This window comes from Acipenser ruthenus, chromosome 1, assembly GCF_902713425.1.
Source record: "Acipenser ruthenus chromosome 1, fAciRut3.2 maternal haplotype, whole genome shotgun sequence".
NCBI lineage: Eukaryota > Metazoa > Chordata > Actinopteri > Acipenseriformes > Acipenseridae > Acipenser > Acipenser ruthenus.
In genome coordinates this window covers 47791011-47923090 of record NC_081189.1, presented here as the reverse complement: position 1 = coordinate 47923090, position 132080 = coordinate 47791011, and the positions used below count along the sequence as shown (strand labels likewise).

General features: G+C 40.5%; 6 protein-coding genes across 8 annotated transcripts in view; 5 read left to right on the top strand and 1 right to left on the bottom strand.

The window, feature by feature from the left end:
- LOC117421315 (tripartite motif-containing protein 14-like) overlaps positions 1–18172 on the top strand; it is a 19753-nt gene extending 1581 nt beyond the window's left edge. The window contains exons 2-7 of the mRNA XM_059025858.1: positions 2989–3578; positions 10023–10118; positions 12297–12530; positions 12766–12928; positions 13492–13578; positions 17391–18172. Of these exons, the coding sequence (XP_058881841.1) occupies positions 3048–3578; positions 10023–10118; positions 12297–12530; positions 12766–12928; positions 13492–13578; positions 17391–17926 (1647 nt within the window). The 5' untranslated portion in view covers positions 2989–3047 and the 3' untranslated portion in view covers positions 17927–18172. The remainder of the gene's footprint in view (positions 1–2988; positions 3579–10022; positions 10119–12296; positions 12531–12765; positions 12929–13491; positions 13579–17390) is intronic.
- Positions 18173–20963: 2791 nt separating this feature from the next.
- On the top strand, positions 20964–22866 carry LOC117420499 (tripartite motif-containing protein 14-like). The gene is made up of 2 exons (XM_034033948.2): positions 20964–20996; positions 21338–22866. Exons 1-2 carry the CDS (start codon positions 20964–20966, stop codon positions 22034–22036), a joined length of 732 nt encoding a protein of 243 aa, XP_033889839.1. The 3' UTR covers positions 22037–22866.
- Positions 22867–29325: 6459 nt separating this feature from the next.
- On the top strand, positions 29326–32311 carry LOC131737351 (tripartite motif-containing protein 14-like). The gene is made up of 2 exons (XM_059025853.1): positions 29326–30330; positions 31530–32311. Exons 1-2 carry the CDS (start codon positions 30117–30119, stop codon positions 32063–32065), a joined length of 750 nt encoding a protein of 249 aa, XP_058881836.1. The 5' UTR covers positions 29326–30116; the 3' UTR covers positions 32066–32311.
- Positions 32312–53494: 21183 nt separating this feature from the next.
- Positions 53495–80696, bottom strand: nansa (N-acetylneuraminic acid synthase a). Its single transcript, XM_034034502.2, has 6 exons — positions 80355–80696; positions 78838–79053; positions 67214–67313; positions 66844–66998; positions 55185–55451; positions 53495–54817 (listed from the first exon to the last, which is right to left on the bottom strand). The coding sequence occupies exons 1-6, from the start codon at positions 80484–80486 to the stop codon at positions 54608–54610; spliced, it is 1080 nt and encodes a 359-aa protein (XP_033890393.1). The 5' UTR covers positions 80487–80696; the 3' UTR covers positions 53495–54607.
- A 1721-nt stretch (positions 80697–82417) lies between these two features.
- Positions 82418–87050, top strand: LOC117420501 (calicin-like). The gene is made up of 2 exons (XM_034033951.2): positions 82418–83594; positions 86995–87050. The coding sequence occupies exons 1-2, from the start codon at positions 82418–82420 to the stop codon at positions 87048–87050; spliced, it is 1233 nt and encodes a 410-aa protein (XP_033889842.2).
- Positions 87051–87522: 472 nt separating this feature from the next.
- Positions 87523–118276, top strand: LOC117421525 (clathrin light chain A-like). 3 transcript variants are annotated; one of them, XM_034036034.3, is made up of 7 exons: positions 87523–87932; positions 107400–107437; positions 112729–112846; positions 113219–113330; positions 114226–114279; positions 116325–116360; positions 117743–118276. In XM_034036034.3, exons 1-7 carry the CDS (start codon positions 87722–87724, stop codon positions 117912–117914), a joined length of 741 nt encoding a protein of 246 aa, XP_033891925.1. In that variant the 5' UTR covers positions 87523–87721; the 3' UTR covers positions 117915–118276. The 3 variants fall into 3 exon arrangements, with proteins under 3 accessions (XP_033891925.1, XP_033891926.1, XP_033891927.1); XM_034036035.3 differs by lacking the exon at positions 116325–116360; XM_034036036.3 differs by lacking the exons at positions 114226–114279; positions 116325–116360 and having other exon boundaries at positions 87527–87932.
- Positions 118277–132080: the final 13804 nt, after the last annotated feature.

The following is a 132080-nucleotide window of genomic DNA, read 5'->3' as shown; positions in this document are numbered from 1 at the left end:
TTCTTCTAAACTGAGTGCACTGTAATAATAATAATAATAATAATAATAATAATAATAATAATAATAATAATAATCAATTAAATTAAATCATTAAAAATAAATGTATGTTTTGGCACTTTTCTTTCTTTTTTTTAACTCACTGTGTCATGCTCTATTTATTGATGTTGTTGATGTGGTTTAACCTGGTGGATTCGTAATGCTTGCAACCGCTCACTGCTCTGGGCTAAATTCCGCCATAATCATGTTCGAGTTATTTCCATGTGAATAGGCCATAATGATAATGTAGTTTTCAAACTTTTTTTTTTTTTTTTTCTCCTTTGGACAGTGTTTTTTTTTTGTTTCTTTTTCTTAATTTACTGTAATGTTTACACTGGAAATTTGTCAGATTTTACACAAAACAAGGCAAAGGCTAGTGACAGCAGGAATATGAAAATTGGAGACTGCTATATTTAAATGCCAGTGTATTTATGAAACATGTCTTAAAACATCGGGATTTGTTTGAATGCGTTTTTTTTTTATATACCATGCTCTGTAAAAAGAGGACTTATTGTTCCTTTAAACTGTTACTGAGAGGGAAGTGTTTTTTTTTAAGCATTTTATTTGCAGGATAATCGATGTCAACGTCAGGGTTCGATTTACAATAAGAGGGCCACTGCAATTTTGCCTACAGCAGGGGAAACAAGGCAGTCGATTTTTGACGATGAGCGTACTGCCTCTCCCATATCCCCCCAGTTCACCCGGATTTTCTTTTTGAATTCCAGGCTGTAGGTAGAAACCTGGCTGCGCTGGTAGCTGCACGTAGGCAGCTTTGGCTTTCCCAGGGTCAAAGCACCGCTGTTGGATGTTCCGATCACTCCAGAGCATACGTTTGGTCCCATGGTGGATGAGATGCTTTTTAACATGTTTCACTAGTTAAACAGGAGAAGTACACAAGGTAGTGATAATCTATTATAAAAAGAAAACAGATAGATAAATTAATGCACCTCAAGATTGTATTTTATCTATCATTCGTACTGATAAAACAAGGAAGCCGTTACTTGGATCATGGTAACGTTATGGCTAGCTATTTTATTTTCCACAGTCAGAATTTTGATAAAGTAAAAATTATCTATGTGTTCATTTTTAGCGTGGGTGAAACCAGGGTTAACATTATAACAAAACCGGAGCAGCCATTCTCCATGACAGATTAAATTAGCATTTTATAGACAGTGAATAATCTTATATATGCTGTTAGGTCATTGCCTGTTGTCTTATAAAATCGTAATGTTTTTAACAGTTATTTAATTTTACTATTGGTCTATAAAATAAACTTCATACCTTGACGCTGCATCCACGTTGATCTGGTACTAGGTATTTGTACTCCACTGTCCATCAATTTGCATTGCGGGCCTCACGCGTATCAATATGGGGCGGTACAAACCTCAATGATCTACAAATTGGGAAGCACTATTAGTAATGGTGTCCCGCTTTATGAAAGATACTAACAATGTACATGTTTAAAAAAAATAATACCGGTAATTGTGTACGTGTTCACTCAGGGTCGGTCATATAAACAGCATACAAAATGCTACCAAACATATGTTAACTTCGAGCCTTGATAGAGGTTTACTCTATATCATGGTTCACTTCTCGTCTTAGGTAACCCTAATAAGCATTAGCTTTATTTAGTAAGTGAAGTTTTCATTGTATAGTTAACATCTTCTTAGATAAAGCAGTAAGGACTTCTTAAGGTAGCAAGTCTGGGTTACCCCAAAGAACAATTTGAAGAACATGGTACAGCACTAATAGCTTGGAAGCCATTTTTGAGGACAAGGTTCAGTGGTACAAATAAATAACTTGGCAGTCATTATGAATAACATGGTTATTGAGAAAACTCTTGTTTTATGGGATTTTGGAACAAAGGCACTAGAGAGAGTCTGATTGGCGGGTCACATGACAGCTGACACTTCCTTTGAAGTGAAGGTGTTAAGCACTGTCTCTTCTGTGTCTATGAATGTCAGAATTATTATCTTAAAATTAGTGCTTGTAACTTTTTAAGGTAATAAAACTTGCCACATCACTCCTAGTTTATATTAGGTCTTATTTATATGTTCCTATAAAATGTGCCTTTCTTTTGGCATTTAATGCAGGTAGATCAGAGTGTTACTTAATGTTATCTTATTTATTACTGATTTGATTTGGATATCTTTATTTAGTCTATTAATTCCAATGAATTTATGTATTATTTATTTAGTTTGAAATCTTTTAATTTCCTAAATATATTTTCAATTTACATAGTTACATCAGCCATTCTAGGACCTTTGAGAGTCCAGGAAATCTGGGTTGTTACCTAATTTGCTAAAATGTTTTCATTTGAGGTGTTAAGGTTTACCGCTTACCCCATGTTGTTTAGATTCTTAGGAAAACCAGTCAGTGTTTCCGAATTCGCAGTCTTAAAGTAGCTAGACCTAAAGTTGGTCAGAAATATTTTGAGATAAAGATACAGTAATTGTAATGATTCACTTTTTAAAATATTGGCTTCAGTTTTTAAAATGAGCCAAGCAGGAAATTGCAGGGTAATGGACTAATGTTAAAGTATGAGGGGAAAGCTTAGTGTCAGCTGAAATCCAGTCTTTGAGAATCTAATGATTAAAGGTGCATGTACAGAAATGTTTTTTCTGTGATGTGGACAATCAGGTTTTTCAGGCTGTTTGGCAAGTAATAATGTTATCAAGAGCTATAGAGGAGGGTGGTGGGTGTGTGGTTAAGCACAGAGAAATTATGGTAGGCAATTTAGCTCTGTGTTATTTTATTTTACTGGAACCTTATCAATCATTTTCCTTTCCCTTTAATCTCTCTCCATGTGTCATGTGTTACCAGGAGACGAAACCACTATCTGAACAGTACTTTGGACTTGACAGTAGATAGCAATAGTAACTGCTGGTGCATATTTTGTAAAATTCTAGGGCGGGACCTATTACTGATATTGACTGTATCCCACATTTCCAGATCTAGAGGGCCAGGGAGCCACCAGGAAATCGGAAGGCACGCTTTACGTAAGTGCAACGATGGCAGAAGGTTTTTCTGCCCCTTGCTCTGAGCCAATATGCGGTGTCTGCCAGAGAGTAAGTGTGGTGCCAGTCATGCTCTCCTGCTGGCACCCTTTCTGCTTGCGCTGCATTGAGGGCTTTTGGACCCGGAACCCAGGTGTTGATCACGGCTGCCCCATATGTCTGAAAGGGCCCTCCCCAGGTGGTCTTACACACCGGACATGCCCAAGGAAATCAGAAGACACCTGTAGTGTTTCATGTGACTTCTGCCTGGGAGAGAAGCTGCCGGCTGAGAAGACTTGCCTGACCTGCATGGCCTCTTTCTGTGGGCTCCACGTGCAGCCACACCTGACTGGGGACACCTTCCGCAGTCACAGGCTGACGGACCCCAGTGATGACCTGAGCAGGAGCTGCTGTCTGGATCACAGCAAGCCACTGGAGATGTTCTGCAGGGACTGCAAGCTGTGCATCTGCAATGTGTGCCCTATCCTGGGCAAGCACCAAGGCCACCGCATCAATACCATCGACCAGGCGGCAGAGGAGAGAAGGGTACTGGGTCTCTAATATATTTATTGTTTTCTGGTACTTTTAGGGTAATTTAGGATTTCATAAATAAGTATGACAAATAACTTCATCACTCTACATTAAGATTTCAGTTAGCTAGTAGTGTGTAATAACCAAATGTTTTTAAGTACAAGTTTTTATCACCTATTAATAATTTTCAAATGTGCTTAGTTCTGGAAACTACTATTAGCATATTAAATGTCAAACAGAGTTATAGGAATGACTCCAGCCAGGAATAAAAGTAAACTAATACAGTATGCTGGCTGGTAAAGTTTCACTGCTAATGCCTGCTGGTTATGTAATAAACAACTTTTACTACAGAACAAAGCTATAGGAAATAAAGGGTATTGCCACTACTATTTTAAATATTCTAATTGTTTCTGTATGCATCTAGGTAGTCAAATACTGCCTGCAAATCATTTTAATATTTCTGATACTGAAATCAAAAAGTGGAACAATGGTAAATGAAGGATTTTATTTAAGGAATACTTGGGAATAAATAAGACACAATTGGAAATATTTGTCCCATTGTTTTGAATGACTGAAAAACTGCTCACAGTCCAAAACAGTTAAATCAATACACTCCTATTAAATCATTTCTTATTTATTTCAAACTATTTAACCGCACTTCTTATAGACTTCGTGGGGTTAAAATGTTTTTGCATTGCATTTTAAAGTTTTTTTCATTCTTATCTCTGCCATATTAAAAAGGTGTATGTTGATAAAACCTGTATTAAACTAAAACATTTTTTGTACATTTCTGGTTGTGTTGTGCAGTCATCAGCCTTCACATCAAAATGTAAATGTCGAATATAATGCAATATTGGCTTAACACGAGACAATTATTTAAAGAATGATTGAGCTCAATCAAATGAGGAAGTGGAGTTACGGTGTAACTTCAGAAAAATATGAGTAAATGGTTTACTGCTCTTGGTTAAAAGATGCATGTATTTGCAGATCGTACAAAATGGGCTGTCCTTCACATGGCTGTTAGGCTGTTACATCCCTGTAATATCTGCATCTTGTAAGTCCGTTTTAGTAACAATGGACAAGATCAGACAGACCTTGACTGAAGGCTGTTAGTGGCCGATGCAATGTATCCAAGACTACTATATGATTTAGACATTATTTTTTTGTCAGGGACAACATACAATTATAATATTGATGCCATGTCATAAATTGCATTGTATACTCAGTAAAGCCAAATGGCTAATTTCCCTTTCAAGTCGAAGACGACCACCAACATTAAGTATGGGATATTCCCTGCCCTAGAGGTAGGTAATATTGAGCTGTATATCAGAGCTGCCGAAGGCCCCTTCCTGTGATGACGCACTCGGTCCCGCCTACCGAGGGTACAAAACCGTCACCTCACCGGAAGATCTCACTCTTTTTCCTTCTCAAGACGGTAAGGTAAGACCTCTGTGTCTAGAACTGAGCGTGTTGATAGGAAGAGCCCTCGAGTCGATTTGGGTAGGTTGTAGTTCCTAGCATTCGTGCTGAAAGCTGGCTTGCCGCTTTCCTGGAATCAACGACTCTTGAAAAAGACCGAGTCTTTCATCTTCCTGTCTTTCAACGGCCCCCCTTGGTGGGCCGCTCTCTTTTACTGTCTGTCGTATGTGAGCGGCTGTCTGTGCAGCCACCCGCGAGTGAGTTGTCTTTTCCTAAAGAGAGTTACACAAGTATCCTCCTCGGGGCCAGGCCTGGCCGTATCCACGCTGTCGAGTGACCCAGCCGCGCTCCCTTCCTCAGGGCTAGGTACTGCCGTATCCCCGTCCGAGCGGAGCCGGCGGCCGAACCTGACCGCTGTCGGTTCATGTGCGTTCGGTATACTCTCTCTCTCTCTTTCTTTCCTTCTTATAAACTGTAATTTTTGCTTGACAAAAACTTCACCCACCGCGGCTTCGGCCTCTGTCCCCCCCGGTACACGCTTTGCGCTGACCAGGTGTGTGTGTTGACCACGTGGTCTGGGTACGCACTTTGCGTAGTGTCCTCTCCGGCGCTGCGGTACCGCGGCGCACGCATAGCCTGATTTCTCTTGACACAGGCTGCGTATTATCCGATGCCAGCGTAGGAGCATAACGCAACACGGTACTTGGTTGCCAGTACGCAGTGTACGCAGAACGATATTCACAGCGCACATAACGCGCAGGTGCTTTACTGCCTTGCAGTTTAGAAAAATAAATAAATAAATAAATAAATAAATAAATAAATAAAATGTAGTATGATATCAAACGGCAGCGCTGCTGCGCCCCGCTGTTGAGTTACATACGCAGGCTTGCTTCAGCCTGCATACTCGGTGGGCTTGAAAAACAAAACAAAATCAGTTAACCACGTTGCCGTGGTGACTGATATTTTTACCCACACAGCTTCTCTGGTGTGTGTGTGCGCATTTGTTTCTTACTGCCCGACAGTTAGAAATAAATAATAAGCTGATTCTTCCACGGGAACCCAGCTCTGCTGTGTCCCGCTGTTGAGTTGAATCCGCCAGTTTGTTTCAGCCCGCCTACTTGGCACGCTTGGTCACCCACCTGGCATGGTGAATGTGTTTCTCCCATAGCCGAATGGCTGGGTATAAGCCTGTATGTTCCTGTTACTGCCTTTGCAGTTAAAAAGAAATAACAGGTTGCAGCTCCTTGAGCCTGTGCTCCACCCTGGCATACCCTATGCGCTGCCACGTTATTATTATTATCCACGATGTGTGACTGCACGCGGTCCAGAACCAGGTTATCGGCGCTCTGCACCATGGTGCAGCACCATGCGCTCCCCTGTACTGCTCTCCTGGTTGCCTACCGCAGCCACTCGAGTCTGGGTATCCACCCTGGTGTATGCTGGGTATCCACCCTGGGTATCCACCCTGGTGTATGGGGCAGCAGTGTGGAGTAGTGGTTAGGGCTCTGGACTCTTGACTGGAGGGTTGTGGGTTCAATCCCAGGTGGGGACACTGCTGCTGTACCCTTGAGCAAGGAACTTTACCTAAAATTGCTCCAGTAAAAACCCAACTGTATCAATGGGTAATTGTATGTAAAAATAATGTTATATCTTGTAATAATTGTAAGTCGCCCTGGATAAGGGCGTCTGCTAAGAAATAAATAATAATAATAATAATAATAATGCTATGCGCTACCCCAGGTTGTGTTGACTTCACGCAGTTAAGGCTGGGCGCCCCCAGTCGGCGCCCTCGGTGTTTAGATGCTCCATGCCTCAGTGCTTAGCACCACAGCATGTGAATAACACCTGCACTTGGTGCCCCGATGCTTCGGTGCACCAGTACTGTATTCTGCCTCACTCAGTGTCCTCGTTGCTTCTGCACCCTTAGTGCCTGAGTGCCTCAGTACACGGCTGAGCTGTACGTGGCGCTGTACCTGGCCAGGCAGCAGGCTCAAGCCCTTGCTGTGGCCCTAGCTCAGCCAATAACGCCAGCCCCGGAGCTGACCCCGCCTGCACCGGTGGTTGCCCCGGATGTTACGTGCTGGCATCTGCCGTACTCGCCAGGCTGTCCGGCCGGGCGAATGGTTTATCACCCACCCAACTAGAGTTACTCCACAAGCGCCCGATCCAAGTGTGGCTCAGTGCCTTAGGCTGCACCCCAAGCGCGACAGACACCGTCAGCTGACAGTGTCTCGCCTAGGATGGGAAGCCCTACGCTGGTGGAAGCAAGCCTCTCTTCTGAGCGAAGGCGCAAGCATAAGAGTGATACACAACTGTCAATTGGTTATGACAGACGCACCCAACTCTGGTTGGGGTGCTGGTCTGGGCAGGTGGAGGAGTTCGCGGACCCTGGTCAGATTGCTGGACATAATGCGTGGGAACTGAGAGCAGCCCACGAGTGGTCCAAAGCGTTTTTTGTACGCTTTCCCTCCTATACCGCTGCTCCCAGCTTTTCTAGGAAAAGTCGGGTTAGAGAAAGCGTCAGTTCTCCAGGTGGCCAGGAGAATGTGGTTTTCGACCCTGTGCCAGCTGTTGCATAGCCAGTCCTGGGAGATTCCACTTCGTTGGATCTCCTCAGTCAGGCGGAAGGCTCTCTTTGTCACCCGGAGCCACGCAGGTTCCAGCTATGGGTCTGGCCCCTGTAAGGGACTGCTGGCTAACCCTAGGGCTATCGGACGCAGTTGTGGGTACCATGCAGAGCGCTAGGGCTGACTCCACTAGGTTTTTTGTATACCTATAAGTGGAAGTATTTTCAAGCTTGGTATCTGTCTAGAAACCATGACCCCATCACTTGCCCTAGGCCAGTCATATTGCAGTTCCTGCTGGAACTGCTTGGTGCTGGAAGGTCACCTTCCACCTTGCAGGTGTATTCAGTGGCTATCTCTGCTTGCCATGCCCCCGTAGATTCTATGTCTCCGGGTGCGCATTTTTGGCTACCCATTTCCTTAAAGGCGCACCGTGATTACGCCCTCCTAGGAGGACTGTTCACCCCGAATGGAGCCTTAATATTGTACTAGAGGCTCTCATGAAGGCCTGTTTGAGCCCTTAAACTCCATTGAGCTGAAGTATCTGTCTATGAAGACAGCCTTCCTCTTAGTTATCACCTCCGTAAAGCGGATCAGTGAGCTGCAGGTGCTGTCTGTGCACAGCTCCTGCATGCGAGTGTGGGAGGATGGAAGCGGAGTGTCGCTGCGCACCGACCCCGCTTTCCTCTCCAAGGTGATTACAGCTTTCCACATTAACCAGTCTGTGGAACTGGAGTCTTTTCATCCACCTCCGTTGCTTCAACGGAGGATGAGAGATTTAATTTTCTCTGCCCAGTGCGGGCATTGAGATGTTACGTGCTTAGGACAAGAGCGCTGCGTCAATCTGACCAGCTCTTTGTCTGTCACGGAACACAGACCCTAGGACAGCCCCTCTAAGCAGCGTCTGTCACACTGGATTGTGGACACAGTCTCGACTGTGTGTAATGGTGCTGGGTTACCCCCACCTGGTAGAGTAGCTGCGCATTCGACTAGAGGGTTTGCTACATCTTGGGCCCTTTTTAAGGGCGCTTCGATGTCTGACATTTGTACTGCGGCCAGCTGGGCTACGCCACATACTTTCACCAGATTCTACTGCGTTAATGTGGTAGATCCTGCTGTGCCGTCTGTGGGCACAAGGGTCCTTGAGGGTGTAAGTTCACACCGCTAACCTCTGGGTTAGACAGCGCTTGTGCATCCCTCATATGCTGTCGTTCCTTCTCCCTCATGACGGCTCTGGTATACATTATCCCATACTTAATGTTGGTGGTCGTCTTCGACTTGAAAGGGAACGTTAGGTTACTTACCGTAACCCTGGTTCCCTGAAAGAGAAGACGACCACCAACCATGAGGTCGCTTCGGTCACCCTCACGGGTTCGGCGGAAAAAGAGGGAGATCTTCCGGTGAGTGACGGTTTTATACCCTCGGTAGACGGGACCGAGTGCGTCATCACAGGAAGGGGCCTTCGGCATCTCTGGTATAGAGAGCTCAGTATTACCTACCTCTAGGACAGGGAATATCCCATACTTAATGTTGGTGGTCGTCTTCTCTTTCAGGGAACCAGGGTTACGGTAAGTAACCTAACGTTCTGTCGACAGTCCCCAGGCAGGCATGGACGGTAAATAAATAAAGTAAAAAAAAAAAAAAAAAAAAAAATGTCTAGCTTCAACATAACCATATTACATACTGATTTATTTTTTACCAGAATAAATACTAAAGATACGAACTCTACTACTAAAAAAACAATCATAAAATGACCATACTGTATCTGAAGTGATACAATACCATGCTCCCTCGCTATAACGCGGGTCTTAGGGGACACACAATATGAGCGTTATAAACAGGGGAGGGGGTGCCGCGGGACACATAACAACACACATTTGACTAAAATACAAAATAAAATAACACCCTCTCTATTATGCATATATAGTGAAACAAAAATGTTACACTCTGTGAATTAACCATGCATAAAGCACCATGTAATCAACACTATATTTTTTAAAGAAAAAAAGGTAATATTCTCACTCATAGATCATTTTAATTAGCAGTTTTTAAAGTATAAATAGCCTAGCTAAACGGCGGTCGGGAGTTCAGTTCGTGCAAGGGGAGGAGGTAACGGGCTTGACCCAGGGTCAGATACTGTATGTAAAGGGAGAGACAGAAACGGAAGTTAGACTGAGAAGTTGTTTACAGTCTGAACAAAACTGGTACTGTATTTACTGTCGAAATATTGCATGAAATCACTACTATAGGGAATTGGGGGACCTGCTGTAGGAGCGTTATATTCTAAAAACTATTTATGTGCTTGCTACTTACTTATAATTTATTACATGTCTTAATCCTATTTTGTGCAAAACTAAATAATTTGTATCTCCTTTTATCGCAAATATTGTTCATATATTTCTAATAAAGATTACACTTTTGTTTCTGATTGAAATATATATATATATATTTTTATTTCTTTCCTTGTTCCCTGCAGAATCTGCTTAAAGCTTGCCTGAACAGACTTAACTGTAAAAACAAGCAAGAAGCTGCCAATGTCAACCAGATACAGAAGGCTGTGGATGACCTAAAGGTAGAATACAGAATACACTGTGCCCTTACTCTGTTGCTACACACTGTCAGCAGTAGCAGTGTTGGGGTTAATTTTAGATGAACTTTTAAGTTTCGTTTTCTTGAAAGTGAAACTTACGAAAATAGATTCCGAGTGTGGTTTTAGCTCATCACCATTTAAGGTTGTCAGTAGGCAGTATGATGGTATTTGTGAAATCCCCATTTGTACAAAGCTATATTCATGGCCATTATAATATAATAATAGTCTTTAATAATAATTTTATAAAGTGACTTTCATATACAAACATCACAAAGCAATGTACAGTTAATAAAAAAAGACATAGCAGACATTAACATTTAGAGATGTAAACATTAGGAAATGCTAGTGTAAAAAATGATGTTTTAAGACATGATTTAAAAATACCCAAAGTATCAGAGCCCTTGATCACCCCAGGAAGAGCACTCCACAGTCTTGGTGCATCACTTCAGAATGCTGTGTCACCCACTGAATGTAACCTTGTTTTTGGAGTAATTAAAAGATCAGAGACCTTTGACTGCAAATTTGTGAAGGAATATAGTTGTTTACTAAATCTTTTATGTAGCATGGTGCCAATCCGCTTAGGGCTTTATAGGTCATCAACAGAATTTTTAAATCAATCCCAGACTTGACAGGCAGCCAATACAAGGATGCCAAACAGGAGTTATATTTTCGCAGGTATTAGATTTTGTTAAAACCTGTGCAGCTGAATTCTGAACATACTGCAAAGGCACGTACTAACTTATCAGCATCAGACAAAGACTGAATAGGACGTAATTGGGAAATACTACTAAAATGACACCCTGGTGACATTCTGCACATGGGACTCAAAGGCTAGACAAGGGTAAAAAATAATACCAAAAAAAAAAGAATTCTCATTTCAGCTGGACCTAATCTCAAGCCCATCAATAACCATACTAAATTTGTCAAGTACACAATTGATGCTGAGAGCCAAGTATCATTACCTTAGTCTTATCACCATTCAACTGCAAAAAGTTCTGTTGCATCCATAGTTTAATTTCCGTCAAGCAATTTGTAAGTACAGAGACAATGAAATCAGTGTCAGGTTTAGTCTGCAGGTATATCTGAGTATCGTCAGCATAAGAATGAAAAGTGACATCATGATGAGGAATTATCTGGCCAAGTGGTAGCATATAAATGCTAAATAAAAGAGGCCCCAATATAGAGCCCTGAGGGACACCAGAGGAAACCAAAAAAGTGTTGGACTCGAAACCTCCCATTGTCACAGATTGCTTCCTATCAGACAGATAGGATCTGTACCAACTAAGTGCAGAGCCAGAAATACCAACAACACTCTCAAACCATTCATACAGTACCAATGAGTGTCCATATAGTCTTTACTTCTCATCGGCCCATTGTCCACCATCTGTCTGTCATCTGTTACTACTGATGATGTTACTGCATAACTGGAGTATTTTTATAAAAAGGCCTGAAACTTAAATAGAAAGTCAGATGCAACAAAGGTCCAAAACCTTTAAGCAGGTTCATTGCAAGTTTTCATTTTTGTACGCTACCTTTTTTAATTTAGATGTTGTGTGGGCAGCTCTATCAGACATGAGCATCTTTCCCAGGTGAGGCCCTACGCATGAGATTGAGTGTGTTTGTGTATTTTATTTCTTTGCACTGTATTATTTGCTTTCTTTCATTTGGTTTTTGTAAATGGAAAGCAAGCCAGACGTGCTGTGAGACTTGCTTATTGGCTGTGTGTGTTGACCAACCAGGGATTGGATGGCTACGACCCTTGACCAGCCAGTGGGCAGGTCTCAGCAGAGGGTCTCGAAATAAGAGGTACGTGCTGACACACTCCCGTGCTGAGAGTCAAAACAAGCTTGTTCATGCTGTGGAGCATAACAAAGACCTTCACCGCTACGTAAGTAGAAAGGAATAAACAGAAACCTAACATCTGACCACAGAGTGTGGAACTGGGGTCAGTGTTTAATAATTCTCCTGTACAGGACAGGGACTAGTTTGGGGATTTCTAAATCCCATAAGTATAGGAGTGTGTCAGCAGGATCTCTCTAGTGTATCAAGAGCAGCACCAGTCATATTCACGTCAGTCCCTCTGTCTTTCTCACTCACTCACAGTGGATTCCCTCACCCCTATTACACAAGGTTATAACACACTGTTCTGTTCTGTATCAGGCCGTTTCTACTGAGAGTAAGTCCTTTCTAGCGGGGCTCTTCGCAGAGCTCCGGCTGATGTTGGACGAAGAGGAGAAAACAGCCAAGAGCTTTGTCGAACAGCAAATGCAATCCGCCCTCCAAACCTATGAAGAGCAAACCAGAGTCTGCCAAGACAGAATCAACATCACTGACAGTTTCACACAGACCGCCAAGCAGATTTACAAGTGTGATGATGCTGTACAGCTTTTGAAGGTACTGTCATAAACTGATTCCTGAATGTAAATCATTTTTCCCTATACATTATTATGCAAACTAAATGGGTTCAAGGGGTGTTTGTTGTAAGATCGACTTGTTCAGATAATCAAATTATTGCTATGAAATGTGACATTCCCAGTCCAGAACCTACCCCCCCCCTCGTACCTTTTAAATATTGAATGCACTGTATCTTTATTTTACATTACCTATATGTTGGGTTTGTTCTCCACAGGACTTCACTGCAACAGAAAAAGACATGCAGCAGCATCAGCAGCCGGCAGATCAAATCCACCCTGTTCCTGTGACCTTCAAGGGGGTTCAGGATTATTTCACCAATTTCAAAAAGGGTCTGCAAGCCATTCTGAAGACGCCTTTAAAGAACAGACTCAAGAAGGGCATGTATTTGTTGGGTTGTTTCTTTATGTGTTGTTTTTTTTAATGTATATTTATTAGCACTGAATTTAACCTGAAGTGTCCCAAAAACATTTAATTTTACCATAAAACAAAATTCAGTACAGTTTTCTATAGTTTAACCATACTCTATCGTTTAACCGTAATCTTGGGATCCAAAAATGCATGCTCCTACAACTAATTGCATTAGTTGTTTTAAAACAATACACCCCACCTAAAATATATTTTCAATAGAAGCTGAAATACTTTTCTCAAATTGTTTTAACATGGACATACTTGCATAGGACCTGATTTTCAAAGCTTGGTAATGGGATTTTGAGGAATAAATCTGCATTGCTTTTGTATTTCAACTGAAATGTAATGCTCTGTTTTGCTCAGTGAAGCTATGTTGTTTATGTAAATAGCTTTGTTTAGTTCCAGAGCTTTATAATTGGAAATTTACTCAACAAAACTTACACAGTGTTGACAATCGGGCTCAGTGTATATAAAGTAAGCAGTGTATTGGAGAAAGTTATCATTATTGTTTTTTCATTTTAATTCATTCTAGGTGTAATGAATGGACCCGACACAAAACAAGTGGTGGGGTTAATGCACATGACTAAAAGTTCAGGGGACAAGTCAACCTTCCTTAAATGTAAGTACCATATTACAGCAAAGAGGTTTTCCTCACATCCCAGTGAAGTATGGCCTGAAACTGTTACTGTGTGGTCAGAGCGAAATCCTCATCCTGGGTTTACACCACATCTGCAGCTCGATTATTGTGAAGCACTTCACCGTCAAACATGACCCCAGGTGCGTACACACTTAAGATAATTTGTTTTACATGTTTGGTTCGGGTTTTTATCAACTCTTTCAGCTGTTTTTGATGTCAAATAGTTTTTTGGTAAAACCTAAAAACCGAACTGCATTACTGTGACAAATAAGTTCAATACAATATTATACAATTTGACACAATGTAGAAAGAATAAAACTAATTTCAATACATACACAGTAAATTAAGCTACCTTAGTAAAAGATAAACTGACAAAAGAATTTAATTTAAAGCAGTTTCCAGATATTTGTCCGCAGCAGCATCCCTTTCGTTTTGCAGCTTCGCCCGGTTCACTGTTTTATTCCAGTTTCACAATTGTTCAGAACCTCAACATTTTTTTTTCTTTCAATACTTTTGCATTTGGCTGTTTTTCTCAGTTTAGCATCATTATTACATTTTTCTAGTCAACAGAGAGTAATTCAACAGATGCTCAAGACTTCCAGCTGCTGTAGGCTAAAATATAGCAAAATAGCTTTAGAACATTATCTTGATGTAAAGTAATCTGTTGTAGTTGAATCATATTATTATTATTATTATTATTATTATTATTATTATTATTATTATTATTATTATTATTATTATTATTATGTTATGGTGTACAGCTATAGCCTAATATTTGGCACCCTCTGTCTTTCAAGGGTTAACATTAAATGAGACACAAATTAAATGAGAAAGTACTTCAACTTATTTTGTATTTGGTGGTTTTAGGGTTAATTTGTTGTGTCAATGTAATTACTTTTTGGGAAACTCCAACTTCTTCTATTTTGGTATCAAATTGCTATAATACTTTGTGTACCCTAGCTTGCAAAATATAAAGGTTTATAACTCCTACATACAAACTCACAAAAGAATGGTGTTGCACCCCATGAAAGTCTTGATGCTTAGGAGTAAATTCAGCAATGTCTAAATTATTTGCGAGTTATTCATATTAATATGTAGGCATTATGAACCATTATATGAGGTAGCGTGTTGTACAATGTAAAGGGAAGATTTTGCATGTTCATAACTAGAGATTACTAACAGGTAGTGTGTTTTAACATTTTACCCCTACCATGCTAGGTAGGAGATACCAACTATTATCAGATGTTATGTAGTTTCTCCCAGATGTAACCAGTTGTGAGACCCCAACGATGATTCAGTTGGAACAGCACGTTCCCCCAACCCTGTTAGCAGACAATAGTTAATATTGGTTTCCAATTTTGCATTTGTCAATTAGCAAGCTAGGATACACAAAGTATTACAGCAATTTGATACCAAAGTAGTAGTAGTTGGGGTTCCCCCAAAAAGTAATTACATTGACACAACAAATTAACCCTAAAACCTCCAAATACAAAATAAGCTGAATTAGTGTCTCATTTAACGTTAACCCTTAAAAGAAGGGATGCCAAATATTATAGCCCTCAGAAAAAAAGAACGAGGAAGCCTAAGAAAGGGTAAAACAGCACAGCAGACACCCTGAAGAATGCATTGCCCCAAAGTAATTTCACATTTTATAGTGTGCGGACATATATCTTAGAAAAAATAAAGACTGTTTTGAGGCAATGCATTTTACACACCCCTTTATCCAATAATAAAATCAAGCCAGCCGCAGCCCTATATAATAGTACTCCATTAAGGCTGGCTTTTCTATATAAAAACGCCTTGCCCCGGGATAATGCCAAGTGTATCATATTGTATGGACTTATGTATAAAGAAAAACACAAAAGCTTCGGTTTTGTCATTTCAGGTTTGCAGTTAACGTTCTCTCGTGTTTAATATTTTAGAATTAGAGGCAGCAAAATAGGCTATGGGAATTACATGGTCATTTTAATTAATGTGTCAACATAAGTTTTAAACGCTTACAAAACTCAGAAATGTTGCTGAATTTGTCATTCAAGGTTGTTTTTAAAAAATCTATTTTTCTGTTTGTTACTTTTTTTGCGGTCAGCACTTTTAAAGATTGTTTCAATAGCAATTCGAGTTTCAATGTTCCAATGTACTGTAGCGTTTCACAAGAGGCAGAAAACAGGAGAGACACGCTTGTTCCTTTTCAAATCCTTTCTCTTTATTTATTTCTACTGCGGGACACTCTCTCGAGCACCCAGACCCAGACAGAGTCCACAGCTCTGTCAGCTTCACAGGATTCACACACAGATACACAGCAAACGTGGCTACCAGAACAACAACAACAGCTGTGTCGCAGCGACTTCTTATAGATTACCTCACCCCCACCCCATATGTTGATGAGAGGAGAGCGATACACATATCCCATTAGTCCACACACTTCGGGCTAATGGGAACACACGGAACATGTGCACACACAGTGTCTCACAGACAGAGGACCAATCACAGGGGAGACACAGACCATGCACTACAAGACTGATACAGACAAACAGGACCAGGGAAGACACAGAACATGCCCACACTCAGACCAGGATCACACAAACAGAGGTAACAAAACACGCGGCGGGAAATACAAAGTGGGAAGGGAACACTATTACAGTACAGGAATTACAATACAACACAAATGCACAGATCCTTACAGTACAAGAGTTGTAGCTAGGGTCATGTTAAAATGTTTCAGCCTTGGTTTTTGACTGATGTTCTTGATGAACTATCAATGATAACACATTTTAGGCAACTTACGTCAGTAGAATACAATGTAAATAGAAAATATCTTTTCTGGTGATTTTTAATTTTTTTTTTATATATATATATATATATATATAAAATGGCAGTTTCGTGACACTCCATAACATTTTTTTAATTTTTTTTTTTATTGTCATTTGTAAATTTCTTTAAAAAAATACCATGAATTTCCCAGGCCCCTAGTCGTAAGGTCAGGGGAGTCCAGGTTCATGTCCTGTGAAGTTGCGAGTCTTCGCTAGGGATTTCAGAGGCAGTGTTGCATTGGCTCTGGGGCTCCCACAGGTTAGGGAGGCATAACTGGCAAGGACTGTTTCGCCTCATCGAGCTACAGCAGAATCTACTGGCTAGGTGACTGGCAAGCTGAAGCAGACAACTGCAGGCCTTTGTTCTCCTGAGGCCTGTAGCTCGCAGACATCCGCTTTTGAGTTCCTGGTGTAGAAGAGGAAGCTGGCTCAGTCATGAGATCGGAGGATGTCCACTGAACCTTCAGTTCTCCTGAGCTGTGTTGGGAATAGCAGTGGTTAGGGAACATAACTGGGCATTCTAAATTGGGGTGAAAATTGAGGGTAAAATAATTTAGCCCTCTAAAATTTTATTAAAAAAAAAAACATTAACAACATTTGACCATCAGTAAAATATACTGCTTATTTACTCTGTATTATTAGTACTTGGCCGATGGATTTGTGTTTGTTACTTATATTTCACATTTGAGATCAATTTTGTGGCTGCACTCTATACTGTACTATAGCTGGCCAATATACATTAATAGAAGGGAGCAGTAAAGGGAATCAGAATGCAAACCAAGACCATAGCAACAGTGATGAATTGGACTGAATGAGAGTAGCATAGCTGCAATCTTTACAAACAAGATTTATTAAAAGAGGGGCTGCTAGAGGCCTACTTGGGGTTTACTGGAGGTCAGCTAAGACTGCTCAAAATCAGGCTAATAGCCACATGCACTGTTTTATTAAGTCATTCTATACAATCCTGTTACTGCCACCCTCTAGATGCCAGATCTCCAACTCTGGAGCCTGACACTCTGCACCCTCGACTGAGGCTGTCGGAGAGCCGGGAGACGGTGAGCTGCGGTTGGTTGCGGAAGTCCTATCCTGACGGGCCCCTGAGATTTGACAAGCTCTGGCAGGTGCTGAGCCGGGACTCATTCTTTGCAGGTCGCCATTACTGGGAGGTGGACCTGCACCGTGCCTGTAAGGGCTGGTGGATTGGGGCAGCCTACCGCTCTATGAGCCGCAAAGGGGACACAGAGGCTTCCCGTCTGGGTTGGAACAGGGGCTCCTGGTGCATGAAGCGCTTTGACTTGGAGTATTGGGCCTTCCACAACGGTACCAGGACTCCTGTGCTGCTGGAAGAAGATCCAGACCGTATTGGTGTCTTTCTGGATTACGAGGCAGGCACCCTCAGCTTTTTCGACGCCATGTGCGGCATGAGGCACCTTTACACCTTTAAGGCCAACTTTACAGAGCCAGTGTATCCAGCTTTGAGGCTCTGGGAGGGGGCTATTACTTTCTGTAAACTCACCTGACACCAATGCTCAAATTCTTTATGTTGTGCTTGATAACGAAGCTGTATTTGATTTACAATGACCTGTAACTGATTACTACCACAACATTAATGGCTGCACAGCAAATACAATACTACAAAGTGTAATGAAAAAAACAAGAAGCAATACTTTAATACTCTAATTAGACAGTGAACACACATTTTGTACCTGTCTGTATTTTGCAGATCTTTCCAATTTTATCGTGTTACTAATAAAAACAAAATATAAGTCTGGTTCAAATTTTTGTTTCATAACATTTCTACCTTCTAAATTAATTAAAAGCATTACTGGAACTCAGGCTTACACAAACTCACTCGTTTTTCTTAGAAAAGCATTGTACAGTCAAATATTCAGTGAGCCATACTCTATGTGGCCTGAGGAAGATCACTGGTTGAGCACTGATGCTTTCTATCAGTGTGCTAGTTTCATGTGCTGCATGCCATAACCCATCAGAAACAAACCTAATTTATGACATTAGCCATGATGAGTTTCTACCATATTTTATTCTGAATATTTGTACGGTTGACACCACCTTCCTAAACAAACAAACAAAAAGACATCATACTGGTCAAATACCTCAGTCACTAACTAATTCCCTTCAAAACATTATCAAACTTAAATATGGCCAAATCATCTGGTAAACTAAATGTAGTTTTTTTTCTAATTAGAAACACTTGTTTTTGGATCTTATTAACAGTAGGCAGTGTCAAATAAGTGTTACAACAGAAAACTGAGTACTTGTATGCATAAAATCAGATTGGAGGATTGTCACGGAGAGGCTTGTGGGTGATGTCTGACCAGGAAATACACAGACAACAATACAACTGCTAAATTGTTAAGTTTGCAGATTACACCAAACTATGTTGAGTAAGAACATAAGAAAGTTTACAAACGAGAGGAGGCCATTCAGGTCATCTTGCTCGTTTGGTTGTTAGTAGCTTATTGATCCCAGAATCTCATCAAGCAGCTTCTTGAAGGATCCCAGGGTGTCAGGGAGTTGGTTCCAGACCCTCACAATTCTCTGCGTAAAAAAGTGCCTCCTATTTTCTGTTCTGAATGCCCCTTTATCTAATCTCCATTTGTGACCCCTGGTCCTTGTTTCTTTTTTCAGGTCAAAAAAGTCCCCTGGGTCGACATTGTCTATACCTTTTAGGATTTTGAATGTTTGAATCAGATCGCAGCGTAGTCTTCTTTGTTCAAGACTGAATAGATTCAATTCTTTTAGCCTGTCTGCATATGACATGCCTTTTTAAACCCGGGATAATTCTGGTTGCTCTTCTTTGCACTCTTTTTAGAGCAGCAATATCCGTTTTGTAACGAGGTGACCAGAACTGAACACAATATTCTAGGTGAGGTCTTACTAATGCATTGTAAAGTTTTAACATTACTTCCCTTGATTTAAATTCAACACTTCTCACAATATATCCGAGCATCTTGTTGGCCTTTTTTATAGCTTCCCCACATTGTCTAGATGAAGACATTTCTGAGTCAACATAAACTCCTAGGTCTTTTTCATAGTTCCCTTCTTCAATTTCAGTATCTCCCATATGATATTTATAAAAACGCCTTGCCCCGGGATAATGCCAAGTGTATCATATTGTATGGACTTATGTATAAAGAAAAACACAAAAGCTTCGGTTTTGTCATTTCAGGTTTGCAGTTAACGTTCTCTCGTGTTTAATATTTTAGAATTAGAGGCAGCAAAATAGGCTATGGGAATTACATGGTCATTTTAATTAATGTGTCAACATAAGTTTTAAACGCTTACAAAACTCAGAAATGTTGCTGAATTTGTCATTCAAGGTTGTTTTTAAAAAATCTATTTTTCTGTTTGTTACTTTTTTTGCGGTCAGCACTTTTAAAGATTGTTTCAATAGCAATTCGAGTTTCAATGTTCCAATGTACTGTAGCGTTTCACAAGAGGCAGAAAACAGGAGAGACACGCTTGTTCCTTTTCAAATCCTTTCTCTTTATTTATTTCTACTGCGGGACACTCTCTCGAGCACCCAGACCCAGACAGAGTCCACAGCTCTGTCAGCTTCACAGGATTCACACACAGGTACACAGCAAACGTGGCTACCAGAACAACAACAACAGCTGTGTCGCAGCGACTTCTTATAGATTACCTCACCCCCACCCCATATGTTGATGAGAGGAGAGCGATACACATATCCCATTAGTCCACACACTTCGGGCCAATGGGAACACACAGAACATGTGCACACACAGTGTCTCACAGACAGAGGACCAATCACAGGGGAGACACAGACCATGCACTACAAGACTGATACAGACAAACAGGACCAGGGAAGACACAGAACATGCCCACACTCAGACCAGGATCACACAAACAGAGGTAACAAAACACGCGGCGGGAAATACAAAGTGGGAAGGGAACACTATTACAGTACAGGAATTACAATACAACACAAATGCACAGATCCTTACAGTACAAGAGTTGTAGCTAGGGTCATGTTAAAATGTTTCAGCCTTGGTTTTTGACTGATGTTCTTGATGAACTATCAATGATAACACATTTTAGGCAACTTACATCAGTAGAATACAATGTAAATAGAAAAGATCTTTTCTGGTGATTTTTAATTTTTTTTTTTATATATATATAAATTGGCAGTTTCGTGACACTCCATAACATTTTTTTAATTTTTTTTTTTTTTTATTGTCATTTGTAAAGTTCTTAAAAAAAAATACCATGAATTTCCCAGGCCCCTAGTCGTAAGGTCAGGGGAGTCCAGGTTCATGTCCTGTGAAGTTGCGAGTCTTCGCTGGGGATTCCAGAGGCAGTGTTGCATTGGCTCTGGCGCTCCCACAGGTTAGGGAGACATAACTGGCAAGGACTGTTTCGCCTCATCGCGCTACAGCAGAACCTACTGGCTAGGTGACTGGCAAGCTGAAGCAGACACCTGCAGGCCTTTGTTCTCCTGAGGCCTGTAGCTCGCTGACATCCGCTTTTGAGTTCCTGGTGTAGAAGAGGAAGCTGGCTCAGTCATGAGATCGGAGGATGTCCACTGAACCTTCAGTTCTCCTGAGCTGTGTTGGGAATAGCAGTAGTTAGGGAACATAACTGGGCATTCTAAATTGGGGTGAAAATTGAGGGTAAAATAATTTAGCCCTCTAAAATTTTATTAAAAAAAAAAAACATTAACAACATTTGACCATCAGTAAAATATACTGCTTATTTACTCTGTATTATTAGTACTTGGCCGATGGATTTGTGTTTGTTACTTATATTTCACATTTGAGATCAATTTTGTGGCTGCACTCTATACTGTACTATAGCTGGCCAATATACATTAATAGAAGGGAGCAGTAAAGGGAATCAGAATGCAAACCAAGACCATAGCAACAGTGATGAATTGGACTGAATGAGAGTAGCATAGCTGCAATCTTTACAAACAAGATTTATTAAAAGAGGGGCTGCTAGAGGCCTACTTGGGGTTTACTGGAGGTCAGCTAAGACTGCTCAAAATCAGGCTAATAGCCACATGCACTGTTTTATTAAGTCATTCTATACAATCCTGTTACTGCCACCCTCTAGATGCCAGATCTCCAACTCTGGAGCCTGACACTCTGCACCCTCGACTGAGGCTGTCGGAGAGCCGGGAGACGGTGAGCTGCGGTTGGTTGTGGAAGTCCTATCCTGACGGGCCCCTGAGATTTGACAAGCTCTGGCAGGTGCTGAGCCGGGACTCATTCTTTGCAGGTCGCCATTACTGGGAGGTGGACCTGCACCGTGCCTGTAAGGGCTGGTGGATTGGGGCAGCCTACCGCTCTATGAGCCGCAAAGGGGACACAGAGGCTTCCCGTCTGGGTTGGAACAGGGGCTCCTGGTGCATGAAGCGCTTTGACTTGGAGTATTGGGCCTTCCACAACGGTACCAGGACTCTTGTGCTGCTGGAAGAAGATACAGACCGTATTGGTGTCTTTCTGGATTACGAGGCAGGCACCCTCAGCTTTTTCGACGCCATGTGCGGCATGAGGCACCTTTACACCTTTAAGGCCAACTTTACAGAGCCAGTGTATCCAGCTTTGAGGCTCTGGGAGGGGGCTATTACTTTCTGTAAACTCACCTGACACCAATGCTCAAATTCTTTATGTTGTTGTAACAGGGGAGAGATCTGTGCTGACTCTGCTGGCGTGTTCACAGTGCTGCAGGAGGGGGGCGGCAGTCGTCCAACAACCGCCTGTCAGTCATAGCCGTGACACGGGGAGGTGGGAGAGTGGGTGTGGACTCTCCCTCTCTCTCTGAATGGCTGCAAGGCGGGTCTTGGGGAGATTGTTGGCCCTATAAGATAATGCTCTGCTGTTTCCTCAGGTCTGCCGTTTTAGACGCGCTGGAGGTGCGGAAAGTGCTGACCGGGAGCGAGGATCAGCGGAGAGAAAGGAGCCTCCGGATAGACAGAATTAGTGAGAGCGGGGTACCTTTGGGCAGAACCCCAGTAGTGAAAAGGCAAGCATAGCGAGCTGGTAGAGTAGGACGGAGATCCGGGTCGTGCGGGTAGCGGCGACCGGGATATTGTTGCCAAGGGCAGCACCTTTTCCTTTGAAGGTTTATTACTGTGTTTTATTTTCTCTTTTTCTTTGGTCTTTTGTTTTCAGTGTTTTGTTTGAGGCACCTGCGAGTGCTACTGTCCGATCCCTGGTTTACCAGACTCCTGGTATTCTCCGTGGCTCTGTTTACCATCGGTGGTACGCAGACCACGGACCCACAGCGCCATCTGCGGGCTAAAGAGATCAACTCCCTGCTCCAAACAAAAATAAAACTGGGCACCTGTGTGGTGACGCCAAATACACCTGTCTGTCTCTGCGTCAGTGAATTACCCACCACCCTTCCACACGTGGTGTCAGAAGTGGGATTCACTGGCATTGCCCCAAGCAGTGCACCTACCCAGAGATAAAAAAAAAAAAAAAAACCCCACAAAACATAATGGATGCCACGCAGTTTGCTGCCCTGATGGAGCTCCTGCGCCAGACTCTCACCGCTGCGGTGCAGGGGGCGGCTAGATCAACAGCCCCAGACCCCCGGTTGCAAAGACCTACTAAAATGACGGCCGAGGATCGACCAGAAGCCTACTTGGAGGTGTTTGAGGCCATGGCGACCTCGGCCGGGTGGGCTCCAGAGCAGTGGGCTAGCTGCCTACTGCCTCAGCTCACGGGTGAGGCGCAAGCAGCGGCGAGGACACTGTCCCCGGAGGCTATGATGGATTACCCAACTCTGAAGGCGGTCATCCTTAATCGCGTGGGGGCCACGCCCGAGGGGTATCGTAAAAAATTCCGGGGGGAACAGTTTGCGGCAGAGAAGCACCCCCGAACCATTGCCCACCGCCTGAAAGATTATGCCCTAGGTTGGCTGAACCCGGACGTAAACACCAAAGCCAGGTTGGTGGAGATGGTGGTGGTGGAGCGCTTCCTGGAGTGTCTGGCCCCGGGTCCTCGGCTGTGGGTCCAGCGACAGGCACCGGATACTCTGGACCGGGCGGTCGAATTGGCGGAGCAGTACCAGGCAGCGGAGCCAACGCCCACGAGACTGCCTGGGAAGAGTGGGGCTACCGGATCATCCCCTCAACTGGCCCCGGAGAGGGCGAAGGGACTGGGGGGAAGGGGTTATCAAGGATTTGGTCGGGGGGTGTCGGCGGGAGCTCCCGGCCCGGGAACTGGGGCAGGGTGGGGCTACCCACGGGCTGCTGCGGTGTCGGACCGGGGTCTCGCGCGGACACCTTATCGGCGAGCCCCTGTTCTGGCTCCGGTATTTCCACCTGTTGCCGAAGCTTCAGGGAGAGAAACCAGCCCACTGAGGTGTTGGACGTGCAGGGAGGTGGGCCACCTCGCCCGGGACTGTCCCGCGATGGAGTGTGACCTCGGCCGACCAGGTAAGCGCGTTCAATTACCTCAGTCACTTCAGCACACGGGTTTTGTTATTCCTGTGACAGTGGATGGTACAAAAACCCAGGCCTTCCTGGATTCAGGGTGTGGTCAGTCTCTAGTACAGGAGAGCCTAATCTCACCGGGGCTCAGACTTATATTGGGACGGGTGCATATTAAATGTATTCATGGGGATGTACGCTCCTATCCTAAAATTAAGGTGAATATGACTATTGGCCAGCAGGTGACGCAGGTGCAGGTTGGATTATGTCCTCGATTGCCGGTACCGGTAGTTCTGGGACGGGACTGTGAGCAGTTTAAAGACTGGTTGACTGCCCTGACAGCCCCGTCCTCCTTATTGGCTAAGAAAGAGGAAGTAATTGGAGAGATCTTCCCCTTTCGTGATCCGGAATGGTTTTGTCATAAATTTAAACCCCGTAAAACTAAACGGGAGCGCCGGATCGCTAAGAATGAAGGCTGGCAATGGAGGGGGTCAGAGAAGTTTCAGGTGGGGGTGGTTGGTGAAGAATCTGGGGGGGAGGCTGCGGAACCAGCGCAGGGGTCTGGCTCGGCTGCCTCTGCTCAGGATCGACCTGACCCCGAGTTGGAAGCCATGGGAGCTGATTTTTTAGCTCGCTCCCGTGACTTCCGACTCGAGCAAGGGCGTGACGACGTGCTGGGCAGGCTCTTTGACCAGGCAGCAGTGGTTAATGGTCGGGTGGTCGAGCCCAGACGCGCCGCCATGTACCCTCACTTTGAAATTAATCGAGACCTTCTGTACCGTGTTGATAAATTACCTCAGACCGGGGAAGTGCGTCATCAGTTGCTCATTCCTCAGCCCTTTAAGGAAGATCTGTTGCAGCTTGCTCACGCTATTCCCCTGTCTGGTCATTTGGGAAGGGACAAAACTAAAGCTAGGCTCGTGACACGGTTCTATTGGCTGGGGTTGGATGGCGATGTGAAGCGGTTTTGTGAACGGTGTGGAGAATGTCAGAAAGCTAGCCCTAGAGCCGTCCCACGCGCCCCACTGGTGCCATTGCCCCTAGTGGAAGCTCCGTTTGAGCGTATTGGAGTAGATATAGTGGGACCATTGGAAAGGAGTGCGGCAGGATACACACACCTATTGGTTATTCTGGATTACGCTACGCGTTACCCAGAGGCCATTCCCCTCCGATCTATGTCCACTAAATCTGTTGCCAACGAGCTTGTGAAGGTTTTCTCCCGGGTGGGGATCCCCAAAGAAATACTAACCGACCAAGGCACCAACTTTATGTCTCGGCTAATCCGCGGAACATGTAAGCTTTTGGGGATTAAGACCATTAGGACCTCGGTGTTTCATCCTCAGACCGATGGTCTTGTGGAGCGCTTTAATAAGACCCTTAAGAGCATGTTGCGCAGATTTATTAGCAGTGATGTGCGTTACTGGGACCAGCTGATTCCTCCCCTTCTCTTTGCGATCAGAGAGGTACCCCAGGCTTCCACCGGCTTTTCGCCATTCGAGCTGTTGTATGGGCGGAGACCCCGGGGTGTGCTCGATCTAGTCAGAGAGATGTGGGAAGAACAGCAGGATAATTTGACCAATACAGTCCGGTATGTGTTGGACCTGCGCAAACGTCTTGAGTCTGTGGGAAAATGGGCGCATGACAATTTGCAGCAGGCTCAGCACAGGCAGGAGACACAGTACAACAGAGGAGCCCGATTGCGCACATTTCAGCCGGGGGATAAAGTACTTCTACTATTACCCAGTTCTGAGTCGAAACTTCTGGCTAAGTGGCAAGGACCCTTTGAGGTTACACGCCGGGTTGGGAAGGTGGACTATGAGATCTGCCAGCCGGAGCGACGGAGAGAGAAACATATTTATCATATAAACCTCCTGAAGCCCTGGCTGCAACCGGAGGCGTTGCTAGTGGCGCACACAGATGACGTCACCGATCTTGGACCTGATCTTTCTGTGTTGGCAAGAAAAGGGTCGGTACAGATTGCGGAGAATCTGACGCCAGCACAGAGGTGTCAGGCTCAGGGTCTGGTGGCGGAGTTTCCTGACGTGTTCTCTTCTGTCCCGGGGCAGACTCGAGTAGCCCATCATCACATTAATATTGAGCCGGGGGCGTTAGTTCGCCAGAGGCCGTACCGTATACCTGAACGCAAAAGACAGGTAATAAAGGCGGAAATTGAGGAAATGCTAAGACTGGGGGTAATAGAAGAGTCCCAAAGTGACTGGAACAGTCCGGTAGTGTTAGTCGATAAGCCAGACGGGTCAACTCGATTTTGCATTGACTTCAGACGAATCAATGAGAAATCGAAGTTTGACGCTTATCCGATGCCCCGGGTAGATGAGTTGCTGGAGCGTCTAGGCACCGCTCATTTTATGACGACACTGGATTTAACGAAGGGGTACTGGCAGATACCCCTGACCCCGGAATCTAAAGAGAGGACGGCGTTTTCGACTCCCTTCGGGTTGTACCAATTTAGGACCATGCCCTTTGGGTTGCACGGAGCCCCTGCCACTTTCCAGCGGATGATGGATCGCATTTTACAGCCCCATCAGCAGTACGCCGCTGCTTACATAGATGACGTGGTTATCCACAGTGAGGACTGGCCGAGTCATCTGTGTAAGGTAGCGGCGGTGCTGCAATCCTTGCGGGAGGCGGGGCTCACTGCTAACCCAAAGAAATGTGCCATTGGGAAGAGTGAGTCGGAGCATTTGGGGTATCGAGTAGGGGGTGGCCAGATCAGACCGCTGATTGCTAAGGTGAAAGCCTTGGCTGACTGGCCGGTCCCTACGACCAAAACCCAGGTGCGCTCTTTCTTGGGACTAGCGGGCTATTATAGAAAGTTCATTCCGAGCTTCGCTACGCTCGCTGCTCCCTTGACAGACCTCACCCGGAAGGCTGCCCCAAATACGGTTCAGTGGACTGAGTTGTGCCAGAGGGCCTTTCTCGCCTTGAAGCGGAGGTTGTGTAGCAAGCCAGTGCTATGCAGCCCGGATTTCGGTAAGAGGTTTACCCTGCAGACGGATGCGTCAGAGACAGGTCTCGGGGCAGTGTTGTCTCAGGAGGTTCGGGGAAGCGAGCACCCGGTCCTGTACATCAGCAGGAAGCTCCTTCCCCGCGAGAAAAACTACAGTACCATCGAGAAGGAGTGTCTCGCAGTAAAATGGGCAGTCGAGTCACTCCGGTACTACCTCCTGGGGCGACACTTCACCCTTGTTACAGATCATGCCCCCTTAGCATGGCTTCACCGAATGAAAGATAGCAACGCCAGAATCACGCGGTGGTACTTGGCCTTGCAGCCCTATGCCTTCAGGGTAGTCCACCGAGCGGGGAAACTGCATCAAAACGCAGATTTTTTTTCTCGGGAAGGCATGGGGTTGTAGGATTTTCGAATGGACCGGTGGTGCCATTCTAAGGGGGAGGATATGTAACAGGGGAGAGATCTGTGCTGACTCTGCTGGCGTGTTCACAGTGCTGCAGGAGGGGGGCGGCAGTCGTCCAACAACCGCCTGTCAGTCATAGCCGTGACACGGGGAGGTGGGAGAGTGGGTGTGGACTCTCCCTCTCTCTCTGAATGGCTGCGAGGCGGGTCTTGGGGAGATTGTTGGCCCTATAAGATAATGCTCTGCTGTTTCCTCAGGTCTGCCGTTTTAGACGCGCTGGAGGTGCGGAAAGTGCTGACCGGGAGCGAGGATCAGCGGAGAGAAAGGAGCCTCCGGATAGACAGAATTAGTGAGAGCGGGGTACCTTTGGGCAGAACCCCAGTAGTGAAAAGGCAAGCATAGCGAGCCGGTAGAGTAGGACGGAGATCCGGGTCGTGCGGGTAGCGGCGACCGGGATATTGTTGCCAAGGGCAGCACCTTTTCCTTTGAAGGTTTATTACTGTGTTTTATTTTCTCTTTTTCTTTGGTCTTTTGTTTTCAGTGTTTTGTTTGAGGCACCTGCGAGTGCTACTGTCCGATCCCTGGTTTACCAGACTCCTGGTATTCTCCGTGGCTCTGTTTACCATCGGTGGTACGCAGACCACGGACCCACAGCGCCATCTGCGGGCTAAAGAGATCAACTCCCTGCTCCAAACAAAAATAAAACTGGGCACCTGTGTGGTGACGCCAAATACACCTGTCTGTCTCTGCGTCAGTGAATTACCCACCACCCTTCCACAGTTGTGCTTGATAACGAAGCTGTATTTGATTTACAATGACCTGTAACTGATTACTACCACAACATTAATGGCTGCACAGCAAATACAATACTACAAAGTGTAATGAAAAAAACAAGAAGCAATACTTTAATACTCTAATTAGACAGTGAACACACATTTTGTACCTGTCTGTATTTTGCAGATCTTTCCAATTTTATCGTGTTACTAATAAAAACAAAATATAAGTCTGGTTCAAATTTTTGTTTCATAACATTTCTACCTTCTAAATTAATTAAAAGCATTACTGGAACTCAGGCTTACACAAACTCACTCGTTTTTCTTAGAAAAGCATTGTACAGTCAAATATTCAGTGAGCCATACTCTATGTAGCCTGAGGAAGATCACTGGTTGAGCACTGATGCTTTCTATCAGTGTGCTAGTTTCATGTGCTGCATGCCATAACCCATCAGAAACAAACCTAATTTATGACATTAGCCATGATGAGTTTCTACCATATTTTATTCTGAATATTTGTACGGTTGACACCACCTTCCTAAACAAACAAACAAAAAGACAACATACTGGTCAAATACCTCAGTCACTAACTAATTCCCTTCAAAACATTATCAAACTTAAATATGGCCAAATCATCTGGTAAACTAAATGTAGTTTTTTTCTAATTAGAAACACTTGTTTTTGGATCTTATTAACAGTAGGCAGTGTCAAATAAGTGTTACAACAGAAAACTGAGTACTTGTATGCATAAAATCAGATTGGAGGATTGTCACGGAGAGGCTTGTGGGTGATGTCTGACCAGGAAATACACAGACAACAATACAACTGCTAAATTGTTAAGTTTGCAGATTACACCAAACTATGTTGAGTAAGAACATAAGAAAGTTTACAAATGAGAGGAGGCCATTCAGGTCATCTTGCTCGTTTGGTTGTTAGTAGCTTATTGATCCCAGAATCTCATCAAGCAGCTTCTTGAAGGATCCCAGGGTGTCAGGGAGTTGGTTCCAGACCCTCACAATTCTCTGCGTAAAAAAGTGCCTCCTATTTTCTGTTCTGAATGCCCCTTTATCTAATCTCCATTTGTGACCCCTGGTCCTTGTTTCTTTTTTCAGGTCAAAAAAGTCCCCTGGGTCGACATTGTCTATACCTTTTAGGATTTTGAATGTTTGAATCAGATCGCAGCGTAGTCTTCTTTGTTCAAGACTGAATAGATTCAATTCTTTTAGCCTGTCTGCATATGACATGCCTTTTTAAACCCGGGATAATTCTGGTTGCTCTTCTTTGCACTCTTTTTAGAGCAGCAATATCCGTTTTGTAACGAGGTGACCAGAACTGAACACAATATTCTAGGTGAGGTCTTACTAATGCATTGTAAAGTTTTAACATTACTTCCCTTGATTTAAATTCAACACTTCTCACAATATATCCGAGCATCTTGTTGGCCTTTTTTATAGCTTCCCCACATTGTCTAGATGAAGACATTTCTAAGTCAACATAAACTCCTAGGTCTTTTTCATAGTTCCCTTCTTCAATTTCAGTATCTCCCATATGATATTTATAAAAACGCCTTGCCCCGGGATAATGCCAAGTGTATCATATTGTATGGACTTATGTATAAAGAAAAACACAAAAGCTTCGGTTTTGTCATTTCAGGTTTGCAGTTAACGTTCTCTCGTGTTTAATATTTTAGAATTAGAGGCAGCAAAATAGGCTATGGGAATTACATGGTCATTTTAATTAATGTGTCAACATAAGATTTAAACGCTTACAAAACTCAGAAATGTTGCTGAATTTGTCATTCAGGGTTGTTTTTAAAAAATCTATTTTTCTGTTTGTTACTTTTTTTGCGGTCAGCACTTTTAAAGATTGTTTCAATAGCAATTCGAGTTTCAATGTTCCAATGTACTGTAGCGTTTCACAAGAGGCAGAAAACAGGAGAGACACGCTTGTTCCTTTTCAAATCCTTTCTCTTTATTTATTTCTACTGCGGGACACTCTCTCGAGCACCCAGACCCAGACAGAGTCCACAGCTCTGTCAGCTTCACAGGATTCACACACAGGTACACAGCAAACGTGGCTACCAGAACAACAACAACAGCTGTGTCGCAGCGACTTCTTATAGATTACCTCACCCCCACCCCATATGTTGATGAGAGGAGAGCAATACACACATCCCATTAGTCCACACACTTCGGGCCAATGGGAACACACGGAACATGAGCACACACAGTGTCTCACAGACAGAGGACCAATCACAGGGGAGACACAGACCATGCACTACAAGACTGATACAGACAAACAGGACCAGGGAAGACACAGAACATGCCCACACTCAGACCAGGATCACACAAACAGAGGTAACAAAACACGCGGCGGGAAATACAAAGTGGGAAGGGAACACTATTACAGTACAGGAATTACAATACAACACAAATGCACAGATCCTTACAGTACAAGAGTTGTAGCTAGGGTCATGTTAAAATGTTTCAGCCTTGGTTTTTGACTGATGTTCTTGATGAACTATCAATGATAACACATTTTAGGCAACTTACATCAGTAGAATACAATGTAAATAGAAAAGATCTTTTCTGGTGATTTTTAATTTTTTTTTTTTTTATATATATAAAATGGCAGTTTCGTGACACTCAATAACATTTTTTGAATTTTTTTTTTTTTTTAATGTCATTTGTAAAGTTCTTTAAAAAAATACCATGAATTTCCCAGGCCCCTAGTTGTAAGGTCAGGGGAGTCCAGGTTCATGTCCTGTGAAGTTGCGAGTCTTCGCTGGGGATTCCAGAGGCAGTGTTGCATTGGCTCTGGCGCTACCACAGGTTAGGGAGACATAACTGGCAAGGACTGTTTCGCCTCATCGCGCTACAGCAGAACCTACTGGCTAGGTGACTGGCAAGCTGAAGCAGACACCTGCAGGCCTTTGTTCTCTTGAGGGCTGTAGCTCGCTGACATCCGCTTTTGAGTTCCTGGTGTAGAAGAGGAAGCTGGCTCAGTCATGAGATCGGAGGATGTCCACTGAACCTTCAGTTCTCCTGAGCTGTGTTGGGAATAGCAGTGGTTAGGGAACATAACTGGGCATTCTAAATTGGGGTGAAAATTGAGGGTAAAATAATTTAGCCCTCTAAAATTTTATTAAAAAAAAAAACATTAACAACATTTGACCATCAGTAAAATATACTGCTTATTTACTCTGTATTATTAGTACTTGGCCGATGGATTTGTGTTTGTTACTTTTATTTCACATTTGAGATCAATTTTGTGGCTGCACTCTATACTGTACTATAGCTGGCCAATATACATTAATAGAAGGGAGCAGTAAAGGGAATCAGAATGCAAACCAAGACCATAGCAACAGTGATGAATTGGACTGAATGAGAGTAGCATAGTTGCAATCTTTACAAACAAGATTTATTAAAAGAGGGGCTGCTAGAAGCCTACTTGGGGTTTACTGGAGGTCAGCTAAGACTGCTCAAAATCAGGCTAATAGCCACATGCACTGTTTTATTAAGTCATTCTATACAATCCTGTTACTGCCACCCTCTAGATGCCAGATCTCCAACTCTGGAGCCTGACATTCTGCACCCTCGATTGAGGCTGTCGGAGAGCCGGGAGACGGTGAGCTGCGGTTGGTTGCGGAAGTCCTATCCTGACGGGCCCCTGAGATTTGACAAGCTCTGGCAGGTGCTGAGCCGGGACTCATTCTTTGCAGGTCGCCATTACTGGGAGGTGGACCTGCACCGTGCCTGTAAGGGCTGGTGGATTGGGGCAGCCTACCGCTCTATGAGCCGCAAAGGGGACACAGAGGCTTCCCGTCTGGGTTGGAACAGGGGCTCCTGGTGCATGAAGCGCTTTGACTTGGAGTATTGGGCCTTCCACAACGGTACCAGGACTCTTGTGCTGCTGGAAGAAGATACAGACCGTATTGGTGTCTTTCTGGATTACGAGGCAGGCACCCTCAGCTTTTTCGACACCATGTACGGCATGAGGCACCTTTACACCTTTAAGGCCAACTTTACAGAGCCAGTGTATCCAGCTTTGAGGCTCTGGGAGGGGGCTATTACTTTCTGTAAACTCACCTGACACCAATGCTCAAATTCTTTATGTTGTGCTTGATAACGAAGCTGTATTTGATTTACAATGACCTGTAACTGATTACTACCACAACATTAATGGCTGCACAGCAAATACAATACTACAAAGTGTAATGAAAAAAACAAGAAGCAATACTTTAATACTCTAATTAGACAGTGAACACACATTTTGTACCTGTCTGTATTTTGCAGATCTTTCCAATTTTATCGTGTTACTAATAAAAACAAAATATAAGTCTGGTTCAAATTTTTGTTTCATAACATTTCTACCTTCTAAATTAATTAAAAGCATTACTGGAACTCAGGCTTACACAAACTCACTCGTTTTTCTTAGAAAAGCATTGTACAGTCAAATATTCAGTGAGCCATGCTCTATGTGGCCTGAGGAAGATCACTGGTTGAGCACTGATGCTTTCTATCAGTGTGCTAGTTTCATGTGCTGCATGCCATAACCCATCAGAAACAAACCTAATTTATGACATTAGCCATAATGAGTTTCTACCATATTTTATTCTGAATATTTGTACGGTTGACACCACCTTCCTAAACAAACAAACAAAAAGACAACATACTGGTCAAATACCTCAGTCACTAACTAATTCCCTTCAAAACATTATCAAACTTAAATATGGCCAAATCATCTGGTAAACTAAATGTAGTTTTTTTCTAATTAGAAACACTTGTTTTTGGATCTTATTAACAGTAGAGCAGTGTCAAATAAGTGTTACAACAGAAAACTGAGTACTTGTATGCATAAAATCAGATTGGAGGATTGTCACGGAGAGGCTTGTGGGTGATGTCTGACCAGGAAATACACAGACAACAATACAATACCACTATAAAAACTGCTAAATTGTTAAGTTTGCAGATTACACCAAAATGTGTTGAGTAAGAACATAAGAAAGTTTACAAACGAGAGGAGGCCATTCAGCTCATCTTGCTCATTTGGTTGTTAGTAGCTTATTGATCCCAGAATCTCATCAAGCAGCTTCTTGAAGGATCCCAGGGTGTCAGGGAGTTGGTTACAGACCCTCACAATTCTCTGCGTAAAAAAGTGCCTCCTATTTTCTGTTCTGAATGCCCCTTTATCTAATCTCCATTTGTGACCCCTGGTCCTTGTTTCTTTTTTCAGGTCAAAAAAGTCCCCTGGGTTGACATTGTCTATACCTTTTAGGATTTTGAATGTTTGAATCAGATCGCCACGTAGTCTTCTTTGTTCAAGACTGAATAGATTCAATTCTTTTAGCCTGTCTGCATATGACATGCCTTTTAAACCCGGGATAATTCTGGTTGCTCTTCTTTGCACTCTTTTTAGAGCAGCAATATCCTTTTTGTAACGAGGTGACCAGAACTGAACACAATATTCTAGGTGAGGTCTTACTAATGCATTGTAAAGTTTTAACATTACTTCCCTTGATTTAAATTCAACACTTCTCACAATATATCCGAGCATCTTGTTGGCCTTTTTTATAGCTTCCCCACATTGTCTAGATGAAGACATTTCTGAGTCAACATAAACTCCTAGGTCTTTTTCATAGTTCCCTTCTTCAATTTCAGTATCTCCCATATGATATTTATAATGCACATTTTTATTGCCTGCATGCAATACTTTACACTTTTCTCTATTAAATGTCATTTACCAGTAGTGGAGAGAGGAGTTGAAAGTATTGCATATTACCATAGAAACTAAAATATAAGCACAAAATGAATGGAATGGCAATAGGGGCCAAAGACTTTAAAAAATGTTATAGTGGACTCCTCTTTAAAAGTATCTTGCCAATGTTGTGAAGGCAAATAGAACGTTAGGTTACATTGCCAAAGTGTGGGATACAATTCTAGGGAAGTGAAGGTGATGTTCCTGAATTCTTGTTTCAAAACGTTTCCTATATTCTTATAAGACGATGATTGTCTGTGTGTAGACATTGTACTACTACTTATTATTATTATTATTTATTTCTTAGCAGACGCCCTTATCTAGGGCGACTTACAGTTGTAAACAAAAATACATTTCAAGAATCACAGTACAAGTATTAATACAATTAAGAGCAAGATAAAATACAATGACTTCGGTTCTAGCAAGTACATGTATATGACAAAATACGATTCAATAACGGAGCAGATAACAGTGTCTGTGATAGTTACATCAGGATATAATTAAATACAAAATACTACAGATTAAATAACACTTGACAGATTACAGTACTCTAAAGTACAGGATTAAATGCAGTAAAATAGGGAGCAGATAAGAGCAAGTAAAGCACATTAAGGAAGAGTGATAAAGTGTCCAGAGGGAAAAGAGGAGTTCTACAGGTGCTGTCTGAAGAGGTGAGTCTTGAGGAGGCGTCGAAGGTGGTCAGGGACTGGACAGTCCTGACATCTGTAGGAAGGTCATTCCACCACTGCGGGGTGAGGGTGGAGAAGGAGCGGGCTCTGGAGGCAGGGGAGCGTAGAGGAGGTACAGCCAGTCTCCTAGTGCAGGAGGAGCAGAGAGGTCGAGTGGGGGTGTAGGGAGAGATGAGGGTCTGGAGGTAGCTGGGTGCAGTCTGGTCAAGGCATCTGTAGGCGAATACAAGAGACTTGAACTGGAAGCGAACGGTGATCGGGAGCCAATGGAGTGAGTGGAGCAGTGGAGTTGCGTGGGAGAAGCGAGGCAGAGAGAACACCAGGTAAGCAGCAGAGTTCTGGATGAGCTGGAGCGGACGGGTGGCGGACGCAGGGAGGCAGTAGTCTAGGCGAGTACCAGGGCCTGGACCAGGGGCTGAGTGGCATAGTTGGTGAGGAAGGGTCGGATTCTTCGTATGTTGCTCAGGAAGAATCGTCAAATGCGTGCAAGAGTGGAGATGTGCTGGGAATAAGAGAGGCAGGGGTCCTCTCTTATTCCCAGAGAAGAAAGAGGCAAAGTCATCAGAGGAGATAGAGGAGGGAGGAGGAGGGGAGAGTTTAGGAGGGAGGAGAAGGTAGAGAATAGTTTATGTGGGTTGTTAGTGGAGGCATGGATTATAGATTGGAAATAAGAACATTTAGCAGAGGAGAGAGTAGAGGAGAAGGAGGAGAGGAGAGTGCGGTAGAGGTCTAGGGCAGCAGGGTCTAGGGCAGCAAACTTAAACAGTTTCCCCAGGTACTTGTGACAGTATACCCTCATGCAAAGAAGTTTGCATTCCTATAACCCTCCAACAAGGAGTGCTTTGCTAAACATTTCACAGTTATAGCTATTAACTGGACGGCTAAGCCATTTACCAGTAACATAAAATACATATACTTATCAAGGATATCACAATACCTTTGCCAGGTCTGGCCCACCCAGGCTTCCTCCACTCAGGCCTTGGCCTTAACACAGACCTCTCACAAGCTGTTCTGCTTTGCTATATATACAGACACTTGCCTGTTTAATCAAATAATGAATTCAACAATTACATGTATGTCTGTGTAAAAACAGCCACAAACACACATTTATCAGTGTACCCTGTCACACAGCCGTTCCACTGCTGCCTCCACTACTTTTCTGAAATCATCTCTAGACAATCATAGAAATTAAAACCAAATAAATAGTTCACAACTACCCTATAAAGCATAACACACAAAAATGACTCTGACTCCCGTGAAATGTTATAGAAAATGTTTTGCTTAGGATTACACAACACACCCATACTTGTTGCCAACAGTTAGAAATATTTTTTTCTATCATATACAAATATTTAATTTAGATAATAACAATAATTATAATAAATAATAATAATAAATACTGTACTGTGGCAAAGTGGTTGCTGATTATGAACAGGTGCAGAGGTGATGCAGTGCAGGAATAAACAGACAGATTTGTAATCCGGTTTGGAAAGATTTATTTTCGTTTTATAATCCGGGTCTGGTGACCAAATAATAAGCTCCGGTAATACACAGCAATATGTAAAACCCAGAGTACAGAAAACAGGGATTGCAGCCCTAAATAATAAAGACACGTTATCTGCCCCACAATAATACTTGCCACGATCACCCATCCTGGTGCGTGCAGTAGTGCTCGTGGTAGGTGATAACAATTTATTATAGTTTGTGACAGTTTTAGTGCAATGCTGATCGGGTTTTGTGCTGGCCCAAGGCAACAGCTCTGGATTCGTGTTAGCCGTCTGGTGGTTCAAAAACACAGACAGATTCAACTGACATTCTTCAATTTCAACTCTAACCCTCCCCCCTTCCGTGGACCTGGTCATGAAGCCACGCACTTATCGGCTTTCTGAGATACTCAGAACCTACCGTCACATTAACTTCCAGCTTCCATGCATCTGGCTTCCATTCCAGTGACCTCTTCCTGTTCCCGGATTCGTGCTTCCTCATCTGGCTCAGCTCTTCCAAACCGACCAACTTCATCAAGGCACTTTATTCAACTTTCAAAGTTATCATCTCATCAACATGAGCCGCCAGTCAGATACAGAAACCATGTCCTACGACTATCAACATTTCAGTCAAAGTGTCCTCCTACCCTGCAATAGACAATACACTCATAGACTGCTCCCGACTAAATCAATAGGTTTTGCAGCAGCCTCAGAGCAATGCATTCTTCATCCTCTCAGGTTCTACAGCGGCCTCAGATCTATGCATTCTTCATCTCTGCCCCATCTCCGGCTTCATCTAAACCACCCTAACACTCAAAGACCAATATCCACCGCATTCAGCAGATCTCTGCTCTCTGCAGCAGACTACCACACTCTACCAATGGCAGTCCACCATTCACTATTACAGATCACTGCTTCAGCAGATCTCTGCTCTCTGCAGCAGACCACCACACTCTACCGATGGCAGTCCACCATTCACTATTACAGATCACTGCTTCAGCAGGCCACTGCTCACCATTGACAGCACTCCATTGTTTACTTCCTCAGATCTCTGCACTGTTCAGCAGATCCCATCCTCTACTGTTAATTGCTCCTCACTATAGCAGATCTCTGCTCCCTCTTCAGATCTCTCACAGCATGCAAAAGTTGCTTTAGTTTACAGTTTAAATCTGTAACTGCACTTCTCCAGAGCTTCCAACGCTCCCGCTTTCCTCCAATACGCAGATCGTGGCAGCATTCCGCAATCAAGGCTAACACTAATCCCCATCTAATCAAAAATACGAGGTGCTTGACTTTCTCAGTAATCTATTCATATGTCCACACATCCTCTCAAATATTACAGCATTAATACATGGTGAGAGAAGTGGCATGAGACTTGAAATCTGTCTTGATTATGAGTTAAGGAGTTCCACTACTAGGAGAATGACTGGAGTTGTGAAACCCAAATCTCTGAATGTGAGTTCACCTTTTCCATTACAAGCAGACATGATAGTACGAAACCGCTGATCGATCCCGTATTAACTGACACATTGGATGGTCAACATCTCATCTCTGCCCTCCATTCCAGAAAATGGAGCGCAAAGGGTGCTGAGCTTCCCAGCAGTCGATTACATATGTTCGTTCAGTTCCAGCTGCTACCTCAACCCACAGTTCCAGCTCCCCTTCTGCCTCTACTTTCAGTATCCAAGTTCCGTCAGTTGGTCCCGTCTGCTTCCCCAACCCCCCTCCAGACTCCCCAGCTTCATCAGCTGCTATTTGACTGAATCCTCAAACAATTTTACTCGCAGCGCAGCAGTTACACAGGAAATGCTTGCTGACTTCTTTCAGTCTCCTCAGGGGCTTGTCAGTTGGCAAGAAAAATATGTGTTGCGAGGTCAGTTATAACTATGATAAGTATGTGTCTATCCATACAAAAAAAATAAATATTATAAATTGTATATATAGTATGTAAATGTATGTGACAAAAGTACCACAATTACTGGATGGGTGGCAGAGACTGGAGGAGTTGAGTCCTGGACTGTTAGACTGTGTGACTCTGACTTAATGTAAATAATTCAGAATTGTGTGTTGCTCTCAAAAGGGTTATATTTGTTTTGTGTATGGGAATGCCCTGAATATGTACATAAGTTATGTTTTTATATGGTCTTTGAATTGTTAACTTAGTTTTTTCATAGTTAATTTGTTTCTTTAGACAATTAAAATGAAAACATTTTTAAAACAAATCTGTATATTGAAATACTTTGCTTCATTACCAAACAGACACACAAGGGATACATACTAACACTGAGGGGAAAATGTTTAAACTGGAAAAATTGTAACAGTCTATACCTTATTTTTGATTTGTAATATATGAAGACAAAGTTTTTTTACAAGGGAAATTAGAAATGATTTATTTTAAAATTGAAACAAAATTATTAATGTCATAAACAAAACAAACAAGGAACAGAAGCAAATTAGGAGCAATCACTGTCAAAGTCATTGTCCAAATTCAGCTTCAAATAACCAGCTTATTTGGATCTTTAAAAGAGCTTTTTTTCACGGCTCGAACCTAATTCTGGGCTCTGTACCCTATACCTGGTCTTCCAATGTACAGAATTGCTTCAGTGATTCTGCTCAGAAAAAGTCTTCATTCTTTTACTTGCTAATTCTTTATTCATTTTACTTTCTATGTTTCTCTCATTTTTAGAAGCCAGATATCCAGCAACAGCTCTTGAATGGCAACCTGAAATCTCATGCTTTTCTATTTTCACATAAACACTCTTCACTGAAACAGTGACTCCGCCTTGTACAAACGACGAATCCTCATTATCAGAGAATGCCATGCAAACATTGCAGAAAAGTTTGTTGCCATTCTGGGAGTAAAATATCTACTTTCTTTGAATTTCTGGGGAACTCTCTTATACTTCCCTATAAGAACATAAGAGCATAAGAAAGTTTACAAATGAGAGGAGGCCATTCAGCCCATCTTGCTTGTTTGGTTGTTAGTAGCTTATTGAGCTCAGAATCTCATCAAGCAGCTTCTTGAAGGATCCCAGGGTGTCAGCTTCAACAACATTACATGGGTGTTGGTTCCAGACCCTCACAATTCTCTGTGTAAAAAAGTGCCTCCTATTTTCTGTTCTGAATGCCCCTTTATCTAATCTCCATTTGTGACCCCTGGTCCTTGTTTCTTTTTTCAGGTCAAAAAAGTCCCCTGGGTCGACATTGTCTATACCTTTTAGGATTTTGAATGTTTGAATCAGATCGCCGCGTAGTCTTCTTTGTTCAAGACTGAATAGATTCAATTCTTTTAGCCTGCCTGCATATGACATGCCTTTTAAACCTGGGATAATTCTGGTTACTCTTCTTTGTGCTCTTTCTAGAGCAGCAATATCCTTTTTGTAATGAGGTGACCAGAACTGAACACAATATTCTAGGTGAGGTCTTACTAATGCATTGTAAAGTTTTAAGATTACTTCCCTTGATTTAAATTCAACACTTCTCACAATATATAGTATGTCTTCACTGGGTCAAAAGGGAAGATTTTTACAATTTGGCTGAATAGGATGTTCAGATAAAAACTTCAATTTTCCCACAACTGAAGCATAGAAAATAACTACTTTCTGCTTCACTGACCATGTCAGTTTCAGTATCGCTCTCAATTGCAACATCTGACTGAGCTTTCTCTTCCCTTTCGAATTGTACATCACAAGCGTCAGCAGCAGACTGAACAGCTTGATAGATAGATAGATAGATAGATAGATAGATAGATAGATAGATAGATAGTGAACGATTTGTTCTGTATTTAATGTTAATTTGAGATCAGGGGGAAGATATCAGAATCTCCACGTTTCTGATACCTTGCTTGTGTGCTCATCACTGACGGTCTGTTACAATATATATATATATATATATATATATATATATATATATATATATATATATATATATATATATATATATATATATATGTATATATATATATATATATATATATATATATATATATATATATATATATATATATATTGTATATCACTGATTCTTGAAAGTAGGGACAAAACGATGTTTACACTTACATAGTTTCAATAATCTACACTTTCTAGATTGTACCCAATAAATTAAATGAATGAAGAGAGGGGGAAAAAAAGATACATTTGTTATCTTAAATCATTTTTAAATTTTACTCAAAAAGGTGCATGATTAGAGGTAATTTTTAATACATTGCAAACAAATATTTTGCAAAACTGAAGACATACCAATGAATGAGTGTTGTTTTACTTATAAATATACATGTCTAACTTTTTTAAAAGTAATAAACATTTTTAACACTCTGAAGTTTTTATTTTTTGCTCCATACAAAGGGTTTTCTAGTACAAGTTAAAATTTAAAAAAGAAAAAAATATATCTTAGTTTTTTTTCATTACTATGCTTAGCACACTTACATGTATAATTAAAACACAATTTTCAGTAAAAAGAATGATGTTTATAAGAATAATTGATACTTAAAGTTGCCAGAGCTGCTTTGTCCCAATTCTCAAAAATCAGTGATAAATAAAATAATAAATAACAATTCCAGTACAGCCTTCAATAAATTCTAAATGATTTCATGATGTTTATAATTAAGCCTTACAACCATTTTCATAATGAAAAACATTGATAAGCCTATACTATATATATTAAAAAACCATTGTCTTGAAGTTTGCAATGATAAAAAAAAAAAAAACTACAAAAAAAAACACCTGTGCAGTTTCATCCTTATTCGACTTAAAGCAGGCCTATGAAACAAATAATAATAATAATAATAATAATAATAATAATAATAATAATAATAATTCCAGTACGACCTTCAATATATTCTCAATTATTTAATGTTTGTAATTAAACCTTAGAATTACTACCACAAAGTATATAACGCCAGGGACTTTGAAATAAAGCTTTTGCTCCATTATATAAACAAAATGTGCACACATAATGCAGTTTTCAGTTTCACGACAGCAATACAGAAGATTTTAAACTGGCTATTAAACCTTACAATATAATTGTGATGACTGACAACATGAATTGTTAGTGTAAGAATGCACTTTACTTACAGTTAGCAACGGCACTGGTGTTCCCCCACTTTGCTTCTCAGTAAACTGGTGCCGCCATTTTTCTCTAACTAAACCTCGCACCTAAGGCACACAGTCAAGCTGCGTTAGGAGTGTGCATATTTCCCTTTCAATTCGAAGACGACCACCAAGACATTACGTATGGGATATGCCTGCCCATTGGGTAGGTATTGCTGAGCTCTCTATACCAGAGCTGCTGATAGGCCCCTTCCTATCGATCATCTTTTTCCTTCTCAAGATGGTACGGTAAGACCTCTGTGTTGAGCTGAGTGTGTTGAGAGAAAAGAGCTTCTCGAGTCGAGTCGATTGTATTTCCCTTGCATTCATGCTGAAAGCTGGCTCGCTGCTTTCCCGGAATCAATGACTTTGAAAACGACAGAGCCTTTTGCCTTTCTGTCTTTCAGCGGCCTCCTCGGTTGCGTGGTAGGCCGCTCTTTGTATCTGTCTGTCGTGTGTGAGCGACTGCCTGTGCAGTCATCTGCGAGTGGTGGTCTATTCTTCCTTAGAGTACACAGTTCCTCTATGGGGCTAGGCCTTGCCGCATCCCCACTGTTGAGTAGACCCTGCCGGCTGCGTAATCCTGCCGACCTCTTTAAGTCGGGCCTTGTAAACAAACAATGTGTTCTCTCCTTTGCTTTCTTTCTACTGTGTTTTTGCTGTCTGCTTCAACTCACCCACCGCAGCTTCAGCTTTGTATCTGTGAGGCTTTCCAGCCCCGGGTGAAAGAAGCTTGTTTGGAGAGGGCCACGAGGGTGAGCTCCGCGTCCTCTATGGCCGGACCTTCAGTGGCTCTTGGAGTCCCAGAGCCCCTCCTCCATGACCTGTCCCAGGACCTCCTGCTAGGCATCCCCGATGCGCAGGCCGTCCGCAGTTGCTCCCCATCTTCGCAAGCGAGAAGGGTGAAGCGTTCCAAGCAGGCAAGGGACATTATGGACCTCAAGGCCCAGATGGCCCAGGTCCTAGAGCTCTTGGCTAAACAGGCTCCGGCAGCCCAGGGCCCTGTCCAGGCCCCGCTGCAGCCCTAATTGCCATACCCCCCCTCCCAGGGGAGTTCAGGGTGGATGGGAAGAGGCGTCTCAGCTGGCGCAAGAGGACACGCTCTCCATAGTGGCCTCTGGGGAAGGGGCCTCCTTCTCCTCTGACATGCAGGTGGGCGAGACCCCTGCTGAGGAAGAACCTGGCTTTGAGGTGGCCTCGGAAGCCAGTGCCCCCCTGTTGTCCAGCTCGGTTTCGGCACTTATGGGATGCGCTGCAGCTTTCCTGCAGGGCCCCTGGACGCCAGCGGCAGAACTACGCCGGTCCATTTTCCAGACGCAGGTGATGGCTCCTCGCGCTCAGAAGTTCCCGGCCTTCCCAGACTTCATGGAGGAGGTATGCTCCTCCTGGGATCATCCGGCCTCGGGTCCTAGTGTGCTAAAACAGGCCGCACCGCTTGCCTCCTTAGGAGGCGCCTAGCGGGGTTCCCCCCGGTAGACTCCACCATCGCGGCCCTAGTTAAGACCCCGCAGGTGGGTGGGTTGCCTAGAGACCCGGCTTACTGCTTACATGGACGTGTACTGCGCGAGGCCCCGCTCCCTGAGTCGGTGGCCACGGAGTTGTGTCTCCTGTCCAGCACACTGCTGCAGATCTCCGATCTCCAAGGGCAAGCTCTTAGCCGGAGCCTGGCTAGCTTGATCATAGCTCTTAGACAGCTGTGGCTGTCACAAGCCAGAGTTCCTGATGTGAATAAGGCCGCGCTGCTTGAAGCGCCTATATCCCCAGGACATACCTTTGGGCCAGCCATGGAGGAGATCTTACAGAGAGGCGTCCCGGCAGGTGGTGCGTTGCTCCCTCCCCGCACCTCCGTGTGGGGCAGGTTGAGCTGCTGGCGAGCTCCTCAGACGCGGACTGTCACTAGAACATTTCCAGTCCCAATGGCTCTGCTGGGTGACCTAAGGCATCACCTACAACCAGCAGGCAGAGGGAACGCAAGACGTGGCCAGTCCACACACCAGCATCACAGGAGGCGTTTTCAGGGCCAGCACCCTAAACTGCCACCCCAAACTGCCCTGCCTCAGCCTCAGCAGCCCAAACAGGGCCCCTGAAGGCTGACGGCCTCAGACCCCCTTTTCGGCACAACAGCTGCAATACTGGCGCGCTTGCATCTCACACTCCTGGGTGCTCGCCACCATGCAAAACAGATACGAGCTTCAGTTCTGCTTGGGACCGCCTTTTCAAGGAAACGTTTACGAGTTTGCTGTGCTGCCATTCGGCCTCTCCCTAGCTCCTCGTACGTTTTCAATGTGCGTTGACGCTATCCTGACTCCCCTGCGGCTGCAGGGGATCAGAGTAATAAACTATCTTGATGACTGGTTGATCTGTTCCCAGTTACGAGAGGGAGCAGTGACCCACACGGCGGTCATGACAGAGCATCTGGCGAGTCTGGGCCTCACCATCAACGATGCAAAGAGTCGGCTTAAACCGGTGCAGTGCACAGTGTACTTGGGGCTACAGCTGGACTCCATTACGATGCATGCATACCTGTTGGATGACAGAGCTGCAGCTATCCAGGGTTGCCTCTCTCTGTTTCAACAGGGATCACAGGTCACCCTCCTATTGTGCCAGAAACTATTTGGTCTGATGGCTGCAGCCATATCGGCCATTCAGCTGGGTCTGCTTCGCATGCGCCCGCTACAAGCGTGGCTCAATGCATTCCACCTCAATGCCAAACGCGACAGACACCGTCGGCTGACTATGTCTCATGCACGCTCGGCAGCCGCGAAGGTGTGTGAATAGGAGTAGTGTTGAACCACCAGGTGGTGATGACAGACACCTCCAACTTGGATTAGGGAGCGGTCTGGGAAGGCAGAGGAGTACGCGGATCCTGGCCGGACCGCTGGACATCCCTGCACATAAACATGCTGGAGCTGCAAGCGGTATCCCTTGCTCAACCACCACTTTCTCCAAGTGCTGAGTGGTACGCATGTGTTGATCCGGACGGACAACACGACAGTGGTGGCATATGTCAACCACCAGGGTGGCCTACTGTCCCTGGGTTTGCATCGCATGACCTTCAGGCTATTGACATGGGCTCAGAGGAACTTGCTGTCCCTACGGGTGATGCACATTCCCGGAGCAGTGAACTGGGCAGTGGACCTCCTCTCCAGGAGCGGTCCGCATCCGTCAGCGTGGCGACTCCACCCTCAGATAGTGGAGCACATTTGGGAATGGTTCGGGAAGGCGCAGGTCGATCTCTTCACCTCGGCAGAGATGACGCATTGCCCCTATGGTACTCTCTCCACCGCTTAGGCTGTCCACTTGGCGTAGACGCCCTAGTGCACGAATGGCCCAAAGCGTTTTGGTACACTTTCCCGCCTATACCGCTGCTCCCAGCCTTTCTTGAAAAAGTCAGAGAAAGCATCAGTTCTCCTAGTGGCTCCCAAATGGCCCAGGAGAGTTGCACGGCCAGCCCTGGGAGATTCCACTTCGCATGGATCTCCTCAGTCAGGCGAAAGGCTTTCTTTGGCACCCGGAACTGAGCAGGTTTCGGCTATGGGTCTGGCCCCTGAAAGGGACTGCTGGTTAGCCCTAGATGCGGTTGTGGGTACATTGCAGAGCGCTAGGGCAGACTCCTCTAGGTCCTTGTACACCTATAAGTGGAGGTATTTCCAGGCTTGATGTCTGGCTAGAAGCCATGACCCCATATCTTGCCCTCTGCCAGTCATCTTACAGTTTCTGCAAGAACTGCTTGATGCTGGTAGGTCACCTTCCACCTTGAAGGTGTATTTAGTGGCTTTCTCTGCTTGCCATGCCCCCGTAGATTCAATATCTCTGGGCGCGCATTTTTTGGCTACCCGTTTTATTAAAGGACTGTTCTCCCCAAATGGAGCCTTAATATTGTACTGGAGGCTCTCATGAAGGCCCCGTTTGAGCCTATACACCCCATAGAGCTGAAGTACCTATCTATGAAGACAGCCTTCCTCTTGGCTATCACCTCCGCTAAGCGGGTCAGTGAGTTGCAGGCGCTGTCTGTGCACAGCTCCTGCATGCGTATTTGGGAGGATGGCAGCAGGGTGTCTCTGCGCACCAACCCTGCTTTCCTCCCCAAGGTGATCACAGCCTTCCACGTTAATCAGTCTGTGGAACTGGAGTCCTTCCATCTATCTACCACCATTTGCTTCAACGGAGGATGAGAGATTGAATTTCCTCTGCCCAGTGCGGGTATTGAGGTGCTACGTGCAATCTGACCAGCTCTTCGTCTGTCACGGGACACGGAACCTAGGACAGCCCCTCTCTAAGCAGCATTTGTCACATTGGATTGTGGATACAGTCTCGACTGCGTATAATGGTGCTGGCTTGCCCCACCTGGTAGGGTAGCCGCACACTCCACCAGAGGGTTGGCTACATCTTTGGCCCTCTTCAGAGGTGCCTCGATGTCTGATATTTGTACTACGGCTAGCTGGACTACGCTGCATACTTTCTCCAGGTTCTACAGTGTTAATGTGGTAGACCCTGCCTTGCCTTCTGTAGATGCAAGGGTCCTTGAAGGTGTAAGTTCGTAATGTCTTTGGTGGTCATCTTCTCTTTCAGGGAACCAGGGTTACGGTAAGTAACCTAACGTTTCGACACGTCTATTATGGGAGTGTTCATCATAGTTATGGATACGATTTTGTCATAGTGATTTTTAGTACATTTCACGGGCGAGTTGCGGAAAAAAGCCAAGAGGTCATGGAAAGGCCACCAAATAATGTAGGTTTAGCTACATCAACATACACTTTTAAATATTACACCAAAACCAGCAATATAAAGACTATTGCTTTTGACTGCTGGCAAGTTTAAATGTTACTTTAGAGTACAAAACTTCGTTAAAGGTCCTTTCACACCAATGCAACTTTTTTTTTATTTTTATAGAATACTGTACAATGCAGGCTTTCACACCACCCGCGTAGTGAAACAGGCTGAAATAAACTGTGTTCCTATTTCTCTGTGCGTGTCCAGTATAAATGTACATATATATATACAAAATCAGTATATATATTCTTCAATAATAAGAACAAAACGTTTAAATTGGTTGTTTCTGAGTAGCCTACAGAGCACTTCCCCTTTAAAAATAAAAACAAACAAAAAAAAGTTGAAAAGTCAAAACACACAGGCAGGCACCGTGTCCAAGAAGTGGGGCATCACAAAGATCAGAAAAAAAGACTACAAAACAGATACACAACCAAACAATTTACACAGATACTCGCATATTTGTATTTCCACTGCATGACATACTGCATTTTTAAAGGAAATAAAGGCAGAGCCTAACCAAATGTGTTTTTACATCCATTTCCAAGATTTCACAGACTTTTGCTAAAATTCACAATTTCCGTGACCTCCCTGACCTCTGTGACAAAATCGTATCTTTGATCATAATTGAGATGGCGATGACAGTTAGTATAGGTTCATTTTCTTGACTTCACACACTTAACACCTCCTTTCTTTTGAAGTTAGGCGCAGGCCATTTTATCATGGGCCAGTACACACACACACACACACACAAAAAAAAAAAATGTGCGGGCCAGCACAGACAGGCCAGGATGCTAATAGCATCCTAAGCATCCCGGGCCAGTCCGCCCCTGGCCCCAGTGGGTGTGCAGTGACGTCAGGTTTGCCAGGCAAATGGAATGTGCCTGGTGGTGCAGCGACCTGGGAGGTAGGTCCAGTAATCAGAGGTCCAAATACAAAGGTCTGGTGTCTGGGAGCACGGGCCAAGGGACCTGACCTACCGCTGCTGGATCAGTGGACAGGGGTGGTGGTCGGGGCTGAGGTGGAGGTTGTCTGTTCACCTCCTCTCTCTTCTCTGTAGCTGGTGTCTCCGTTTTTTCAGGCTCTAGAGACGGCAGCACTTCTCCCTCGGGGTGTGGAGACAGCGGGGCTTCTCCTTCTGGTTCTGGAGACAGCGACTCTCGTTGTAGCAGCAGCAACTCTGGCAGCAGCAGCAACTGGCCTCTGGCTGTCGACAGTTGGCCTCCTGTTACGCCACAGTGGCCTGTATCAAGGCCGTTAAAGTCTATTCCATATTTTTCTTTTACACACAGACCATAAAAAAGGGTTGGATAAAATATTATTCAACTGTTGCACTAAAATCATATTAAAAATGGAACAACTGTATGTAAAGTAGTAATAATCTGTCTGTACAGCAAGATACTGTCTAGATCAGGGGTCTCCAACCCTGGTCTTGGATAGCCCCTATCCAGCAGGTTTTATAGGTGCTTTTTCATCATCAGTGGCTAAAGGTCTGGAAACCTGTTAATCTTGACTAATTAGGCCAATAATTGGTTCAATTAAGTAACTGAGAGATTGGTTGAAATGAAAAACAGCAGCCACAGTAGCTCTCCAGGACCAGGGTTGGAGACTTTATTAGCCAAGTCTGTGCCAAAACCTGAAACCAGAGCTTTTATCAGTGCCTGAATAAATGGTTATTTACTGTATATCTAAGCAGCATCTGTCACGTTGGATTGTGGATACAGTCTTGACTGCGTATAATGGTGCTGGCTTGCCCCACCTGGTAGGGTAGCCGCACACTCCATTAGAGGGTTGGCTACATATTTTTACACTTTCTATGCTGTGCATAATAACTATTCCAGCAAAAAATGGCTTCTGGAAAAACTCCTGCAGGCTGATTGTGGGGAAGTGAGTTGGGGAAGTATAAGAGGAAAATATAGGTGATATAAAGTACCAATATCAATTGGTGAATGTCAACTAAACTGCTGATCAGGTCCCCCAAAAACGACTAGTATAAATTGCAAAAATTCTAACATTTTACATTGATTTTGTCTTTGCAGTTTATTGCAACAAATACAGCAGCAGTGTGGTTAGGGGCTCTGGACTCTGGATCGGACGATCGTGGATTCAATCCTAGGTGGGGGACACTGCTGCTGTACCCTTGAGCAAGGTACTTTACCTAGATTGCTCCAGTAAAAACCCAACTGTATAAATGGGTAATTGTATGTAAAAATAATTTGATATCTTGTAACAATTGTAAGTTGCCCTGGATAAGGGCATCTGCTAAGAAATAAATAATAATACAGTGCCTATAGAAAGTCTACACCCCCTTTCAAAATGTTCACCTTTTGTTGCCTTATAGCCTGGAATTAAAATGCATTAAAAAATGTTTTTTTCATTTAGCTACACATCCTACCCCACAACTTCCAAGTGAAAAAAATATTCTAGACATTTGTAGAAAATTAATTAAAAATAAAAACTGAAATAGCTTGGTTGGATAAGTGTCCACCCCCCTTGTAATAGCAATCCTAAATTAGCTCAGGTGTAACCAATCGCCTTCAAAATCACACACCAAGTTAAGTGGCCTCCACCGGTGTTAAATTGTAGTGATTCACATGATTGCAGGATAAATTCAGCAGTTCCTGTAGGTTCCCTCTGCTGGGTAGTTCATTTCAAAGCAAAGACTAAACCATGAGCACCAAGGCGCTTTCAAAAGAACTCCGGGACAAAGTTGTTGAAAGGCACAGATCAGGGGATGGGTATAAAAAAAATATCAAAGGCCTTGAATATCCCTTGGAGCACGGTCAAGACGATTATTAAGAAGTGGAAGGTGTATGGCACCACCAAGACCCTGCCTAGATCAGGCCGTCCTTCCAAACTGGATGACCGAGCAAGAAGGAGACTGATCAGAGAGGCTACCAAGAGGCCAATGGCAACTTTGCAAGAGCTACTTTTTGGCCTAAATGCAAAGTGTTATGTTTGGCGCAAACCCAACACAGTGTATCACCCAAAGAACACCATCCCTACTGTGGAGAATGGTGGTGGTAGCATCATGTTATGGGGATGTTTCTCATCGGCAGGGACTGGGGCACTTGTCAGGATAGAAGGGAAAATGAATGGAGTAAAGAAAAGTCCTTGAGGAAAACCTGCTGCCCTCTGCAAGAAAGCTGAAACTGGGACGGAAGTTCACCTTTCAGCATGACAACGACTCAAAGCACACAGCCAAAGCTACACTGGAGTGGCTAAGAAACAAAAAGGTAAATGTCCTTGAGTGGCCCAGTCAGAGCCCCGACCTAAATCCAATCGAAAATTTGTGGCATGACACGAAGATTGCTGTCCATCAATGCTCCCCAAGGAACTTGACAGAGCTTGAACAGTTTTGTAAAGAAGAATGGTCAAATATTGCCAAATCTAGGTGTGCAAAGTTGGTAGAGACCTATCCCAACAGACTCACAGCTGTAATTGCTGCCAAAGGTGCATCCACCAAGTATTAACTCAGGGGGGTGGAGACTTGTCCAATTATGATCTTTCAGTTTTGTATTTTTATTATATAACTTTTTTCCCCTTAACAGTGTGGAGTATGGTGTGTAGATAAGTGGAAACTAATCCTCATTTAAATGCATGAAACTCTGAGGCACTGAAACAACGAAATGTGAAAAAAGTTCAAGGTGGTGTAGACTTTCTATAGGCACTATATACTTTAGTCTATCAGCAGTACTGTGGCACTTACTAAAATTGCATTAAAATCATGACATTAAGTTGTGCATTTTACTCATTTACTATGGGAACATTGTGTTTCCTCCTTGAAGTAGCCCTATTTATTAGCTTGGTGAACAAAGTTCCTACCTGAATTAACGTTCCTCAGTGACTTCTATCACTTGTATGAAAATTTTAATTTCACACTGTGGCAGGGCCGAGGAACTGAACCTGTAAATAAATAATGTGTTTTGTTTGATTATAAATAAAATTTGTTTAATTTTACAAATACAGTTTGTGTTAGATGTGGCAGGGCTGGGAGGTCAGAATTCCCTCCTTGCCTAATTGAAATCCATGTGCAGAAAGTGTTCATTGACTAATTGATTATCAATTAACCCTGGCCACATGCCTTTAAAAAAGAACTGAAAAGCCAGTCAAGTCCTTTGTTTTGTGCGGTCCAGCTGGAAGCTGTATGACTGTGTAGATCCATGGGGAGTGAACCAAATACATGACCACAGTGTGTTTAACCCGGGTCGTGAGCACAGCCAAGGACCACCGTGTTTAACCGGGACCCTTGGTGTTCAGCAAAGAGATTTAATTTAAGGGATTTTAATCTCACAAAACTTCACTGAAATGTCTGTCGGAGAGAAGGTTCATGGAGCGAGACTCTCCTTTTAGCAGATAGTGTTCGGCTGCCTGTAGGCCAACTTTTATTTTATTTAGTTGTGTTTTGCTTTGCATTTCTGTACATGTCCTCCCGCACTAGGAATACCATTGTTGGTACCCTAGTGGCTGCCACTTACCACTGTAATCCGCAATAAAATCTGGATGCCTGAGCAGCATTTCAAATACCACCTCTGTATGTCTCCCTATAAGAAGATACCCACACTCGTAACAGAACACCCGTTACACATGCCTATATTGGTTAACTCAATAGTGTTATAAGATGTAATGAAAGTAAGATCAGGGTCATGGCTATGGGATGGAAATATAAAATATATTGTTAATAGTAAATCTCATGTATAAGAATACAAATAAGTGCATTTACCTGATACACACTGTGAAGATGTACTGTCAGGAGACTATGTACTTTAAGTAACTACATGGAAGGTATCGCCTTACAACAATGGGTTTCTAGCATGTTTTTTTTTAATTGAGCACTTACACTAACTCTAGTTTTCTTGGAATATGATTTTACCCAGTCTGACAATGGGGTCTATTGAATTGATCTAAATAATGGTAGAAATACTGTCACTGTTTAGAATATTAAAACAGGGCTGTTTGTAGTCACAGGTTAAGCATCTAACAGTCTGCTTATCCTCCTTATTTTTCTTAAGAGCCGATAGGCAAAGTTCTGGGAGAATGTGAGTCTCCAGTGTCAGCGCCATCACATCTATAAACCAGACAATAGAAATTATGTATGAGAAATCAGCCAATCACCATTAAGGATTTGTCCAAATTGCATATAGAACAGAGACAATTCCATATAGCTTTAATAGTAGTTTCTCATTACAATCTTTGTTTTTGTAATTTTAATTAGGGATGCACCGAATCCAAGTTTTTGGGATTCGGCCAAATACCGAATCCATTTCAAAAGATTTGGCCGAATACCGAATCTACAAGAACTGTCAAGAAAAACTGAAGGAAACTGTTGAATGAAAAACAGACTGGCAGCTACTAACAAGGGACACGCACAATCTAGTTTTGAGCTTTTTAGTTAATAGTATTTTTTATTACTGAATGGAAATATATCACTGAATAAGATTTTTGTTTGAAACTTACACAATTTACCACTAGCCTCCTCCCCCCACAACAGAAATGTCAAAATACAGAACCACTCCCTAATCCATGTGCATGCATTTCCTTGGATCTCTACTGCGTTCAGTTTGAGAATTAATCTTCTATGCAGGACTTTGTCAAAAGCTTTCTGGAAATCTAAATAAACCATGTCGTATGCTTTGCAATTATCCATTGTCGATGTTGTATCCTCAAAAAAATCAAGCAGGTTAGTTAGACATGATCTCCCTTTCCTAAAACCATGCTGACTGTCTCCCAGGATATTGTTACCATAGAGAACATTTGACATTTTGGATCTTATTATATAGTTTCCATAAGTTAACATATAATAGAATTCAGGCATATTGGTCTGTAGTTACCTGGTTCGGTTTTGTCTCCCTTTTTGTGAATCGGTATCACGTTTGCAATTTTCTAGTCTGTCGGTACAACCCGTGTCAAGAGACTGTTGCATGATCTTGGTTATTGGTTTGTAAATAACTTCTTTCATTTCTTTGAGTACTATTGGGTGGATCTCATCCGGCCCAGGGGATTTGTTTATTTTAAGAGCTCCTAGTCCCTTTAACACTTCTGCCTCTGTTATGCTAAAGTTATTTAAAACTGGATAGAAAGAGGTTGACATGTGGGGCATGTTGTCCGTGTCCTCCTTTGTAAAAACCTGTGAAAAGTAATCATTTAATATATTTGCTATTTTTGTTTTCTTCGTGTATGATTTTGTCTTAGACATTTAACCTCCTCTTTGAATGTTCTCTTGCTGTTATATTGGAAAAACATTTTGGAATTGGTTTTAGCCCCCTTAGCAATATTGATTTATATCTCTCTCTTGGCCTTTCTAACTTCCTTTTTGACTTGTGTTTGCAGTTCCAAGTACTCTTTCTGTGTACTTTGTTTTTGGTCCCTTTTAAATGCTCTGTAAAGTGCCTTTTTTCACTGAATATATATTTTTTAATTGATCTATTAAACCATTTTGGCCATTTTGTTTTAGATTTAGATTTGTCTACCTTTGGGATGTAATTGTTTTGCACCTCTAGTACTACATTTTTGAAAAACAGCCATTTTCTGTGGATGTTTTCTCTATTTTTCTCCAATCTACTTCTGTGAGTGTTTCATACCTTCATAGTTTTCTTTTCTAAAATTGTAAACCTTAGCTTTAGTCATTACTTTTGGGGTTTTAAAAAACACTTCAAATGAGACCATGTTGTGGTCGGAGTTTGCCAATGGCTCTCTGACCTCTGTTTTAGTTATTCTGTCTTTGTTATTTGAAAAGACTAAATCAAGGCATGCCTCCCCTCTAGTCGGTGCCTTGACAAAGTGCGTTAAGAAGCAGTCATTTGTCATTTCCACCATTTCAATTTCGTCTGTCGTGCTCCCTGCCGGGTTTTTCCATTTTATATGGGGGAAGTTGAAATCCCCTATTACTATGGCTTCTCCTTTTCTAATGTCATTGTATAACAGATTATTTTGCTCGACGTCTGAATTTTGTGGTCTATAGCATGCTCCTATTATCATGCCCTTTGAATTTTTGTCCATTATTCTGACCCATATTGATTCAGCGTTGTTTTCTTTGTCCAGATTTAACACCTGGGCTTCAAGACTATTTCTTTCTTATGTATAGCGCTACCCCTCCGCCTCTTCTGTCATGCCTGTCTTTCCTATACAGTGTGTACCCACTAATATTGTATTTGTCTCCATCACTCTGAGACAACCAAGTTTCTGTAACACCTATCACATCGTAGTTACTTGTTAGTGCAGTAGCTTCAAGTTCTAACATTTTGTTTCTGAGACTTCTAGCATGAAGATAAATGCATTTAACAGTTGTCTTACCTGAGTTGTTGCCCTTGTTTTGATGTGGTCTCCCTTCTGTTTTTTTTTATTTTCTCACCCCTTCCTTTCTAGTTTAAATGCTTTTGGACCTCCTCAAGGATCCTTTCTCCAAGTAGTTTGGTTCCCTTTTTTGTTTAAAGAAGAACTGCACACATTGGAGGCATGTATTAAAATGGATGTTCGTCTGGGTGGATTCGATGCATCCCTATTTTAATAAATGTTGCGTGAAAGGTGTCTTAGCAGCCAGAGCCCAAACCGCAGAGGACAGATCATGAGTGATAATAAGTTGGAAGTAGGTTTATGAAAAGAGACACTCCACACAAAACAACTTCCCTTAAAGTAAAGGATCTTATTGGGTACTGAATTTAAATAAAATAGGAAAATGATTAACAGCTGACAGATGGGGGGCTGGGGGAGGAAGAGCGGAAAAAAAAATTCATACAATGTTTCCCCCGTTTTTATTAGTTCATCTAAACCATAATTCAGCTGTAAATTGGAACTGTTTCATAAGGCTTCCAGTACAGTTGCTCATGATTTTTTAATTCATTTTTTTAACACAAAGAAATGTTTCAATTTATGGCACATACTGTAGTATGCAAGTGCTACTTCAGACTTGACATAAGCAACAACACTCATTCTTCGTCAATTCTGAACACTATACAATGCACAGTGGCACAAAAAGTGATTTAGACAATTACAGTAAGTCAATATGCAGAGTTCAATACCTTTGACTAATTCTTAAGATAAAGAATTAAAATCAATTCACACAAGGCTTACAATCCAAATATTACACATGTACATAAACAAATGTTAAAGGACACATTGCAGATAATATATTTTAGTGTCAATTGAGGCAGGTTTTAGCTTGTGTATTATTAAATGGCCAAACTTTAATATACCTTGTTGTATACAGGTATAGAATATTAAAACTTTGGGTTACTGTTTGCCAATGAAGGTAACAAAAAACATGGATGTGCCTCTGTAGTTAAAACTACTGTACTGTAAACTACTGGGGGGTGTAAACAATGCGTTCATTTATTTATTTCTAAATCCAAGGTAACTAATCTTAAACTGCATTCTGTTTTTAAATACAAAATTACAAAATGTACTGTTTTAAACAATAGTTCCATTAATTCAATTTTAAGTTGCAGTAGCTACACTTTTGGCAGGTTCCTCAGACCCCGATTAGCACTAGTCTTGGACTACCTTACCTAAGGTAACATTAGGTAGTCCAAGATTCGGATTAATCAGGGCAAATAAAAATAAACCTGTATGCACGTACATACTGTAGGTATAGCCACTGTAGTTCTATGGAAATCTTTGGTGGATGACTAAAATTTGCCAGTACTTATTTGATCAATTCTAGCAGGCTAATCACAGACACTTTGTTATTATAAAAGTGTATATACTTTTATGTACTATAGCATTTGTATACGTAGTTATAACTATGTCTTTACATAGTACCTAATATGTACTAACTGACACTTAAAATGAAGTGCCAAACTGTACATTGTGATGCCAGTCAATACACATTCAGAGCTCTACGAGATTTGGTTAGCATTTTGCCTTCTTTCCATAACTCTCTACTGCTTCTTCAACAACTGTCTCATCCTCCACGATGTCCCTGCTCACTTTCTTTCCCACCAGGTCGAAGATATTCTGGGGGGGAACACCCTTGGGTTCTCCGACCTTGACTGTCAGCATGTCAATAGTCAGCACAGTGCCTTTGGGAATGGCTGTTTTTGCCACCACAGATTTACCCAGCTGTAAAATACAGAAAAGACTGATAAATGGACAATTTACGCATAACTATTCTTTACAGAGACCGCCCGATCAACCATATGCTTAATGGTTTGTGTTTAAAACTAACTTGGGCACTCAAAAGTCTCCTGCCCTCTGCATGTTTACATGAGTATGTTTAAGATTTACTGATGAAGACACAGGAAAACTTCGTCTACTTGACTTTATTTCTAATAGTTTTAGAGATTATTATTGGATCATTTAAAATTAGAGATAATAATGGAACTAAAGCTATACTAATAGGATGTGTATACATGGATTTCATTAGGATAGCAAATATATTTTTATGTTTAGAAAGAGAAATCATATTTGGCCCAATGTTTAGATTTACCTTGTTGTGACAAGCCATCTCACAGGGCAGAATCTGTTTAATGGGGGAGCCCAAAGATCTCTCCACAGTCCGGATGGCCTGCACCAGTTCAGTCAGCTCCTGGGGTTCCAGGGAGGCCTGGTGGTCACTTCCCTTCCAGGTCTTGTCCAGTGTCACATGACGCTCAACAACTTTGGCTCCCAATGCAACTGCAGCGATTGTGATAGCAATTCCAGTCTCATGGCCAGAGTACCCAATTGGAATATCAGGAAACTCCTTTTGGTATTCCTTAAAATAAACACATATTTACATATTAACCCATTCTCTGCTGAGGCCCTTGTGACACTCTGTGCTACAGGAATTATGTGAGTCTGCTGTTTTAAATCAGAATTAGCATGTTAACCTTTCAGATACCGCAAGAAAATTATATATTGTTTTTTTTGTCAGACTCAAGTTTTCATTGGTACCAAGTTTTTTGTCATGTGACCACAAAATACAGTTATTATTGTAAACAAAATGCTACTTTTTCATAAAATTAATTACACCTATATCACATTTAGTCCCTAAAATCCTAATGTTTGATGCAAAATTGTATAAACTTTTAGGCTACTGGATGTGCCTATGCCTATGTGTAAATCTTTTCATTGGTTTTAGGGGTTTTACATGCTCTATACTGACACCAGGCCACTTTGACTTTACCACTTAAATATGCAGCCCATGGTGTATATCACCCAGCCCAAATTCATGTGCCCAGTACACCACCAAAGAATGAGATACCCAGGCAAAAGCATATATTTTCTGAATCTGCACAAAATAAGGATTTTAGAAATGGGTAACAAAACATTGCCCTTCAATGGTTTGTTATCCATATAATCCTTCTGCAATCTGAGGTAATGTCACTGTATGTAGTCAAAGTCACTTGTTTTTCACAATATTTGGACTTGTGAATCTCACAGCTTTAATTTCACAGTTAAAAAGTTCTAAATTGCTCAGAGTGTCCAGAAATACCAAATATGTGCACCTTTATAGCTTTTCAGGCCCTTGACTAACAACAGGCCACTTTGACCTCCACTTCATATAATGCAGGCCATGGTCTATAGCAGTGGGTTTTCACCCTGTGGTACGTGTACCAGTACTGGTACGTGACAGGCATGCAACTGGTACGCACCAGTCGTTGTTCTTTATAACAATATGATTCCTCAACCACAAAACTCCCTCAATCACACCATCGTAATGTATAAATCTGTTTGTACCACTGAAATCGCAGAGAAATGAGAAATTCTGATGCAGGGCTCCAGACTGTGACTAAAACGGTTGCAAATGCAACAACAAAAAAGTTTTGACAACAGTTTTTTTGGGGTTAGGCACAAAAATGCTACCTCTCCCTTTAAATGCATGTGTCAATAGTTTCACATGTTTTAATAAACTGAAGTGCGAGAAGGATGATAACAAATAGATCGAATACAAATGCTTGTAAGTGCAGAGAGGTATATTAACACCAGCAGAATACAGGAACTAGGGTTGTCACGATACCAGAATTCTGAACTTCGATACGATACCCGTTCAGTTTCACGATACTCGATACCTCTTCAATACCACGGCAAAAAAAAAAAAAAAATCTTAACACGCAAAATAAGAGAACAATCTTAACTCTAGGTCAAACGGTGCAGGTGCAGTAAACGTAATTTGCATATTATCACTTAAGAATTTTTTTTGTGTAGGACTATGATTGACTGGCCCTTTAATAGTTCTGCTTGTTTTTGGTAGTGAAATAAAGAGTATGAAGTAAAACTACAAAGTGGATGAATTTGAGATTTTTATTAAGTGATTCAGGTGAGTGCTCTGTACATTATTGACGGAGAAAAGTTCTCAAAAAAGTTTTTACTATTATTATATTTGTGCTTATAACTGTGACTACAGGGGTTTCAGGTAAGTACCATATGTGGAATAAATCAGCACAAACTGGGGGTTCAGAAAATAAAAAATCCACTGTTTGATTTGATACCCACTAAATTTAGTAAAGAAATAGGGCAGCAGTGTGGAGTAGTGGTTAGGGCTCTGGACTCTTGACTGGAGGGTCGTGGGTTCAATCCCAAATGGGGGACACTGCTGCTGTACCCTTGAGCAAGGTACTTTACCTACATTGATCCAGTAAAAACCCAACTGTATAAAACGGGTAATTGTAATACCTCCTAAACCCTCCCCCCCTCCTCCATCTCCCCTGACGACTTTGCCTCCTTCTTCTCTTCTAAAATCTCAGATATCCGCAAACTCTTTAACACCTCTCCCTCCCCCGCACCCCCCCCTGCTCCAACCCCTACACCCACTACATCCCCTACTAACTCGCCCTCCTTCTCCACCTTCTTGCCCCTCTCAGACTCTGACCTCTCCTCCCTGCTCCAGGGTCACAAACCCACCATGTGTGCCTTGGACCCCCTCCCCACTCACCTCTTTCAAGCTGCTGCTCCTGCTCTACTCCCCTTCATCTCCTCACTCCTCTCTACTTTCTGGCATCTTTCCCTCTGCCTTCAAAAAAGCCTCTATCACTCCCCTCCTCAAAAAACCTACCCTCGACCCCACCTCCCTCCAGAGCTACCGTCCTGTCTCCCTCCTACCCTTCCTCTCCAAAACCCTCGAGCGGACTGTACACCGCCAGCTCTCTGCTTTCCTGTCCAACCACTCTCTGCTTGACCCTCTCCAATCTGGCTTCCGCTCTGCTCACTCCACTGAAACCGCCCTCCTGTCTGTTACCAACTCACTTAAGTGTGCCCGAGCTGCCTCTCTCTCCTCTGTCCTAATTCTCCTCGACCTCTCTGCTGCCTTTGACACTGCTGATCACTCTATTCTACTATCATCTCTTGCTGACCTGGGGATCTCTGGCACTGCTCTGGCCTGGTTCTCCTCCTACCTCTCCAACCACACTTACCAGGTAACCTGGCGTGGAGCAACCTATACCCTCACCCACTCTTAACTGGAGTCCCCCAAGGGTCAGTCTTGGGTCCTCTCCTGTTCTCTCTCTACACCTGCTCCCTGGGCCCCCTCATCGCATCCTATGGTTTCTCATACCATTTCTATGCTGATGATGCTCAGATTTTCCTCTCCTTCCCCACCTCTGACTCCACCATCTCCTCCCGTATCTCTACCTGTCTGTCAGCTATTTCCTCCTGGATGCACTCGCATCACCTCAAACTCAACCTCTCTAAATCTGACCTCCTTTTCTTTCCCTCCTCCTCCCCCTCCTCTGATCTCTCTATCTCTGTTCCTCTGGAATCTACCACACTCTCTCCCTCTTCCTCCGCTAAGAACCTTGGAGTCACCCTGGACCCCTGCCTCTCTTATTCCCAGCACATCTCCACTCTGGCACGCACTTGCCGATTCTTTCTGAGCAACATCCGAAGAATCCGACCCTTCCTCACCAACTATGCTACCCAGCTCCTGGTCCAGGCCCTGGTACTCTCCCGCCTAGACTACTGCAACTCCCTCCTGGCTGGCCTCACTGCGTCCGCCACCCGTCCGCTCCAGCTCATCCAGAACTCTGCTGCCCGCCTGGTGTTCTCTCTGCCTCGCTTCGCCCACGCTACTCCACTACTCCGCTCACTCCACTGGCTCCCGATCACCGCTCGCATCCAGTTCAAGACTCTTGTACTAGCCTACAGATGCCTTGACCAGACTGCACCCAGCTACCTCCAGACCCTCATCTCTCCCTACACCCCCACTCGACCTCTCCGCTCCGTCTGCACTAGAAGACTGGCTCTACCTCCGCTACGCACCCCTGCCTCCCGAGCCCGCTCCTTCTCCACCCTTGCTCCGCAGTGGTGGAACGACCTTCCTACAGATGTCAGGACTGCCCAGTCCCTGACCACATTCCGGCGCCTCCTTAAGACTCACCTCTTCAAACAGCACCTGTAGAACTCCTCTGTTGTATCCTGGGACACTATCACCCTTCATTTAAATGTGCTTTATTTTGCTCTTATCTGCCCCCTATTTTACTGCATTTAATCCTGTACTTCAGAATATTGTAATCTGCCAAGTGTTTAACCTGTAGTATTTTGTACTTAATCATATCCTGATGTAACTATCACTATTTAATCATATCCTGATGTAACTATCACTATTATTTGCTGTATTATTGAATTGTGGTTTGTCACACTTGAACAAAAATTATTGTATTTCTTGCTCTTATTGTATTACTTGTATTGTAACACTTGAATGTATTTGCTTGCGATTGTAAGTCGCCCTGGAAAAATACGCCAAAAAGCAGGCATGGTAATTTAAGACGTTACCACAATGTTGTGTATGTTGTGTAGCGTGAGTTTTGTACTAAAGGAGGGATATCTGTTGCTGACCGTTTTAAGAAATGGTAACTTTTCAAAACACTTCTCCAAACAGAGGCCTGGCTGAGAGGGACAGGGTGGACAGTAGTAGTTTGTGGCTTGGCTTTTGTCCCAGACTGTGGCCGTGTTCAAATAAAATTATGTTCACGAAGCCTTGCCACTATTTGCAATCTTTCAGTCTCTGATATTTCTTGTGTATCAAACACAACACTTGGGATCACAGAGGTCTGAAAGTCAAAAAATGTGAGACGATTCTCTGGTGTCGTACTTAGGTACACTACATAGGCGTTGTATAAAGACATCTGGACCATGTACATGCCAAGCTTCTCGTACCATGCCATGGTTGTCCTTGCAGCATTGTACAGCTTCAGCATCTGGTCTGCCCTATCCACGCCTCCCATGTATTTATTGTACTCCAGGACACACTTGGGCTTGTTTGTGTGTGTGTCCTGACCTTGCACAGGAACTGCTACAGTAGCCTCATCGTGGATGGTGGTGAGGAGTAACACATCTTTTTTGTCAGTGTATTTAACTGCCAGCAGTTCCTCACAGCACATAGTGCTGGTTTAACCATGCCTGTTTGTTGGCTACCAATTGACGTGGAAATCCCTTCCTGTTGGGTCTTATTGTACCACAAGCCATTGATTGTGATGTGTACAAGGCTCTAAACAGAGGAATCCCTGTGTAGAAGTTATCTACATACAAATGGTAGACAAGATTTAGAAAGGGAAAAACAAGATCCCACACAATTGTCAGTGGTCTGGTGGCTCAATCTGAGAGTCCTTCCCTGTGTACACTGAACCGATGAGATCAGTAGTTTGTACAGTTTAATCCCATAATGGGCACGCTTCATGGGAATGTACTGTTTCAAAGAGAAACCTCCCCTTGAACAGCAGGAGGGACTTATCCACAGATATATTTTGGCCAGATGTAATATGTCAAATTGAGGATGGTCCCTCGGAAGAGCCCTAGAATTGTTGTTGTAATGTAAAAAACTAAGATTAACTGTAATCTGTCCCAGCTCATTGTGGAGGGGAAAATTGAGGCAGCATGGACTGGGTTGGTATTCCAAAATGAATCCATTCTAGGTTTATCCCCTAGTCCCATTAGAAGCGATAAGCCCCAGAACTTTTTCATTTCGAAAACATTTGTGGGGACCCACTTGAACACCCTAGAATGTGACCCCAGGTTGTTCCCATGCTGTGCCAGATATTGTTGGGCATACAAATTGGTTTTTACAAAAAAAGGGGGTATTTGAGGCTGGATGATGTAAGAGGGGGTATTGAGTGGTAGAATGGCTGAAATCTACCACCCCTTGGTCCAGGCCCACCTACTGTACTGGGACAGGCAGGGGCTCAGGCTCAGTTTCCATTGGCTCCTCTTCCTGACCACTTTTGATCTCCACACTGGAGGAAGTGCCACTTGGTTCATATTCACTGCCAGAGTCATCTGGGGCCAGACTCTGTTAGGAGGTTAGCAACAACATCTACACTGAGCGGTCTTGCCATTTTCTCCCCAAAATAACCTCCACTGCCCAGTACAAATAAAATTATAAATAAAAAAAATGCAATCAAATGAGATGTATACAATTACAACATGTAGTGTGAGGGGAAGCAGAGCTGCCAATGGCTACGATTTGGTCGTAGCAGCTACTATTTTGGAGGTATGATGAAGGGGTATAATACTACGATTTTTATTAAATAAATAAATGATGGATACTCACTTAACGTTTATGAAATATTATTTCAACATCATGTGTGAGTTTCTAATTTTATGAATTAATTGTTCTTAATACTGTATTTCACTGACAGTTAATTGTGGCATCTTAACTGACATACTAAAAGCTCTGAGCCGGGTTGCTTAGTAATTGGTTTAGGGGTCCTTCAGAAACTGCCACACAAATGTCGCTTATCAAATATCATTATCAAATCACACGTTTACTTGGTTGCTTATCAGTTATTAAAATAGTAATCACAAAATGAACTGAATATGTCAGACTCTCCTCCATCTAAAAGATCGAGGTTGGCTTGTCAGAAATAGAGGAATATACCACAGAATGGTCATTAATTTAAAGAAGGTCAAGTGTCTGAATCTCACATCTGCTGTGAATACTGCCAGACAGACTTCTCTGTGAAACATGGTGGGCATCATGACTGTATCACTCATGTGGGTACGAAGAAACACCAGCAATACGCAAAATCTATTGGTAATTCAAAGTCAACACGTGAATTTATTGTGTTTAAATGGTGCAGATTGATAAAGGCAGAGACCATTTGCAAAGCTGCATTTGCTGACTCAAACGTCGCCAGCAAACGGGTCAGGCCGCATAAAAACCACTGCAATAAAATCGAAACCCTGTCGAATGACACAGAATTGTTGTTGGGTTATCTTTCACTGAGCACAGGTGACAGCAGCGACACAACAGCCAGTCAAGAGAGAAAACTCATTTTAAAATAGTTATCACTGTCCAACGTAGTTTAGTAACAAGAGTGTTGTCCATAGCTTATATTTTAATTGTGTTAAGGAACGTGATCGTGTCCACATTTTGTTTTAATTTAAGTAATGACTGGCACTTGCTTACAATCTACCCAGCATTACTGAATACCTGCTCACTAGGGACTGACGTTGCCGGGATGCTTAATACTTCTGACCAAAGATACAACTTTTGGAACGATCTTGGTTGTTTTTCTTCATTTTTACTCCGGGGTAGTTCAGATGAATAAATGCAGATTTCGTTTGAAGTTTTGTAGGGTGCCATCTCATTAAATGGTCACGCAAATTAGTTGTGTTCCTGGAGTATCCCAAACATTGCTTTCTTTACTTTACTTTCTTGCCGTCTTACTTTAGAAAATAATTGTCAAACATCAAAAGGCATTGTAGCTCGGTCGATACAGTATTTGTAATTCTAGCACACCACTCTTAACTTGCTCTGTTACTTTGGAGACTCCTGTACAGATGCAATCCCATCAGTAAACACTCACAGGGGGCGGGGCAGGGGGGGAGAAGGTGAGCTCAATCGCATGCAGATTCAGTGAGTCAGACCTGATGGGAGCAGAGAAGCTCTGCGCTTGATGCAAAAAATAGCTGCCGATTCCAAATGTAACAAAAAATAAGCGCTTTCCTTTGCTTAAACCCTTTACACAAAAACGATGCAAGGGCTTGACTATCGATAGTTGTCAAACGATACATCGATAAAATCGATGCAATGCTTCAGCCTTATACCCGTTTATTAATTATTAATCAGAATCAATCATTCTTAATACTATGTATGTAGCAATTAGTTTTTTAATTACCATTTACATCATTGATGATTCAATAATAATGCAACATTGATGTTTGGAAGTTGAGCAAATATTTAAGATTGATCATCAGTGTTCCGTTTTCTGGTATTTTTTTACATAACCAAAAAGTGCATTTCTTGATCTATTTCAAATTAATTTATTTGCTACATGACAGAGTGGCAGAGTGGTTGCAGTGACGTCACAAACCAGGAAGAAGCAACAACACAAAAACAAAGAAGGGCTGGGCAACACTGAAGCGCAACCGGCGCTCAGCGCGTGTATTAAATAAAACAAAAGATTTAAACAAAACAAAAGGGCACGTTGGCCAAACAAACAAACCTTAACCCTTTGTGGTCCTATGTCCGACATCGCAATTTTCCCTTTCCGGTCCAATGTCGGACCCTGTCCGACATCGTCAAAAAGACGAAAAAAACAGGTCTCTAGTCGTTTTTTCTCCGGAAAAAGCCGAGAAAACCATTCAATGGCCGAGTGAGACTGATAGGAGCCGAGAGAAGCCAAAAAAAAAGAGGGGGGGGGGGGGGGGGGGGGGGGGGGGGGGGGGGGGGGGGGGGGGGCGTATCTCATGAACACTGATAGACCCGACACCACATAGATAACATGGACATACACAAACAAGATAGCTGCTTCCGCATCCAGCACTCAGAGAATATCACAGACATTTGCAGAGCTTTTTGAGATGTTATAGTAATAAAATAACGACTTGGATTGCATTATTGAGGAGTTTGGTGATAAAACGAGTGATCAAGAGATGATTTATCGGTATGTACTATTACGAGTTATTTGAAAAATATAGCGAATGAGGGGTGGGGCGGTGCTGGAGATGCAATACTGAGTGTCCTGTTGATATGCAGTGCCTTTTAAACCTGTTTTACTGTGAAAAAAATACTTAAAACAGTGCGTCTAAAATAAACTGCGCGTGTGAAAATAAATCACGCCTGACACGCGCTGAATAAATGGACCACAAAGGGTTAACCCTAACAAATATCGCACTGGTTAACAAACAAGCACGTCTAGCAATTGTTAATTCGGATTCCTAAATTGAAAGACTCACGTCTTGCCTCAGACACTCTCTTCTCGACTCTCTCCTCTGAGCGCAGAATGCTGCTGGTTCTTATACAGGTGACCATCTCCCGATTAGCAACAATTAATCAATGTATTAACTCGGGAGATGGTCACCGTCTGCACAAGGTTTTTAAATAAATAAACAAAACAAATGCACAGCTTTTCGCCGTCATCTCAAATAAGCTTTGTCCAAGCGTCGTTATGTGTGTGTGTGTGTGTGTGTGTGTGTGTGTGTGTGTGTGTGTGTGTGTGTGTGTGTGTGTGTGTGTGTGTGTGTGTGTATGCACGTGCACTGTGGGCAGTAAGTCTACCTTAGCGATAATGTACTATATTTCAGAGATAAAACTCGTCACGGAGCCGCGGATGAATGGGGTGCGGATAAATGAAGTTCTGTATAAATATATAAAGTCTTATTTTGCGTTTTTGTTTTGTTTTGTTTTTTAACTAAATATAGAACAGGAAAATAAAACGGGTCAAATAATTACACTTTTTTTTTTTTTTAAACTGAATTAAATTAAAACCAAAAACTACAGTCAAATCATAGGGAGAAATAAAAGGCTTCAAGTACAGTAACTGTAATAAAAATGTTCCTAATGTTTATTTTAGCCTCTGAACGTTGAGCTTACACCACTAGACAAAAAAAAAAAAAAATGAAACCACAAGGTTTCAACTTCCTCCCCTCACACATGATAAGTTACAATGGTGTCGATATGATAGCCTCAGAAGTAGGAAGTATCTTCCTGTACAATCACATCAACAAAGCAACATGGAGAAAATAATCAGATGTGTTACTTCAAAGCTAATTTCATGAGACACAGCTAATCAAAAGATCATTTTTAATATCGATCTTCATTGAACAGAAACAAAAGCTACACGCAGATTGTTTTAAACTTACTCTGGATGTATCACAGTGTGATGAATCTGTTGACTCGAGTGACACTGCTCAGCTGGCTGCATTTGTTCGAACGGTGTTTGAGGACTTTAGCGTGAATGAATAGTTTTTGACATTATTGCAATTAAAAGCTAAAACCAGAGGGGTAGATCTCTATAATGAGGTTTAACATTATTTTAATAGAAAGAACATACTGCTTTAAAAGCTTGTGTCAGTAACAATGGATGGAACCCCTGCAATGACTGGATATCATGTGAGCTTCATAGCATGTTGCAAGACAGACCCCAATTTCTCCCATTTCCCTCAACTACCACTGTATTTTACATCAACAGGCACCTTGCGGAAAAATAATGGGATCTGACCACGTTATAAAGTAATGTTGTAAAAATAGTTAACTCAATTCGAGCTAGAGCCCTATAACACTGTCAGTTTAAAAAACTACTCTATGACGTTTCCACGAGTATGGCGATCTTTTGCTTCACTCTGAAATAAGTCGGCTTAGCAGAGGGAGAGTACTGCGCCGATTTCTTTCTCGTGTCAAAAATTACAACTTTCTTGGAGTCAAGAAATGAAAGTTGTACACAGTTGACTGACAGTGTGTGGCTGTTTGACTTGGCATTTTTAACTGATGTCACAGAAACAGCCTCAACTGTGAATTGCAAAGAAAACAAAAAACAATTGCAGACATGATGATTAGTGATGTGAAGGCTTTCAAATGAAAGTTGGATTATAGGGTACAACAGCTGCAGAAGAAAGAAATCGAGCATTTTCCTGTTGTGCAAGAAACGTTGGAGGGAAATGAAGCCGTGCAGAACTTCTGGACCCCAGTGAATACTGCAATCTCTGGACCAGCCCCAGTAAATACTGCAATCTCTGGACCAGCCCCAGTAAATACTGCAATCTCTGGACCAGACCCAGTAAATACTGCAATCTCTGGACCAGCCCCAGTAAATACTGCAATCTCTGGACCAGCCCCAGTAAATACTGCAATCTCTGGACCAGACCCAGTAAACACTGCAATCTCTTGACCAGACCCAGTAAACACTGCAATCTCTTGACCAGATCCAGTAAACACTGCAATCTCTGGACCAGCCCCAGTAAATACTGCAATCTCTGGACCAGCCCCAGTAAATACTGCAATCTCTGGACCAGCCCCAGTAAATACTGCAATCTCGGGACCAGACCCAGCAAATACTGCAATCTCTGGACCAGATCCAGTAAATACTGCAATCTCTTGACCAGATCCAGTAAATACTGCGATCTCTGTACCAGACCCAGTAAATGCTGCAATCTCTTGACCAGACTTAGGCAAGAATTTAATGACAGAGTTCATGATTTTCCGCAGCTGGAACCTTGTGTAATGTTTACTTCAAATCCCTTTATGCATGTGGATGTGAGTGACATTTCTGAACAAGTAGGGTCATTGTTTATTCTGGATAGGGTTGAACTGGAAACGGAGATTCTTAATCTTCAAAACGATATTCAGTTGAAAGCAAGATACTCTGCGTCTGACTTCTGGACTTTAGCGGACAAGAACAAGTACAGAAATCTTTGCACAGCAGCAATGAAAGTGGCATGCTTATTTGGTTCCACTTATCTATGTGAATTTGTCTTTTCAGACATGAACTTTATCGAGCATCCATTAGGGTAGCGCTTTCTAATTACAAGCCAGATTTTGCTGGGCTGGTAGACAGCATGCAGTGTCAAGTCTCACACTGAAATCTTGGGAAGAATAACATTTTTCTTTATTTTCAGCTTGGAGTTCTTTGAGGAGTGGCTCACAAATCAGAAGTAGCTCTTCACAGTAAAAAGGCTAGAGACCCCTGCTATACAGGGACTGAAATCTTGTATACAAGAGAGCCCTGGTAATGTTGCAGTATTTTTATTATTTGATACCAAGTTCAGAGTTCAGATTACTAAATCTTACTATTATTTTCATGCATTCTAGGTCAGCCCTTGAGGGAACAATCACACTGCACTGATTTTCCCAATGTTTTTTTTTTTTTAAGGATTTGAACAATCATGTGGTATCTTCAAAAAATAAATAAATAAATAAATAAAAAGCCTGCAGCATGTGTGACTGTTCTTACCATGATCACCCGCAAATTGACGTTCTCTGGTTCCAGCGGATATGCGCTGGTGCACTGCAGGATACAGAAGTTGGGGTTGTTTGCTTTCACCGTTTGGTAAACACGGCGCATAGTCTCCATGGACTGCATTCCACTGGAAACCACCATTGGACGGCCTGGCAAAGAACACAAACAAGATTACAATGCAAATATTTTTTAGTGTTATCTCATTATCTCATCTGCAACCCTATTAACTCTTATTTCACTTTAACTGTCAACAAAGTCTCCTTTCTACAAGAAGAGTGCACAGCAGTAACCAGTTGTGAATACATTAGCACACAGCGGTCTCTGATTGAACCACAAAGACTTTGGTCACCTACATACTGCTTACCTTTCTTTGCACATTTTTCCAAATATGGAAAATTGTTGGTGTCTCCAGATCCCACTTTGAAAAAAGGCACATTAAGTTCATGAAGAAACTCAACTGCCATCTGCCAAAAAACAAAACAAAGTTAACAGGTGAGAATGTATCAGTGTTAAAACAATCTTCTTATCAGGGAGGAATCAATGTGACATCCAAAACAATGATTGTTCACAGTTCTTGACATCAATAACTCATCATTCACCCAAGGCCTTATTCAAAAATAAAAATACACAGTAGTTTCCGTGTATAGGAACCTCCTAAGAGAACACTTCGCCCAGGGCAAGGGTGCCCAAAGTGCAGCCCGACAACCCCTTTAACACGGCCCACAGCGTCTCTCCAACTGAACCTTATATGTGGCCAGCAAAGAACAGAGCAGCTGCCAAGCACTTGATTTACAGCAGCCTTTACAGCAGAGGTGCCCAAAGCAGCTTGTTGATATTATGCAGCATGCAGGCAGGCAAGGGAGCAGGATTATGTAGGAACTCACGAATACAGAAATATATTTTTTCACACACTACGCATGAACAATAATGACTGATGCAATGGTTTCTATTTGCATGCCAGTTTGTGAGATAGTGAACTCTGATACACAAGCAATGGCAGCAGCGCGAAAAAATTTAAAAACGTCTCAAACATTTCAAGACCAAATGGACAGAAAAATATTTTTGTAATTGAGAAAGAGGGCAAACCTCTCTGTCTTCTGTGCAAACAGTCCACTGGAGTCATGAAAGACTATAGTGTTAAATGCTAATACGAAACACAACACGCAGCATATGATCAATACGTGGGTGAGCAGAGGAAAAGGTGGGCTGAGTCTTTGCAAGGAATTAACGCAGCAATATTTTTTTTTCTAAAATAATGACAATTTACTCTCCTTTAAATTTTTAAGATATAATTGATTATTGTTGAGGCAGTGGGTATAGCATTGTTTATTTCAGACCTGTCAACTCACGTATTCACCGGGAGTCTGCTGTATTTTGCACCCTTCTCCCGGACATCGCCCGGTACAGATTTTCTCCCGTATTTTGCTAAAAACGCTACTGTTAAACCCCCTTATGTCAGCAAACCTTTAATGTCTGCAAAAGTTATGGCCGGTGTGTGGTTACTGCAATCCCTGTCTGTACCTGGCAGGGTTTAGGACCCAGGGGAGCCCTGTGCAGGCATGCCCGAGGCAAGTCCACCCCACATACCGTGCGTGCAGATGGTGATGATATTCTTCACAATTTATTGAATAGCTTGTTATAGTCACTGACAACATGAGTACATGCTAATGATTTCATTTTACAATGTATTGAATTGGCTGTTCCTGTCATTGGCATTGTTAATAAATGCCAAGATTATTAGATATTTATTTTTTGTGATTTTATGTACTATGACTTATCAACAGTAGTAATATAGTAAATGATTTGATACTTTTCATTTATTGAATTGAGTGTTATTGTCACTGGCAACAGGAGTACATGCTAATGCCATGGGTTTGTGTTTTTACACGTTATTGACAGAGGAAGTAAATACTAAGAAATATGGATACATTTTAGGGATGGGGATTTTGAATAGTTTCCTATTTGAATAGACCAACATTTTTTGTATTCAAATACCTGAAATAAAGAATAAAATACAAATACGAATGTGTACTACAGCAGACAACATAAAAAGTATAAGCCGCTAAAGTTTAAGTTCACTCTTCGGAGGCGCCGGCCGGGTTCACGAAGTGTACAAACAATGTCCAAGACAAGACTTCTTTGTTCAAGTTACTTGGTTTATTCAATATCCTATAAATAATTCAAAACAAAGAACACACCTGGTTGTACTTTTAATGGTTGGTGCAAATGTTGATGTTATTCCATACATTCACAGAAAGTCAACAGTAGATGTTTTACATTGTAATGCAGTCCACAGTGTTTTAAAAAAAAAAAAAACTACTTCCAAGCTGTTCTCTGTCATTGTGGTGTTCTGCTTAGCATTTAGTATGTCTTTATATTCAACATAAAGCTAAATTAGGGTTCTAATTTCAATGTTACTAAAGTTAGGCTTCCTTTTCAGCACTTGCTATATCCATTTGTTTACAAATTTAAAGTTAGCTGGTGCCATGGTCCCGGAAGCTGTTTCACGACTGCCTAGCAACAGTGGCTGTGTGCAGTCATTACAGGGGAACTCAAGCGGGGGATCTGTTAACATTAGCTGAAAACAAGGCTACAAAACTGTCAACAATTACAAACAGAATATGTTTACTGTAGAGTTTTTCTGTTACAAGCATTGCATGATTAATTAGGGTCCTTACGTCAATTATGACAATCTCATTCACATGAACGTGCAGGGTTTAACACTGACTTTGAACACTTGTCAAGCAGCAGCATTTAAAAAAAGACATTTTTGCTTCTACTGGTAGCTAACAGAAGTCTTTTTGGTGTACTTGAATATGTAATAGGATATTCGAATAGTGTTTTTATTTTCGTGCAATCGTGTATTCGACTACACTGACCCATCCCTAATCCATTTATTCATTTTGTAATTCATTAAGCTGAAATATTGAAATGGCTTTCAATACAAATGCAGACCTGTCAACTCTCCCTTATTTGCCAAGACTCTCCCGTTTTTTGGAAACTTCTCCCTGGTCAGATTTTCTCCTGTATTTTGCACAAAACTCTACTGTTAAACCCCTTTATGTAAGCAAACCTTTAATTTCTGCAAAAGTTGTGTACAGTCTGTGGTTACTGCAATCCCCATCAAAATATTGATGCACATTTCAAGCTTCTTGGACAACAACATATTCTCACTTAATCTTAAGGAACGCTGGAAAAAGGCATACTCTCTGTAAACTATGCAGGACTGATTTTAACGGTGTTGTGACTAATTCAGCAAATCTGTAGTAGACATGATCCCAGACTCACAAAAAACTCACAAAAGTCTAAAAGTCACTCAAATAGTGAAAGGTGTTTCTATTACAATTGCTTTTAGAAATTCAGATCGATTGGTAACATGTGTTTATATACAGTAATAGTGTGCATTTAAAATTAAAGATAGTTGACAATGAAATGTTATTGACAATGGTATTGATCCGCCACATATGTGTAGTCACTGTAATGAATAACTAGTCCCCTGTGAAGTGCGGCAGATTTTTCCCAATTCTGCAGCAAGGGTCCATGATTTCTGAAACAGAAATTCTTGAATTCTGCGGTAGACTTTTAAGAGTTAAAACCAACACGGTTCTTTGTTAATTTCTTTTATATATATATATATATATATATATATATATATATATATATATATATATAGGGCTGTTTTCAAAGTTTATTACAGTACATGCTAAAACAAATAGCAGAATGAATACACAAAAACATTCATTGAAACTAAATTGCAAGGCCACTGTCAGCAGGTAGAAAAGTAAAATAAATTCTAAAATAAATACTAGTGTTCTGCAGTTTTAAACCTTTACTGCTAGGAGGAAAAAATACTTTGAAAGTGAGCAGCTGCAACTAGAAACAATACTGAAAGTATTTTGCTCAACTCCTCCAAATAGTGTTGATTCTGAATAAAACTGACTGAAAAAAAATGTTCTCCATTTTCTCAGGACTGTGTGTCAGGTGTTTAAAGTTCTGCTTTCCCATTGAAGTAGAGGAAAAAGTGCTCTGATAGTTTCTTCAGAAACGACATGCATAGTCTGCAAAACAGTTTATCCCCGTTCTCATACAAGTGTCTCGGGTATTCCCGAGCACGACCAGCTGCTGTTTTATTTCCTAAGTGGCTTTTGCCTCCAGACACACATTTGCTCTTAACAAATGTATCCATTTTAGCTGAGGATTTTAATAGCCACAGCACGTCAGTGTCTAAAACGAGTGGTTTGCTTTTCCTAAGAGCGGGTTGAGCAAGATAAACATAAATGTCACTGCGCCACCTTGTGGAATGTTTAAAAATAACTTGAATTTGTTCTTATGAATACTAGTCAGGCGTGTTGCCATGGAAAATCAATAATTCTGCAACCCAGGGTTTATTCCAGAAATCGCACCGTGACCCACAATCGTGTTTTTCACGGGGAACTAAATAACGTTGCAATACCACATCACGTTGTTGTGTATTTTGGCTTTTTTAAAAAAAATGTTTATTTATTTATTTATAATAGACATTGAATTTATTGAGTTTTTTTTTCTTGTTATAAAATACGTGCCATCGCTCATCTAAGTATTAGGTTTGTTGTGTGATCTGAAAGTAACAACGCCAAGTGACTATGCTTTGCTGTCGTGCAAAATCAACTACAGTGGACTCGTTTACAAAGTATTGGCTGCTACCAAATCAGCCACCTCCAACTACAGTACAATAAGAACCACAAGGGCCAAGAGAGAATCTGATTGTGAAGCATGTCATGGTTTTTTTTCTGTTGTTGTATTTTTCCTTTTTAAAAGCAATTAGAAGGAGCACTGTATCACAGTGTATCATTCTACCAAATAATAAAGTGGAATAGTTGTATGCCTTTGTGTTATGTAGGTATTCAATTTAATAGGGCTGCAACGAAGGGTACATTTTGACCTTCGAAGGTTCAGAACACATTACCGAAGGAAGGTTCGATGGTACTAATTTGCATAACGTACTGGCGACGTCACCATAGCTACTAGTTTATATTTGACTGAAAATCCTATTATTCTACAGTTAAGCCATATAAATGGAATAAAACATTCATATGTAGTTTAAAAATACATTATATACAACAGTAATCATGTTTTTACAATTTTTTAAAAAAATACATGTTGTTTATTTACATTAAATTGATGCTGCTTGCGAGTAAGCTTGCATTGCAGCAGCACTAACTGCAGCGGACTTAGGCAAAACAAACTTAATTTAACAGTCACCGTTCCAAGCAGGATTTAAGAGTCAGTCACATTTTACTACTACTACTACTAATAACAACAATAATAATAATATGAACTTGCGATTGTAAAGTGACCCCAGAGATTGGTTGTGCCTCCATGATACATCAACAAATGCTTGCACAGTTTGCATTCAACTTTTTTTTTGGTTGTCTCGGCATTTAACAAAAATCCCAAACAGCAGACGGGTTTCCAGACATTTCTTTCAATACAGCTTACGCTATACAGCACTTTGCTGTCGAGATAGTGAATGAAGAAATTTGCCTCTGGTTAATACAAGCTGGAGGGGGACGGTGCTCAGTTTTTTCTAAATTAAAATTATTGGTGTTAGCGTATATTTTGTATGTTTCAAACATATTCTACCATAGCACTTCTCTTACACTGTCTTGTACACTAGGTATTCAGTACACATTTTACTGAAGCAATACAACTGCTATATGTACCGCCCCAGTGCTTTGGGCTTTCAGTTTACAAAAGCTCCCTTATTTAAAAAAACTCAGTGATGACAGGTATGCAAGTAAATGCACTTGAAATTTACAATCCATGCAATTTGGTCCCGCTAGCTAACTCCATCTTGGGGAACACTTAAGAACACAGTGCTTGCTTCCCCAAGGGGTGTTCTCTTAGCTGGTGTATTTCATTTTATATTTATTTAAAAGACATACAATCAACTGAGAGAATCAGAAAAAAATACAGAAGCAAAGCATATTTATGCAAATTATGTGCAGGGGTGTGCAATTAAAAAAAAAGAAAATTTTGTCGAAGGGACAAAATGCTAGAAAAAAAATCTCCTTGCCCCCTCAACGTCCCACAAAACACACACACACAAAATATAGAATATAACTTTTAGGATTTAGCTTTTATTAAACCAGAAAACGTAAATTCAGTCTTGCCAAAACTGAGCCCATCTAATTTTTGTGCATGACACATGGCAAAACAAACATAATTAGAATAACGATTCAAATTCCGTCAGACGTCACACACCTTGTATTAGTGGTGCAGCATCAGTATCATAGGTGTCGGTATATACCATGACTTTAAAGTGCAGCGTTTTTTGTTTGTTTTTTTACAGAAGATGTTGAGGAGTTGAGAGATCTATCTGATGGCAAACTTCTTCACATTAAGCACCCGTCAAACAACTAGGTGTAAAATAGGCACAGTATTTATAAAATTCTTGAGAGTTGTGGCTACCACTGATACTTTAACAGTTTTTAGGTAGGAGATCATTAAATTACACTTATGAAGACATTTCTGAAGAAACATGAATTTGAGTAAACTTATTTTTTTTACATTCAAACTAGGTAATCGTAGGGTATATTTCATCAGCATGAAAGCGTTATTCTCTTAATCTTCAGATTCTCAGCTGTTTAGAAAGGTATATGGTATACTTTCAGTGGATATTTGTCCTGATACTAGGGGTGTCATGATATGAAAATTCTCATACGATTATTGTGTGTGTCATCACGATAATTGCAATAAACATGATAATTTACAAAGAACTACAAAAAAAAAAGGTTTACTATTTATTAAGCTATAATAGGTATGAAATCAGTATAACTCTATGCACATCTTCTATAGCAGTGCTATTTGGACCATCTGACTCAGAAAAATGTTTTTTGAATCTGAGGTCTACATGACTGGTTAGGTTAAGCAATCTGTAAGTTGATGCTGTAGAATATCTTGATTTTAGATCAGCATAAATTATTTGCTTCATTTGTTTAGTGAGAACTCTGTCCCCATCCTGTTCAGTCAGCAGGTCACTGTGGAGGTGATGTAGAACTGGTTGCAAGGCAGATATGGTAACATGGGATTCTGCAGCTAGTGCATCTGTAAATATGTGCAATGGGCTCAGGACTTGACAGACATTTTCAAGAACCTGGGTGTTACTATCTGTTGGCATGAAATACCATGAACTGCTTGTTGTTGCTCAATGAACCTGGAAACCATCAAGTACGTTGACCCCCATCTTGTGACCACGTCAAGGAGCAGTGAGTGCCGAGGAACATCTAGTTCAACTTGCTTTTTAGTCAACTATCTCTTTTTTTCCCGCTGTGATTGAACCCTTTAACAAGACTCCTGTAGGACCTCAAAGCTGTTTCAACAAGTCAATTTCAGGGCTTTACTGATAGCTAGATTGAGATTATGACCAAAGCAACGTAGCCATGGCACATTAAAGGCCATTGTCTGTTGTTACAGCTGCCACATTTTTTGCATCCAGCCACCATTTTTCCAGTATGTAATTGAAAGCTTCCACAATGTTTTCTACAGTGTGGTCCTCTGGCAAGAACAATGCCTCCAGACAATGTGCATGCAACTTCCAATCAGTTACTGAGATATAAGGCTCTCCAGAGCCACCATGGCTTGTCCACATAGCTGCTGTTGCTGCAACCCACTGTGCATCAGCCATAAGGACTTCAATTTCTTCTTGTTTTTTACTGTACATCTTTGGGATCTCTTTGGATGAAAAATACCCTCTTTTTGGCATCTCATATTGGGGGTTTAGTTAGCAATAAGTTGTTTGAATGCTTCCTTGTCGACTAATTGAAAAGGCATCATTTCCCTGGCTAAAAAAGTTAGCTACAGCTTCATTTAGCTCTTGGGCCTCTTTGGAACTGGCTTCATACTTCTTCCCTCTCTCAAAGGCTGCCCTAAGTGACATCTGAGTGCTTTCTGTTGCTAAGTCTTTATTTCCTGCACTGACCCCTGGCCCTGACTTCTGCAAATGAAAGAAATCCTAAATTCAGCCCATCTAAATATTTTCTAATTTCTTTTGTTTTTAACTCAATAGTTTGGGTGTTTTCATATTTGTCTGATTACATCTGATTCATAAATAAAGCAGCTACTTGTTAATTAATGTATGTATGTATGTATTATTATTATACAACCAGCATAGCTCTCAACAAATGTGTTGCATCACATTTTCTCTAAATTTCAATTTTCAAATATATTTTTGTTTTTACTTTTAAATTTGAAATGTAAATTAAAAATAAAACTTTCAAAAATTGATGTTTTAAAATTATGAATGGTCCTCAACTCCCTTCGCTATGTAAAAACTACTTAACTACTTGTATAATATACACCTTGTATAATAATACACCAATATTAATTATAACCAGCAAATACTTTCCAGGCTTGTCAGTTGACTGTCATTTTAAAAGTACTATGCAGAGCAGCTAAACACAACCTGGTAGCAAAACAGCATCAGTTTTTGCATTATTTATTTATTTTTAAACAGGGAGTCCAAAATGCAAACTGTTAATGACATTACTAATTTGTGACTGTACATGATCAAATCCATGTTAAACTAAGGTGTTTGAAAACACTAATATTTAGTTGAAAAAAAAAAAACTGATTCAAGGATATACAGCGAGTAACATATTCATTTAAATATACAGTAGTCAAAGTTGTGTTCAAGTACAGTGCACAGAAAGATCACTTTGAAAGAATTACAGCAGCTAAAACATAAATTAAACACATTTCAACTGTTAATAATTCCTTTAACTTTAAACTGTTCATACTTTGTTCCTTACCGATGTTGCTTCTTTATAAAGCGCTCGGTGGTGACCTCTTAAATGCGTGAACATATTTGTTGTGTTGCTGCTCTTGCAGAGAATACTAACTCTGCATACTTTACAAATTGGACCCCCCTATTCAACAAATCTGACCGTCATTTTTTTAAAAAAACCCAAATACTCCCATATTACTGATTTAATTCGTTTTTTTGTTTTGGGGGGGGGGGGGGGGGGGGGGCGCTACAGTTGGTTTCTCTCTTCACTGTCTGTCATCTTGTAGTGCAGTGCGCGCCACAAACTTACACGTGATTCAAACATAATTGATCTTACACAGTGGGCCATGTAACACGACCAATCACAGCATTAGAAAAGTAGATCAAAGTTTCTACACCAGAAAAGAGTATGCAGGACAAAGTATACATATACAGTATGGTACTGGCAGATCACTTTAAAAATTCCATCACTGCAATTTGAACTTATTGGTATTAATAATTTAGCGTTACAAATTATGACTTGAGGTTGACAAATCATAAACATAAATAAATAATGAATTACTGCGATATTGAAAAATATTGATGATACAATAATCTTTTTAGCGTCATTTCGCAATCGTGATACACAAGCCTAAAGTAATGTAATGTCAGTCAGACCTCAAACAGGTAGACTGTTCACCAGAGCGGAAGGGTTAAAGGATTGGTGTCTAAACTACAGACGTGCTCAAATTTGTTGGTACCCTTACAGCTCATTGAAATAATGCTTCATTCCTCCTGAAAAGTGATGAAATTAAAAGCTATTTTATCATGTATACTTGCATGCTTTTGGTATGTCATAGAATAAAGCAAAGAAGCTGTGAAAAGAGATGAATTATTGCTTATTCTACAAAGATATTCTAAAATGGCCTGGACACATTTGTTGGTACCCCTTAGAAAAGATAATAAATAATTGGATTATAGTGATATTTCAAACTAATTAGTTTCTTTAATTAGTATCACACATGTCTCCAATCTTGTAATCAGTCATTCAGCCTATTTAAATGGAGAAAAGTAGTCACTGTGCTGTTTGGTATCATTGTGTGGACCACACTGAACATGGACCAGAGAAAGCAAAGGAGAGAGTTGTCTGAGGAGATCAGAAAGAAAATAATAGACAAGCATGGTAAAGGTAAAGGCTACAAGACCATCTCCAAGCAGCTTGATGTTCCTGTGACAACAGTTGCAAATATTATTAAGAAGTTTAAGGTCCATGGAACTGTAGCCAACCTCCCTGGGCGCGGCCGCAAGACGAAAATCGACCCCAGAGTGAACAGAAGGATAGTGCGAATGGTAGAAAAAGAACCAAGGATAACTGCCGAAGAGATACAAGCTGAGCTCCAAGGTGAAGGTACGTCAGTTTCTGATCGCACCATCCGTTGCTTTTTGAGCGAAAGTGGGCTCCATGGAAGAAGACCCAGGAGGACTCCACTTTTGAAAGAAAAACATAAAAAAAGCCAGACTGGAATTTGCTAAAATGCATATTGACAAGCCACAATCCTTCTGGGAGAATGTCCTTTGGACAGATGAGTCAAAACTGGAGCTGTTTGGCAAGTCACATCAGCTCTATGTTCACAGACGAAAAAATGAAGCTTTCAAAGAAAAGAACACCATACCTACAGTGAAACACGGAGGAGGCTCGGTTATGTTTTGGGGCTGCTTTGCTGCGCCTGGCACAGGGTGCCTTGAATCTGTGCAGGGCACAATGAAATCTCATGACTATCAAGGCATTCTGGAGCGAAACGTACTGCCCAGTGTCAGAAAGCTCTGTCTCAGTCACAGGTCATGGGTCCTCCAACAGGATAATGACCCAGAACACACAGCTAAAAGCACCCAAGAATGGATAAGAACAAAACATTGGACTATTCTGGTGGCCTTCTATGAGTCCTGATCTGAATCCTATCGAACATCTATGGAAAGAGCTGAATCTTGCAGTCTGGAGAAGGCACCCATCAAACCTGAGACAGCTGGAGCAGTTTGCTCAGGAAGAGTGGGCCAAACTACCTGTTAACAGCTGCAGAAGTCTCATTGAGAGCTACAGAAAACGTTTGACTGCAGCGATTGCCTCTAAAGGTTGTGCAACAAAATATTAGGTTAGCGGTCCCATCATTTTTGTCCATGCCATTTTCATTTGTTTTCTTATTTACAATATTATGTTGAATAAAAAATCAAAAGCAAAGTCTGATTTCTATTAAATATGGAATAAACAATGGTGGATGCCAATTACTTTTGTCAGTTTCAAGTTATTTCAGAGAAAATTGTGCATTCTTCGTTTTTTGTAGAGGGGTACCAACACATTTGAGCACGTCTGTACATTACCCAGAAGAACGACAATGACGCTTGTTTAATAAATTTGGTTTACTATATGGCCACTGGATAGAGAGAAATCATTTTGTTTTGTCTGCGTTTCCGTGGGTCTCACAGCGCAAAGTTGTATTAAAAATAATTAAGTAAATCTATAGCTTTACAAACCTACTGCCAACCACCCGATTAAGTAGCTTTAAAAAAAAATACTAACAATTGCTAAACCGTTACATATAAAATAGTTTAAAGGTTTTTGTAATTTTTATAATGTTAAATATTCTTCCTAGAGCTGGCAGTCAAACTTTACTGGGCTCCTATTGTAGACAAAGGCAATGTAATAGTATTGTCGCATTTAAATAGCTTTTCTACTGTGTGTGTCTAAGGGTTTGTGAATAAAAAGGATATATGTATATATTTTTGCTTTGAAGTTTAGAGTTACACATTTTTCTCTTTTTTTTTCTTGTCATTTCCATGTGCCAGACTTATGCAGTTTAGAGTTTTCAGGACCTTGCATGACCTAGAAATCTACAGGAGTTTTTCTAGCAACAGAACTTATTGACAAAAGAAAAAAGTTCTTGTCCGACAAACAAAGTATAATGGTAAAACTTGTTGTCCCTCACATAAATCTTGTTGTCCCGGGCGTCGGGCGATATGAATTGCACACCCCTGATGTGCGAGTAAATTTAATCACTGAGTGTATATATCTTTCCTATACCATTATCAGTTTACAGTTACACACTATGAACTTTGCATAAAGCACACAGCAATCTACATACATCCTGTACATTTTAAAACTTAAAATAATAATAAAAAAACCACTGAAGTGAACTAATTTAAAATGTAAGATTTAAAAAATTAAGGGCCACTGCCTCCTTTTGCTTTACCTCATCCATCCCAGAGGCCGTGAAGAAGATCCCAATCTCCTCAGCATATTTTTGGAGCTCCCTGTACTGCTCATGACTGAATTCTAGATGGCGCTTGTGCTCCCCATAAGTCTTCCCCCAGGAGTGCGGAGAGGTGTAAGGTCGCTCCAGAGCACTCTTGTTAAACTTGTATTCCAGCTCACTCTTCTGGAACTTCGCACAATCAGCCCCACAGTCCTGAAAGAACAAATACCAGTGTTAAACACAAATGGTGAAGACAGGCTACCTAACTATTAACCCTTTGGCACTAACACAGCTCCTTAGGCAGGCTGGTTATATAGCCTATAACAGGAAGTAATATTAGTATTTATTGTTGTATCCGTGTGTGAGTTGAATAGGTGCAGTTAATAGATGACTACTTAACCTTCCTAGAACCTAGTTTCTTGAGGATACAAACACTATTTGATAACTTGTTATTCCCCAGCCTATGGCTTGGAAGCCTAATAAAAGAGGTGTCTACCAAAACACAGTAACATAGTAAATAAAGCGGAGACGTTCTTGTAGTGGCCTCTAGTGTCTGTCAGTGTAATTGCTGGTAATAATCCAGTCATCCCAATCTTCCTTTTCAGTACGACCCCGTAGCGCACAGGGTACGCAAGGTTCTCCCCAGGCCTTTTCAGCCGGGCGGCGAAGTGGCTGTCGCCGCCCGGCTGAAAAAAACCTAACTGCCCGTTTTGCATATGCTACTGTGACTTTTTTGTCGTATTACTGCACTGTAAGGTGATATATAGTAATAGCTATACATATGCACCACAAAAAAGCCTATTCCTTTTGTTGTGATATCGTAAAAAATATGGGTTCATTTATATAGGCTGTACGTTTATATAAGCTTTAAGAACAAAGGCTTGATGGGATATCAGCGGAGCAATTGTCAGATATACAATTACAAATGCTTAATGCAGAGGTGCTGGATTATTACAGTCCGGTTTCATGCAACAGTTATAACGGTGATCAAAAGTGTGCGAGTACTGTTGTGTAAAAAAAATAGTTACAATGAACAGCTGCATTCAAAAAATGTAGAACTGCGAAAAACCAAAACAGACATGCATTAAGTGAAAAGGTTATTTTTTGTGTTTTGTTTTTTTGTGTTAACTCCAATAAGTTATCTTTCCCCAGTCAAATCGCAGAGTGCCTAAAATAAGCAATTTACCATAATAAAAAAAACAGTAATGACAAAGACAATGATAGAACATAAAAAAGAGCAACACATTGTTCAAATTCTTTGTCGTGTTATATATTTAAGGTAAGGCAAGTTTATTGTTCCTTTAAAAGTGTTCCCCGCTATAATGTTCTGCCGCCCGGCTGTACAGAATTCCTGGGGAGAACCCTTCTACGACCAAAAAACTTGATTGTTAACAAACTGCATGAACATACGTTTTCATTAAAATAATAATAATAATAATAATAATAATAATAATAATAATAATAATAAAAAGCCCAACAACTAATAGCTACTCAAACTGCATTGCCCGCATTACCTTTACCATCCGGATCATTTTCTTGGCTATTTCGATATCTCCTTGGTGATTCTGCCCGATTTCTGCAATAATGAAACAGGGGTAGTTGCCCCCAATCATCCTGCCAGGACACAGTTCAAATTTTAGAGGCATGGTAACGATTTCTTAGCAACGATTAGCTTAGTACCAGACCTACAACTTAACAAACGACTCACTACAGACACTGCACATTGAACAGGAAGTAAAGCACTTAGATCCCGGAACTGTACTGCGCAATGACGATTCCACATCCGTGTGCAGGTGGACCAATTGCGAGAAGCGGTTGAGTCAGCATTCAGAAGGATGTGGTGGTGCTTTCTGTATCTGTGGGTCGTGCTCTTTGGAGTTCTGCACAGAATCGCGGAGACTCGCGTTCTTCGAGGGCTGCTGCATGACGTCATTCAACTCCGCCCACAGAAATCTGTGCAGAGATTCTGCACAACCTAGCGCAGCTTTGAAAAGTTACTGCGAGAGACTGGCTGCTGCTGTGAACCACAGAGACGATACAGAGATCACGAGTGACCTGCTAATCGTAATGCAAATAATCACTAAAAACTAGTGGAGGCGAACGACATATTATCATCATCATCATCATAATAACTTTAATTTATTATAGCGCCTTTCACACCTACGTGTCTCAAGGCGCTGTACAAAACAAAATAATCAACATTACAAAGCTCAATGAAAACAATGTTAAATATATATATATATTGGGCAGCTGGCTTTTTGAGCTAATATATGTGCAAAACTAACATGTACGTACAAGTGAAGAAACGATTGTTTCTGTTTTTTTTTTTTTTTTTTTTTTACATCTGCGTTTCAGGGCTTAAGGATCCCAGGGTGTCAGCTTCAACAACGTTGCTGGGTAGTTGGCTGGAGACTCCCACAAGTGCCTCTTTTCTGTTCTAAATACCCCTTTATCTAATCACACACACACACTTTATTAATAATAATTTTAAAAAGACAATGTTGAATATGTATTACCCTTAAATAAGTACTACATAAATAAACAAATGTCATGGCAATTGGTGATGAAATAAATAATAAAGTAAAATAAAACTAAATAAAATAAATACATAATAATGTCACAGCCTTAGTCATAACTTTGAAGTCATAATGCAAGTGTTATTAGGGAATGTTGTGTTGTGGTTTCAAGCGCTTCAATGTGCTGCCTTCATTCATTTTTCTTTCTTTCGGTCCTGCTCCTGCTAATATTTTTATATATATATATATATATATATATATATATATATATATATATATATATATATATATATATATATATATATATATATATATATATATATATATATATATATATATATATATATATATATATATATATATAATTTAATGATCAGCGAACATAACACGAAGTGGAGCTTATTAGGGCAGCAGTGTGGCGTAGTGGTTAGGGCTCTGGACTCTTGACTGGAGGGTTGTGGGTTCAATCCCTGGTAGGGGACACTGCTGCTGTACCCTTGAGCAAGGTACTTTACCTAAATTGCTCCAGTAAAAACCCAACTGTATAAATGGGTAATTGTATCTAAAAATAATGTGATATCTTGTAACAATTGTAAGTCGCCCTGGATAAGGGCGTCTGCTAAGAAATAAATAATAATAATAATAATAATATTATGACTTCAGGGAGGTGACGTTCACTGTGTTGCTTAGATACAAGAACAAACACAATCTAGTCGAGAGTTCAGTAATGGGATAAGGGATAAGCGTAGAGCAGTTGCTTTGCGAGTAAAATGTCACTCGATTATATCGACTCGAGCCACAGTAGTCGCATTTTAAGTTCTCTTAACCAACAAAGGAAAACTAATGAACTTTGTGATGTGGTTGTTAACGTGGGAGAACAGTTTTTTCACGTCCACCAAAACGTTCTGCTTTCTATCAGTCCGAAGGTGAGAAGCCTCACCTCCCACTGTGACATTGGCGCATCAGACGAGCTTTCTATCAATATAGACCCAAACTACATGAGTGCCTCATCAGTGGAGGAACTCTTGAATTACTTCTACACTGGTAAGGTTAGTATCACAATGGGAAATGTGGAAGAGCTACTAAGGGGAGTGAAGCTGTTTGAAATCAAACAGCTAAAGAATTACTGTGGGGAATATATGCAAGCTTTCCTCAACAAGACCAACTGTTTTAGGGTTTTAAAAATGGCTGAGAACCATGATCTGCAAGAGCTTGCTGAAACAGCCTACAAAGTTACCCGAGATCAGTTCTTCAGCCTTGCCGTGCGCAAAGACCTCTTAGCTACCCCATACAATGTATTTTCCAGGCTGATTAAAGATGAGAAGCTGCATGCTCAAAATGAAGATCATGTGTTCTTGACCGTGCTCCAGTGGACCAAGCACATGCCAAACAGGGTGAAACATTTTGAGAAGCTCTTCTCACACCTCCATCTGAGCAATGTTTCAAATCACATTCTGCTCAAGCTCAGCAAGGAGGAGGACCTCATCAAGAACAATGTGGCCTGCATTAACAAAATTATGGAAGTGGTAGGACATAAGAAGACAGATGGCCTCAGAGACATCAATGTGTCTCAGAGGAAGGAGACTCTGATTGAAGTGGTTCTCGTTCTGGGTGGACACAAAATCGACGGCCATTTCAGCAACAAAGTATATGCTTATTTGATCAGAGACAACAGGTGGGTAAAAGTGACTGACATGCCATACAATGCAGCTGCCCTTGGTGCTGTTAGCTTAGGAAAGTACTTGTATGTGACTGGAGGGACTAATAAACTAAATCCCAGCCTGAAAGCAGCATGGAGATATGATTTGGATAAAAACATATGGAGCAAAATGCCAGACCTACCTGTCGGTCTGGTTTTCCACACCATGGTGGCCTGCAGAGGATCTATATTCACAGTAGGGGGCAGCATAGCCGCCAAAAAATACATCTCTACCATCTACAAGTTCGATGAGGAAAAGGACAGGTGGGTGACTGTAGGCAATATGAGTGTTCCATTGGACTGTGCAGAGGCTATTCCCAAGCACAACAACATCTATATTGTCACTGGGAGATGCATGGTAAATGACAAGATCAGCAGGGTGGGGGTTGTGGATTGTTTCGACGTCACTGGTGGAATAGTAAAGAAATGTCTCACTTTCCCAATTGAGTTCAGGCACAGGCCTCTAGTTTCAATCCATGACAGGGACATGATCAAATTACAGAGCCACAAGCAGAGCTTGGACATCAACATGCAGAAATGTAAGGTCGTCAAATGCCCTAATACCATACCTCTTCTGCCTAATAATACCAAATTGGAAATATCCAATGCAGTGTGCCAGGTTGGTGACAATGTGTTTGTGTGCGGAGGGACAATACCAGTGGATGAGATAAACAATGTATTCACTATCAACCAAAGCGCTTTTCTATTTAAACAGAAAAGCGGCGAGTGGGACATTCTGGCCAAACCAATTGAGTCAATGGACAGCTCGGCATGCTGCAGGGCTAAACTGACATGGAGGATTGTGCAAACACATTTAAAACCTAAAATCAAGACGAGTTTAATCAAAGTCTCAGATCTACAATAAAGGAAGTGGGCACAACTGTTACTAAGAATATTGTTTTTTGTACAGACATATGCAATAAATTGTAATTGTTGAAATTAAAATGGATTTCAGTTTACAGATGATTTGCTTGCAAGGTGTTCACTTCTTGACATCTACAAAAAGCAAGACCATTTCTAAAAATAAACACTGAAAAAGGAAATAAATAAATATTGAAAAACATAAGTCCCAAATGTAACATTGTATTGGAGATACCTCCCAAAGAGCTGATACAAACTAATTTACACTTTGACTTAGTTGGAATCATCAAAATCCAGCTGAAATAATGTGATAGATAGCTATATCAATATAATGGACTGGACACAAAACATTAAACATTTTGCAAATAGCCTCCTTGTCATGATTCTGTAAACATAAAAGATGCACTCCCCCATACTGCCTAATGCAACAATGGGATTGCAGCTTGCATGACAGTTTCAAGAACACTATGGGAAAACTACCAGTCGTTTTTAAGGAACTACAAAAATTGACATATAATATAAGCACAACAAAAAACAGTCAAATACAGCCAATAATCCCTGGTAATTTAGTCAGTGGTGTGTATAATATTTAGTATATATATATATATATATATATATATATATATATATTCTTTTTTTTTTTTTTAAATTTTTTTTATAGAACCAGATAAATTACATTGCTGTCCTGCCTTCCGCCGCAAGGCCTGTTGCTTCAGAATTGTGTTGTTATACAGTGTCAAAGACTTTGCATTGTTTATTAATGGCTATGTTAGTCTAAGTAATATGGCGCTGTTTCTGTTTTTTCTAAATATGGCATTTTCATATAGTGTAATTGTAAATGCAGGGATGAAATGAGACTCCAATTGAAGGACAGGGTGATCTATACCAGGTTATACTATGAGCTTCCTTAATCACAAGCTTGTGGTGTAAAAGTAAATCCATAATAAATCCTGGCAAGGTTCAAACAGATATGCAATGGGTGTCTTATTTCCATCTGTAAATGTAATTTTCTCGCAACACTAAAGATAAGGTCTGAGTTGCACTAGTAAATGAACAATAAAACATGAGTACATCTCACATACCAAGTTTGGTGGTTCTAGCTGTTCGGGAAATAAGTCAAAATAGCCAGTTAGCTATTCGGTTAGTTATTCACTGCAGCGTCGCTATAGGTGCCACAGCCATGAATAGTAAGCTGGAAACCCTAATTGCAAGATGTTCAGGAAGTAGGCAGTGTAAATACCCCGGGCGGAACTACGTTCCATGGTGATGTGGGCTGTAGCAAACACAAAAAGCCTCCCCTACATCAAGGACAATATATTATATATGTTTTTATATTATTATCCTAGATGTGTCTCTACTATTTTTGTGATTGGGAGCTGCAGATAGTGAGTAGTTTACTGGTGCCCTCAAATCATGTGCATTCAGCCAATAGGAAAGCTCGTGATTCCTGCAAGCAGACAGGGAGCCTTCGCATTGGCTGTCTGGTTTGGAAACAGCGGTACAAGCTGCCAGGGTGGCTGCACGGTCTGAGCCTCAGACAGGCAAGTTACCAGATGAGATAGACTGAAGTTAGTAAGAGGTGAGACGTTCATCATTTCCAGTGTATATTTATTTTGTGCACAATAATTGTAAACTTCAAGTGCAAAATCAAGTGTTCCTAATATTTGCACCATTATTTTTTTTACCGTGCGTTTTATAGATATCAGCTCATTACACCCCCCCCCCCCCCCCCAATGTTTTATTATTTTTTTTATTTTATTTTTTACCATTTTCAGAAATGGGAAAACTGAAAATATTGTTTGTTCTTTTCATTTTTCCTTTTTTCGTCTACAGTTCAAAAAAAAAGCAAACATCAGACTGCGTTAAAACTCCACATTCGTGTTTTTTATTTGCAAAAAACCAAAAATATAATAGCAAGCTGTAAAAATCAAGAGCATGGTGTAGAAACGAATAGCAACCTGGAAAAAATGTATAGCAAGCTAGAATAGATAACTGCAGGCTGGAATAGCGAACTGCGAACCGCTTGCTAACTTCACTAACGTCACAATCTTTAAAAAATCCCGGTTTTCAGCCACTTGTTGTAGTGCGGCACACTCTAAATACCTTCTGTCAAAATAACGTGAACACCCGCTTTTTGTTTATGGCACCTGCAGTGAAAACAACATAAAATAAAATAAAAAAGGTACTAGGGTAATCGAGAACCTTATTTTTATAAAGTGATTAACACAGGCATGCATGCTTATTCCTCAGTGCGCCATGAGTTTTCATATATTCAATGTGAATCTACAATTGTATTTAATACGGTCATTTTGTGGCTGTTCAGTTCTGGCGAGATTTAGCCCAGACAGCAGCGAGAGGTTGCAATCATCCAAATCCACCAGTTTAAACCATATCAGCAACGTCAATAAACAGAGCCTGACGCAATGAGTAAAAAAAGAAAGAAAGAAAAATGCCAAAACGTAAATGTATTTTTAATGATTTAATGTGTTATTAAAATAGCCTATATTTAAATGGTTTAATTAGTCCTATCAATTATTTAACAACAGAGTCGTAACTAGGCAAAATAATCAATAGATTTTGTGTTTATACATATTTTAACGCATTATAAGAGCTACGTAATTATCAAATAAACTTGTTTTATTATAGTTCTTTTAAAAATTGCAAGGGGGGGGGGGGTTCTGAATTTTATTGCAAAAAAATAAATACTGGTACCACATTTAACATCTTGTAGTCAGGATGGTGAATTTTAAGGGCCGTTTATCTATTTGCATTTTCTTATAAATTAATGTCTTACTTGTTGTCTATCCTATCGTAATGTTTTTGTTTTTGGTTTACCTTTATTACGTAGGTGCTTAAAACGTGCCTTTACATTTCATTACGTTTGTCGTACCGTAGTGCTGGTCGTGAAGGCTGTAGGAGCGAATGGATAAATAAGTTAAGTAATGCAGACTGCAGGGGAGGCGAACGACACAGATATGCCGTAATAACAAACTCGCGACGCTATGGTGTTGGTTTGTGTACAACAAGGTTCGTGGTCGTTTAGACCGTTGCTAAGGAAGTGACACATTCCCGTTTTAGTGCAGAGGCGCATGCGATCTTTACTTTTGGAGGCTGGCCGGGACGCTGACAGCTGACAAGTGACAACTGCAGAACAAAATTATTACTCGAGTGACAATACATTTAAGTCCCTCCCCCCCCCCCCCCCCCCCCAAACGGCATTTGAACTTTGTACTACTACTAGCGTCGAACAAGCAGTAGCCACAAGGTTGGGAAAAGGTTATTAGATAAGGAAATACTGTACCATATATATACCATATAGAAAAACACTGGGGATGCCTATTTCAATTACTTGTTTCGTCCCAGTAGCTATTATTGTTATGTGTACTGTTAATATTTTTTATGTTATATATTGCCAAAGTTACCAAAATGTTACATAATTAAAACTATACGTGTCTTTTGTATCTGCGTAACACAGCGAAAAGCAGCAAAACAAACCCAGCAAAATTTGACAGGGCTCCCTTTATATCCCATAACCCCTTGCTCGCAGCGTGACGTAAGTAAAGGCGGGGTTGAGTAGGTCTTTAGAATATCTTTGGTTTCAGATTAACTCCCCGCTCACAGAGTTAATTCCTGATTGGCTGATTCTGCGATTTGTCATCCTTTCGTGTTTATGCTTCAGTCATTTTCTTACATTCGCTGCTCTTGGTTTTAATCTGCCAGCTCCGACCTCAGTCCCGGCTGACAGACTGTCTGGTGTTGTTAGTTACTTTACTTTATTCGGAATATTAATTCATTTAGTACAGACATGGACGATTTCGATTTATTAAACGCTCCCCAGGCCCCCTCCGGGAATGGCGTCGGAGACGAGGAGGACCCCGCTGCTGCTTTCCTGGCCCAGCAGGAGAGCGAGATTGCGGGGATCGAGAACGACGAAGGTTTCAACATCCTGGACAGCGGAGAGGTCCCGTCCTCCCTCGGCAGCAACCTGACCGGTGACCTCAACCAGGACATACATGGTGGGTGTGCAGAACCTGTTTAAGTACAGTACATTTTTACAGCATGCATTTATGTATGTTTGTTTACCCACCACCATTGCACGATTGTCAATGTTTGATTTAATTTCTGCATGTTGATTGATTATACATATAGTAACGTATCAGCAGTACAGTTTTTTACGATTTAGGACAAAGGTCCGGGTGATTTCTTTGTGATGTTATATTGTAACATAAACCGTACCACTGCTCGAGTTGTATAAAGCGTAATTGATACAACGGCCATTGATCCCGGAACCTTTTGGGTTTCAGAGCTAAGAATTGATTGCCTACTACATAAATAGACACAAACAAGCAAACAAATACATAGCCTACTACTGGCGACTACAATTAGAGCCTACCGGACGCGGTTTAAAACGAATATTTAAAAATGTATTCAATGAAAATGACTCAAGGTCGAAGAGGCATTGCATATTACAAGGCGGAGTCTTGACCTGAGCAGTGTCACCTGCTTTTCCTTGGGTTATGCTTGTTCTGTATTTGTGCTGCATCCTGCAACTGGATTCTACCTACAATACATACAGATAAGCAGCTGTGTTGCATGCCTACAATTTTATATTGCATTAAAATGCAGAAACAGTAGTTGCTTACATTTACAGTACTAGGCTAAATTATTTCTTTTTAATGGTACCAAATATCAAACCAATTTTGATATAATAAACTAGAGTCATTTCCATTTGATGTGACAGTTTGAAGGCTGGAACAATAATCATATATTATATCGTATTATCAATAATTCTTTCAGTAGATTATTTATCAGGTTCAGATTACAAGGTTGGTATTGTTTATTTATGGCTGTATAAGTCTGAGTAATGTGGCACTGTTTCTGTTTTTCTATTATTATTATTATTATTATTATTATTATTATTATTATTATTATTATTATTTACTTCTTAGACGCTCTTATCCAGGGCGACTTACAATTGTTACAAGATATCACATTATTTTTACATACAATTACCCATTTATACAGTTGGGTTTTTACTGGAGCAATCTAGGTAAACTACCTTGCTCAAGGGTACAGCAGCAGTGTCCAGAGCCCTAACCACTACTCCACACTGCTGCCCTAAATATGGCATTTTCATATAAAGTGTGATTGTAAATGCAGGGATGGAAATGAGACTCCAATTCTTGCATTTTTTCACCATACGTATAGTAACTCAACAGTACTTGCACATTAGTACCTTCTTTCCTTCGCTGTCTTCCACAACAAAATCCTTATGGTCATGGGCATATTCTTCTGTTTATTTTTGTCTGCCTAGGCATTTTTTAAAATTGCCATGATTAGTAATTTGGTTTTAAATCCCTATCTAACTGTAATATAGCTTTAAATCCTACGAGCAAGAACAATCCTCTGTATTTAATTTTGTAGTCTTCTTTTAAATCTTGCAAGCGTGTAGAATCCTCCCTGTCTGCAGAGTCTCCAATAGAAATGTAGGAATTTGTTGCCACTCAGTAGTCAGGGTGGGTTTAAAGTATTCTGAAGTCAGGAAGGCGGGACATTGCTTAACTAATGCTTCGTTTCCACTGCCGCCGTGGCTGTGCCGGCCCAGCCCCCGTTCCTGAACTTTTTGCAAACCTGGCCATTGTTGGAAGTTCTTCGCCTGCTGTAGGAGGTCCCAGAGGGATTGTGGGATAGTATAGTTCCCTTTTTTAAAAAGCACGGACAGAAAACAACTCTACGAGCGATGGAGGCTGATGTGGAAAGGACTTTTGTGACCATTTTTTTCTATGTGCTTTACACCATTGTAGACAGTTTAATAAAAACCCCGGTCGCTGATAATAATAATATTGTATCCGTAAAACCAAAAATCAGAAACCCTACATATATTCTACGCAGTTTAGCAAAAAATAAACTGAGAAATCTCATTCCCACGTGAAACATACAAAATGCTGTGTTGCATTTATGGATTAACTGAAAAATCTTTCATAAGTTGAACGAAGAATAATAATAATAATAATAATAATAATAATAATAATAATAATAAACACTGTAATACAATGTCGAATAGTATTTCCTACCGTTTTTGTTTTGATATGGTAAAAATAAGGAAATAAAAATAACATATTCAAGTTAGTTACAGTAAATAATTTAAACCTGAAGGAAAACCACTTCTAACTATCCTAAACATTTATACTGACCTGAAAAAACAATCAAGTTTTGCCAATATTTTGCAGATTGTGCAAGGCTTTCTACTTTTTCTCTGTTCTCTTTTTTTAAGATAGCATTATATTACGCACAGTAGAAATCCATGTGCTTGAAGGGGGGTTCTTTCTTTTTCCTGCTGATGTAACGCAATTCATGTAATCATATTATTGTGTCTCTGTAGATGCAGATGTCTCTAGTTGCTGCAGCTATAATGGCTGTGAATGGACAATACATTTTGAGGGGCATCCACGGCAATTGCGTCATGGCCGCCGTTGATTTTGTGTGTGTGTGTGTGTGTATATGTATATGTGTATATATATTTATACCTAAAGAAAAAGATTCTACAAGCATCAGTCAGTTTCGTCCCATTTCCCTATTAAACGTAGAAGGCAAGATTTTCTTCAGCATTATTGCTCAGAGATTGTCAGCTTACCTATTAAAGAACTGCTTCATTGACACTTCAATACAAAAAGCGGGCATTCCAGGTTTCCCAGGTTGCTTAGAACACATCAATGTGATCTGGCAACAAATTCAATCAGCTAAAAAGGAGAGGAAGGAGCTCCATGTGACATTCCTGGATTTGGCTAATGCATATGGTTCAGTGCCACATGAACTACTTTGGGCAGCATTTGATTTTTTAAGTGTACCAATGACAATAACAAATTTAGTGAAAGCCTACTTTGGAGATTTGCAATTCAGTTTTTCAACTTCAGAATTCAGCACTACATGGCAATGCCTAGAGGTTGGAATAATGGCAGGATGCACCATTTCTCCACTGGCTTTTACCATGGCAATGGAAGTAATCATTAGGGCATCAAAATGGGTAGTAGGAGGAGAGCGCTTGGCTTCTGGAATGCGACTACCACCAATTCGAGCATACATGGATGACATGACAACCATGACTACAACAGTAGCCTGCACTAATCGATTATTGGGCAAATTAACCAATAACATTGAATGGGCACGAATGCAATTCAAGCCCACTAAATCAAGGGGCATCTCTATAATTAAAGGCAAAGTAGTAGATAAAACATTCTTCATTAATGGTGAGGCAATACCAACAGTGTCTGAGAAGCCAGTGAAGAGTCTTGGGAGATGGTACGACGGGGATCTAAAGGACACAGTTCATGTGGGAGAAGTTAGACAACAAGCAGTGGAAGGGTTGAAGAGCATAGACAGCTGCGCTCTACCAGGTAAACTAAAACTCTGGTGCTTTCAGTTTGGTCTACTGCCGAGGTTGCTGTGGCCACTGACTCTGTACGAGGTTTCTTTGACAACAGTAGAGAAGCTGGAAGCTTTAATCAGTTCATACCTCAGGAAATGGTTGGGAGTTCCACGCTGCCTCAGCAGAGTGGGACTTTATGGTAAAGGAATACTGCAGCTACCAGTCTCTGCTCTAACTGAGGAGTTTAAGTGCGCCAAGGTCAGACTGGAAATGACATTAGTAGAGTCACGCGACAAATGCATAAGGGAGGCAGCACCTGTGTTGAAAACTGGAAGAAAGTGGGCGGCAAAGAAAGCTGTGGAAGATGCAAAGGCTGCCCTTCGAATTGGTGATATCATGGGGCAAGTTCAGCATGGAAGAGGGGGTCTTGGTTTCAGTTCAGCTCCTCCTACATGGCACAAGGCAGCCCCAGCTCAAAGGAGGAAGCTGGTAGTCAACGAGGTGCAAAAGCAGGAGGAGAGGATGAGGTGTATAAAGGCCATTTCCCAGGCCAAGCAGGGAGAATGGATGAGATGGGAGAGTGTGGAACAACGCAAGATTGGCTGGCAAGACCTATGGTCAATGGAACAGAGCAGGATCAGTTTCCTCATCAGGTCAACATATGATGTTCTCCCATCACCACAGAACCTAAACCTCTGGGTAGGAGAGGATCCCTCATGTCCTTTGTGTTCATCACCTGCAACATTAAGGCACATTTTGACAGGATGTAAGGTGGCTCTTAGCCAAGGACGGTTTACTTGGCACCATGACCAGGTGCTGCGATGTTTGGCCTTAGCATTGGAAGACAAGCGTAACATGACCAATAAGTTGCCACCTGTTCCATCAAAACATTACACACAAAAGACAACATAGCACAATAGAAAGAAAGAAACGCTGATGTACAGGTAAGTAAGCTGAGTTGAGTGGGGGACGGAGGGGGGTGATGCTGGGACGCCAGAATCACCATCGAGCCCTCTTGAGGTGTCGTGGGCTAGTCGACGAAACACTGAGGATGGAAGGTGCCCACTTGAAAACCCCAGAGATGTACCCTACTTAGCTCAATCCAGACGGTTGTCATGCTGATGCGCTGGGGAGGCCGCACTATGGTTGATCCCCGGAGCCAGCATCGCAGCCGTTGTGTGTGCTGATGCGCCAGGGAGACAAATAAGCTGATCCCTGGAGCCAGCATTACACTTCAGCCATTAACACCAGACAGAAGGATATCTACATCATCATATGGAAGGAAACGGAAATGGATGGAGACACAGATGGATCACATTAGTTTACTGTAAAGCTACGTCTTAGTTGGTGCTTATCTTGGCGAGAGCCGAGTTCAAATCAGCATGAAGTTTTAACATCTACTCTCGTGTAATGGAAATCATGTGTGTGTGTGCTTGTGTATATGACAGCCTATTATTCCAGGTATTTGAACAAACATTGCCTTAACACTAGCATCGCCATAGCCGCTTTTTGAACGGCTTTTGCAATTGAAATTTAAATGTCTCCACGTATGTGAATATCTCGTGCATGCCTTTTCTTAAGTGTTACTAAATATTTGAATTAAATACCCATGTGGTGTTTCAGCTGCAGAATTGTAAAAATGAATAATTTAAAAGCACTTGCTTCTTCAACCACCAGACCTGCAGTTTATGCAGCATATTGAAATCAATACCATATAGCCGACAATTTAGTCTGTGTTTTGTAATAAAATCAACATCATTGTGAAATAAAGTATTATAATCTCGTTGAGTGCTTGAAACACTGATGAAAGTCATTCTACACCTCATCTTATTATTATTATTATTTACACTACATTTCTCAGGCAGAATGTTTTTCACTATACAGTCAGCACTCACATATCCAACCCTAAAAAATTTAGACTTCAGTGACGGTTAAACGCATGTGAGACATATCTGATTATTTCATTTTGGCCCATTCCAACCCTTGTGTCTTTTTTGTGTTCCCTGAAAAACAGCCAATATCAAATACATATCTGAAATTACTGTTTTAAAATAAGTAGGCTTCCATTTAGATGTACTGTATTGGTTTTTTTGGTACAGTACTATATTTAACAGAAGGAGTATTTTAATTGAGAACAATATGATTCTGAAAATATCACTTGCCAAAACTAAAGAGACGACACTTTAACTGTAATACTTATAAATCCGGTACGTATTGTAGCGGTATGTAAAATTTCTCATTAACGACCCAACAGCAAAATGAAATGAAAATGTTACCCATGTACAGAACTGCGTAAAACGTAAAAGGCAGTGCAATTTAGCTAAACCAAAAGATTAAAAAAAAAAAAAAATCACCAAATAAAACAGTATCCAAAGTCAGTATTCAAAATTGTAGAATATAGTCCTCGTTAAGGCCCTAATGTCACAGTTCACTTGCAAATGAAAATGCACAAAAGCAACAAAAGATCACAGATAAAAAAAAAAAATGCATCGCAGTATTTAAAACTGTTTAATGATTAAATTAATTTTGAATTTGTGTCATCTGCAAATTTAACAAGTTTGCTTACTATACCAGAATCTAAGTCATTAATGTAAATTAGGAATAGCAGAGGACCTAATACTGGTCCGTGTGGTACTCCACTGGTTACCTTGCTCCATTTTGAGGTTTCTTCTACTTCTTAACCACTCCATAATCCATGTGCATGCATTTCCTTGAATCCCTACTGTGCTCAGTTTGAGAATTAGTCTTTTAGGCAAGACTTTGTCAAAAGCTTTCTGGAAATCTAATTAAACCATGTCATGTGCTTTGCAATTATCCATTGTCAATGTTGCATCTTCAAAAATAGTAAGCAAGTTAGTTAGACACAATCTCCCTTTCCTAAATAGCCATCCTTTTTCTGTGGCTGTTTTCTCTATTTTACTCCAGTCTACTTCTGTTGGTCTCTGTTTCATTCCTTCATAGTTTGCCTTTTTTAAAATTGTAAAACTTAGCTTTAGTTGTTACTTTTGGGGTTTTAACTAGCACTACAGATGAGACCATGTTGTGATCCAAGTTTGCCAATGGTTCTCTTAACCTCTGTTTTAGTTATTCTGTCTTTGTTATTTGAAAAGACTTAAGGCATGCCTCCCCTCTAGTCTGTGCATTGACTAATTGCGTGAGGAAGCAGTCATTTGTCATTTCTACCATTTCAATTTCGTCTGTTGTGCTCCCCATCGGGTTTTCAACTGTTGTGTGGGGGAAGTTGAAATCCCCCATTAGTATGGCTTCTCCTACATAGGTAATGTAATTTGGTTGGTTTTTTTCCACTGTAGAATACACTTTTGTATTGGATTTTCATCAGAATATTCAGGGCAGACAAACCTTTTGCCTTAGGAGCCAATGACTCCTAGGCCAAAAATTTTGGGCGGCAAATCCAATTGTTGGGCGGCAATTTAAGAACAAGTTGGTTGCTTCCAGATTCATCTGCTTAAAATACAAGAACACCACTAAAATGATACAAAAACAGAAATGTAATGTTTGTACTCACTGGTTTGCTGCCTCATTGTTCATCTATGCTCCCTGACTGATTTGCTCTGCCTTGACTGTCCTCCATGTGATGTGCTGTTCTGACATTTTGTGTTCTGCGATACCTCATTTAGGGAGTTTTGATACCATACCATGCACAGTACCATAATATTCGATACTATTGCGATACTTTGGGTTTTATGTCTCTTGCATGTTAAATAGTTGGCAAATTCTAGGGCTGTATTAGAGGTTCGAAAGTTTGTTCGCAAGCCAGGAATTCGGAGATTGTTTTAAACCTTCGAAGATTCGTCAGATGCCATTCAGGCGCTGTATGGTATTTATTTATTTATTTTTCGTTTCTTTTAACAGAAACCGTTTGACAATGTGTGAATACTACTATAAATCACGCATTAAACGTCACTCACATGCAAAATTCGATATATTGGTTTGTGTAATGCATATTACAAAAGTCTTATTAAAATCCACGACCAGATCGTTAAACATAGCAACTCTATAGCGCCGCTGCCATGTATGAAGCAGGGTATATTATTATGCCAAAGCATGGGGGGGGGGGGGGGGGGGTACCTATAGTGGTTGTGGTGCTTAAGTAAAATATGTACTGAGTACCTTGTTTACAAGACAGTGTAAGAGAAGTGCTATGGTAGAATATGTTTGAAACATACAAAATATACGCAAACACTAATAATTTTAATTTCGAAAACTGAGCACTGTCTGCCCCTCCCCGCTCCAGCTTGTGTTAACCAGAGGCAAATTTCTTCATTCACCATCTCGACAGCAAAGCGCTGTATAGCGACAACCAAAAAAAAAATTGAATGCAAACTGTGCAAGCGTTTGTTGATGTATCATGGAGGCAGATCCAATCTCTGGGGTCACTTTACAATCATAAATTGTTTTTTGTTGTTCTTATTATAATTAATATTAATATTTTTAGTAGTAGTAAAATGTGACTGATAACCTGCTTGGAACAGTGACTGTTAAATTAAGTTTGTTTTGCCTAAGTCCGCTGCAGTTAGTGCTGCTGCAATGCAAGCTTACTCGCAGCAGCATCAATTACGTGTAAATAAACAACGTGTATTTTTTATCTATATTTAAATTATAAAAACATGTTTACTGTGCTATATAACATTTTTAAACTGCATGTGAATGTTTTATTCCATTTATATGGATTACCTGTAAAACAGGATTTTCGATCAAATCTAAACAAGTGACGTCGCCAATAAATTATGCAAATTAGTACCATCGAAGGTTCGAACCTTCCCTTGATAATGTGTTCTGAACCTTAGAACGTCAAAATGTACCCTTCGTTGCAGCCCTACCAAATTCCTTTTTTTGCAAGTGCAAAGTGCATAAGAGGCTAATACACAGTTAATAATGCTAGAGCATGGTAGAATGCTTGCTATTATATTTCCATTATTTTTTTTTTTTTAAATGCAGTATGTCATGTATTGAAAATACAAATCTGCGAGGTATCTGTAAATTGTTTGGTGGGGAATGCAAACAGCATTTGTGTAGCTATGTAGGTCAGCGAATGAGATATCTGAGCGAGCAAGCATGTAAATGGGTGACAGCTAAAATATAAAAGAATTCTGAGAGCTGTTTTCTGTAAAAGACAGAAGAACAAATGCATCGGAGAAGAGAAGTTTACCGACTTATAGAGGCTTTCTTTACAACACGCTGTTTCAGAATCGTGGAAAACTCTGTCGCAGATGGTTGTGATACGTCAATCGCAGACCGCTGTAAATGCTGTGCAGCTTCACTATTTGCTGTACGAAGGATGCATTGTGTTGCAGCTCTTTTGACTGCGCAAAGTGGTCGCAGCTGTTCATACTTTAAATTAAATTAGTGCTGGGATGAAAGCAGGATTTTCATGTTTTGAATATTCGCTCATAATTAATTGTTTGTTTTCAAAAAGTAATACAAGCGATTATATTACTTGGAACGCAGGCAGAGACAGCATAGCAGCAGGGGAAGGGGGCGTGGCCCCTGTGTGTATGCACCTTTTATTTTGCAGCAAGACGTTACAATATGTAACACGTTAAAGTAGAAGAATATCCCACAAGTAAAGAATAATATGTTGTGTAGGAATTACTTTACCCCAGTGAATTAACTACAAAAGGATGCCAAATAGCAGTTTGTTAAACTTTGTTTTGTTTATTCGCGAAATAAATCGTACATAAAGCTGACAACGCATTTTACTTATTTTTTAATTTTTATTTTTCATTCCTTGCTATTCGCAATAAACAGTGGCCATAGACACATTTTCATAAAGGAATAACATGAGGTTTACTTGAGCCTTTTTGTAGCTGAACAAGCAAATGAAAACTGAAATTTAACTTTTAAACACACACAAATAAAACAAACGTAGAAATGGCATTGTAAAATGAAGGAGGGAAAAACTCACTGTTTTGGTTCTCGTTTATTACATTCCACATAACAAAGTCGCAACAAAAAATATATAATATATACAATCTATATAATCAACATTTCCAGTAAGTTGGCCACTGTTTAAGCGAGGCAGTTCAGGATGACATGAAATGAAATTGGATACATTGATGTTTTAAGTAAATGTGCTGAGTTTGTACCTCTTATACAAGAGGTTTAAAAAATTCATTGGTAGATCCGTCCTCTTAACCAGCGGAGAACCCTAAAGGGAGAATTTCAAACATTGGAGAGATGCGAGTGTGACAGTGAGGTATTTTAGAACGACAAGTGAAAGGTTTGATTATCTGTTAAGGCTGTATGTACTACAAATTACTGTGCCAAACTCGTAGCCTTATTCATAGTACATTCATCCGTATTGCACATAGAAACAAGAAAAATAAATAAAAAACTGAAGTGGAAGATTGCACTTTTGGTGTGCGCTAGTCTTTTAAAAGCTAGTGAGAGGCAGTATTTCTTGCGGTACAGGCACCAGTGGCATCTAGGGGCCTAACCCCAAAAAGACTGTCGCAAAAAACAAAATGTAGTTGCATTTGCACAGTCTGGAGCCCTGATATTAGAACATTTTAAATCCATGTTCATCCCAACACAATCTCAGTACCCATATTTTCCTGGAAGCCCTGCTTAAAACCATGTTACTGATTTCCTCTTGTGAGGTGTTTTTTTTTTTTTTTTTTTTTTGTTATTCAGTTTCCTTGTTTTTGCTTAACCCAACAGATTTTAAAAGCACAGTTCTGTGCAAACAAACAAAATGCTGACTATTGCCCTTCCACTGAGCGAGGAGTTGACCTTTTGAGAAGGGTCTTTCTGAGAAGCGTGGCTTTCCTGGCTTCAGGCACCACTCGATTTAGCATCAGCTGGCCTTGATTGTTCCGCACTGCATGTCTTTTTCTGGCATTGAAGCTGACCCACCTCTTTAGGGGCTCATTGGGTTTCTTTTGCAACTATTGTTATTGCATCAAAATGGCCAGTCTCTTATTGCAGGTTTACAATCTGATCCCTCAAACATCTAAATAGTTAATGAGGTGATATCCATTTCATACATGGTCTTTGATTCTAAGAAATGGAGAGGCCTGAAAACAATTAGGAAGAGCTTGACATGCCCACTGTACAAGCAATGCTTTTTACACTGCAGTGCTTTTGTTTGTTGCCTGCAGTGCACCACTCGGACACATTGCCTGGCATACGTATATATATACATATATACACTACCGGTCAAAAGTTTTAGAACACCTCCATTTTTCTAGTTTTTATTGAAATTTACGCAGTTTAATGTCTCAATGTACTCTGAAATTAAAACATAGAACAAATAAACAATTGGAGATAAAAAAGAAATCATGGAATTGTTTTGTTTAACAAAATTTAATCTAAATTTTTGACTCATCAAAGTAGCCACCTTTTGCAGATATAACAGCCGAACACACTCGTGGCATTCTTTCTACAATGGAAATCAAATATTGTTCGGAAAGTTCTTCCCAACACTGTTGCAGAAGTTCCTACAAATGTGTTGCACTTGTAGGTTGCTTTGCTTTCACCCTTCTGTCCAGTTCATCCCAAACCAGTTCGATGGGGTTTAAGTCTGGAGACTGTGCTGGCCATTCCATGATTTGAAGCCTACCGTCTTGTTCTTTTCTTCTAAGGTAGTTCTGACATAGCCTGGAGGTATGTTTTGGGTCATTATCTTGCTGTAGGATGAACCCCTGACCAACTAGGCGTATACCAGAGGGTATTGCATGGTGCTGCAAAATGCTGTGGTAGCAGTTTTGGTTCAGGGTGCCCCTCACTCTGTGCAAGTCACCGACTCTGGATCCAGCAAAAGAGCCCCAGACCATCACGCTTCCTCCTCCATGTTTGACAGTTGGTGTCACACACCGAGGAACCATCCTTTCGCCTACTCGACGGCGTACAAAAACCCAGCGTGATAAACCGAAGATTTCAAATTTTGATTCATCGGTCCATAAGACCTTCTTCCAGTCTTCAGTAGTCCACTGGCGGTGCTTCATGGCCCAGGCAAGCCTCTTTTTCTTATTTTGCCATCTTAGCAATGGCTTTCTTACTGCCACTCGACCTGTCAAACCTGCAGCTCGAAGTCTTCTCTTCACAGTTGAAACTGAGACTTGCTTACTTCGACCAGTGTTAAGCTGTGCTTGAAGCTGTTGTCCTGTGAGCCGCCTATCACGCAAGCTGTTGACTCTCAGAAACTTGTCTTCTGATTCTGTTGTGGCTTTGGGACTGCCAGACCTCGTCCTGTCAGAGTTTCCTCCAGTTTCCAAGTGCCTTTTGATGGTGTAGGAAACTGTACTCACCGACACCTTGGCTTTCTTTGCAATTTCTCTAAAGGAAAGACCTACACTTTTAAGGGTTATAATGGTCTGTCTGTCTTCCTTTGTTAATTGCCTTTTTCTCGCCGTTATGAGAGCAATATACTACTTCCTGCAGTACAATACTGTCCAAATAATGCTTAAGAGGGTGTAGTAACACAGTCTGTTCCAACACTGCTTTTATACAGACAGAGGGTTTGTAAGTAATCAACAAAAGTTGGGACACCTGTAGGAATTGTTAGCATCAACTTTCAAGGCTTAATTTACTTCCATTGCTGCAGAACAGCTGTAAGTTGTTAACCCATTACTTGTTCCCTGAAAAAGGCCTTTTTGTATAACTCTGAAATGTACATTATTTTTCAGTTTTTGGTAACGTAAACTTTTTTTTTAACCTCTGGCAGTTTACCGCTTATATTTGTACCATTTCAGGTTATTCACTGGACTTGAACTGCTTAAATTTCAATAAAAACTGGAAAAATGGGGGTGTTCTAAAACTTTTGACCGGTAGTGTGTGTGTATGTGTGTGTATATATATATATATATATATATATATATATATATATAAAATTAATTTCTTAGCAGAGTGAACAAACCTGGCTAGTGAACAAACCTATTTATTTTATTTATATATATATATAATATATACACAGTGCCTTGCAAAAGTATTCAGACCCCTGACCAATTCTCTCATATTACTGAATTACAAATGGTACATTGAAATTTCGTTCTGTTTGATATTTCATTTTAAAACACTGAAACTCAAAATCAATTATTGTAAGGTGACATTGGTTTTATGTTGGGAAATATTTTTAAGAAAAATAAAAAACTGAAATATCTTGCTTGCATAACTATTCAACCACCACACATTAATATTTGGTAGAGCCACCTTTCGCTGCAATAACAGCTTTAAGTCTTTTGGGGTAAGTATGTACCAGCTTTGCACACAGTGTCGGAGTGATTTTGGCCCATTCTTCTTGGCAGATTTGCTCCAGTTTGTTCAGGTTGGTTGGACAACGCTTGTGGACCGCAATTTTCAAATAGTGCCACGGATTCTCAATGGGATTGAGATCAGGACTTTGACTGGGCCACTGTAGGACATTCACCTTTTTGTTCTTGAGCCATTCCAATGTTGCTTTGGCCTTGTGCTTGGGATCATTGTCCTGCTGAAAGGTGAATTTCCTCCCAAGCTTCAGTTTTTTAGCGGACTGAAGCAGGTTCTCTTGCAGTATTTCCTTGTATTTTGCTCCATCCATTCTTCCTTCAATTTTAACAAGATGCCCAGTCCCTGCTGATGAGAAGCATCCCCACAGCATGATGCTGCCAGCACCATACTTCACTGTAGGGATGGTGTGTCTTGAGGCATGGGCAGTGTTAGGTTTGCGCCACACATAGCGCTTTGACTTTTGGCCAAAAAGCTCTATCTTGGTCTCCTCTGACCACAAAACCTTTTCCCACATCGCAGCTGGGTCACTCTCATGCTTAAGACCCGATAGGGCGTCCGTATACATTGAATATACGGATGCCTCGGGGCATTGTGAGCAGAGGCACCAGACAACATATATGGACGCTCCGAAGGGCCTTAGTGCATTTATAATCCAGGTCACACAGTGGATTTGAAGAAAAAAAAGCATAAATCATGCTTAGGGCCAAATATTTAGTAGTTTTTTTTTTTTTTATTAAATATCCTTACGCCAATAAAGTAGTCCCATTTATAACTTTGAACTACACATCAAGTGAAGCTGAGTAAATTAATTTTATTGGAACATGCAAAAGAAAGTATGTCTATTTTTGGATATTTGAGACCGCATGAAGTTATTATTTTTTCCCCCTCTCACTGACAGTGCAGACAAACTGTTTGAGCAGAACAGACGAGATGAATAAAAATAAATACAACGATATCTTGGATTTCAGTACATTTTCAAGGTATGTGTCTGAGAGGGGTGGATAATGTGCAGAAGTGTCTTTGTGTTTTTCTGTAGTGTTTACAAACTGCTAAATACATAATTTGAAGTGACAGTCAGGATGACTGAGTATAAAAGACAGGGATTTCTTTCTTTTTTGCTATCTTCCAGTTCATTTAATTGTTCTTTATCCAAATCGGCATGTCTACTTACTAATTTTGGGATTTTTTGCAGGTAATTGGTCACTCCGTTTCATAGTTACTGTGTACATTTGTAACTGTAAGCAAGATGGCTACTGATATTTAAATTGTGTGAGGCAGCGCAGTGATTTAGAATATGTGACAAGGCTCCAACTGTCTGTATCCATATAATATATGGACAGCTGAAACCTTGCTCGACCAATAACATTGCTTGCTTCACGTTCCGTTGCAAGCCCTGGAGATTTATATATATATATATATATATATATATATATATATATATATATATATATATATATATATATATATATATATTGTGGCAAACATGACATATCGATACTGTACGTTTAACAGAGAGCCACTTGCGTATAAAAGCTGAACAATTAGCTTGTTGAGGAGGCTTGCTGGAGGTCACTACGGGTGCTGTATGGAGGTTGGCGGTTCTTGTTTGCTATGCAGTCTGGGATGGAAGGCATTGTGTGATGTCATCAGGAAGTTTGGAGCTGAGGGCTATGACTGTGATGGTGTGTTCGAACGAAACAATTTGAAAGGGAAAAAGTTTTCTATATTATCAGCGGCTGCATGAGGAAAACGTTACCTAAACTACTTGCCAAGTATTTGGAACAAACTACATGCCGGAGGCCAGATGAACAAACAAGGTTAACTAACCTGTTTGTTCCAGCGGAACAGGTCGTACAGCTTTGAAATTGGGTAGTTTGGTTTTAGGTCATTGAAAGGATTCCCGCATCGTTGTTTCGATTGCTAAAGGGAAATTGACATTTTTGTGACTGGTTAAATATCCAATACAGTCCCTGTAAGGAAGAGAAAATAATTCGAATATAACTGACTTGCAGCATATTAAATGAACATTACTCTGTCTATCAGAACTGCTATAGTATTACCGCCAATCCTTGTGTGTTACAGACTTGTGTGTTATTTTCCTTACTTTATTATTTTTCTTCTATTTATTTATTTTGTTTTGACCAGTAAATAATTATAAATATTGCTTTATAGTATACTGTTGTTTTTTTTGTTTCTGTATTTTATTTTAGTAAATTGTTAATTAACTTTTGCTTTGTTGATTAATTGTTGGGTATGTATATTGCGTTGTGTGGGTTCGCTGAGACTATTGAAACCCGGCTTGCAGTTTTAATAGTGTAAATTGGCTCGTGAGAGTATATTCCCGCAACCACTGGCGTTGATTACTAAAGAGGTGTCTTTGGTAACACGATGGTAAAGTTAGTTTGTCTCTTGGAAGGACCGTATTTAAAGCAGGTTTCCAATAGGGATGAAAAGCTTTTCATTGTTGTGTACTGTTTGTTTACTACCATAGCAATTAACTGTTATTTTTTTTTATGTTTGGTTAATTAATATTTTGTTCTGTACATGTTTTGTTTCTTTGTTCTGTAAAACTTGTTTTTTTTATTTTGCTTGTAATTTGGTTTCATTATTTTGGGTAAATGGACTTAAAGCTGGAGCCATCTATATATATATATATATATATATATATATATATATTACCTCATAAGCAACTTGTTTGGTCATTCAATTAATTACTAGTCCCCTTTTACTCTGGTTGACTATATAGGACTTGAATAGGATAATGGGTTTTCTGGTCCTGGTAATGTAGTTAAGTTAAATAATTTGATAGGACATTTATTACTATCTGGCACCCTAGAGCTTGACGCCGTTACAATATATATATATATATATATATATATATATATATATATATATATATATATATATATATATATATATATATATATATAGTTAGTGTAGATTTTAAAAATGTCATTAAAAAAATTAAAAAGTTACCCATATGTTTGGCGGAATACAGTGTAAAGTAATTATGTGCTTTTTAATAGGTACAACAAAGCACACAGCAGACCCAGGGTGAAAATTGAACAAACAATTGGTATCTTGAAGAGGCGTTTCGTTGTCTGCATGGGGAGATTAGGCTGGCCCCAGACAGAACTGCGAATGTGGTGCTAGGGTGTGCGGTGCTGCACAATATATATATCCAATTCCTCTGGAAGATAATGCAGATGCAAATGAAGAAATCCGTGAAATAAATGATAATTTACGAGCAGGACAAATTATGAGTAATTATATTGTGGAGAATTATTTTTCTTAAAAACAGAATAAACAGTTAAATTCTTATTGGTGAAGTTTATTGCTGAAATAAGTTACATTTCCAAATTTATTTATTTATTAACAACATCTACATTGCCGAATTCAATAACATTCATATTTATTTATTTATTTATTTATTTATTTATTTATTTATTTATTTCAATAACTACTACATTGTATTATATGTACATAATTCATTTTCTTTCAGCTTTATTTCTAGTTCTAATTTTTCAAGTTCAGATTTCCTTTTTGTTAATATTAAAATGTCATCCTCTTGTCCTCTTTTTCTTTTTTATCCTCTTTCTGAATAATTTGTTCAGTCTATTTGTTGTGTATCTATGAAATAAAATATATTTATATAAACAGTACGGTTGTCATGTAATATGTTTGGTTCTTACGGGTAAAAAAAAGGTTGTTCAGTACATTGTTCTATGCAATTATCACATTACAACCGCATTCAAAATAGTTAGCTTTACCCTCAGTGACAATGAAGACATAGTCCTGTCCTAAAAAAAAACCCCACAATAATTAAAAAAATATATCCACACTAAATTAAGTGATTATTAACGATGGTGAATTACTTTGCTCAAGTACTGTATTCCTGTAGCATTTACCTACGGCTGACTCGCAACCTCCCTCGATCCCCTCCACATTTGGCCTCCCCTGGAACATCTCCTCCAAGATTGCAATGGCCCCATGGTTTTCTGGCAGAGGAGGACCTCCCCCTGTCAGGCGAGCTGAAGCTAATTTCTCTTTTGTTACAAAACATATATTATCTATTATAATTACTCTAAAATGCTAAACAACAAACAATACATTATTCAGTAAAAAAAATAAAAATAATAATATACATTATTCAGTAAAAAAATAATACTTACATCGCTTTTGGCAGCTACTAAAAATTTGGAAGGGTTGCCAAAAAAAAAGCCTTTATTGAGAGCAACCAACAAACGTAAGCACCTGGAGTTTGCTAAACGGCATTGACACTTCGATTGGAACCGGGTGCTATGGTCAGATGAGACGAAAACAGAGCTCTTTGGCCACGCACACCAGCGGTGGGTTTGGTGTCGAAAGAAGGATGCGTGTGCAGAAAAGAACCTCATACCTACTGTAAAATATGGTGCTGGATCTTTGATGTTATGGGGCTGTTTTGCTTCCACTGGTCCTGGGGCCCTTGTTAAGGTCAACCGCATCATGAACTCTACCCAGTACTAGGACATTTTAGCCAAAAACCTGGTTGCCTCTGCCAGGAGGCTGAAACTTGGCCGCAAGTGGATCTTCCAGCAAGACAATGACCCCAAGCACGCATCAAATTCCACAAAGAAATGGTTAATTGACCACAAAATCAACATTTTGCAATGGCCATCTCAGTCTCCGGACTTGAAACCCATTGAAAACCTGTGGTTTCAATTGAAGAGGGCAGTCCATAAGCACAGACCGAAGGATATCAAGGATCTGGAAAGATTCTGTATGGAGGAATGGTCTAAGATCCCTACTAATGTGTTCTCCAATCTCATTAAACATTATAGAAAAAGACTCAGTGCTGTTATCCTTTCAAGGGGAGGGTGAAAACAAGGGTGCCAATAATTGTGACACTTCATTTTTTTTTTTTGGAAATAAATTTATAATTTGAGAAATGTGTGATTTTGGTTGATTCCATTGAATCATTAATAAAGTCAAATATATTCCACATGTTGGAAAATTACAATATAGCTCAGTACTGGTATTATTTTATACAGTCTTTTTTGCTCTTCTTCATCAAGGGTGCCAATAATTGTGTGTGTACCAAAAGGTATTGATGATGGATGGTGGGGGGGTTGATATAATATAATCTTCGTCTGCCAACCAAATCCTTCGGCACACATTTTGAGCGTGGGCGCGAACATTCTGCAGCCCTGGGTCAAAGCTCATTCTGTTTATGGTCTTATTATTGGAAAACTGTTTTTAATTTGGACTTTTACATTAACACCACCTGTGATCGAGTGGTTTGCGGTTCAAAACAGTTCTTTATTTTCTGTTTTCCCAGTTTGCAACCAGTTAAATAATAATACTGGCTCTACACAACGATGTGTATTGCCAGCATATAAACCACGGGGTTCAGTCCCGAAATAATAATAATACAAAGAACAACACACAACATCTGTAGTGACAGCTCCCGGTTCATGTTAGCCGTCTAACAATGACAAACACAGACAGTTAGTTTCCACAAACAAAACACTTAACACTCACAATATATGCTTTTCACAGTCCGTTTTCTTTCTCGGTCATTCTCATAACCACATCAAAGGAACAGATTACATCGTCACATCCTCGATTATACCCTTAGTCACGCCCCCTGCGTCTGCTCCAATCCATGACTGACACATCGCGTATCGCATTAGGGTGATGACTTTGGGCATTGTGACTCCGCCCCCTTCCTGGATGGCTGGCTTCCGACTGACCCTGGAATGAACTGCCAGACCACCCAGTACGAGGCACTCTGTTCCTGTTATATAGCGCCCTCACAGATCGGGAGGGAGATTGTTGACTAGGATTCAGTCACTCTCTGTCACACACCCCTTGGTGAGATGACATTTTGGTTGACAGAGGTCAATAGTTATTTAAAATCATAGGTATACACTTCATGATGAAGTGAATGCATACTTAGCTGAGCTTTCTTTAATTTCTGTGCCTTTTTTATATTCCATCATGTTCTGAATTATGTAAATAGTTATTGGGGGGAAAAAAATGGTTTTCGTAGGGAGACAGGTTACTACTGTATCTCTTGTGTGACATTCCTTTATCTGTAGCACCATGGTTTGGGACCTGTAACCCTGCAATGGGATAGTAGGAGGATACATTGTTATGGGGAAACTTTATTTTTAAGAAATGTTGTTCACTTTTTTCTGTCAATTCTGAACCTTTTTGACATTTTACCATCTTCTGAATTCTGTAAACAGTTTGAAAATAATATTGTACAAGTTCTAATCTTTTAAATTATATATGGTTTTATGGTGATTTGATACAATTAATGACTTCTGACTCTTAAAAACAAGTGTGTGCATTTTCTTTAAAAGTTCCCCAAAAAAATGGCCTGGAAAGGGTTAAGCCCTGGGATTTGAACTGAAAGGTATGTGAGAAATGGTCTTCCATACAGTATAATTTGTGTGTTTCACCTGTCGGGTAACACGCTACATGTAAAAGGACCATTATAAAAGTTGGTAAAAGGGTAAAACACAGGCAAATATGGTGAAGCACTGAGTGTATGATAAAGCATATTAAATACCATGGTAACATATGGTAAATGGATAGTATAACAATGGGAGTTTTTTTTGTTTTTTAAACAACTGTGTTTCTGCCACAGAATACATTTCAAGGAGTGTTTGTTTAAATTGTATAATTTTTTGTCCAGTTATGCTAAACATTTTACATTTACACAAGACTGTGTCTGCACATTTTGGACCATATTTGAACACCCCCACCACACCCTTGCCAGAGTGAATTGGTTGTCAAGTGAATTAGGAAGAATGGTTATAAAAGTTCCAAGCTGTGCTTGTATGGTGACATATGCACCAATTCTTGCTATTGTAAAATTGTCTTTTCATTTATATTCTAGATTCCATTGATGGAGCAGTGAATGGAGATCTGCATGAGGTAAGGTGAAATCTACCTGCTTTCAAAGTCTTCAACCTCTGTTTATAAACCTATGTCTCAAGTATGGTATTTCATTTGCACGTGCTTTTCTAATCTCTGTTGTACATTTTCTACATTCGGAGCCTACTGTGGCAACACAAATGGCAATAAGAATTCTTCCGGGTGAATTTACCAAGAGGCTGTTGAATACCATATTCATAATAGGATTATGACCCTCTAAGTTTGTTCACGTGGTGCATCACAGACTGAGGCTCTGACCTTAAAATATATACATAATTTAAAAAACATTATTAGTTGTGACCTATCATTTATTTCCCTGCTGCTTTCACTACCTAAAAACCACTTTCCCAGTCCCTCTTGTCACGAGTGACCCTAAAACCTGTCTTCCCATGTACACGGTGCGAGCACTTTTCTTTGAGTGAAAGGTGTATGCGGCAGAGATGGATGGCTCTTTGATAGAAACAGCTTAATTTATTTGAAGTCTTCCCACTGATGATGGGAATGAGAATGAGATGGGAGCCCAGCTAACAGGATTTAAGTTTTTGCCGGTATCAGGCTTTTAAAGACTGTCACCCACACCTGTGGTGGCTTTGACAGGATCACTGAGAGCAGAAACTGACCCAAGACTGTCACAGCTACTGGAAGCAGCTATAGATTGAACATTTGTGAAACTGCAACACATATTGTAACGACTGTAATGTATTTTAAAGGCTATAAAGTCAGCAGAAAGATTAAACAAATTGTTAAAACACACTCTTCAGAAAAAAAATTATAATGTACTCTGTATTAGTCTATGAGAATATAGTAGGATTCCATATTCCTGTTTATTCTAGTATAACAGTAGACAAATATTATTAGTGAATGTGTAAAGTCAGGCCAACCTGCTGAAAGTTCCAAACCTCCCTTATCAGGCAAAGGCATCTTCTTTTAATTACTCAGAGCCTCAAACATTTTGATCCAGCGAGAACAGAAAGGTGAACTAGAGCACAGTTAATATGCCAGAAACAATTTAACTAAAATAGGTTTGTTTCTACTATAGAAAGAAAAAAAGAAGTATTTAAATAGATGACCGAGATTTAAAAAATAAGAAACTTAATATAAAAACTTTTGTAAATGAATGAGGATGTTAGTCTGTATTAAAGTATAGCAGTCCTAAGTTTTAATATTCAAGGTTGATTTGCTGCCAAGCAGATGCCTAATTAAAAATGAACCTCTTGCCTGCTGTGTATATCAATGGAGTAAAATAAAATTACATTTATAAAAGACTGCTACATTGAAGTATCTGAATTAGAAATACATGTTCTAAAATAATTTAAAGTTAAACTGTTATACAAATAATTATTATTGTTCAAAGAACATTACAGTTAAAAATGAGGGAAGTTCAGTACTAACTGACACTGTTAGAATATTGTAAAAATTGTAAAAAAAAGTATTTGAACTAAGAAAACCGAACAAGTGTTCATGTTAGAAAAAAATCTTGTCTATATGCGTTTTGTTATTAGAGTGCACATACGCTCTTAGAAGCTGGTCAGACTTCAAAATAAGATCTTCCCTATCTTTAAATTAATGAAGACTATTGTGCGTGGAAGCCTGTGTTAACCTTGGCAGAAGCAGACATCTGGGGGAACTAAACAAGTATTGCAAGTTAACAAAGAAAAAGTAACCCTTTCTAGACAGAACAATGTTTAAAACTAAAAAAGTGATGTTGCACCTATTTTATTTTATTGCAAATAAGCACAGAGGTTTTAAAGTATTTAGATCTAATAAGCAGTAGAATTAAATAAACTCTCCTGAAGAGAAATAATATGTTTGAATTAAATAGAAACATCATATTTGAACTAACAAGTGTTTTTGCCTGTTTGGGGCTTTAGTGTAATAAATTGGCAGTTGAAGCGAGACTTGCTGGTAATCGGCAGTTTTGAATCCAAGGCCTTTCTATAATGAGAGACTTTTTTAAAAATTAACTAACAAAATACCTTTTGGTACCAGAATAAGAGTGTATTATGGTGTAATGTCCGTTCTCTTTATTATATTATAGAAATTAATGAAAACTTGGCAGCCGAAGCGAGCGTTTCATTTAAATTAGAGTTGTCTACAGTATAAGCTCTTATCAGGAAGGTGGCGACTTTAATTGGGATGATGTTTGTGAGCCAAAAACACAGAGGCTTTTGTATTACAAAATAAAAAGCAACTGTTGGACAGAGTTACATTTAAAACAAAAAAAGCCACAGTGTTGCATTTATTTAAATTTTACTGCAGTAGTAACCAGATGTATTTATTTACTACAGGGAAACTGTAGAGTTTAAAAGTGAACAAATTAAAAGTTTGTCTCAGACACACTGTAGAATTCTGGAAGGGGATTAGACCTTCAAAAGATAAGAAGTTTTTGGCACTTCAAAGCAGGGTTTTGCTGTTGGCGCTTAAAAGCATGATTTGTGTTTGCTGTGTAAATCTTGAATGATAACCAAGGAAGGTGCTTTTAAGAAAGACAGGAGTATGTACCTCATTATATTAAGAAAATAATGAAAGCTTAGTTATAAAAATTGGCATGTAAGCTTTTTTATTATCTGAAAAGATACCGGTCCGAGGCGTCTCTTGAATCCGGCCAAAAATGTATTAGCTAATGTGGTGAATTTGGAAAAGCGCTTACAGTAGAGTTTCATATTAACCCTTTGAGTAGTACGAGCGTGCCGGTACGTTCTGCAACTTTAAACTTGAATTATTGGGGCCTACAAAACCCCCGATCACATAATATTGGGTTTCTGTAACACCTTTTATTGGTCTTTTGCGCCCTCTGCCAGATATTGATTGAATTACATATAATAAACCCATTCACAAAATGTCAACAGTGTAAACGGGCGAAAATCACTCAGTGAGAAAGAAGTATTAGTAATAATACTGAATTCAGATTCAGATTTAAATTCAAATACAGTACTGTGCAAAAGTTTTAGGCAGGTGTGAAAAAATGCTGTAAAGTAAGAATGCTTTCAAAAATAGACATGTTAATAGTTTATATTTATCAATTAACAAAATGCAAAGTGAGTGAACAGAAGAAAAATCTACATCAAATCAATATTTGGTGTGACCACCCTTCAAAACAGCATCAATTTTTCTAGGTACACTTGCACACAGTTTTTGAAGGAACTCGGCAGGTAGGTTGGCCCAAACATCTTGGAGAACTAACCACAGTTCTTCTGTGGATTTAGGCAGCCTCAGTTGCTTCTCTCTCTTCATGTAATCCCAGACAGACTCGATGATGGTGAGATCAGGGCTCTGTGGGGGCCATACCATCACTTCCAGGACTCCTTGTTCTTCTTTACGCTGAAGATAGTTCTTAATGACTTTCGCTGTATGTTTGGGGTCGTTGTCATGCTGCAGAATAAATTTGGGGCCAATCAGGTGCCTCCCTGATGGTATTGCATGATGGATAAGTATCTGCCTGTACTTCTCAGCATTGAGGAGACCATTAATTCTGACCAAATCCCCAACTCCATTTGCAGAAATGCAGCCCCAAACTTGCAAGGAACCTCCACCATGCTTCACTGTTGCCTGCAGACACTCATTTGTGTACCGCTCTCCAGCCCTATGGCGAACAAACTGCCTCCTGCTACAGCCAAATATTTCAAATTTTGACTCATCAGTCCAGAGCACCTGCTGCTGCCGGGAGTGCGCGGAAGCTGAGCTTCTAAGCTTTCCAACGATACAGCCCTGTTCAGTCTAGCTGCCACAATCACGTACGAGAGAATAAAGCCTCGCGGCACTTAAAATATCCAGCACTACTTTTATTTATTTATTTTAACCAGAACTACTCAGAATGCCACTCATAGTGCTTTCATCACTGACACCCAGTTCCTTAGAGATTTGTTATAGCGTTTTCAGGCATTCTAAATTGGGTGAAAAATACAGTAGCTTGGTGTCTTCAAATATCTCTACGGGATTTTCCTGCACTAAAAGTTGCAGATATGCGGGAGCAACTTGGAAAATGCGCGATTCCCTCGATCCCACACTGAAATTCAAGCCCTGATTAAAAGTGCATTCTGGGTAGAGAGAGAAATGCATGCTGCTATTTAGGGAAGTGCTGATTTGAAGCGCACTCTCTCCCCGGAAGAGGTAGGGCACTGTGGTTTTAACCCTTTTAAGGACCTGGGATCGTGTTAACACAATCATACTGAAGTAGGCTTCTAGGACCTTGATTGTGTAAACAACGATAAAAAAAGCACTTCGTATTTTAGACTTACAGGGCCACCATACTTTGCAGTGTAGGCTTGAAACGCACATCAGTGGATAGGGGAGGGACTGAAGTTCACTTCCTGATTAGTTTTTTTTTTGTGTGTGTGTGTGACGTCAACATTTATAAATATCAAGAAACGAGGGGATATAAGCATATACTATTTCATGAACTAAATGTATCAGGTATGTTTTTTTGGCCTTATTACTGATAACAATGAAATGAGTAACGATTATTTTATTTATAAATATTTATTTATTTTGAGAAAATCAAATCGATAGTTGTGTCCATTATTGCTTATAAAGACCCTGAGAATAAACGTCTTTTATATCATTGCAATCACTCAGGTGAAACAATGTCTCGTAATCTGCCCAAACATCAATATTTTTCAACACTTTCAGGAAGTATTGTAAGGTCCCTCGGGTCATAGAATAATGCATTTTATACATGTATCGCTAAGTAGAATACATAATAAAAATTACTTTTCTGTACGGTTTCTGAAGTACTTTATAATGTTCCCCAGAGTGTTCTTGAAAAAAAGGACACCATTTGCAAGGTGCTACTGGGAAAAAAAGCACCTGGTCCTGGGAAGAATCCCACTGAAAAATGCTTGTTCCTGAAAGGGTTAAGCTTGTGTAAAAAGGGGTTGAAGTTAGGACTTAAATAAAAAAATATTTGTCTGCCACCACCTGCCATCATTGTAAACCATGATTCCCAAACTAACTACAACAAACAAGGTACCACATGATCAGCCACTAGACCAAATCTGAAGTCTAATTGAGGGTACCTGCTTTTAAGGGGGTGTAGTCGCTACAAAATGCACCTGAACAGCTGTCACAATTTATTGAAGAACATGTAAAAGGTTGAGCTGACAAACTATCTTAACTTTTTTGACTACTGTATGTTTTTTGCCATGTTTAATAGCTGCTCATTTAATTTTTTTGACTAGCTAATAACGTATTATATAGGATAGTATGCTGTTGTGTGAATAACTGCTGGATGTTTTCTATCTGTTTTTAAAATGCTGTACTGTAGAAATTATAGAAATCTTTCTTTTGTCTAGGAGTGCAATGGCCCATCTGATACCTATGCAGCGATTTCACAGGTTGATCGGCTACAGTCTGAGCCAGAGAGCCTTCGAAAGTGGAGAGAGGAGCAGCTGGAGCGTCTGGAGCTCTTGGGTAAGCAAGAGAAGGACCAGTCAGATTCATTTATTGTAATGTGTAGGGGTGATTTTTGTCAGCAGGTAAAACACGTGGAGATCCAGAAGTGGTCCAATGGCATAGAATGAATGCGTTTTCATTGTGGCAAGTCTCTGATCCATGGACTTGCAGCAAAACCAAAACAAGTGTACAGCACAAATATAATTATTATAATTTAATAGTATTGCCTGATGTGTTTAAGTGTTTTATATTAAAGAAAATTGTTTTATTGCATCACATCTAGGATTAACTGAACTTCTTGGGCTCATGTTACAACATATTTGATATACTTTCATGATCCCTATGAATATGCATGTTGCTTATAATTCAATTTTTGTCTTCCCTCTGCAGATGCTAACTCCCGCAAACAGGAAGTAGAATGGAAAGAGAAGGCTAAAGTAGATCTGGAAGAATGGTATTGCAGGCAAGATGAGCAGCTAGAGAAAACAAAAGTCAACAACAGGTAAAGTAGTGCACTTACCAAACATGAGGGCTGAACAGCACATGAGAGGGTTCCAGTTTACCTTGGGTCAGCAAGCAGAGGTATACATTTAGATATTGCAGCTTTTCGAATAATTGAGATCCAGTTAATCTTGTGTAGTCTGTAAATTGCCAATTCACTGGGTAAAAGCATGAATGGGTTGTTTTTTTTCTTGTTAGTTATCTGTCATTGTCAAGGCATTATTTCAAATAGCTAGTATCAACTTTTAACCATTTTATTATTATGCACACGTTTACTGCAGGTTTTATTGGTGTTTTATTATTCTCAATTGTTGTCATACCTGGGAGACCCACATACTTTAGCTTGTGTCTCAGAAAGTGCCCCTTATCTGGATAGTTTATTTTCTCCAATGACAATTGGTGCAGTGGTACTCTTTCTGAACTCAAGTTCCAACAACAAATACATTTTACTGCATGTACATATTTAAGTTGACTTGGCCACTTGACACTTTGGCACAGTAATACACTGATGAAAGCATTAGCCTGAAACATTAGTCTGCTTGACACTTCAAGGGCGGGATAAGGATTTATATTTAAAAATGTATATAATTTGTGTTCCACAAATTCCTGTGATCTCCATTGACAGATAAGAATTTAAAGGCACACCTCCGGTGTTGCAGGTTTTTACAGCAGTAGGAAACACAACCAAATTTTATACAAAAATAAAATAATGAAATCTGATACGCTGTCATCCTATTTAGAATAAGCATAGATTTGTAAGAAATTTAACCCCAAAAGAAATAACATCACTTTCCAGAGTATGTTATCACCTGTATCTGTTTTTTTTGTTTTTTTTTTACCTCATTCTCTCTTTTTCTCCTGCTTGCTGCTTTCCTATTGGACCTCTTACTGTCTAGGGTGCAAGATGAAGCGTTCTACAAACAACCCTTCGCTGACCTGATTGGTTATGTGTATGTTGCTCAAACTAATGTTTTATCCTTTCTTCTATTGTCGCTTACTTATTTGTGCCCTGCATCCCTTTTCCTTTTTCTTTGTGTTCTTTTCGTTTTGATTTTGTTTTCTCAATTTGTTGTGAGGTGTTTTAGATGGACCAATGGTGAGTATTATCAAAACTGGGTGTTCAAGATTATTGCCTAGGCATCATAATAGGGAAAGCTACATCAGGTGATACTCATTCAGTGTCCAGATCTGGGTTGTTTTAAGATGTAATCTTCTTTCTAGGCAGCCGGTACCTTTTTTATAAAATTTCTAAACCCTGTTATTTGTATTGATTACAATAACTTTCTGCAACCGTGCCTTCGCCTGTTCTATGAACAAAGAATCATTACCCAGCACCAAGTAACTTCACAGAAAGACAACCTCAGGATAAGTAATATAACAGTTTCTGTGTCTTATACAGACCAATAAGTAAAAATGAACGTAGATGTACATATTCTTATATTACATTTGTTAAGTGGTCTGCTGTTTTGAGTGGAGTTCTTTCTTAAACCAGAATACAGGTCTGCAGTGCTGAGTGCTGAACGTAAACATGGATAGTGCGGTAAAAAAAAAAAAAAAAAAACACTTTTCAAAAACCATGAACAGAAGTAAGATTAAGTTAGATACATTTCTTTTGTTTTTTATGTTTTTAATATAATTTTATTTGGTTGCTGATGCTTACATGGCTGATTTTTTTTTTTACATTGTAATTTCTTTTGTTACATACAATTTTATTTTTCTCTATTTAGTAAAGTCATGCACTTTTAAAATGTTGCATTTACAGGTGTGATAGTCCAAACCTTTTTATTTTATTTTGTGTCATGCAGTCAGTGTAGTCTCTCATTTATTTTTATTGTTCCTGGCTGAATGTCTTGTCTGTCTCCTGTACAAATTTTTATATTATTTATTTTTTATTTTACATTCTATTATCCTGTTCAAATATTGTCCATACTCGGTTGAAACATTTTGTTAAAGTGGTGATAATGCATTTGTTCAGCAATTTAAGATGCACTGGTAATTTGAATGCCATTGAATGCCATACACTGTAGAATTTGATGAAAATATTTTGATATGAAACCAGAAGAATGAATACCTAGTTTAAAGCAACTGTGTACCCTGCATTGCAAATCCTTAAATTACTTTATCTTGTTCTAATAATTATTTGTAATTTTATATTACATAACATGAGCACTTTCAAGTATAACAATACAATACCAAATAATTGTTGAACTGTATCATTTTAAATTCACTTGGCCTCTCCAAGCTACAGTATTTCTAACCAAACTAATAAATGCCATCCATCGAGAAGTGGCGTGTGTGTACTTGAGTGCGGTATTCTGCTCCTTTTTTATCTTGATGATGGAGGCAGTAGTTGTGATAAATGGCGGCCATTTTAGGAAGTTAATGCATTAGCACATGTGCTATGGCTGCAAATGTTTTTTTGTTTTTCCCACAGCTGGACAAAGTGGCCAACTGACTTTAGAACCACAGTCAATGTACATTGTATGTAAACTGCATTAACTTCGAGAGGAAATACAGTTGCTTCAAACTTAATGTTGCTAATTATTATCCAAAGGAAGTGTTCTGTCTGCTATAGGGTAGGAATTTCCAATGCAGTGTCTAGGTAACTGCTGGTTTCATTTTGACTGGTCTTCCTTAGCTATGCAACCCTCCTATCTGCTCAATGTACTTTTAAAAAGGCTTTGTAGATTATTCTGCTAAACAAGTACTATGTAGAATAACTGGATAGCACAGCTGTACTTGTAAAAAAAAAGAGAGAGAAAACGAGTACTACACTACAGTAGTAGTTGATGTATGCAAAATTGGCATAACTGAATGCTTATGTGCAGACTGCGATAGCTGCAAGCTAAGATGACCAGACCACCTCCAAAGCAGACTGCGTTTTTTTGCAAATGCATGCCCGGCTTATGTCATCTGCATAAGGCTCATTTATTTTCATTTCTCTATCTGACTTATGAACTGTTTTTCCTTGTTTCTTTTTCTATGCATCTTTAAGCACAAACATAAACCATCCTTGCTACCGCCTAGAACAGTTAAGTAAAAAAAAAAAAAAAAATCCAAACAAAACCCACAACCTTTAACTTTTTATTCTTATCACTGCACACATTTAAACTGTATTTGCCCTTGTTATAGCAGTGTTTGTAGTGAACCTTGTCTTGTGCATATTTGTTGTAGGACTTGTGTCCCTGTGAAATCTCATTAGCTTCTCATTGCCATTTGCTGTTTCTGTACTATATGTATTGTACTAGAGACAGAGCAGAGATGTCTGCAAGAATACTGAAAGTGAAGTGGAGTGCTGAATCCTGTAAAAGTTTTCTTCACAGTTTTTCATAGAAATACAAAAGAAGAAAGACTGATATTATAATTCCTAAGGCTTCACATTTACTATTTTGTTTTTGCCAGCAGTTTTAAGACAAGGCAAAAATGCATGAGAATGCTTTCATGTTTTTGTTTGTTTGTTTGTTTGTTTGTTTTAAGTTAAATATGGCCTTGTGTTTAACATTTGCTTGAAAAATACTTTAGTGGATTAACCCTTTTCAGTCCTGAATTCTTTTTGTCAAGCGGAAGAAAGATCTCAATAAAGGAGTTCTTTCTTCAGCTTGATAACATTTTACGTACATTTTACACAGTACCTCAGACTGGGATCTACGAGTCCCGTGAGGTTACAACATCATATCTGAATTTAACATATGGTCCCGCCAGGACTGAAAGGGTTAAGGTCTTTAGCATTAGCCATGAATGTGTAGTGCACATTTTATACAAATACAATTATAACTGCTGTCATATGTACTACTTCTACTAAGAATGAATGCAACATATTTTCTTTTATGAATACGTGACATGCAGCACCTGTGTTCCTTCATTGTACCCTGTTATTCAGCTTTTGCATACTCATCAAGGCAGGTAACCTGTGAAGACTGCGGGATTGGTTCAGATGTTTTTGGCAACTTGTATGAGGCACTTCTTTACTCAGATTTTATTTAAAAACTGGGTCCTTTTATAGATACCACATCTTTCTTAATTAACCTTTTTTTTCCTTTTTTGTAACTTGGTAGTTTTAAGTCAGATTTCATATGTATATGTTTTTTTACTTTGAAATTTTGAAAGTAGATGTTTGGGAAGTTGCTAAAGATTACAGGGAAACATTTGCATTAATCTATTTGAATTGTTGTGTCAGTTATAGATATAGATTATATTATATATAAATGACTGATATATTTTAGATTATGAATTCAAACCTTCCCACCAAATAAGCTACAGCAACAAAGATTTAGTAGTTTAGTAATGTCTGTGAGTTGCTGTTTCAGCTGTTGAACTTTTTGAGCTGTTATGCAGTTGAAGGGGGAAGGGGTTAGCAGATTGTACAGCCTCTAAACCCAGAAGGGTGACTGACACGCCACTGTTTAATTGCAGGGCAGCAGAGGAGGCCTTGGTGACAGACATAGACGACAACAATCCAGGCACTGAGTGGGAGCATGTGGCCCGTCTCTGTGACTTCAACCCGAAATCCAGCAAGCAGGCAAAGGACGTGTCCCGTATGCGTTCTATTCTCATCTCTCTTAAGACGTCCCCTCTGGTCCACTGAAGGGCACAAAGCAAAAAGAAACACTACTATTACTACTAGCATTGCAATATTTTAACTTTCAAACTCAGAAACTTGTGGCTGTAGTATATGAATCCCCCTTTTAATTATGTTGAAATGTCCTTTTTTTTGTTTCGGGACCAAACCCTCATTGTGCATTTACCAGTAGAGCTGATTAATGTTTGTGATTGGATGTTGTACCATCTATGCATTTTTTTCTCCCCTGAATGAAGTAATTAAGAAATGTTAAAATAAATAGTTGTTGTTTCTGACCCAAGCTGTATCCCTGTTGTGTTGCTTTTGTCTGCATTCCAGTGTCTGTCATGATTGAGTAAACTAGTATCATTAAAAGTTTTTGAAACGACGGTTTGGCCTTGTTTGTCATTTATTGCTTATTCATAGTTTTAATAATCCATTCAGTAGAATCAGTTCACTGTTTCTGTTAACTGGTAAATACCCATCAGATGGTTTCAAAAGCTAGGTGATGGGCAGACTAACAAGAGCGAATAACAAGAACAAGAATAGTACACCTGCCCGGGGTGATAAACTGGGCAGCGGACCTCCTCTCAAGGGTTCCCAGCTCCTCACAATCGAGGCTTCACCCCAAGGTGGTGAGCCTCTTTCGGGAGAGTAGAGATAGATTTCTTTGCCTCCCAGGAATCGACCCACTGTCCCTTCTGATGCTCTGGTTCTCCATAAAAGGCGGGGACCCGCTGGCGATAGGTGCCTTGACACACCTGGAACTAGGGGTGCTGGGGGTGCGGAACCACCACCTGGATTGAAGTGCTGTGCACCTGCTTCCATCATATACAGGGGTTGCAGTTTTGCTAAATGGCTTTCAGCACCTCCACTATAAAAATGGTTGCAGTGCTACTGCACACCAGTGGCCGAGGCAATTGTTATATGCCATCCCACCCCTCGCCATGCTCCTGCTGTGTATGGAGAAAATCAGGCAGGACCAGGCCAAGGTGCTATTAGCCCCTTATTAGCCCAGGAGGCTCTGGTTTTCATCCATGATGCAGCTGTTTAGCTGCCAGCCATGGAGACTGCTCAAGCGCCACGACCTGCTCAGTCAGGCGCGGGGGACCTTGTGGCATCCCAACCCATTGAGCCTGCAGCTCTGGGTCTGGCCCCTGAACGGCTGCATTTGAGCCATCTGGGTCTGTCCAGTAGGGTTATTGACACCCTGCAAAATGCCAAAGCAGTCTCTACGCATTCCCAGTACAGGTGCAAGTGTGGCATCTTTCAGATGTGGTGCCTGTCTCGGGGGATCGACCCTCTACATTGAAGGTCTATCTGGCAGCTATTTAAGCGTACCATGTCTAAATTGACTGTCTCCCCAGGAGCTCACTTTAACAGGGCAGTTTTTGAAAGGAGCTCGCCGGCTTCGGCCGTCTATGAAGGATATTGTTCCTCGCTGGAGGCTTAACGTGGTGCTTGATGCACTCATGAAGCCTCCATTTGATCCCTTGCATTCAGCTGAGCTGGAATTTTTATCGCTCAAAGTGGCTTTCTTGCTTGCAATCCCCTCCGCTAAGCAGGTGAGACATAGGTATTTTCAATTGCGAAAGCCTACTTAATTTTTGCAGAAACCAGGACAAAGGTTACGCTCCGTACCAATCCTGCTTTTTTGCCGAAGACTACGCATTTTATGTCAAGCAGTCTGTGGAATTGGAGACTTTCCATCCACCTCCTTTCGAGTCTGATTAGGAGACACAGCTCCATACGCTCTGCCTAGTGCGGGCCCTGGCGCACTGTGTTGTCAGGACCAAATGTTGGAGGCAGTCTGAACAATTTTAGTCTGCTGTGGGGCAAAGTCCCATGGTCAAGCACTGTCTAAATAGAGGCTGTCCAAATGGATAGCAGATATAGTCAGGACTGCCTATGAGCAAGCCAACCCACTCCACTCTGCCAGGAGCATCACAACTATGTGGCCGGTATTCCAGGGTGCATCTGTCAAAGCAACGGTGTAGGCTACTGCCCATACCTTCACTAGGTTCTACAGAATAAATGTCATGGATCCTCAAAACTCTGGTTTTGGAACTACAAGGCAGCCTCTGCTTAGCCTTGTAGCATTCCGGTCATGTGGCAATCTTGACTTTGTGATGGCTTGGCTATACTGGCCCGTTCTGTAATGGTTACATTTTGTACTTGAAAGGGAACTTTTAGGTTATTATCATAACCCTTGTTCCCTGAAATAGAAATGTAACCATTAACCTTCAAGGTCGCTGCGTCCATGATTGCAGCAGGCTTACAGAAAAAATGATGTGTATGTCTGTGAGTGCTGGCCTTTCATGTGTTTAGGTTTCGGGTCTTCAGGAGGTAAATACCCATTTGGTAATGCTTACATTTCTATTTCAGGGAGCCAGGGTTATGATTGTAACCTAATGTTTTTCACAACAGTCCCCAATGTCGGTATGAAAACAAAGACTATTAACAGAGCCACACAGTTATGTGTGTGTAAACATTCACAATAAATTGTCGTATTGTAAAAGTTTGTGTATACTTTTATTTGTATTTGAGGGAAAGTTAAGTTTGTATGCGAGAGAGAGACGGATAACATTTTTGGTTTCCTTTTTATGTGTTTTTTTTTTCAATCAAGCATGATTGCTCTGTCAGTTATCAGTTTTGTAACACTGAAGAGTCAGTATCACATCTGAAAACAATGCATGTAATACAGTATGTATTAGACCTCACTGTTGTTTACCTTTGTTCCAGGTTCTACTAAAAAAAACTTTCAGCACTTTTCCGGAATTATAAAAAGCTTTGTGTAACTGCCAAACTCCCCTGAAACACTGGGACCATGTATACAGTGTGCCTGCAATCTCAGCAAGTCAGTAAGGTGCACTTGACAAATGCAGTGGATTCATCTAGTTATTTACAAGAGAAATCCAATTTTACCCTTTTCAGATAAGGTAAACTAGTTCATAATGAAAAAATATTGTAACATTGGGTGTTGTTTGGCTCCTCCCCCATTCTGTCCCATCATTAATATCTGCCAATCTCCCTATTTAAACCCCAGGTCATGCACTTATTCTCTATCTTGTGTTTTTTGTCCTCCACTATGCTGCTTCACCTCTGCAACGGTCCCCTTCTGGGGACAAGTGAAGCTCACTTCCCAACCACGGTGGTCTCATCCTCCGCCAGGGAGGTTCTCCACAAGCCAGAGGGGATCCCAGCCAAATTTATCCTAACTCTCTTCCATTTTCCTGTTCTCTAGTCTCTAGGTACCCCTTGGGGGAAGTAATGATTGCTTCCCAGCCTTGGAGGATGATTGGTTTGGTCTCAGGGGAAACCCTGTACTCCTTGCCAAGTCATAAAGCACTTCTCTTATTCTCAATTCCCAAGGTTCTTCCTCCACGCAGCCCTTGCTGCTGTGCTGCGAAATGTATATACAACACTAAAGTTAATATTATAATACTGGCTCTATAACAGTAATTATTTAAATGTACGTTGGGATAAAAATATCTTAAAAAAAAATATAGCCAAGATACATTTGAATACAAATGGTCAGACATAATTGGAGCTACTTTTCATTCATAAAAAAAGCCAGAGTTCTCATCATAAGGATGCATTGTTACCTCCTACCCAGCAGTATCGGCTTGCTATTCTGCACACGACTGTCGTAGTACTGAGCTCCCTCCTCTAGCCAGAGCTCCTGCTCCATGGTAAGATCAGGTGCGGAAAGTAGAGGTGCTGAGGAAGCGGCAGCACCCCCTAGCTTAAAGTCCAGGGGTGCTGTCAGAAGCTGGTGCAATGATAAATCCTGCTAGTTTCGTGAATCTTTTGAGCTGTGTGTGTACAGCGCACTGGCTGCGCCTTTTTACATTGCTTTTGAACACAAACGATAATAGATAATTCAGCGCTGACTGTCACAACGGGTGGGATATTTTATAAACCACACGGTTGCAATCTCACGAGAGTCGGTTAGTACTTGGAATGCCTTAGGGGCGTGTATAAAGTAGAGCAGTTATTGAAAATGTCCCAAAAACGAGTATCAAATTTATTGTAAATTCTTCACCTGCTAAAATCAGTTTGTCACAAATGCTGCTAACTGGGGGTGCTGTTGTGTGGAGCAATACTGAAAACACACGTACACAGTGACACGCTTGATTCCGTTCCCTTATGAAAAAAAAATCATCATCATGACACTGAAGCGCAAGGCAACCTTTGGAGCTTCTGCCTGTCCATGGAAATAAAATACAACTGTTCAACCTTTTTGACAATAAAACAAGGCATTTCTAAACTGCAGTATTTAAGTGGACCATAACAGTATACTTTACTTTTTGATTTGTTTTCTCTAAATGTTTTATGGTGAGCATGTTAAAAGTTATTTAAATAGATAAACAGCTGTTGCTGCTGGCTTTGCTTTAGTAAGATGTTTAACATAATAGCAACTGAATGCATGGCTTCCTTCATATACATGGGTTGCAGTTTTGTTCAGTGGTTATCAGCAGCACCACTGGGTAAGATGTTACAGCCCAGTATTATTATTTGTTTATTTAGCAGACACCTTTATCCAAGGCAACTTACAGAGACTAGGGTGTGTGAACTATGCATCAGCTGCAGAGTCACTAACAAGTGCATCTCACCTGAAAGATGGAGCACAAGGAGGTTAAGTGACTTGCTCAGGGTCACACAATGAGTTAGTGGCTGAGGTGGGATTTGAACCGGAGACCTCCTGGTTACAAACCCTTTTCTTTAACCACTGGACCACACAGCCTCCATGTAGGCCCCAGGTCCTCACCAGGAGTAGAATTTCCACTTTCCTTTTGTCCGAGCTGTACCAGAACCAAGCCATGACATATTGGCTAAACAAGACATCAGAATCTGGCACCGGGCCGAAGTAGGCTGCTGTTAGAGACTGGTACAATCGAGGTAAACTAGTGTTCTTCAACTACACAACTCTGAAAAATGAAAGGAGGAACATTTCTAGCATTTTTCCAAAATATAATTAACATGAATCGATAATCGTCTCCTTTAAAAAATATTCAAAATATTTTTATGAGCAGTCTGTCCCACAATTGGAGTGGTACCAATGTTGGGCATGACTTTAAATGGTTCATATTTAGAGTACCACTGAATTTGCGAGATGGATTACTCATTAAAATCCTGAGCATAGTTTTAAATAGGAAACAATTATCTATTCAGGGATACCAAGGTATTTTGTGAGCAAGTAGCCTGAGAGGTTGCCCAGCAACGAATTCCCCATTCCCAGTTGTACTGCTTTCCTAGAAAAATAACATTTTGGGGTACCATTCTACTTCTGAGATGTCATTAAAATATTTGCATATTTATTAATTAAGTCTGTGAGGAAAAAAGGGCAATAAAATCTCCACTCCCAGTCGTTCTGTAAATCATTTGTTATTTCTATACATTAATTTGTGTTGGTACTATTCATAGGGGTAGATGTACAGACATGGAAACGTGGAAAGAATGACATATGTATGTGTGTATATATATATATATATATATATATAAACGCCTCCACTATATCACTATATTCCCGTCGCAGGGGATTTCATCCCCTGTGGGGGATAAAAAGCAAATACAAGCATTCACATGGTACCAATAATTTAATATGAACTGGTCATAGCTTATTTGTTCTGTTTGAACTTAATTTCTTCTTTAACTGTCTACTGACAATTGCTTTTGTGTTTCTGTATGCCGCAGAGATATTGCTGATATTGGGTTTGGGTTTCATGTCTGCTTGAGCTGGTTTCTCATTAGGAATGTACATCTATGGCCATAAGTTTTGCATTACCTAGAATTTTAGGATTGAGATATAAAAAAAGTGTTAAAATATATCAACATCATTTAGATATTTTATCTAACATCATGCAATCAAAGAAACTACAAAATGATATCACAGTCTACCGGAAGCCTAGCAGTACAGTAGTTCATGTTAGATTTCGAAATATCACATTTTTTGTTTTTTGTTAAGAATATGGAAAACTGCAAAGTGGTGTGTAATTCAATATGTTAACGTAACATTATTCCGCAGGTTTCATTTGACTTTATGAAGCAAAATTAGTTCTTTCTATAGGGTGATGCAGATCTTTTGACCATAACTGCAAGTCCAAATTGTGTGTTTATTGGGCATGTGATTATAATAAGGAACTTCATGGTGAGCTCTACTCACCGGGATACTTAATCAATTCAATATTTATTTGGCATATCTTTAACTTTTTATTTAATTATCTCGTGATCCCTCATTTATAACCAGCTAAACAAACACTTTTCATAATAACCTTTAATGCAAAATGAAGAATTACAAAGATTACCTGTAATATGTTTTTTTTTTTGTAGGATGATGAGCTCCACACACAAAGTGAACTCTGGGTCTCCATGTTGCTTGGGTCAGGAGAACAAACCACTCTCTTACCCAGAGATCATTGTGATATAATCCTTTCTGGTGCCAAAGTCAGTGTCCCTCCCCCATAAAAGTAGACATGATTCCACATTAATTGTCCAAATTTAAGTATAGAAATAGGAGAAGGTGGGTAGGATATAGGTCTGTTCATCATCCTAGGAAGAAACCATATTAGAGGTAATCTTTGTATTCTTACCTCGTATGATGAATTCCACACACAGTGAACCATACCAAACAATGCAAGACAAGAAGGTGGTAGGTTAGATATTAGTAGAGGAAGCCATAGATTGAGCAAAAGTAGGCTGAGTGAGACTCATCCAAGTCATTCTTAATGAAGATCTCAAAGGAGGCCCAGGTAGCAGTGTTGCAGATGTCATGTATTAGGACAGAGTTTCGTTTTTCCCATGTAGTGGCCACTTCCCTGACTGAGTGGGCTTAGAACGCCAAGCAGGGTCTTATAAATTAAAAGATTCAGGGCTGTCCAGACATCAATTTGTTTGGCCTCCTCCTCCTCCTCTGATTTATTTAGTTTTGGATGGAAATTTGGAAACGTCATGACCTGATCCAAATGGAACTCTGTTACCACCTTTGGTAGGAACTGTAAGTTAGGCCTGCAAACAATCCTGTCCTTGAATTATGGTGCATTGATAACCACGGCTTGGAGCTCATTTAGCCTTCTTGCTGAGGTCACTGGCACTAGAAATGCTATTTTCCAAGTAAGGAGTTTCTCTTCACATGTAGCCATGGGTATGAATGGGGTCCCGTAAGTTTGTTGAGTACCAGGCTACTCTGGGAGAGCAGATCTCGGCTCACTGATATGTGAAGGGGTCCGGCTTTGGTCATTTCCAGGATCTCCAAGAATCAGAACCTCTTGGTCTAGTTAGGGGTTATAAGGACGATGAGATTAGTAGGAGTGGCGGGTATGCATACATTAGGCTGGTTGACCATGAAATGGAAAGGCTGTCGGTTGCTATGGCTGCTCTCTGCTGAAAGTGGAGAAAAAAGTGGCAGCTGGGTGTTCTTTGCTGTGGCAAACAGGTCCATCCTTGAATAACCTAGGTTGTTGAATACCCACTGTACCACAACTGGACGGATTTGCCACTTGTGGTGGAACAGCTCTCTGCTGAACAGGTCTGCAATGGTGTTATTGAGTCCAGGCAAGTAGGTTGCCAGGATTGTGACATCCTGTTTGGATTTTGCCTAAAGGCATGTGGGAGACACAGCAAACATGTGGAAAAAGGTTCTCTGATCTGATGAGACCAAAATTGAACTTTTTGGCCTTAGCACAAAACGCTATGTGTGGCGCAAAGCCAACACTGCTCATCACCCTGAGAACACCATCCCCACGGTGAAGCATGGTGGTGGCAACATCATGTTATGGGAATGCTTTTCATTGGCAGGGACTGGGAAACTGGTCAGGATTGAGGGCAAGATGGATGGAGCCAAATATAGGGAAATTCTAGAGGAAAACCTGTTTCAGTCCGCAAGAGACCTGGGACTGGGGCAGAGGTTCAGCTTCCAGCAGGACAATGACCCTAAACACACAGCTACACTGGAGTGGTTTAAAAACAAGAACCTGAATGTCTTAGAATGGCCCAGTCAAAGCCCAGACCTCAATCTGATTGAGAATCTGTGGCAAGACTTGAAAATTGCTGTTCACCAATGGTCCCCATCCAACTTGACAGAGCTTTAGCAATTTTGCCAAGAAGAATGGGCAAAAATTGCAGGATCTAGATGTGCAAAGCTGGTAGAGACTTACCCAAAAAGACTCACAGCTGTAATTGCTGCCAAAGGTGCTTCTACCAAGTATTGACTCAGGGGGGTGAATACTTATGCAACCAACAAATGTCTTTTTTTTGTTTAATTAACTTTTGTGTCACAATAAAAAATATTTTGCACCTTCAAAGTGTTAAGTATGTTGTGTAAATCAAATGGTAAAAATCCCAATTAAATCCATTTTAATTCCAGGTTGTAACACTACAAAATGTGGAAAAGTCCAAGGCGGGTGAATATATTTTTAACAAAACATAAGGGAAAAAATTAACATTTATTATTTATTATTATTCTTTTTTTCTACTAAGAACAAACAAACAAAAAGTGCAGAAATGCAAACAATTATACTGAGTCCGTAGCCAAGCAAACACAGGAGAAATTTGGACCATGAATCTGGAATTACATCTGTTTTTTGGGGGGGAGTGACACTGACTTTGATGTCAAATAGGATTATATCACAATGATCTCTGGGTGAGAGATTGGTTTGTTCTCTTGGCCCAACCAACAATGAGATCAGATGTTTACTTTGTGTGTATAGGGGCTGTGCTCTGGCTTTGCTAGCTCTGGCTCCGGTAGTTGATGGAGACCCCCTGCTCCAGAGCTGATGGAGACCCCCTGCTCCAGCTCCAGAGCTGATGGAGAGCCCCTGCTTCAGCTCTAGAGCTGATGGAGACCCTCTGCTCCAGCTCCAGAGCTGATGGAGACCCCCTGCTCCAGCTCAAGAGCTGTTGGAGACCCCCTGCTCCAGAGCTGATGGAGAGCCCCTGCTCCAGCTCAAGAGCTGATGGAGACCCCCTGCTCTAGCTCCAGAGCTGATGGAGAGCCCCTGCTCCAGAGCAGCTCTACACTGCTGCTCCAGTTCCAGCTGCTTTTTACCTGCTCCGGCTTCAGAGCCACTAAAACCTCTAATCAGTAATGTATGTTATTGACTATCATAATAACTACCTAGTTATGTTTTCTTATAATTGTTCAGTCAGGTGAAATCTGGTTCTTAGAAACTGTTTTTGAGATTGTATTCGAGGCAGTGTACGCTTTTAGATTAAAAAAAAAAAAAAAGATTATGACATTTTTAGATAGCTTGATGTATTCCTATGCCTTCCTGCAAAAGTACTATAGCCACCAGAGATGTAATTTTTGTCACAGTTCTTGATATTTTACTTTTGGTTTAGGAAAAGGATCTTCTAATGTTTGTTTCCTTTCCAGCGCACAAGAGTATAGAAAGCCATGGAGCAAGCTCCAGTTATTTTTCTCAGTGTGTATATTTACAACATTTTTTGCGTCTACCGAATTTCTTTCTGATGCAGTATACAATATCATATAAAAAAGCTTCTTAAACTAATTTTTTTTAAATGCAGCAAGATTGGAAAATCCTACCAGTCACGCAATACTCATAGCGTTTCATAGTGAAATCAGCTTAGAAAACGTGATTTATTTCTTGTAATGTATAGTTGGTAAAATATAACCTGTTAAACTAACTAGGCCTACAATCTGAGCTGCAAATCTCCCTCCTGACCAGAAAGGGCGCTGTGTAAGGTTGGTGGCATGCTTTCCCATAGACGGGGCAACTCTATGGTAGGTGGGAACTGGAAGTCGGCCATTTTGGAGGACGCACATAGCTGCAAGTTTGCTAAACAAATCCATTGCGAACAGCTGCGAGGCAGGCAGTGATTGGATAGACCGTAACGCCGGGCTGATCACAGGGAGGAGTTTGGCAGTACTAAAGGGACACAGCTACGCAAGTACAGCCCCTTACACTGAAATGTATTAACGCGCCGGAGCACTGTGCTTTGTTTTGTTTATCTGTGTTGCACACGACTAGAGGATCGGGAGTTGCAGCCACGGAGTCAGCACAAACCCCATAGCACAACTAGCTGCAGAGCAGATCACAGCACTGCCCAGCACCACCATTCCTGGAGCACTTGTTTTTGTGCCCAAAGGTGGACGTTGGGATAAAGGATTGTATTTGTATAGTGAACTGTATTATTATTTCGGGACTGCAACCTGCCTTACTGACTTCCTTATACCATTGCTGGTATTATTTTATTTATTTTATTAAATAAGGACGTTTTTGCAATTGAATTTGTGTTTGGACATTCATATCTTCACTCACACCACTCACAAAGTAGGGAGTGGACACTAAAATGATGCTTTTGTTTTTCACATTCTGTAGCTCACAAACTATGAGTATGTTTTGGCGGTCATAATTCTAGGAGTGTTGTAACACTTTGAAACCTGTATTATTATTATTATTATTATGATGAATACAGGTTTTGTGGTCACTCCTCAGTCTTGGTGTAATAATAATATACAACACAGTTAACAGTACATTTCAATAATGAAAAAAATATATAGATAATAATTGAATGCTGGGACTAATGTCTGAAAAAACATGTATTTGAAAGGGAAAAAAAAATTCTGTGTCAGTCATAAATTACACAGGTTAACAGAAATGAGAAATATGTATCACAACCTTTTTTTGCCTTGCACCGATTTACCACTTTGCCAAAAATTGGCCACAGTTTCTTAAATTAGCAATAGGAAACGTAGCACTGTGTGGGATTTTGGATTTCCATTACATGAGAGTAGGTGTTAAAACTTCATGCTGATATTGGACTCAGCTCTCGCCAAGAAAAGCACCAACTAAGACATAGCATCTTTTACTATAAACTAATGTGATCCATCTGCGTTTCCTTACCTCTGATGATGTAGATATCCTTCTGCCTGGTGTTGATGGCTGAAGTGTAATGCTGGCTCCAGGGATCAGACTGTTTTGCCTGTGATGCATCAGCACATACAACCACAGTGCGGCCTCCCTTGCGCATCAGCTTGACCTTCTGGACTGAGCTTGAGTAGGGTACTTCTCTGGGGTCTTCAAGTGGGCACCTTCTATCCTTGGTGTTTCGTCAACTAGCCCACGACAACTTAAGAGGGCTCGACAGTGATTCTGGCGTCCCAGCATCACCCTTCTCCATCCCCCACTCAGCTCAGTCCAGCTGACTTACCTGTGCATCAACGTTGCTTGTAAAATCAACCCTTTTATGTTTAATTGTTCATTTAAATACAGTGTTTCAGCTGTGCAGATGTTTGATATGATGTGCTTTAATAAAACTTTTGAGTTGTATCCGATAGTTTGTCTTTCATTTTAATATTGATGGTGTTTAAAATGTACTGGTGGTTGTAGGTATGAGTATAACCGCGACAGTTCTAGTGTTGAAGTAGTCCATAAATGTACGGTTTGAGTTTGTGTGTGTCTGTGTGTGTGTTGGGGTGTGTGTGTGTGTTTTGTACGGCCTTTCTGCTGGAGATTACGTGATATTAAGTCAGAAAAACGGTATCTTGACTGCTGAAACCTCGTGAGCCACAAGCATGATTCCTGCTCTGGTTTACATGGGTTTTTACAGCTATTTTTATCACGAGAAAGCGATTGACCCTGCCCTTAAAATCGTGCTGTCAAAAGGTCCTTTTGCAGTTTCACGATGTATTCGTGTGACAGTGTCACACAGTCAGGACTGTAGAGTCAATTTTCAAGTACATGTAAATTAGCCAATGAAGCAGTTCTTCAATAGCTAAGCTGACAATCTCTGAGCAACAATGCTGAAGAAAATCTTGCCTTCCATGTTTAACAGGGAAATAGGGCGAAACTGTCCGACACTCGTAGAATCTTTTTCTTTGGGTATAAAGACTCCACCTGCTCGGCGCCATACTCTTGGTACAACCTGTTTTTCCCATGCTACTTTTATCAATTTCCACAGGATTCGTAGAACACCAGGGGCACTCTTGTACACTCTGTACGGAACTCCATTAGGCCTTTTTCACAGCTTGCTCTACTTCTTTCCACTTAGGTGCACAGTCCTCCATTTGGTATTCTGGTGGATTGATAGGTGGGATGTCTGAAGGAATCAACATAGACTCTTGCCTTTTTGTATCTGTGTGCGTTTCCTCGAGATTTAGTTGCTTTTAATGTGCCATTTTTCTCCCTGGTGAATAACTTTTTTGCAAATTTGAATGGGTCTTTATAATAGTTAGTTCTCACACACTCCTTCTTTTTGTAGCGCTTCTGTAGGCGCTCAGCTCTGCGCAATGTTGCAAGCTTGTCTTTTATGACCCTTTGTAAAAGACTGAGTGATTCCTTCTGACTTTGTTGTGCTCTCTTCCATTGCTTCCTCAGCTGCTGTCTAGACTTTACAGGAATAGTTTGTACTTTCTCCTTTCTAACCTTTCCAATGCAAAACAGAGATCTGTGTTCACTGTGTCCCATGTTGTTTTCTCAGAAGCTCTTTAACTCCAGGCTTGTGCCCATTGAGGTTTTCTCTCTTACACTGGTTCATCTGACCAGGTTCACAAGGATCATTAGATTAATCGCTAGTTGTGTTTATGCAAGTCCTCCTCTCATCTATGACAGGGGTGCTGATATCCTGCCAACTGTGGTTTCCTGTCGCTGGATTTCATTTGACTGACTTGACTGATTTCGTACAAAGTACTCATCAATGCAAATCCTTTGTATATATACTGTGTGTATATACATACATACATACATACATACACACACACACACATATATATATATATATATATATATATATATATATATATATATATATATATATATATATATATATATATATAAACAGAAGATCAACATAACCACTCTTGTTCCCCTATTTATTTCTTCTGGCTGTCAATAAAAGGAGTTCAGATTAGTCTATGCACCAACACCCTACCCTGACTAACTTTCATACATTTAAATTAAATTATAGCTTTGCACAGTGAAATACATTTAAGCATGCCTATTGTAAAAATAATAATAATAATTACAAAAAGTACAAGAAAATGTTTGGGTTTAAAATGTAAAAAAGGCCTGAAATAGAAAAATGGTTTAACAGGTATTGATATATCAATGTAAGATCACAAAATGCAAAAGACAGAACTTATACTTGCATCAAATTCAATGGCTGTACAACAGAAAAAAAACAGCCATACCTTTGTCTCGTTGCAAACCATTTTTTCTCCTATTACAGATAACATTACTATCTTGTAAAAATCAATTTAGTTTAAAACAAATGTAAACAGTATTTCTATGGATAAATTAAGTGTAGTGTTTTAAATCTCTTTGTTGCGAGTAATTCTGGCTAAGAGTTTCTTCTGTGTTGAGCGTACAGTCTTTTTCTTCCCAAAACGTTGGTTGTTTATTCAATATATGCAGTGGGCATTCCCTTTCCAGGCAGAGAACAGGAGAATTAATTTAACAAAAGGCACATTACATTTTTATAGCAAAACTCAACCCGTCTTTCTCCTCCCCAGTCCTGGCTGTGCGCCCAGTCACCTGGGAACTACATCCTGCTGATTTATGACCATTTCATGGTCCCGTCTGCAGTGTGTATCTAAAACCTAATGCTATGTGTATGAAATCTAGCTGGATTAAACTGGATTCTTATCTGATTGTCTGGTCTCCCTTCATTTCTCCCCAGAGCGCTTGGGCCTCTTTTGGTCTACAGTGCTTAGTTATTTATTATCTCCTTAGAGTGCTTGGGAGCCATGCTTAGCGAGCGGTCCAGGCTTCCATCAGTTTGTCAGCAGTGGTATGTGCATTTTGGAACTAGCAGTCTGTTATCTCCAGTGTCCATCGTTTTTCATAAAATAACACGAGTGTAGCTCTGCTAGTCCACATGCTTAGCAAACTGCCACTCAATTCTTATTCATGTTTTCCAACATATCAAATATTGAAGCAGGTAAAATATTTATACTCTACTGGTTATTTAAAGTTAACAATAGTACTACACTACTATGACACATATTACTACTACGACTAATGAGCTTACTATCTGAATGTTGGGTAGTGAGCGGTGTCCCACAAACGTTGTTTAATTTATTTCAAAATAAATTAAATATTTGTTTTGTAAAACAAACAAAAAAGAAAATGACCATGTACAGCATTTACATTGATAAAGAACGTATTGATAAATAAGCTGTCTATTAAACAGCTGTCTACAAAGTATTTGTTTAGCTTTATAGCCTAAGCTAGC

Coding starts and splice junctions, on each gene's coding strand:
- LOC117420499 (XM_034033948.2), top strand. CDS start 20,964: ATGTCCACTGAACCTTCAGTTCTCCTGAGCTGT. Junction 20,997..21,337: donor CTTCAGTTCTCCTGAGCTGT/GTTGGGAATAGC, acceptor GAATGAGAGTAG/CATAGCTGCAATCTTTACAA.
- LOC131737351 (XM_059025853.1), top strand. CDS start 30,117: ATGTTGATGAGAGGAGAGCAATACACACATCCCATTAGTCCACACACT. Junction 30,331..31,529: donor CCAGGATCACACAAACAGAG/GTAACAAAACAC, acceptor GCCACCCTCTAG/ATGCCAGATCTCCAACTCTG.
- nansa (XM_034034502.2), bottom strand. CDS start 80,486: ATGCCTCTAAAATTTGAACTGTGTCCTGGCAGGATGATTGGGGGCAAC. Junction 67,314..78,837: donor CGGCCTCTGGGATGGATGAG/GTAAAGCAAAAG, acceptor GTTTTTTGGCAG/ATGGCAGTTGAGTTTCTTCA. Junction 66,999..67,213: donor GGAAAAATGTGCAAAGAAAG/GTAAGCAGTATG, acceptor GTTCTTTGCCAG/GCCGTCCAATGGTGGTTTCC.
- LOC117420501 (XM_034033951.2), top strand. CDS start 82,418: ATGGGAAATGTGGAAGAGCTACTAAGGGGAGTGAAGCTGTTTGAAATC. Junction 83,595..86,994: donor GGACATCAACATGCAGAAAT/GTAAGGTCGTCA, acceptor TTCCCGTTTTAG/TGCAGAGGCGCATGCGATCT.
- LOC117421525 (XM_034036034.3), top strand. CDS start 87,722: ATGGACGATTTCGATTTATTAAACGCTCCCCAGGCCCCCTCCGGGAAT. Junction 107,438..112,728: donor TGAATGGAGATCTGCATGAG/GTAAGGTGAAAT, acceptor TCTTTTGTCTAG/GAGTGCAATGGCCCATCTGA. Junction 116,361..117,742: donor CCTTGCTACCGCCTAGAACA/GTTAAGTAAAAA, acceptor GTTTAATTGCAG/GGCAGCAGAGGAGGCCTTGG.